Raw genomic sequence first — 133,061 nt, 5'->3', positions numbered from 1 at the left:
TGCACTCATTAGGACACTACTATATCTATTCTTTTACACATAGTTTATAATTTAGAGAATTACCTTTAGATATGTAGATTTAATCTGGAGCATTACCCCTTCACACTCCCAGCATTTCAAGAATGTAAAACAATTCATATTACATTTTTCCACAAAACCAGGCGTTCAAAGTGCTCCCTGTACGAATCCAGAGAGCAAAAGGACTTTATTCACATGCGTATCTACACAATTCTTGCATTCCAATAGTTATTAAGCATTGTTTGAGCTATAATCTAGATTAAGCAGTGTGGCCTGCATCAGATTAACAAGAATTTATGTCGAAGGTAGCCCATGCAAATTAAGAGCTACTTGTTGAATTTAAAGAAAAGAAAACTACACTTTAGCTTACCTCAGATTGAGAACCGACATTTGAAAGTAATATCCAATGGCAGCAAACTCTTCTTACGAGAATACATTTCTAAGCAAGTTCCTAATGATACACATCTCGCCAGGAGCTGCTTCAAACTACACAGCTCAAGTGTAATCTGATTGTTTTAATCCCCTTCTCAAAATGGAACACCTGTAGGAGAGCAATGTGTGCAAGAAAAACTAGTCAAAGTTGATTCATTTTCTCCACTGGTTTGGTTGAAGTGAAAATCATTTGAACAAGTTACATATTTCACTGATTTTTGATGGAAACAATTGAAAGAAAAGCATGAAGTCAATTCACAGTGGGGTGCTTTGTTAATACGTGACCTACATTTTCATGGTACTTTATGATGCCATCCTTATTAAATTGTAGCAAATCATATGCAAGGCTGTCATTATTAATTTATCCAAGAAGATGCACTACAGTAAAACCCTCGACAGACTCAGTAACAGTGAAAATTGGACACTAATAATATTCTTAGTACCTGCCCGTTAAATGCGACTACATTTATTTTTAATTTGTTAAGGAGTTCCATATATTTCAGTGCCACAAAAATATCTCGATATTGAATATAAAACAATGATAGTGATAATTTGAATCTTGTGTAAATATTCACCTTATTCATTTTGCTGTTATTTCCAAATCGCAAACAAAACTACGGGTTGTTGTTTCAGTGTTGAGCAAGGTTGTTTTATATAATAGAATATTTCCTGCATGTATAAATATGATATCCTATTGTTATACATGGCAACAGACAAAAATAGACAGATTTCTGCTGTTTTCTCCACCTATAAGTGGCTTTCCTTGACTGTTGGGTGTCCTTACATTCTTTGTTATGTCCCTGTAAAGCTCTTCAACCCTCAACCTGGTTCACTCCTGCAGAAGGGCTGGAAGGACCAGAAAAAAAATGAAAGAGCAGATATTCCTAAGATTCAAAGAAAGATTATTATTGTTCATATTAAATACTTGCATGTTAGTATTAGTCTTAACTGTCTGCTGATCTACTATTCATGCAGGTAAACCAATCTGATCATGTTTTACCACAGGGGCTTTGTTTTAAATTAAGTTTGGCTGTGCAAACATAGAAAATATGCAACAACAACAACTTATATTTATGTAGCACCTTTAACATAACGAAACATGCCAAGTCGCTGCACAGGAGCATTATAAAACAAAGTATGATATTGATCTGCCTCAGGAGGTATTAGGTCAGATGGCCAAAGCTTGGTGAAAGAGGTAGATTTTCAGGAGTGTCTTAAAGGAGGAAAGTGAGGTAGAGAGGCAGAGAGATGTAGGGAGGGTATTCTACAGCTTGTGTCCTGCCCAATGGAGCGCACGACCACCAGTGGTGGAGTGATTAAAATTGGGGATGCACAAGAGGCCAGAATTAGAAGAACACCGATATCTTGGAGGGTTCTAGGGCTGGAGGTGGTCACAGAGATGGGAGGGGTAAGGCCATGGAGGGAATTTAAAATAAGGATGGGAATTTTAAAATCAAGACATGTTTGAATGGGAGCCATTATAGGTCAGTGAGCACAGGGGTGGGTGATAGATAAACAGGATTCGCTATGAGTTAAGGCACTGGCAGGAGATATTTGCATGTCAAGATTATGGAGGGTAGAATGTGGGAGATCAGCCAGAGATGGATTGGCATAGTCTAGTCTAGAGGTAACAAAGACATGAGAGAGGGATGACGTGGGTATGGAAATCAGTCAGAAGGACTGTGATATAATTAAAGAAATTAGCATAGAAAGGGAGGAGGTTCTAAGTGGTCTGGGGCAGGCTTAAAAGTAGATAAATCTCCAGGCTCGAGTGAAATGTATCCCAGGCTGTTGAGTGAGGCAAGGGAGGAGAAAGCAGGGCACTGGCAATAATTTTCAATACCTCTCTGGCCACAGGAGAGGTACCAGGGGACTGGAAGACAGCCAATGTGGTACTGTTATTCAAGAAGTGAGGAAGGGATAAACCAAGGAACTACAGGCCAGTCAGTCTAACCTGAGTGGTGGGGAAACTATTGGAAGCAATTCTGAGGGACAGAGTCTACACTTGGAGAGGAAGGGATTAATCAAGGACTGTCAGCATGGTTTTGTTAAGGGGAGGTCACTTCTGACCAATTTGAATTTTTCGAAGAGGTGACCAGGTGTGTAGATGAGGGCAATGCATTTCACGTAGTCTTCTTGGACTTCAGCAAGGCTTTTGATAAGGTCCCATATCGGAGACTGATAATAAAGGTAAGAGCCCGTGGAATCCAAGGCAATTTGGCAAATTGGATCCAGAATTGGCTGAGTGGCAAGGAGCAGAGGGTGATGGTCAAGGGGTGTTTTTGTGACTGGGTGTCTGTGTCCAGTGGGGATCCACAGGGATTGGTGTTGGGTCCCTTGCTGTTTGTGGTATATATAAACAATTTAGACTTGAATGTAGGAGGGTTGATCAGTAAGTTCGCAGATGACATGAAAATTGCTGGGGTGGTAAATAGTGAGGAGGATAGCCTTAGATTACTGGAGGATATAGACGGGCTGGTCAGATGGGCTGATCAGTGGCAAATGAAATTTAATCCGGATAAGTATGAGGTGATGCACTTGGGCAGGACAAACAAGGCACGGGAATACACAATGAATGGTAGGACCCTGGGAAGTACCAAGGATCAGAGGGACCTTGGTGTGCACGTCCACTAGTCCCTTAAGGGAGCGGGACAGGTAGATAGGCATATGGAATACTTACCTTTATTAGCCGAGGCATAGAATATAAGAGCAGGGAGGTTATGGTGGAACTGTATAAAATGCTGGTTAGGCCACAGCTAGAGTATTGTGTGATGTCCTAGAATCTGCATTATGGGAAGGACGTGGATGCACTAGAGAGAGTGCAGAGGAGATTTATCAGGATGTTGCCTGGGCTGGAGAGTTTTAGTTATGAGGAGAGATTGGATAGACTGGGGTTATTTTCCTTGGAGCAGAGGAGATTGAGGGGGGACATGATTGAGGTGTATAAAATTATGAGGAGCATAGATAGGGTAGACAGGAAGGAACTTTTCCCCTTGGTGGAGGGATCAATAACCAGGGTGCATAGATTTAAGGTAAGGGGCAGGAGGTTTAGAGGGGATGTGAGTAAGAACTTTTTCACCCAAAGGGTGGCGGGAATCTGGAATTCACTCCCAGAAAGGGTGGTAGAGGCAGAAAACCCTCATGATATTTAAGAAGTACTTGGACGTGAACTTGCAATGCCATGGCATACAAGGCCATGGGCCTTGTGCTGGAAAAAGGGATTAGAATAGTTAGGTACTTGTTTGACCGGTGCAGACTCAATGGGCCAAAGGGCCTTTTTCTGTGCTGTAGACCTCTATGACTCTATGAATGATGGTTTCAGCAGCAGATGAGCTGGGACAGGGATGAAGTCTGGGCATCGTTACAGAGGTGGAAATAGTGTCATCTTAGTGATGACATGAATATGAGGTTGGTAGCTCATCTCAGGATCAGAGTAATTTCACAAAAAATGCATTAGGTAGATGTGTAGGCTACAGGTAAAGGTTTATAGATCTCATACACAAAGTTGGTAATATTTCTATATAAAGCAAGTCAAGCCCACTCCTGCCTTGAAATCCAGATTGTTGAATATTAATACTTGTATGAAAAAAAATTCAGAAAGCATCCCAAGCCACTTAGCTCTGTAATCATTGTCATTGTGTTGGTAAAGGATTAGAGTTTCAATTAAAATGGTAGATAAAGGAATTTCAGTGTTAATATGAGAACTGTTGATTCTCAAGATACTCATATCCATCACCTACAAAAACACTTGAAATCCACACAGTCTATAGATGTTACAAACTTTTGTTCCTGATATCACTGGTCTGCTCTCCAGCATGTCATATGATCAGCAATTTATCCTAACTGTTCAATATCAAGTATTGTGATAACATGAACTAAGACTGCAAAAATAAAAGCCTTCTGTTATGTGTATTGGGCGCTGCAATCTGACATGTGCATTTTTAGGGATTTATATACCTGTACTCCCAAATCTCTTCTATTTCAATTAGTTTCTTGCCTTCTAAGGAATAAATGATCTATTCCTTCCACCAGAATGAACCTCCTTTTTAGGCAGTCCCTTGGAATTGAGGATGACTTGCTTCAACTCTGGTTCGATGGGTTCTGAGTTGGCTGATATGTCCAATGTGTGATCTGCAGACTCTGCCACATGCGGAGCTAGTGGTGCTTGAAGGGTTGGGTCAATGAATTGTTTGGAGCTTTGTGAGCTCCTGCTCATGTCTCAACTTCAGCTCTGCAAGTTCCCAATGAAGTCTCTCAGTGTGTTCAGTGCCTTCCCAGAGGACCCTTCGACATTTTGGTTTGTCACAAGCCAGGGACTCTCGTGAGCTAGCAAGGATGTTTGACCTCCTTAGGGACGCTTTCAGAACATCCTCATTTTCTGATTATTCCTGATTTGGCATATTGTAGCAAATTGGTGATATTTATAATGGTACAACATCTTAGTACCAAACTTGCTGGAAGCAAGTGCTTTAATGAAATAAAAACAGAAAATATTGGAAATACTCAGTATCTGCGGAGAAAGAAGCAGAATTGACGTTTCAGGTCAATGATCTTCCATCAGAAGTGGAATTAGTTAGAAATGTCATAGGTTCTGAGCAAGTGAAAGAGAGAAGGATGGGAAAAACAAAAGGGAAGGTGTAAGATAGGAGCTAAAAACTGCGGATGCTGGAAATCCAAAATAAAAACAAAATTACCTGGAAAAACTCGGCAGGACTGGCAGCATCTGCGGAGAGGAACACAGTCAACATTTCGAGTCCGAATGACCCTTCAACAGAAGTAAGTAAAAATAGAAGAGAGGTGAAATATAAGCTGGTTTAAGTGGGGGTTGGGGGAGGGGGACAAGTAGAGCTGGATAGAGGGCCAGTGATAGGTGGAGATAAACCATGCAACCGCAGAAGGTGTAACACCTGCCCCTTCACTTCCCCTCTCCTCACCGTCCAAGGGCCCAAACACTCCTTTCAAGTGAAGCAGCATTTCACTTGCACTTCCCTCAATTTAGTCTATTACGTTTGTTGCTCCCAATGCGGTTTCCTCTACATTGGAGAGACCAAACGCAGACTGGGTGACCGCTTTGCAGAACACCTTCGGTCTGTCTGCAAGCATGATCCAGACCTCCCTGTCGCTTGCCATTTCAACACTCCACCCTGCTCTCATGCCCACATGTCCATCCTTGGCCTGCTACATTGTTCCAGTGAAGCTCAATGCAAACTGAAGGAACAGCACCTCATCTTTCGACTAGGCACTTTACAGCCTTCCAGACTGAATATTGAGTTCAACAATTTTAGATCATGAACTCTCTCCTCCATCCCCACCCCATTTCCGATTCCCCCTCCTTTTTTTTTCAAGAATTTATATAGATTTTTCTTTTCCCACCTATTTCCATTATTTTTAAATGTCTTTCCATCCATCGTTTTATCTCTACCTTTTAGCCTTTTTCAATTCCTTCACCCCACCCCCACTAGGACTATCTGTACCTTGCTTGTCCTGCTTCCTACCCTTTATTATCACATTCCTTAGATAATTTCACCACCTTCAACACCTCCTTGTCCTTTTGTCTGTGACATCTTTTGGTTATCTTGAGGGAAGTGCAAGTGAAATGCTGCTTCACTTGAAAGGAGTGTTTGGGCCCTTGGACTGTGAGGAGAGGGGAAGTGAAGGGGCAGGTGTTACACCTTCTGCAGTTGCATGGGTTATCTCCACCTATCACTGGCCCTCTATCCAGCTCTACTTGTCCCCCTCCCCCCACCCCCACTTAAACCAGCTTATATTTCACCTCTCTTCTATTTTTACTTACTTCTGTTGAAGGGTCATTCGGACTCGAAATGTTGACTGTGTTCCTCTCCGCGGATGCTGCCAGTCCTGCCGAGTTTTTCCAGGTATTTTTGTTTTTATCACTGGCCCTTTATCCAGCTCTACTTGTCCCCTCCCCTTAAATCAGTTTATATTTCACCCCTTTTCTATTTTTACTTCGTTCTGTTGAAGGGTCATTCGGACTCGAAACGTTAACTGTGTCCCTCTCCACAGATGCTGTCAGACCTGCTGAGTTTTTCCAGGTATTTTTGTTTTTGTTGTGTAAGACAGGGTTGAGGGCAGGACAAATTAGATGACAAAAGATTTGATGGTGCAAGGTCAAAGGAAATGGTAATGAGACAAGTGAAGAAACAAAAATGTGTCAAAAACAGGTGTGAATGGCAGGATCCTGAATGGCTGCGGTTTGAAAGCAAACAATAGGAAATAAGAAAAAAAACTATCTCCCTCTGAACTTGCCAGACTCATATGTATATATGTACAAATATATGAATTAGGAGCAGGAATAGTCCACTCAGCCACTTGGGCCTACTCCGCCAATGAATAAGATCATGGCTGATCTGAATGTAACCTCTACTCCACATTCCTGTCTACCCCCAATAACCTTTCACCCCCTTGCTTATCAAGAATCTATCTAACTTTGCCTTAAAAATATTCAGACTGCTTCCACTGCCTTTTGAGGAAGAGAGTTGCGAAGACTCATGATCCTCTGAGAGAAAAAAATTCTCATCTCTGCCTTAAATGAGCAACCCCTTATTTTTAAACAGTGGCCCATAGTTCTAGATTCTCCTACAAGAGGAAACATCCTCTCCACATCCACCTGTCGAGATCCCTCAGGATCTTAAAGTTTCAATCTAGTTGCCTCTTACTCTTCTAATCTCCATCGGATACAAACCTAGCTTGTCCAACCTTTCCTTATAAGACAACCAGCTCATTCCTGGTATTAATCTAGTAAACCTTCTCTGAACTGCTTCTAATGCATTTTTACATGCTTCCTTAAATAAAGAGACCAATACTGTACACTCCAGATGTGGTCTCACCAGTGTCCTGTACAATTGAAGCATAACCTCCTTACTTTTGTAATCAATTCCCCTCGCAATAAAGCATAACATTCTATTAGCTCTCCTAATTATTTGCTGTACCTGCATACTAGCCTTTTGTGATTCATGCACCAGGACACCCAGATCCCTCTGAATCTCAGAGCTCTGCAATCTCTCACCATTTAGATAATATGCTTCTTTTTTATTCTTCCTGCCAAAATGGACAATTTCGCATTTGCCCACATTTACTCCATTTGCCAGATCTTTGCCCACTAACTTAAACCTATCTGTGTACTCTGTAGCCTCCTTTTGTCCCCTGCAGAACTTACTTTCCTACCTATCTTTGTGTCATCAGCAAAGTTAGCAACATACTTTCAGACCCCTGATCCAAGTCATTTACATAAATTGTAAAAAGTTGAGGCCTCAGCACTGTTCCCTGTGGCACACTAGTTACATCCTGCCAACCAGAAAAAGACCCATTTATGCCAATTCCCTGTTTCCTGTTAGCCACCCGAACTTCTAACCATGAAGATGTGATACACCCTACACCATGGGCAGGATATTACTTCCCGCGGGTGTGTGTGCGCCTGGCCTGATCGGGTGTAAAAAAGTGCGCGATGATATCGGATGAGTGTTCCAACGTTATCGTGCACTCGCGCGATACTTTGGTTGGTGGGCGCGAGCTGGTGCCAAAGCCTTTCTTGCCATTAATTAACAGGCCACTTAAGGCCATTAAAAAGCCAGTTGACGCCGATTTTTCATTGCTCATTCAATTTCGTGCTGGTTGCACGGGCAAAACGGGCAGACGGTCAGCCGACATTTTCAAAAACCTCATCCACGGGCACGATAAAAGGGTCAGCAGCATTGCCAGTGTGAGTAGTGGGGAGTTTGGTACATAGTTTGCTGCTGGTCACTTATTGGTACTTGATGGCTTCATCTCTGTTCGGGGCTTCATTCTTAGCATTTCCAGGCTTCAGTTCAGGACTTCTTGGTGCCTCCAAGGCCCCTGGAGGATTCTGACTGTATGGGCCCTTCCAGGTATCAATGTCCTGGTAATGGCGACTGTGGTCTCTACTGGAGGCACCTCCTCTGAGCAGGAAGAGAGGGGCTGAAAGAAGAGGAAGCCAGGTATCCCAATGCAGTTTCCAGGGGAGTGACCTGTGGGAGGAGAGACGCAGGAACAAGGGGTGCAGGGCCAGCAGGAAGTCCAAAGTGGAAGGGGCCACAGAAGACGCCACTATCCTGCTGCCAGGGTTCACAGGCGGCGATGCAGCTACCTAATATGTCTGAGGTGCAATGCCAAAGGAGGCTCTGCTTCTCGAGGGGGACAGTGACCTCCATTTGTCAGGATTGGGCTTGAGATCAGCTCCGACTGTGTGGATGGACACCCCGTGGCTCTGAAGGTCACAGTGGCACTCAACTTCAATGCACCTGGCTCCTTCCAGGGCTCAGTGGGGGATCTGTGTGGAGTCTCCAAATCAGCTGCCCACAGTTGCATCAAATTGGTAACAGTAGCTCTGTTCAGGCGGGTACGGACCATTATTCTTTACCGTATGGACAAGGCCAGCCAGGTTGAGTGAGCCAGAGCCTTTGCAGCATTTGCTGGCTTTTCCCCGAGTCCAGGGTACATGACCTCTCTGCTTGGTTATGGCTCGTCTTCTCCTGAAAGGACAGAGGAGCATTGATGAGTCCACTTTCTATCTGCAGCGCCATTGCAGCCTGGCCAATCCCACCTGAGGAACACCTCGCAGGGCATATCCGAGTCATGGCCGTTCAGCCGCAAGGCTCTCACTCCAAGTAACCAGGGTCGCCCCCCCCCCCCCCCCCCCTTGGCCAGTTCCAGCATCATTGACAGTTGGCACTCTACTCTAACACCCCTGAAGTCCACGGGGGGATGGCCAGCCCTTAACACTTCTGCACATTGACCTATGCTGACACAGTACTCACCCTTCCTGACCACAGCAGGTCATTGAACCGCTTCCGGCACTGGACCCATGCGCGCCGCACCACAACGTGGCTGCTCACCATTGCTGCCACCTCCTCCCATGCTCTATTGATGAGGTGCAGTGACCTCCTCCTCCCATCTCTGGGGACAGGGGTCTCACTCCTGGCAGCCACCTCCTCCGGCAGGACAATAAGGCATTCATCCGAAAAGCTGGGGGGGGTTGAGTGCCTACCTGACCTGCCTCCTGCCTGGCATCTCCAGCCGCATTCGACTCCATAGCCTGAATGTTGAAGATGCAGAACAGACGTCCTTCCATGGCAGCCTTCCAGGGGCTGTCGGTGCCATTTTTAAACAAGCTGTTGGGTCGCCATTGGATCCGGCGGCCGACAGGCTGCGCAGCCCTTCCCGACCAGTGACGAGCCGTGTTTCACGCTGGGCGGGCCTTAATTGATTCACCAGCGTGAAATTGCAGTCGGGGGCCAATCGCTGGTGGCAGACTGTTTCCCAGCCACTCCCTGGCCTGCCCACTGCTCCCACCTGCGACCTCAAAATCTTGCCCTATGGGCTTTTATTTTCACAATAACCTTTGATGTGGCACCTTATCAAATGCCTTCTGGAAATCTAATACAGTACATCCACCAGTTACCCTTTATCCACAGCATGTGATTCCTTCAAAGAACTCCAATAAATTGCTTAAACATGGTTTCCCTTTCACAAAACCATGTTGACTCTGCCTAATTGCCTTGAATTTTTCTAAGCACCTTTTAATAATAGCATCTAACATTTTCCCTATGACAGATGTTAAGCTAATAGGCCTGTAGTTTCCTGCTTTCTGTCTCCCTCCCTTTTTGAATAAAGGATTTATATGAACTCCTTTCCAATCTAGGGGAACTTCCCCGAATCTAGGGAATTTTGGAAAATTAAAACCAATGCATCAACTATCTCACTAGCTACTTCTTTCAAGACCCTAGGATGAAGTCCATCAAGACCCAGGGATTTGTCAGCCTGCAGCTGCAACAATTTGCTCAATACCACTTCCCTGGTGATTGCAATTTTCCTTTAGTGCGCCCCTCCCTTGTTATTTTAAACCTTAGGACTGGAACGGACCTTAATTACTGATCAGCCACTCACTTGTAGAGTGAGTAATAGTAGTACTCCTGTAGTAGAGTAAGAACCAATTCCTACAGGGTGAAGAAGTTCAAAAAAGCAAAGGAAAGTAACACCTCCTTCCCCTCCTTATTGAACTCCCCACACCCCCACCCCCCTCACCAAACTCGCAGGTATGCATTCAGTTCTTCGGCTGCACTCATTTGCCTTAGCTGCACTAAAAAACCCTGAATTTATAGTAAACTGAACTGGAGCTAGAGAAACTGTATTCACCCAGTAAGCAAATTAATTACCCAGCTCTCTCAGCAGTGTGTTTACCCTGTCTAAGGCTGGAAGAAAGTAAGAAACTTAGTCTCCTTACACAGTACTTTCCAGTTACTGCTAATTATAGACTAGACTAGATTTTTCAAGAACAAGATTAACACTTTAAATTCCTCCCCTCAACAAACGCGCAGGTTTGCACTCAGTTCCTCAGCTGAACTCCTTTTTCTCATGTTGAACCTTAACACTGACATCAAACCTACTGACAAGGCTGGTGCTGCTGTTGTTTGGTAAACCAACCTCTACTTAGCAGAAGTTGAATGGCAAATCTCCAACCTTTCCTCCTACCTCCCCCAGAACTTGACCACACCAAATGAACATCAAACTGTTTCCAGGACTATTGCTGACCTCATGTGCTCTGGAGAACCTCCCTCCAACTCCTTCCCAAAATGCAGCTGAACTGCCCTAGTAGATCCATCGGTTCAGCTTGTTCCTGCCCCACTGATTTCTTCTTATCTTGGCTAATTTTTCTCCCCTTGTCCAATCTCTTTCTATCTATATCCACGATACTTCTGATGCCGTCCATCACTTCAACAGTTTCAAGTTTCCTTGGCCGAACCGCCTCCTTTTCACCAAGGACATCTAATCACTCTACTCCTCCATTGCCCATTAGGACAATTAGGAGCTGAGGGCTCTCCACTTCTTACTTAAATGGAGGTTCAATTAGATACCATCCTCAGTCAGGCTGAGCTTTTTCTTACATTGAACAGCTTCCCCTTCAACTTCGCTCACCATAAAGAAATTAAACGTTTTGCCGTAGGTACATGCATGGGTCCTAGCTATGCTTGATTTTTTTGTGGGACATGTGGAAAATGCTTTGTTCCAGTCCTATTTAAGGCCCTTCCCTTGCCTCTTTTTTCAGTGCATTGATGATTGATATGGTTTCCTGCTCTCACTGTGAACTGGAATATTTCATTGAATTTGCTTCCAATAACCCTAACATTTATCTTGTTTGCACATGGCCTATCACTGACTCTTTTCTTCTCTTCCTTGACTTCTTTGGGCCAAATTTCCATCTGGCTGTGGAGATGTGATTCAGTACATAATTGGCAACTTTGGTTTTTTTTGGAGGAAATCCAATTTTCCTTCGCATTCTGAATCCTGTGCTGTTTTCCACTGGCCTTTTTGCTGGCCGGGAATGCCTGTTGCATAAAACATGCATCTCCTGGCTGAGGTTGGGTTCCCCATTTTAATGGGTGAAAATTGTATTTCCTCCTTTTATTTCTGCTGCGCAGAAAGTTCCTGCGCAACATTTTTGCCCATTGCTTCAGGGTTTTGGAAGGCCATTAAAAGCACATCAGGTTTCAGAGTTCATCAACCCCCTCCTATGGCACCACCCCATGCCCATGCAAAAGATGCAACACCTGCCCCTTCACTTCCTCTCTCCTCACCATCCAACGACCCAAACACTCCTTTCAAGTGAAGCAGCATTTCACTTGCATTTCCCCCAACTTAGTCTACTGCATTTGTTGCTCCCAATGTGGTCTCCTCTACATTGGAGAGACCAAACGTAAACTGGGCGACCGCTTTGCAGAACACCTGCGGTCTGTCCGCAAGAATGACCCAAACCTCCCTGTCGCTTGCCATTTTGACACTCCACCCTGCTCTCTTGCCCACATGTCTGTTCTTGGCTTGCTGCATTGTTCCAGTGAAGCCCAATGGAAACTGGAGGAACGACACCTCATCTTCCGACTAGGCACTTTACAGCCTTCCGGACTGAATATTGAATTCAACAACTTTAGGTCGTGAGCTCCCTCCCCCATCCCCACCCCCTTTCTGTTTCCCCCTTCCTTTTTTTCCCAATAAATTATAAAGATTTTCCTTTTCCCACCTATTTCCATTATATAAAAAATAAAAAAAAAACCCCACTAGAGCTATACCTTGAGTGCCCTACCATCCATTCTTAATTAGCACATTTGTTTAGATAATATCACCAACTTTAACTTTAACACCTATGTGTTCTATTGTACTATTGTTGTTGACATCTTTTGATGATCTGCTTCTATCACTGCTTGTTTGTCCCTACAACCACACCCCCCCCACCTCCACCTCTCTCTCTCTCTATCTCTCCGCCCCCCACACACACACCTTAAACCAGCTTATATTTCAACTCTTTCTTGGACTCAAACTCAAGTTCTGTCGAAGGGTCATGAGGACTCGAAACGTAAACTCTTTTCTTCTCCGCCGATGCTGCCAGACCTGCTGAGTTTTTCCAGGTAATTGTTTTTGTTTTGGATTTCCAGCATCCGCAGTTTTTTTGTTTTTAAGAAAATGGAAAGCCTGATGAGTCAGGAACATTGTGAAAGGGAAGTGTGAAATATTTTGACGCTGTCAATGATCACTATTTGGTGCTATAATGTAATTTAGTTTTAATGCAGTGATTCATCACAGCAATCTGCCCTGTAAATGTGAGTTGAGCCTTACATTGACCAGTATAATTGTTCACATGCATTTACAGTCCTTTTTCAATGGAGAAAGTACCATAATGTATTCAAAAATTGTTACTTGCATGTTTTTATGCTCTGATTTCATTGGACTGGCAGATCTGGCTGTTTAAAAGAAAAAACCCTGCTTCTGAATGTAGAAAATGCCTCCATATGCCCACCCCCCCTCCATTGATTGACAAGCACTCTACTTATGAAATGAAAATGGATATCTGTTCTGTCAGTGGAGCTGGAAACTTTTGTTATGACAGCTATTCCATTATGCATGTTTGGCTGGGTTTCAAAAGCTTCAGTTCTTCAGGTGGTCTTATTGAACAAAGAAATGTTTTAACTCCTTGAATGCTGTGACTTTCTAAGAACAGAAACCTACAAGAAAGCCTGTCTTGTGTAAGTTAAAAAAAAGTCCCATCAGATTGGAAAATGGCAAATATAAATCCTCTATGAAAGAAAGGGGGGAGACAGCAGGAAACCAAAGGGCCAGTTAGCCTAACATCTGGCATGGGGAAAAATCTTGAATATATTATTAACGAAGTTATAGATGGGTACTTAGAAAATCTTAATGTAATCAGGCAGAGTCAACTTGGTTTTGTGAAAGCAAAATCATGTTTGACTAATTTATTGGAGCTCTTTGAGGAAGGAACAAACCAGGTGGATAAACGGGAACTTGAAGATGTAGTATACTTGGATTTCCAAAAGACAGTTGACAAGGTGCCACATCAAAGGTTACTATGCAAAATAAGGGCTTATGGTGTAGGGGATAACCTATTAGTATGGATAGAGGGTTGGTTAACTAATATGAAGCACAGTAGGGATAAATGGTAATTTTTGGGCTGGCAAGCTGTAGCAGGTAGAGTGCCACAGGAATCAATGCTGGGGCCCCAACTATTCACAATCTGATTTGGATGAAGGGACCGAACACAAGGTTGTTAAATTTGCTGATGACACAAAGATAGTTAGGGGACTGTTAGGAAGAAGACATAAGGAGTCAACAAAGGGTAAGCGAGTGGGGAAAAAAATTGTCAGATTGGCCTGAATCTTCTGGTCGGCAAGCGGGGCCCAGATGCGTAAAAGGACGCGCAGTGACGTCGGGCGTACGTCCCGATGTCACCGCATGTCATTTCAATCTTCAGTTTGGCGGGTACGCACAAGAGTCGGCCCCCGAATAGTCAAAGACTGTTAAGGCCTTTTTAAAAACCAGTTGAAATCATTAATGGGCTGCCTGTCTAACCTTAAGGTTGGCGGGCAGGCGAAGAGCCCAGGCAGCCTTCGCATTTCTCATGAAACCTCATGCATGGGCGGATGTGGTTTCATGCTTTATAAATAAAATTTTTTATTGACATACATAAACATGTCCCAGCTCATGTGACACTGTCCCATTCCCCTTGCCATGAACAACAACATTCTATTTGCCTTCCTAATTGTCTGTTGTACCTGCATACTGACTTCTTGTGATTCAAATAGCAGGACACACAGATCTCTCTGCATGGCAGAGCTCTCGGAGATTTCTGTGCTCTTCTACGCGCATGCGCGAAAGAGTGCAGGCCCCAACTCTTCCTCCTCCCCCCACCCCACCCGCACAAGGAGCACCAAGTGCTTCTGGGTGCACATCATGCTGGGTGGGCCTTAATTGGCCCACCCACGTAAAATGGCAGCACGCAACTGATTGCGAGTAGTGATTGGCTCTGTGCCCGTCCAGCCCGTATGATGGGTAGAAAATTCTCCCCATTGAGAATAATGTGGGAAAGTATGAACTTGTCAACTTTGGCAGGAAGAATAGAAAAGCAGTATATTATTTAATTGGAGAGATATTGCAGAACTCTGCCATGCAGAGAGATCTGTGTGTCCTGCTATTTGAATCACAAGAAGTCAGTATGCAGGTACAACAGACAATTAGGAAGGCAAATAGAATGTTGTTGTTCATAGCAAGGGGAATGGGATAAAAAAGGAAGGGAAGTCTTGTTACAGCTCTACAGGGTGTTGGTGAGACCACATATGGAGTACTGTATACAGTTTTGGTCTCCTTATTTTAAAAAGGACGTAATTGCATTTGTGTGGAGGAAGTTGTTTCATTACACTGGAATGTAATCAGAAAGCTTAGAAGGTCAATCTGTTGTCTAATTGTTCAGGCAGCCTGTATGTTCTGCTAAGGTATTTTGTCTTTGTAATCTTTCAGTTAGTGTAAGATAGACTAAACAAAATTTGGTTGAATCCTTTGAGGTTACTTGGTTGATGAATGAATGTAGCTGTGTAAATATTGTTTATTTTGATTTTTTTCCCCAAAAAATCTTTTGGTGAAATGCCACACAATAGGTTATATATAAGAAAGAGCCCTGTGACACAGGGAGAATCTGGGCTGGGTGAGGGGATTGCTCACATTCTTGTAGGTGGGGTTGCTATTTAAGATGGTGGTTCTGCATGGAGACAGATTACAAGGGACGTTTCACGAGCATCAGTGTTAGGACCACTACTTTTCACAATCTGTATCAAATGAACTAGATGGAGGGTACCCCGCAGTAATGTCTGAAAGTTGGTATTTGAAACAAAGATCTGTGCCGGTGTTGAATTGTATTAGTTTCTTTGGGGGAGTGCTGGCATCCAAATAATTTTACCAATTTTATATTTTTTAAAAATATAACTTTTTCACATTGGAATGTGTGGTAGAGATGGACCCAGATGGCAAAAATGGCAGAATTGACCAAAACTAAGTCCCACCCTTGAACATGGCACTTCCCACTTTTACAGGGGCAGGAACAAAGGCTGGGTGCATTTTATGGCAGCATCTGGCTATTTAAATCATAAGCTGCCTTCACTGAAATAAACCTTGGTAGGCCAGGAATGTGAAAGCCAAAATACACAGATTAGACCAAGTACCAGCAGGTCTAACTTTAAGGGTTCATTTGAATAGCCAGGGTACCCCCTTGGAGAGGGAAGGTATCCCTTTGGAACTGGTCCCAAGACACATTTGGGCGTGGTAAGGGGATCTTTGGTGGAGGTCAGGTGCACTTTGGAATTGTTAAAGTATTGAAGCTGTTGACAGGACTGTCAAAGGGACTCATCAAAACTGCCAGAAGCACCTGTCAAAACTACCAAGGCATTCAATAGCCCTGCCCTTTATAATCTTTGAAAAAAATGTCTGGACTATTAAAAAATGATTGCTTGCTATTTCAGTCTGTCTATTAAGCCTGAGGGCTTCCATTACTGGATTAGTGCTGCATGACTGATTTCACAACCATCCATTATTATAATAAGGTGCCAGCTACTTCAGAGTTTGATTGACAGCTACAAGTGGTTATAGATTTTTAAAAAATGCTTGTTACAAAGGGTTGTGCACTTGAATGAACTGTCTGTTGTTATAGGGCTTTATTCAGTTGAAGAAATGCAAATGAAGTAAATGGGTTTTCATGAATGTCTTTTTCATGATAGTGAAGTCTACAATAGACACTTAAAATTCTATTTTAAAAAAATGTTCTCTCTCCTCTCTGCATTGATAGTGAGCTCTGTCCAGGGTGGATACTAGGTGAGTGAGCTGGCATGGTAGATATAAGGGCAAAGGGTGCTTGGGAATGGGTTGGCATAGGGTGTGTGCGGGGAATGAGAGAGGCTGAGGACTGGAGGGATGTTTCATGTTTTAATCTTATTTTTAAACTTTGGACAGTGTTGGAGCCTCATGGCAGGCCTCCTGCCCAGCCTGCTTCCGCAAATGGCACCCTCGTTTCTTCCCAGGTCACTTGCCCTGACTTCGAATCCAGACCACACCCCTGGACTGAAAATGTGATGTCTGGGCAGCCATTTTTTAAAAAAGGTTGTGTTTGTGGAGCTGGGAATTCTCCTGTCTCTGTGCACGTGATCTGGGTGCGAAAATCTGGGCCATTGGCAATTTCTCTCATTGAACTTTGTTTTCACCAATACACATTCCACGAAATAAAAACAACATTTATTATAATCTAGTGCCATACAAGGAGGCAATGGTTCAGAATTTCCAATACTGCAATATAGTAGAATGATTAGGACAGAAAAAAGCAATTCGACTTCATTCTGCAATCACCAGCATTTTTACTGTCCAAAGATAGCTTGTGTCAACTGTAAAACGCCAGACATTTTAACACATATACCACTCCAAAATGCTCACATAATGTCGAAGTAACCATGTTTCACCCTTCCTTTGAGATCGTCATAAGATTACATGCCCCCACCTGAAGGAATGCTGAGAACAATGCATCACTGGTAAAACGTCTTATAAAACATTGCAACGTTCTTGTGAGTAGTCATTACAAACACTGATGTGAAACAATGCCAATTTACACCATGAAATTTCCTACGGCTTAAGTAATCCACCTAAAAGCATTACCAGTACAACGAAAAACCAGAAGAACTTCATAATTGTCTTATATGATTGTGTCCAGTTAGTTTACATAAATGTAACATTTATAGAATATACATATAAAACCTAAATTTTAATAAATTACATAAGGCAATATTTGAAAGGTTAAGATTTTTTTCAACTCATTACACTTCATTTACAAGAATTAATATATTTGCTTTAACATAGCTTAGTGTCTTGTGTAAAAAGTAATGTAAACAAAAAACATACATGCAACAAAATGAACATATATAAATAATAAACCGAAGCACAGATTAAAAGGTAATATTCCAATTCACATTTTAAGATACAGAGTCCCTAATGAGTATATCATTTTGGTCATCGACTAGGCTACACACATCAATATGAAGTGAAGACAAAGTTTTGCACTTTTGAAAGTCTCTGTTTATAACATATGGATAAAACATTAACAAGGAAACATTTCAGGGTTTTGCACATTAAGGAACATGCCTTTTGGCCTATTTGTGCAGTTTTTAAAGATTGCTATAGTAAGTTTGGATTGCACAATTAAGAATGGCAGCAGAGGATGCAAAGCTCATAAGACTTTGGATGATTACGAAAAATTCTCTATTATCTTATTACTATTGCCACTAAGTATGGCTTTAGTTATACTGTGCCACGTATTTAGCAATTACCTCAATGGGTAAACATGCACTTCGACTGGTATATTACTTCAGAATTTAAAATCAATTAATTTAAAACGCAATATTAATATCTCAGATTAACTACTTCAGCTTTTGTTAGAAAGTTAGAGTAGTTTCAGAAATGTGAAAATTGCAACACTTTTTATGTTGCTATATAGCTACCTAGAGGAATTTCACTTCAAGGTGCATCTTCACTGTCAAAGTTTGCATTCCAGATGGTGTTATGGCACTGTTTCCTCAATTTAGAAAAATAAATCATTTCTCAATCATATGAAAAGGTAACTTGGTAGATATAATACATTAAAAGTTCAGGTAAATGCCTTTAAACAAAATGGGCTTCTCTGTATTCAAAGTCTGGTGGAATGCGTTTTGATCGCAATCTTTGAAATGTCAGTTTCTGTTCTCCTTGGGCTTCTTTGGCTGGACTTGGTGGATTCTCTATTTTCTTTACAACACCATTTTCAATATCTTCTACAGGATTAAATGTTCCATTGTCACCTTGTACAGAATCAGAGAAATCAGCTAATGCTGCGATAGGTTTGGACGAAGAGTCTCCAGTATGCTTGACTGTATTAGAGGGAGGTTTGTAAAAAGTGCCAGGGGGAGGTTGTAAAGTTCTTGGAGGACGAAATACATAATGGGAGGGAGACTCTGATGAATTCCCATCAGTCTTTGTGGTCCTTATTGGCTTAACAGTCACTGTATATGGCTTATTAGGAAGTAAACTACTTGCAAAGCTATTGCCTGCACTATAGGTAAGGGGTGGCGAAAAAGAATTGTCACTTTGTGTTTTGTTTTCTGAAGCAACATTTGCCATAATCATAGCTGTCTTCTGAGTTATATCATAACATTTATACTGTTTGTCCCAAGTTCTACGTAATGGTTGGGTATCATAGTATGAATATCTGCAGCATGTAGATGCACGAGATGGAAATTTCATCTCCGGGATTTCCTCAATAATAGGGCTCCTTTCACTGTTTGTAGTGCTGCATCCTTTTGAATTTTTGTCATTCAGGGAGTAAGAAATCATGGTTTCAGGAACAGGCAAGCTCGCAGGTCTTGGAAGAACTGGTTTCAACCTGGGAGGTCGCATATTGACTTTGACAACCTGTTGACTACCTTTGTCAATTAATGATGATTTGCTGTTCTTGTGCACATCTGACTTTTGAGGATTTTGTAGACCTTTCAGCAATTCAACAGGATCTTCTGCATTGAAAGACACATTTGGACCTGAAAAGTTATATAATTTATACTGTTATAAGTTCCCAATTAGTGATTTAATAAAGCCTAAGCTAAATAAACATTTGGATGATTTTAATGATTAACAATCATGGATCTGAGTATACATTCTTTGATGACAAGAAAAGCATGAGTCCCTCATTACTGTGCTGGGAATGCCAAATGTTTTTTTTTTAATTCATTCAAGGAATGAGAACTTCGCTGGCTAGGCCAGCATTTATTGCCCATCCTAAATGCCCTTGAGGTAGTGGTGGTATGAGTTGCCTTCTTGAACCATTGCAATCCATGTGGTGTAGGTAAACCCAGAGTGCTGTTAGGGAGTTCCAGGATTTTGACCCAGCGACAGTGAAGGAATGATGATATATTTCTAAATCAGGATGGTGAGAGGCTGGGAGGGGAACTTCCAGGTAGTGGTGTTCCCATGTATCTGCTGCCCTTGTCCTTCTAGATGGTAGTGGTCATGGGTTTGGAAGGTGCTGTCGAAGGAGCCTTGATGAGTTTCTGCAGTGCATCTTGCAGATAGTACACACTGCTGCCACTGTGCATTGGTGGTGGGGGGAGTGAATGTTTGTGGATGGAATGCCAATCAAGTGGGCTTTGTCCTGGATGGTGTCAAGCCTCTTGAGTGTTGTTGGAGCTGCACTCATCCAGGCAAGGGAGAGTATTCCATCACACTGCTGACTTGTGCCTTGTAGATTGTGGACAGGTATTGGGGAGTCAGGTGGTGAATTACTCGCCATAGGATTCCTAGCCCCTGACTGCTCTTGTAGCCACAGTATTTATATGGCTGGTTCAGTTCAGTTTCTGGTCAACAGTAACTTCCAGGATGTTGATAATGGCGGGGGGGGGGGGGGGGGGTGGTTCAGAGATGGTAATGCCAGTGAATGTCAAAGGGCAATGGTTAGATTCTCTCTTGTTGGAGATGGTCATGGCCTGGCACTTGTGTGGTGCGAATGTTACTTGCCACTTGTGAGCCCAAGCCTGGATGTTGTCCAGATCTTGCTGCATTTGGACAGGGACTGCTTCAATATCTGAGGAGCCATGAATCATGCTGAACATTTGCACAATCATCAGTGAACATCCCCACTTCTGACCTTATAATAGAAGGAAGGTCGTTGATGAAACAGCTGAAGATGGTTGGGCCTAGGACACTACCATGAGGAACTCCTGCAGTGATGTCCTATAGCTGAGATGATTGATCTCCAACAACCACAACCATCTTCCTTTGTGCTAGGTGTGACTCCAACCAGCAGAGAGTTTTCCCCCCGATTCCAATTAACTCCAGTGAAGCTACAGAGGACCACTTCCGTGAGCAGCAAGTGATAGACGGAGCTAAGCAATTCCATAACCAATGGATTAGATCTAAGCTCTGCAATCCTGCCACATCCAGTTGTGAATGGTGGCGGACAACTAAACAACTCAACTGGAGGCGGGGGCTCCACAATTATCCCATCCTCAATGAAGGGGGAGCATGTGCTAAAATTTCAAGTGGGCCTTGAACTCTCAACCTTCTGATTAATAGGTGAGAATGCTCCTACTGAGTCAAAGCTGACATTTAATGTATGACTTACTTTCTTGAGGTATTGCATAATAACTGAAACAATCTTATTGCAAACATGGTAGTAATATTACTCCAGCTTGATGCCATTGTTCTCTACCTAAAATCTTTTCTATTACCAAATTAATTTGAGGAAAGTGATTTACAATATTTTTGCATTGCTTTTGAGATTTCAAAAGTTATCACTACGCTTATAAATAAAAACAGAAAATGCTGGAAATATTCAGCACATCTGGGAGCATCTGTGGATAGAGAAACAATTAACGTTTCAGATCAATGACTTTTCATCAGAACTGGGAAAAGTTGGAAACTTAACTTCCAGCTATTTCCAGCTCTGGTGAAAAGTCATTGATCTGAAACATTAACTCTGTTTCTGTCCACAGATGCTGCCTGAGCCGTCAAGTATTTCCAGTATTTTCTAGCGTACGCACCAGGTTGATCAATGTATATCAAGCTACAAACCTGATTCATTGTCATTTCTGTGCCATTTCAGATCCTTCTCTTCATTTAGGATCTCACTGGAAGGTGCCATTTCTGAAGACTCCCTTTCACATTCTGACAATCCAAAACCCTGCCAATGTGAAATATATTACTGTAAATTTGCAAATGAGGGGGTATTAATGCATTAAATTAAAGCATTGCAACCCTATTTCATTTTAATTTTGTACAAAAATTCAAGTTATTACAGAAAACTTTTAAAATATTTGAGGTATCAGTGCATTCTTTCGTATCTTCAATACCACTCAGGAATTTATGCAAACGCTTAATCTTATTCCAGTTTTAAGGTGGCTTTCGGTAGTTGGCTGCACATGTGGATTACTCACATAGCTATTGACATACATGACTTGTGTTGACTAAATTTTCATGGATTGTGAAAGCTGCTGTCAAGTCTCAAATTAAACTAAAAACACAGCCCCCATTTCGCAATGGAAACTGCATTCTCCAGACTTGATTAAAATAAGTGGCAGGAAGAACAATAATTAAGGAAGGTTATTATCCTTACTTCCACTGCCTTATTTTGCCATCCTTATTTGCTCCAGCCATACATCTATCACGTACACCTGACACACTGCAGTGGCTGATTACTCCACATTTTTTGCTTCAATAGTGGCAGTTACATCTGTGCCCATAAACTCTTTGCCACACCCATTCCAGGCTCTCTTTAGCCTTGCCTTTGCCAATTCTCTTTTTTTTCCTGTTCATTATTCACCTTCATCACGCAAGTCTCATCTCATAAGGTGCTCTGAATTGTATTTTAAAACACGTTCAAAGTATGATAGGAAGAAAGGAAAAAAAAGGCAAATTCTCAGAAGTATCACTACTTTTAGCAGTCTTCAATTGGATAGCCTGGTGTTAAGGGGGTTTGTGATGAGTAGCTGGTGAGTTCCTTTTCTGTCTGGGCCAGGGATCAGTGTTAAGTTTAGCTAGTTGTTTTAATAAACAGAGGCATGACAGGACGCCTCAGTCCCTTTGAATTCACTATTCGGGAATTCTGGGAATGCTTCTTGTATCTTGGGCAATCACAAGCAAAGGTATTGTCAGCTGGAGGAGCTAGAGCTCTGGATTTTGGAGCTTCAGGAGCAGCTAAGGTCATTACAGTGCATCTGAGGCTCAGAACTACATGGAGAACATGTCTCTGGGGATGGTCATCCCCCATCTTAAGTTTGTGGGCAGAGAAAGAAATATGCTACAGTCAAAAAGATAAGGACCACCAGGCACATATTGCAGGAGACCCCTTGTTCTCTGGTATTCAGTTTTGAGTGCCAATGAAAGTAATGGTTTCTCTGAGGTGTACTGCCAAGGTAGAGTTCACAGTACCATCAGTGACTTAGCTATACAGGGTGGGAGTTAAGTATGAAAATCAGAAAAGCAATAGTATTAGGGAATTCAACATTTAAGAGAACATGAGACAAGTAATTCTGCAGCTGCAGATGTAATCCCAGGATGGTATGTCGCCTTCCCGGTGCCAGTGGTCATTCTGAGATTGGGGGGGGGGCGGGGGGGGGGTGAGTAGGTGAATAGCCAAGGGTTGCTTTCTACATGGTACCAATGACGTAGGTAGAAAGAACGTTTAGGTCCTGCAGGCAGCCTTATGAGGCCTGGGAAAGAAATTAAAAAGCAGGGGGCGGTTAGGTTAAGCAGGCGGTTACCTTCTGGCCGCAATAGTGGGTTTTCACGCCATATCGTCCCAATCCTGCCACATTAGTTATGCATTCCCAGGAAACGCACCATTTTGATGGCAGGCAGGCTCTCATTCGCCCAAGCCATCACCTCGCTGCTTCAAGCTGGGTGCCATATTTAAAGTCCAGCTGTGCTTCTAGCCCACGACTACTGCAGGGAAGTTGTCCAAAAAGGTTGCAGCCCCCAGGTTTAGTGATACGTCACTGGAACACCTTTTGGACATTTTGGAGGCCTGCCACGATGTCCTTGAACCCCGTTCCGGCCCACAGAGTGGCCAGCAGTGTGACCAACCAGGCTTGGAAGGCAGTGGCAGTGACAAACAGATCAATGCTGCAAGAAGAGGTTGGCCATTCAATGCAGATAAAGGATGAATGACCTCATCCGTGCAGCCAGGGTAAGGCAACCATCTCATCACTATGAGCTTACACACTCAAGCCCATCACACATTCACTAGCATCTCACTCACTGCCAGCTCAAGGGACATCACCAACCATTCTCTCACACACACCCTCACATATCCATCTGGTCCCATCTCCTCTGGAGATTGCCTCCTCAGCCCCAACCATCTTAAGGCAACTTACACAAATCAATATCTGCCTCCACACACACCCTGGGTTACCCTCCTTCCCCAGTACAGCCCTCATCCTGCAGCCTCTTCCATTGCCTGAGGCCACTTCTCCCCCTTTGCCAAGCAAGCCCTAGCCCTGCAGCTATTGAAAAGCCACCCACAAATGGCTGATCTGGTAGGTAGAGACCTGCTGTGAGCTCCCCTAGAAGTGATGTGGTACTGCCTGTGAAGCCTGGCACTAATGACTGCGAGTGCTGACTGAAGCAAGGTAGGCAAACAAACGTCTAAAGTGAAGTGCAGCCCACCAGGTGGCATGTTGTTTATGTGCTGTTGTGAAACACGTCGCCATATTTTCCCGCCAACATGGACTGGGAGGGGGGTTGTGGGAGTGGAGAGTGAATGACGATTCTGTGGGCAGGCCTGATAGTGATATGCTAATGTATTACAATGAGGTTCCCAACGTCCGATGGTAGAAAATGCAGCCCGCCACCAGTGGACTGAGCGGACCGTGAACTGATTTCATGCCGTCGTGAACCCGATCACGCCATATTGTCCACTCACCACCGAACACACCCGACATCAGCGGACACAAAATCCCAGCCACAATCTCAAATGTTAATAATACCTGCATTACACCTGGTGCCATGTGCTTGCTAGTGAGTATAGAAATAGGTGGATAGTGCAGATGAACACGTGGCCAGAGAGATGATGCAGGAGCAAGGATTTAAGGTTTTTAGATTCCTGCAGCATTGGAACCAGTTCCGGGGGTGATTGTACAAATTGAATGGGTTGGACCTCGATCGATATCGTGACAGAGAAGTTTACTCATTTGAGGGAGAGTTTAAATTAGCATGCAGCGTATGGAGACCTGAGCATAGATTCATAAGGTAGAAGCAAGGATGGGAATGGAAAGTAGGAAATCAGTGAGTATGGAGGTTAGAGAAAATAAAGGCTAAAAAAAATTGATAGAGGAATTGGTCAGTGAACTGTTCTTTTTACTCCAATGAAGCATGATAATCATAGCTATTACTGAAACATGACTTAGAAGAAAGGCAGCTCAACATTCCTGGTTAGGGAACAGAAAGAAAGTATCCAAATATAGACTAGGATAGCAATAAAGTAAAGGGCAGAGAGGGGCAAGTGTTTCTGGCGTGTGTTCAGGAGAATTTTCTACATCAGAAAATTTCCAGTCCAACTAAGGAGGCATTGCTGGTTTTGTTTTTGGGGAAAGAGGTGGATCAAGGGAATCAAGTGTTAGTTGGGGAGCATTTTGGAGACAGTAATCATGGGATCATAAAGTTAGGTTAGCTATGGAAAAGGACAATGACCAGAAGTATAAATAATTGGGAATGGGCCAACTTCAATGGGGTGAGAATGGATCTGGCCCAGCTAAATTGGAATCAAAGGTTGGCAGGCAAAACTGTAATTGAACAATGGGCTATAGTTTGAGTATAGTCAGGGTACAGTCCAGATATATTTGCACAAGGGGAAAGAAGTAGGGAAAACAAATCCAGAGATCCCTGGCTTGTAAGAGATTAAAATGAAGCAGGGGGAAAAAGGTGCATACGACAGATGTCAGGTGGATAATACAGTTGAGAGCCAGGCTGAATATAAAAGGTTTGGGGGGTTGAGGGAGAGGGAAAGAGAGAAAGAGTGAAAATAAACATAAGTAAAGCAAAAGAGAAGAGACTGGCAGCTAACATTCAAGGAAATCCAAAGGTTTTCTATAGGCATATAAATATTAAAAGGATAGTAAAACGAGGAGTGGGGTCAATTAGGGACCTTAAAAGGAACTTGCGCATCGAAGCAGTGGGTACGGCTGAGGTATTAAATGAGTGCTTTGCATCTGTCTCTGCCAAGGAAGCAAATACAGTCCAAGTCATAGTGAAAGAGGAGGTAGTTGAGGCATTGGACAGGTTGTTTATACTTAAAGTTGATAAGTCACCAGGGCTGAATGAAATGCATCAAAGGATACTGAGTGAAATAGGATAGAAACTGCAGAGCACTGGCCACAATTTTTCAATCCTGCATAGATTCAAAGATGGTACCAGACTACTGGAAAATGTTACATCCTTGTTCAAAAAAGGGATGTACGGATAAGCCCAGTAACTCAAGCCAGTTGACTTAACTACAGTGGCTTCCAAATGGCAGACTGTTCAGAAAAGTAGGAGCCCATGGGATCCTAGGGTAAGGTGGATCCAAAATTGGTTCAGTCAGGAAGCAAAAAGTAATTGACGACCGTTGTTTTTTTGTGATTGAAAGGTTGTTTACAGTAGAGTTCCACAAGACTCAGTACTAGATTCCTTGCTTTTTGTGGTATATACAACAATGCTTTAGACTTTAATGTAGAAGAATGTTTAAGAAGTTTGCAGATTATACAAAAATTGGTTGTGTGGTTGATAATGAAGAAAGCTGTTGGCTACATAAGATATCAATGGACTAGTTAGGTGGACAGAAATGTGTAAAATGGAATTCAATCTGGAGAAATGTGAGGTAATGCATTTGGATACAGCTAACAAGGCAAAGTAAAATGGTAGGATACTGAGAAATATAGAGGAACAGAGGGACATTGGAGTGTATGTGCACATATCCTTGAAGGCAGCAGGACAGGTACATAAAGTGGAATATGAGATATTTTCTTAGTGCTCAACAGCTAGAGTATAAGAGCAAGAAGGTTAAGCTAGAACTATATAAAACACTAGTAAGGCCACACTATTGTATAGAATACAGTTCTGCTCATCACATTAATGGAAGGATGTGATTGCACAGGAGAGTACAGAGGAGATTTACAAGGATGTTGCCAGGGATGGAGAACATTAGCTAAGAGAAAAGATTGGATAATCTGAGGCTGTTTTCTTTAGAACAGAGAAGGTTGAAGAGAGATTTAAGTAAGTGCAAAATCATGACAGGTCTAGATAGACTGGATAGGAAGGACTTAGCAGAATAAGGTCAATAACCACAGCACAGATTTGATGTAATTGGCAGAAAGACTAGAAGTTGGTGGGGGTCTGGAACTCACACTGAAAGGGTGGTAGAAGAAAATGCTTATTGCATTTAAAAACACTTCGACATGCACTTGAAATGCTGTAACCCACAGGGCTATAGAAGAAATGGAAAGTGGAATTAAGCTGTACAGCTCATTTCATCTGGCTGACATGGACACAATGTGCCAAGTGGCCTCCTTCTGTGCCATACATTTTCTATATTCTATTTGTAATAATTTTCTAATGTTAATTAGCACTTACCTCTTTGTTAGTTATTGGGTGATTTTTGTTTTGTGTGACACCTTCTTCCTGTGATAAAGACAGGGTCTTGTCTTTCTCTTCAATTAATAAATTTTCAGTTTCTGATGGTGATGGTGGAGTCAGTGAAGAAACAAATATTTTTTCATAGTGGGTTATGAATAGCTCCACCATTTGAGCCTGATACGGATAATCAACAAGGGAAGATAATGATGCAGTTGCATCTGTTTGCCTTGGCCGTATGAGAGTTGGCCCAAAAATAATTCCAAGGTTGCTGGCCGACATTTTATTTTCTTCTTCCTTCTCTGCCACCCTATTGAGGAAAAATGTACATGTGCAATGTTTAAATTATGTAGCAGGCTACATATCCATTCTACAGAGTTAAAAAAAACTCACTTTCATTATTTACAAACTATCTTTCGTATGACACAAAAGTTTCTTAGCTACCTAACCTTTTTCTTTTGTAAAGAGTGGGAAATTCAGGATGATAGAAAATCAGACTGCCATTTTAATATTAATATGCTAGTAATCTAATTCCTATACTTAAGGTAAACTCACAGCTCTTTAAAATACTTAATTGGATGAAAAAAATCACTGCAAATATGGTTTTTAAAAATGAGGAGATTTGATAGAAAAGTTCAAAACTATTCATGATTTTGAAGAGTAAACAAGGAGAAACTGTTTCTAGTGACAGAAGGGACAGTCACCAGAGGACACAGATTTAAGATAACTGATAAAAGAACCAAAGGTGACACATAGGGAAAAAAAATATACAACAAGTTGTGATCTGGAATTCATTTCCTGAAAATTGTGGTGGGAACAGATTCAATTGTAACTTTTACAAAGGAACTGGGTAAATATTTGAAATGGAAAAAAATCCTAGGCTTTAGGGAAAGAGCAGAGGGGTGGAACTATTTCGATAGCTTTTGAAAAGCTTGCACATACACAATGGCCTCACCTGCTGTATCATTTTAGTGTTTTACCAAAAAATGCCTTATTGATAGGCTTATTCATTTTCCCACCCTTTACAAAAGAAAAAGGTGAGGTAGCTAAGACGCTTTATTGTCGTGCGAATGATAGTTTGTAAATAAGGTTAATGAAAGATTTTTTTTGTTAAATGTGTTGACAGAAGATAATTTACAAATTAAAGTCCCTCCTCATTTGGTTATAATCCATATGTTAAAAAATTAACTAGGCAGGAAACATTCTAACAATGATGTTAGAATGTTAGCAAGAGAAGTTGGTTACAAATAAGATGCTGATAAATAGAATGTCAGTACTACTAGGAATGTAAATTATCTTTATTCTTTCATTCGCTGCATTCTATTCCAACTGAGGAAGAATAAAGAGGTCCCTCTTGGATGAGATAAAACTTTTACCAGAGTCAGTTCCGATTGATATGTCTGAAGAATATTTTTGGAGATGAACAAATTAATCTGTGACAACTCTGTGAATCCTATCAACTGAAATTAGACCAAGTGGTTGTGCTCAGCTTTGTTAACATTCCTTACATCTGCCTAAATATTCCCCTCCTGGCAAACTGTGGAAATGGAGTCAGCTGTGACTGAAAACCATACAACATTACGTTGACAAAATTTGAAGTGCTTAGCTTGTATTGACATGGCAGAATGACTGCAATTCCAACAAATGTGGCAGAAAATATAAATGAAGGCATAATAATGTCATTAAAAATAGATAAAGTCCAAAAACATCAAGAAGGAAGCTTTGGAGTTAAGGGTTTTTAATTTCTGAATCCCAATAGGATTAAGTTGAGTGAGCACTGTAGCTTGTAAAATTTTCTGTCAGCCAAGAATAAATAAGAAGTCTCCAAAGCCAAGTAATTTAAACATTATATCACTGAAGTTGAACACTACATTGTTAGGTTAAAGTGGTAGAAACTGATGTAGATTCAAGGTCCAGTTCTGTTCAAATACCAGCCTCTTTTTCTGCAATTGTAACTAGAGCTATCAGAAATCTTTGAAGGAGACTCCTCCAAACAAAAAAGCGGCCATGAAATTGTCCCTCAGATCTGTAGTAACGAGGTTATCATGAAAATTGATTTATCAGTAGGCTTTCAACAGTCGTTGCTAGCACAGACAGAAATATCCCATAAAACTGAAAACGCATAAGCATATATCAAGGAATCCTTCCACAGTCACAAGTAATAAGTCTTCAAATGACTTTTGGAGCTAAGGTGAAATCTGGATTGCATAGCAGCACAGTAGTGCACCAATACTGAGCACACTGGAACAGGAAAATGAGTGAGACAGGTATTGATTCCACCTTGAGCCTGCAATGTGTCCAGCCCAGGTGGATAAATGCAGACCCGAGTCTCATGTTGCTTGCTTCCCGATTGGTACCATTTTCAGCAAGAGATGTTATCGCCAATAATGAGGGAAATCATAGTGGGGGAGGGGAGGGGGCGACACAGTGGTATTACAACTGGAAAACTCCTTTCAGTCAATTACAAAACACTCAAATGAAAGGTGGGAGTAGATTACATACCCATTGTCTCACAGCAAGATTTTAAGCTAGTGCTTAAATGAAAAAAGGAGACATGTGTTGGAGGAGAGGAACAGCAATGTTCAAAGGTTTCCACATATTAGAATTATCAAATGTCCAAATATTTTTACTCTTACATACCTGTGGAGATGGCTCATGAGGTACTGCAAAGTGTTGTAATTGGCTTGCGGCAGCTGCCGGAGCAGATCTTTGACCTTAAAAAGGACTCTCTTCATTCCTATGTTGGTTGACCATTTTTTGTGAGCTGTCAGACTGTTTGGTTTCCCATCATTTTCATCACTAATATTATGGCTTTCCTTGGCCAAGCCAATAAATTCATTGTAAAGGCGGAATGATATCAATGGCTCTGGGAGCTATTGGACAATAAACAGATGATTACATTCTGATAATAAGGATTAGATTTTAAATAAATCTTTGCAAAGTTTTATCCTACATGGGTTTACCTGACGGAGGAACAGTTTTAGCACATTGCTGATATCATGAGCAAACAAATCCGAGAGTTCCACTAAATCCTTCCCATTTTCAAAAGCTTGACACAGCTTTTCAACTCGTGATTTTGCTCCATTCACCCGATAAATACCCTTGAACAGACAAAGCCTCAGTAAGTAAATTAACATTTTTTCCATTAGCTTCACGTAAGCAGGAAGTATGAAATAGAACATGGTTATTACGTCAGATGATGCAAATGTTAGAAGCTTGTCATGTGCAGAGAATATCAGACAATGCTTGCGACAGTAAAACTTTAGACAAGTTTTACATCTAAATTGTAAGAATACAACTTTTTTTTAATTAACATTTTCTGTTTCAACATTTGTCAACTTTTCCAATAGATTGTATTGTTCATTAATACAACCAACATCAGCATCAGGACAATCTTGCTATTATGCACTACCCCTAGCAAGCCAGAGATCAAGAGCTCAAATTCTACCATGGAAAGTTGTATATGTAATTCAATAAAACTGGGATTTCTGGACTAGAAAAGAGGAACCATGAAAGCTGATATTGCGGTAAAAACACACTGATGCACCCTACTTCTGCGTCGAGCTTGCTAGGTGAACAAATTGCTGGGGCCCTATTTGCATGATTGCTGACAAGGCTAATCTTATAACGCATGGAGCTATACAAATCCCAACATATTTATCAACTGAGAAGATAGGCTTGCGGTAGACAGTAGTGGATATGGGCAATAAAAGTGGCCTTACCAGTGTCAACCACATCTAAGGAATAAGCTAACAAAACAAATCAGAATTCTGGCAGTAAACTGGAGATATAATATCTCCAAAAATGGGAAAACAGTTTTAAGTGACTGCATATCAATACAGTACGAGCAACTGGAACACTATCATTTACAGCAAACATAGTTTGATGGTAACAGCTACAATATATAAGCGTTACTAATAATGTGACAAAATTCTTACACTATTATAAAAACAAAATGGTATTTTGAACAAAGTATTATTGGTGATATATAGTCATCAGACACTGGATTTTGATTGCATAATGGTGGCCTCAAAGCTGGCTGGAAAGCCAGTGTCAATCCCCTTCCAGATTTTATGCCCAACTTGCATCTAATAAGGTACTGTCAGGTCTCCTCACCCTTTAAGGGACAAGAGCCTGCTTCCAAGAGCTGGTGGCCAGTCAGCCCCAGGTAATTGATTCACACTGGAATTATTGCCTTTATGGTAAAATCTTAAAATGGTAAGCTCAGGATTTTATCAGAAAGGAAATAGTCCAATGTGAAAATATCAACAATTGCAGAATAAATTCCACAGACTAGTAATTTCATCAGTTCAGTGTGAAGAATTAACTTCATTTCTAAATAATAATGATTGCTAACTAGTATATCACTGATAAGCTGTTTTTTTTCCTTTTAGATCTTGAATTATCCACAGTTTTAACATAAGGAGTACATGTTTTCATATTCCCACAACACTGGAAGATTTTGTTGAGATAGAATATTCTTAATTGAAAAAGTGTGTGTTTAAGTTTTTAAGAAAGCAATTGAACTAAGAAGGTTGACTGAATTTAAAAAGATTTTAATCTGAACAAAAATGCAAATATTTTCAAATGGAATTTAGCTGTATAATTCTAATGATATGCAACCAATTAAAATAATGGCATATGCAGGACACATACTTAGTGAGTTATAATCTTACCTTCACATTTAAAGCTCGGCTTTCAATCTCAGATGTGCATTTTTTAATAATGAAGGGAATTCCGTCAGAACAATTTTTTGCAGCTTGAGTGAAATCCACGCCAAACAGGTGCAGTCGACCTTGAAGTTTCTTATGGCCACACTGTATAGCCAGCGTCTCAAGGCATTTTTTGTGGCATGCCAAAGTACACTGTCAAATGAAGTTAAATGCAAATATTAGCTCAGGATGCTAATCTCAGTTCACGATTGATTTCAAGGCTTAGAAACATGCATATGAAGCATAAGAATTAGGAACAGGAGTAGGCCTTTTGGCCCCTTTCGCTTGCTCCACCATTCAATTAGATCATGGTTGATTTGCTTGTGCTTTGAATTCCATATTCCCACCTAACCCTGAAAACCTTTGATTCCCTTGCCTAACAAGAATCTACCTAAGTCTGCCTTAAAAATATTCAATGGCCCCGCCTCCACCACCTTCTGAAGCAGAGAGTTCCAAAGTCGCACAACCCTCAAAAAAATTTCTACTCATCTCTGTCCCTAATTTTAAAACCGTGCCCCCTAGTTCTAGACTCACCCACAAGAGGAAACATTCTTTCCATATCCACTTCATCAAGACTGTTCAGGACCTTGTATATTCCAATTATATACAAATCACTCTTCTAAACTCAAGCCTAGTCTGTCCAACCTTTCCTCATAAGACAACCTGCTCATTCCAGGTATCAATCTAGTAAACCTCCTCTGGACAGCCTCCAATGCATTTACATCCTTCCTTAAATAAGGAGACCATGCAACGGTCAAGTTTTCATTTGTTTACACGAGCCAGTGCAATCTGGGCAGAATCGACAGGAGTAGGGACGAAGTTTTAAAAGAAAGCTACGGCCAAAACTACCTATGCTAGTGTTTTCCCATGATCTTTCATGCTGGTTCTAGATTCAATTACTCTGCCCACAAAACTGGCCATGGCCTCAGTTTAGAATTTCGAGATTCTGTTGGTTTGGAAAGGCTCTTTCAACTTTGCTCATTTTCTTAGGCACACAGGCACAATTAGACATGTTTTAAAAGTATTTTTATATCAAGAAATATTTAATTTACTATGAACCTGACTAGTGTACACCAATGGAGATGGTTCAGTATAGTTTTTTTCCAGTCATGTTAAATAATTTTAAAGCAGGTTACTCAGTTGGAGGAAGGGGAACTCATCAAACAATGCTTATTTTTGGTGCTAAATCCATTTTCAGCTGCATGAAATGAAATTGCAACATTAGTGGATTTCCCACGATTACGGTCGCAACAAAGTTTGCTAGCCCTCCGATAACAGCTTCATGTGATTACAGTCAGAACTGTTTTAAACAAGCTTTAATATATTATGACTAATAAAAACTTTGTTTTTACACAACTGTTCTATAGTATTAAAAGACAAATAACTAATACAACCTGTTTTCCCCACAAAGTTCAAGATAATCAGACTCGAACTTTGTAGACTATCATTAATGCAATCCAACTTCCAACTGTCCCGAGAGCACCGACAACAACTGACCACTAATCCTAAAATTATACCCAATAAGCTGGGCATGTATGTAATGACATACATGCTTTCCTTGTCCTTGGTGGCATTGTGTTGTTAACCATCTATTATTCAGAAGTGCCTGATTCTTTGCAGCTTGCTGCATGCAACACTTTTAATCTGCAAGCTCAGCATATGACACTAGGACATTTTAACTTGCTGTACAGACAAGGCCTGATGGGAAATTGTTAACTGAATAAAAAAACAACCTATTACACTGCCCAATTGCACTGGTTCATGCAAATGAAATTTAGTGGAAGCTCGAACTGTAACGAAGGTGCATAATGGGAAACCGTTGCAGCGATACCCATTTTACACCCCAGCCAAAGCTAGAAGTTCTGGCAACGTGCTTCTTACACAAACAGCTTGACAACTGTTTCCATTAGCAGACCATCTCCTATGAACAGGAACCTGACCTTCATTCTCTGTCACAATTAATGTAATTCATGTCACAATTAATTTGATTTGTGTAAATTGTTAATTGGAGAACAAATAGGATGCCCATTATTTCAATTCAAAAGATTGGAAATACTGAATCTAGGTCATTTTGTAAACCACTAATAAAACAGATTTATAATTAAAATATTTTGGCAGAAACAAAGGAAAATACAGGCAAAGATGCTACAATATACAATATTTGTACAATAACTGGAAACGGTGCACAAGAAATTGAGCTACCCTTCTCAGAATGCTGTTTTCAACTGTTAGTTTCTTGGAAAGGAATAATCACTTCAAATGAATCAAATTGACCTGGTCTTATTTGATGGTAAGGAATATGCTGTCTCCATGTGTACCTTGAAGATGCTATAGGTGGAATACAAAAACTTTAAATACTCAGAACAAAAAGAAAATTAGCAACTGGACCTGGGATTTATTTCTCTTGGCTCTTTTGAAAAAAAAGAGCCGTCTTTAAAGAAGTCAAAAAATTCTTGTCACCTGAAAGAATAATGGCTGCCAACAGTTGTACCAGTTTTCCTGCATTTCAACCAGGCTGGATTAACAATGGAAAACTTATGTGACAATTTTTTGTTTTATTCATTCATGGGATGCAAGTGTCACTGGCTAGGTCAGCATTTGCTGTCCATTCCCAACTGCTCGTGAGAAGGCAGTGGTGAGCTGCCTTCTTGCATCGCCCCAGCACTGTTAGGAAGGGAGCTCCAGGATTTTGAACCAGCAACAGTGAAGGAATAGCGATACAGTTCCACGTCAGGATGGTGAGAGGCTTGGAGGGGAATTTGCAAAACCCTGGAGCTCCCTTCCTAACAGTGCTGGGGCAATGCATCCAACTGCCCTTGTTCTTCCAGGTGGCAGGGGTCACAGGTTGAGGGTACTGTTGAAAGAGGCTTCATGAACTGCTGCAGTGCATCTTGTATATGGTACACACTGCTGCCACTGTGCGTCGGTGGTGGAAGGAGTGAATGTTTAAGGTGGTGGATGGGGTGCTGATCAAGCAGGTTGCTTTGTCCCGAATGGTGCTAAGCTTCTTGAACGTTCCTGGAGCTGCACTCATTCAGGAAAGAGTTCCATCACACACTTAGCTTGTGCCTTGAAAATGGTGAGTGGGGTTTGAGGAGTCAGGAGATTGAGTCAGTCACAGCAGGATTCCCAGCCTCTGATCTGCACTTGTAACCACAGTATTTATATGGCTTGTCTAGATCAGCTTCTGGTCGACGGTAACCCCCATGATGTTGATAGAGGGGTGATGCTGTTGAATGTTAAGGGGAGGTGGTTAGACACTTTCTTGCTGGAGGTGGTCATTGCTTGGCACTTGTGTGGCATGAATGTTACTTGCCACTTATAAACCGAAGCCTGAATGTCATCCAGGTCATGCTGCATGCAGGCATGGACAGCTTCAGTGTCTGAAGAGTTGCAAATAGTACTAAATATGGTGCAATCACCACCAAACATCCCCACTTCTGATCTTATGATAGAGGAAAGGTCATTGATAAAGCAACTGAAGGTGGACAACATTCAGGCTCCTGAACCACCTCCCCATGACATTCAACAGCATTATCCCTCTATCATCATGGGGGTTACCATTGACCGGAAGCTGATCTGGACCAGCAAAGTGATGGACGTGGCCCTTGATAGTGCCATGACATTTACTCTGCAATAACCTGCACATCCATGCTCAGTTTGGATGCTCAGTCACATGATGCCTTAGTGTCAAGGGCAGTCACTCTCAGATAATCTCTGGAATTCAGCTCGATGTCCATGTTTGACCAAAGCTGTAATGAGGTGGCGCTGAGTACTCTGGCAGAATCCAAACTGAGCATGGGTGTGCAGGTTATTGCAGAGTAAATGTCATGTGATGGTACTATCAAGGGCACCTTCCATCATTTTGCTGATGACAGTAAACTCTCTGGGATGGTAATTGGCCCAATTGGATTTGTTTTTTTTTTGTAGACAGGACCTATTTGGGCAATTTTCCACATTGTTAGGTAGATGCCAGTATTGTGGCTATATGGGAACAGCTTGGTTGGAAGTGCAGCTAGTTCTGAAGCACGAGTCTTTAGCACTACAGCCAGGTTGCTGTCAGGATCCACAGCCTATGCTATATCCAGTAACTTAAGCTATTTTTTGATATCATGTGGAGTGAACTGAATTGGCTGAAGACTGGCATCTGTAATGCTAGGGTTGGCACATCTGTCTAAAAATGGTTGTAAATGCTTCATCCTTGTTTTTGCACTAATGTGCAGGGCTCCCTCATCATTGAAGATGAGGATGGCTGCAAAGCCTTTTTCTCCTGTTGGTTGCTTTATTGTCTACTACCATTCAGAACTGGATGAGGCAGAACATTAATCTACTCCATTGGTGTGGGATTGCTTTGCTTTGTCTACTACATGCTACTTCCATTCTTTAGCATGCATGTGGTCCTCTATTGTAGCATCATCATTTTCATCTTCCCAACCCATGACCTCTGCCATCTAGGACAAGAGCAGCGGATGCATAGGCACACCATCACCTGCAAGTTCCCCTCCAATTCACACACTATTCTGACTTGGAAATATATCACTGTCACTGGGTCAAAACCCTGGAACTCCGTTCCTAACAGCACTATGGGTGTACCTACAACACAGGGACTGCAGTTGTTCAAGAGGCAACTGGGATTGGGCATTAAATGCTTGCCTAGCCAACAGCAACTTGCATTTTAAATAGTAGCTATTTTAAGTTAAGGATACAAAATATTTTATCACAAGTCATAACAGTCTTTTAATTCTCAGCAAGCATGGATCAGAAGTTTTTATTACTGACTTTACAAATAGGTCTGTCCTTCAAACATCAGAAATGCAAACCCTCCTTTGATCATCTGAAATGTCAATGTGGAAAGTAATTACTGCCTCAATTAAAGATCATTTACCTCTTCACACTCAGCTCCATGAAAGACAACAAGGCTGTCACATTCTCTACACTTCGATGGGGCTCGCAACTTTCGTAGCTTGTGTGTTTGTGCTGCTTTTGACATAAGAGTATTGCGGAAGGGCCCTGGAGAACTTGCCATCTCTGCCACGATCTCATTTAAGCCTATGTTCCAAGTAAAGGAGGCAGAGCACAAATTAGCTTATATAGTGGTCTTTCAATATTCGTAACTTGTGAGATACAGTACATCAAGTAAATAGAAGGACCAAGAAATGTGGATGCAGCCATTTTTGGATAACCCCCACACTTGAATGATAGTCTGAGCAGCTCTCAATTTGGGCTTTGAACCTTATTAACATAAAGATGATGTGGGAGGAGCTAGTTGAGAAGAGTGAACCAAGATTAGCTATGCCAGCGTTATAGTTGCCCTTAATAAAGTGAAATACGGGGTGGAGTGTGGGAAACGGGATATCAGTCAAAAAGACAGCTTCAGGGAAAGAAAAGATCAGGCTTTGGGGATTGAAGATAACAGGCCTTGAATGGAAGAGGGGCACAACCTTTTAATGTGAGGTGAGAGGAGCACTTCTTACCCAAGCTCCACATTCATGCAAAAACACCACATTATGCTGCTTGAGGTCAACATGTAGTGAGTAAGCACTAGGGCATTCGAAAATCAGAAATGGGTCCACGAGTGCAACTGCCCTATCCTGGCCAGAACCGTGTGCAAGTTTCCTACCCACTATATTGGGTTTAGGAGGCTATGTAGCACCTGAGAAATGTGAACTGTACGGTCGAATGTCTGAACTGACAGAACAAACAAAGTGCCTATTAGTTATTTTTTGAACAGTTTTCAGGGTGGGACTTTGAGAAAATAATATAGAAAAGAGTCATCTAAATTTTAAACAATCTGCTGAGACAAATATGAATAGCTACTGTGAATTACATAGCAGAATGCAGCTTTAACTGTGAATCTCTAGTATAATGTTCAAAGTATTAAAAATAGAAAGATGAGTAATTGACAAATGTATGATTTAGAAAATACAAACAGAACAGTATAATACAGACCATCTACTTTTTGCTTTAAAATACAAGAGTACAGCATGTAAATATATGATGACTTGAAAATGAAATTTGAAATTTAATTACATTATTGCTGATCAGCACAAGTATTCTTCAATCTAAGAAAAAAAAAATCGCAAAATGTTTATAAACAAAACATTGCTGTCAACTTAATTTTTTTGGCCATTTCCCACATTATTAAAAAAAACTTGAATACACAAATCAGACCTACATACATGGATCTTTCTTAAATGACTTGCTTGGAAAACCATTTTAGTGCAGTTTTTCTAAATTAGCCTAAAGACAACAGAGACTGCCAGGCTGTTTCATGCACAGTTTGAATTCTGCCAAGTGGGATGGAAAAAAAGATCTCAAACTCAACCCCCTGTGGAGTGTGAAAGACCCCATCTCTCGTTGGCTTTACACTATCCTGAAACTTTGCAAATATTCCCGAGAGGAGACATCAAAATGCAATTACCTGTTCTAAAACAATGACAGCAGCAGACATGGACTAATAGAATTTCTCTAGAATATAAAGCACCCTGCTGGCAGTAAGAGACTAAAGCAAAAAGCAAAAAACTGCAGATGCTTGAAATCCAAAACAAAAACAAAAATACCTGGAAAAACTCAGCAGGTCTGACAGCATCTGCGGAGAGGAACACAGTTAATGTTTCGAGTCCATATGACTTTTCAACAGAACTGTTCTGTTGAAGAGTCATACGGACTCGAAACGTTAACTGCGTTCCTCTCCGCAAATGCTGTCAGACCTGCTGAGTTTTTCCAGATATTTTTGTTTTTACTTTAAGAGACTGTTGCCAAGCAGGAGAGAAATCAGATCAGAATGCTCTACTGAACCAGGCTGCAAAAGCTATTTGCTCTCTCCCTCCCTCTCTAGTAAGTATTTGCAAAATAATCATCTTGAGAAATCTACTGCAAACTGAGACCTTTTGGGAATAAAAGTGGAAATATGCTCCATACAACCACACTGAGGAAGGCAACTGAACAAAACGGCTGCAACATGGAATCACTGCATTGAAGCCAGCCAAAAAACAATTAACTATATACTCCTTTGTTTTATCATCTTCACGAACTGTAAAAAATTCTTAACTCCTACCCCTTGTTCTGCCATCTGTACTAGTGAGTGAGAGACGTATGAAAGTTGGGCGCGATTTACCTCGTCTTTTTTAAAAATTTGTGCAATAGTTCCAATAAACTTTCCTTGTTCTTTGTTTAACCTAAGAAAACCTGTCTAATTCTTTACAACCTGGAAACATAAATACTGGGACTCCTACATCATTGGCAAAGGACATCCTTTCTAAATTCACAAGAAAACCCTGATACAGTTAGGCCTAGAGTGGTAGAAGAGGGGAATTATTTCACCTCTCTGGCTGTAACAGACATTTAACAACATGCAATAATTGCTAAAGCAAGCCTAGCCTTCAGCTGACTTTGAGCATCAGTCTGGGAACGAAGAGGAGTAAGTCTGCCTACCAAACTGCAAGTCTGTAGAGCAACTGTCGTTTCTACTCTGCTCTAGGTATGCAAGGCTTGGACTGTGTACCAGCGTCATGTCAAGAAGCTCAATCACTTTCAACTAAACTGCATTTGGAAGCTTCTGAAGATCAGAAGGCAGGACAAAATACCAGGCACTGAGGTGCTCACCCTAGCTAGTACGCCAAGCATCCACTGTATTGAGACAGTCACAACTGAGTTGGCTGGTCAAGTAGCCAGAATGTCTGACACTCGCTTACCCCTTCAGCTGCATCCTCTGCAGAGGGAGCAGCTGCCTCACAGCAGGCAAAACACAGCCAAAGTAAGCCGGGGCCCTCCAGGTCTTGGGTCACTATAGGATGGCTGTCAAGGTCATCAAAGACAACAGGACAAACAGGTCAACAGGTTGCCTCCACCCCTACTGCAGATGTCAGGGGAGCACCTAGAAGAGGTGGTAGGGAATGCAAGTTTTGATTTCACGTGTGGTTGCACAGGTGCACTATGGTTGTCAATGTTACGATACTTTTGTAAATAACTTGCACTCTAATGAGGTCTGATGTGGTTTGTTTGCGATTAGTCCTTAAGTCTGTATGCATGCCACCCCGCACCAACCCCCCCCCACCCCCCCCCCCCCCCCCCCCCACTTCTTCAGAGGAACACCCCAAGCTGGGTCGATGTTCCCCGGAATCATGCATGTAGGGATGCAACTGTATTTGCCAGGGTCCTTGCTAGCCATGTGCAAGAAGTTTTCCGCGCATGCTGAGCCTTTACCCCTCACATGCACATCTGTTCCAACACCCTAGCATTGCAAGTACCACATGCTGGGGTTCCCCTTCAGTTGCCCAGTTGAGATGACCTCTTGCTCTGCTCACCCCCAATGACCCAGCTCCCATGCAGCATCTCGAGATCTTGACCATCGTTGCAAACAGCTGTGGTTGTTGTAACCTTCAGCGTCCAGTCCAATATCTTTACCCTTCCCCCCCAGTGACCTACACCCTACCCTGCCCAAAACCACTGATGCAACATTTGACCTTCCCACCGTTACCCTTCAACCCACCCCATCACCCTCCATCCCTTGCAGGTATGTCCACATCCCGTATTTACCCAAGAAGTCCACCCCAGTGACAGCGGATCTTCGCCCCCTCATTCTGCCATCACTCCCCATGCCTGTTCACACCCCACCTCCCCCCATGCCTATTCACACCTGCACAACCCTACCCATGCCGGTTCATGCCTGCCCTCCTACCCGCACTCCAGCATGCCCCTACCCACCCTCCTGCTCCATACTACCTCACCCATTCCATGGCCCTACAGCATCTCTCTTTCCCTACAACCTTCCCCACTACACCCTCTAGGCATTCATACCCACCCCACCTCTTTATTCCTCTCCTCCCTATTTAATCTGACCCCCAGCACAGACCATTGCCACCCAGCAATACCTCATGCTGCTGTCCACCTACAGCAAGAAGGTCCACCTCCTGGAAGCTGCTGCAGCTTTAAAAGTCCACATGGTTCTTGCTCCATCCATCCAATGCTGCACATGGTGGTTCAGGTTTCCATGGTCGCTGAAGCCCTCCATTTTCCGATCTCCCCAAGCTGCCTTCGTGCAAATAAGTCCGGACACATGCATGCCATGTTGGTCCAGATGTGTTCTGGACTGGCTTGATATCTTGCTGGCGGTGCTGAAAATCAGACAAGGTGAGGGACGATTCCAGTTGGGCCTTCATCTGCATCCATTAATGGGATGCAAAACGGTTTTACGCTGGCCTCTGTCAGGAATGGCGACCTGCCATGATAGGCAGGAGCACACATTCCCGTTATCATTTCATGCTGGCGGGAAACTGATTTTTCAGCTACCGCCGCAATGCTCCCCCAGCCCCAACCCACCATTAAACCCACTGCTGGGGGACTGGAAAATTCTGCTCGTAGTTATTTTTTCACCCCATCCCCCACACCAATATCTTTAATCTGAAAAAGCAATGTTCTCAGAAAAACAAATAAGGCTCCAAGTAATCTAAAGAAAAATATTCAAAATACAATGAGCACTATGTGGGAAGTAAATTGAGATTAAAAGAGTCAGTTTATATTTGTTTTAGGTCTTGATCATTGATGTGGCTTCTTATAAAGAAGTGAACTAATTCTGTGGATGGTGCTCAGTGCATCCATTTTCAAAAGGCACACAGTTACTAAAGAGAAAATGAGATGCAAAGTTTTATGAACGAGAAGACACTTTATGTTTGGGAGAAGAGTATGTTAATGAGTGTTTTTTTCCCCAGCAGCATGATCTATTCCCCAGATGCTGTCTGACCTGAACATTTTCAGCACTTTTTAAATATAAAAAGCAGCATTAATTTATAAATCACAAGGATAACCAGATTTTTGGTAGCAAACCTGGAAATTTTCATCCTTTATAAATGGTCCTCAAACCCACAAGAACAAAACTATTGTACATATGGAGTAACTTAATACACACCATTGTCTGATGGTGATGGTGGTTCTCTTTCATCCAAGTCATCTGCTGAAGACATGGTGCCTGTTGAGGGTGTTCGGGGCAGCCTTCGCTTGAAATCTCCTGGATCAGCCAATAAAATAACCATATTTATTAATTTTACATTGCTAATGTAAACCTAATCAAATTGAGATGTAACACATTTGAAGATTGAAAGGATGTACTGAAATAGTAGGCCTTTATTAATTTCAGACAAAGGACTACGCAGCCTACAGCACCATTCTTAGATTGCAATAGTCCATGGACGTTTGTAGAAAAGATGTTATTTTTTCTTCAATATTGTTGATAATTAATGTAGATTATACATTTATGGGCAGAATCTCCATCGAGCCTGTTCTGTCATCATTTAATAAGATCATTGCTGTTCTTCTGTCTCAGTTACACCTTCCTGGAATACTCTAATACCCCAATTCCCTTAGTATCCAAAAATCTTTTCATCTCGGACTTGAATACATTCAACAACTTTAGTATCCACCGCTCTCTGGGATAGATTGTGAGAGCAAATTTCTCTTCATCTTAGTCCTAAATGGGCATAATGATTATGCCATCAAAAAGCCTAACAGACCTCTTTGAGCCGGGCTTAAGCTTTTTCAAGGTTCTTAAACGGTGGTATTAAGCCTAAATCCCAAGGAATATTAATGGTTTCCAGGCTCTCACCTTTTAAAAAAAACTTCTGCTTTTCTATTTTCTCTGACCCAAGCGGATAGCTTTAGCATTATATTCTATTTTCCATGGTCTTGCCCACTCAATTAACCTACCTATATTGTTGTGCATCCTCTTTTGGTGTCCTCCTCGGAGCTTACTTTCCTCTCTAACTTTGTATCATCAGCAACATAATTAGGGGGACCAAGTGTAATGGATATAAGTCATTGATACAGACTGCAAATAGCTGAGGCCCAGGCACTAATCCTTCTGGTACCCTGCTAGTTATAGACTGCAATCTGAACATGGCAAGCTTATTCCTGCTGCTTTCTGTCTGTTAATCAATTCTCAATCCATGTTATTATCTCCAATCCCATGAGCCTTAATTTTGTGTAATAACACCTTGGGCAGAATATTCTGGCTGGCATGCAGGTGGTGGAGCCCGTATGCTAGTGCGTAGCTTTGCGATATTTCAGTTGGCGGGCATGCTATGCAGCAGGACGCACGCCCGCCATTGATTAAAGGCCTCCTTAAGGCCCTTAACTTGCCAATCGATAATTTTGAGGAGCCCGCGTGAACTTCGGCTCAGCGCATGGGCCCAATGGGCAGGCGGGTAAGTGATCTTTTTTTTTTTTAAACAAACCTCATCCAGTGGCTGGATGAGGTTTGATAGCGGTTTTAAAAACGTTTAAGAAAGTTTGTGTTTATTTCATTAACATGTCCCATCTCATGTGACATTTTCACATGAGGGGGACATGTTAATTAATTTTTTATTGTTCTATTTTCTATATTTGCCAGCCTTTCAGCAATCTCCCTGAGGTAGCACTCTGACAGTTGGGGAATCACACCCCCCCCCCGCACAGGAAGCACATGTCTGATGTCAAGCAAGCCATAATTGCCAGTTTTCTCTCCCACCACTTCTCGTCCACAGCAACTGTTCTGGAATCTAGGGAATTTTGAAAGATCAAAAATCAATGCATCGACTATCTCTGTAGCCACCTCTTTAAATCAGCTCAATTTTATTTGCAACTCTTTAGATAACAAAGCAGTCCATGCTTAAAGGCAGCAAGACCACGACAACATTTGATGAATGGCAAGTAACATTCTTATTACACAAGCGCCAGGCAATACCATCCCCAACAGGAGAGTGCCTACCTTCTTGGCATTCAATGGCATCACAATCATTGAATTCTCCCACCATCAACTCAGAGGCTGGGGCGGGTGGGAGTAGATGATAACCATTCACCTGAAACTTAACTGGACCAACCACACAAACATTGTGGCTACAAGAGCACATCAGAGGCTGGATATTCTGCAGCAACTGATTCACTGCCTGATTCCCCAGACTTTCCATCACCTACAAGGCACAAATGATGGAATACTCTCCATTCACCTGGATAAGTGCATCTCCAACAACGCTCAAGAAGCTTGACACCATCCAGGATTGGCACCTGATCCACCATCTTAAGCATTCATGCCCTTCATCACCTGTGCAGTGTGTCTGCAGTGTGTACCATTTATCAGATGCCTGCAGTACCTCCCAAACCCATCCTTTACCACTTAGAAGCGCACAAGCAGGAGTATGGGAACACTACCACCTCCAAGGTACTCTCCCAAGTCACACGCCTTCCTGTCTTTAAAATAGATTACCATTCCTTCATCGCTTCCGAGTTAAAATCCCATAACTTCTTATATAACAGCAAAGAGGGACTACATTCAGCATATAGTCTGCAGCTGGTCAAGGTGATGGCTCACCACCACCTTCTTGAAGGCAATTAGGGATCAGCAGTAAATTTTGGCCTTGCCATCAATGCTCATATGCTGTGAAAAAATTAAAGACACTGGACGGCCTGGGGAAAAGGTTCTGAAGCCTTTGATGCTGCTCCTTTTCCGATGGGGCCCAAGCAGCAATTTCTTGAAGTGGCTGTTGCTCGAATGCGACACAGATGTACATGCTCCTCCCCAATCTCCTGATTCTCCACTCCCAGTGTACAGGATTTCTACTTCATAATTTTTAAGCTAATTATTTTTGTGTTAAATTATTCAGAACAATGCATAGTATTGGCAAATAATAGATGTAGGTATGTCGTAAATATCCTTTCCATAAAGAGCTAATTGGCAAATATAAAAAGCACAGGGCCCTATAAAGTTCCTTGCTCTCCTAATAATTCACTTATGGAAAAATGTTAATGCATTGGCTATGCCAGCAACTCCAACATAGACCAATTTCACAGTTGACAAATCGTACAACTATTAAACGTGAGCTAAGTCTTCTTGAGTGTGTGTGGCAGAGCTGCAGAGGGCACTACAACTGTCTTTAACTTCATTAATCCAAGGTAATTTAAGAAAATTCAAGCATAATCATTCATCTGATTATGGGTTGGGTTTGGGGCGGGGGGGGGGGGGGGGGGGGTTTGGTGGTGGTGGTGGTGGTGGTATGTGGGGAGGGAAAAGAGAGCTTGAGAGAGTGAGTATATGAGAAATGACAGTTTGGGGGGCAGGGGGGAGGAATGGAGGGAAGAGGAACAGAAAATTATAGCTTGCCTGATCCTGATTCTTATCATGTGTTTAAATTGCAATTTTAGTAAGAACTCAAGATAATGATCATGTGCAGATACCAGTTTATATTATTTTACCTTCTCTACCCAAAGGGCATTAATGCCGTATACCACCCTATTTGTGCCCGTTGATATTAAATGAGCACAGATGGAAATTAAACCGAAGTTTTTGCTGTTTGTACTGTTCAGTGCACTTATTAATTGAATATTGAGGAACAGATTTCCTCCAAAAATTCTGAGTCTAGTAACTATGGAAATGATTTATGACCAAGTTGTTGCATTAGCATTATTCCCCAAGCTGCTAGCAATGAGGCACATAACCAATCTACCTATTCATGAGATTTGTAACATCTGATGCTCAAGTCTTCCTGGCATTTGAAACTAACTGATAAAATCTGAGTTAAATAACAGACTGTCTTGACCAGTGAATGGATAACACTAACTGATTGAAATAGTGTGCCTGAAGGATTACCTAAAACCAAGCAATTCAAGATCACCCAGAATACAGTAATAGCAATAAAAGCTTCTGGTTACACACCTGGACTAGCAGAGGGCGAATCCATGGATCGCGACTCACTGCTTCCTCCTCCACTTTCTGAATCACTGTACATACCACTTCCCTGGGTGCCCAAGGGCCAAGCTCTAAATGGCCCTTGATTTCGGACTGTTGCAACAAAAACAGGGAAGCATTGATAATGGCACACAGCTGATAATATTGCCTGAAGTCATATCCATGACACAAGCGATCATTTCATATAAGCAGTCAGCAAAATTACAAACTAAAGGTAAACTATTTCCCATGAAATTAAAAAAACTGAAGGATATGCAGTGGCAATGAGTTACAATGCTCCATGCCAGAGCATGGGAAGATGCACAATTGATCCTTTATTCTGCTAAACCTCATGAAATGATGTCTGTTAATCAGACCTTGAATGGAAGGAAAAATCTGACGTGGAATTCCACCTTGGGCACTTCAGATCTATTAGCGACTAACCAAAATGGGTACCGGTAGTGGCGAGAGAGCAAGTCATTTCTTTAAAGCATTAGCAGAAGAGGTCTAAGCTTGGATGAACCAAAGAAGCCAAGGGGATAATTTAGCCAGGAAATTTACAAAATAGAATTACTTATGCAGTCTTGGATGTAATGGTTTTAATTTTACAATTAAAATTATAATAGATGTGGGTAAAATCTGGTAATCTAGCGGAAGTTCATTTGGCATTTTTATCTCTTTTAAAGTGATTCTGCAACAAGTAAACTTATATCAATGAAGTATACTTTAACTATCCAGTGACTAACCACTGGCCACACTCGAAACAGGTGTCCACATGCAGCTCATTGACTCTGACCCTGTGACCAACAGAGCCTTGTGACACATAAGGAAACATAGGACAGGGTAGGGGAGAGGAGTCCAGGGCTAGAGCAGTCCATACATTCTTGTGGAGCTCAGAAGCTTGCTTGCTCGTCTTTGTCCTACAAAATAATTTTAACAGTTACCTTTTCAGGTCTCTCCTTTTTGTATTGCTTGTTATTAAACAAGTGGGGGTCCATGGTGGACCTACACTCTGTAGGCAACAGGCTATGTACATTTTAGGAGGTCAATTTAAATAGAATAATGAGACTCCTGCTGAATTCAGGTGAGCACCAGTGGCAGAGCAGGGGCTGAGCAATAAGTACATTGCCTCCATTTTAACCCTGTTACTGCTCATTTCTGTTAATGCAAGGAGTTAAAATCAAATGACTTGGTCTTAGAAATCCAACAGAAACTAGTCATATATATAGGTGATATCAAATTACAAATGGCAGTAAAATCTGCAGAGGCAAATTGCTCATTAGGCAAAAGCATACAAGTAGGAGGAACAACTGACAATGATTTACAGTACAAATTTAAAAGAATTTCAAAGAAATAGAAAGAATTAATGAGGAAGAACAGAAACAGCACAAGAAAGCAGGCCGCTGATGCATTCTGGATCTTTCGCTATCCTTGTAAATGGATTATTCAAACTACAATTAAAGCAAAGGTAGGCTACTTAGAAATTATCTTTCTCTGTGACAGGAGCATGAATGCATATCTTAAAAAAGAGACTATACAGGGATAGGCCTGCAATAGTGAAAGATAAAAAGGTACATATCAAAAGTTTCTTAGAAAGTTACCCTATTAAATTATTGAATACATTTTTGAAGTTACCATCATTTTTGGGAAGGAAGGAAAACTGAAATTATAGGTAATGACATCTAATTTTTAAAAAAATCATTCATGGGATGTGGGTGTCGTTGGCTGTGCCAACATTAATTGCTCATTCCTAATTGCCCTTGTTCAGAGGGCATTTGAGAGTCAACCAATTGCTGTGGGTCTGGAATCACATGTAGGCCAGACCAGGTAAGGGTGGCAGATTTCCTTCCCTAAAGATATTAGTGAACCAGATGGGTTTTTACAACAATTGACAATGGTTTCATAGTCACCATCAGATTTGTAATTCTAGATTTTTATTGAATTCAAATTCTACCATCTGCCGTGGCAGGATTCAAACCCAATTCCCCAGATCATTATCCTGGGTCTCTGGATTACCAGTCTAGTGACAAAACCACTATGCCACCACCTCCCCTTAAATCTAATAGCAACGTACGGCTAACAGCTTCTCTCAACTAGGGCCCAGACGTTCAAAAATCCCAAGACCACTCCCGAACATAGCACCTTGTATTTTCACGGACGCTGGATGCATTTTGTGCATGTGCAGTTTATGGAAGCAGCTGGCTATTTAAATTATCAGGTGCCTCCACTGAAGTGGAATTTTGGTAGGCCAGGAGTGGAAAACCTGAAGAATGCAGATTAGACCAGGTAAGAGGTAGTGTGGACTTTGTAGACTTGTTTGAATAGCTAGGGTACCCCTTTGAACCTGGTCCCAGGAGACCTTTCGGGGAGATAAAGACCCCTTTGGTGGAGTTCAGGTCCCCTATGGAGTAGATCAGGAGTCCTTTGGGATTGTAAAAAGCAGGCATAAATGTGTGTAAAAAGTACGTAAACTCATTACCATCAAGCTCACTGGAACAGTCAACAGACCTGTCAAAATCAACTGTCAAAGCCGTCAGAAGCACATGTCAAAGGGAGCGGTCAAAACATTTAAAAGTGCAACCCTTTAAATGTTTGTAAAAATGAGTAGGACATTAAAAAACGATTGCTTGCTATTTCACTCTGTTGACATAGCCTATGTGTTTCCATTACTGGATTAGTGCTGCATGACTGAATTCACAACCATTCATTATCATAGTAGGGTGCCTGCTATTTCATTTGATTGACAGCTACAAATAGTTACAGACTCTCTTACGTGGGACTAAGAATTCCAATGCTTGTTGTTATAAGGCTTTATTTAGCTGAAGGAATATAAATGTAGTAAATGGATATTTTATGAATGAAAGTGTTTTTTCAATATAGTGAAGTCTGCAATAGACACTTAGAACTTTATTTTGTCTCTGCATGGATCCTAAGATCTGCCCATGGTGGACACTAGGTGGGTTGGGGTGCATGGCTTGACCTGAGATGGCACAAAGTAGGCATAGGGGCTATAAAGGGCCGGGGGGGAGCGTGTAAGTGTATAGGGGCTATAAAACATTCATGAGGGGTGGGTGGGGGGCATAGGTTGGTATGGAAGGTATGAGGGGGTGGTATGAGGTGGAATGGAGAGTGCGGGGGGACATTTCATATTTTAACTTTCCACCCACCCAGCCCACCTCTGCACCCAGCAGCCTCCTCAGTTATTCTTGGGTCACCTGCTCTGGACTGACTTCTAATCCAGTTTAAACCCAAGACTGAAAATCCGACATCTAGACAGCCATTTTTAAAGGTCTGATTCACGGAGCCTGGAATTCTTCTGTCCCTGTACACCAACCCAGTAGCAAAAATCTAGGCTTGGGTATCACTAACCTTTGCCCTAAATGTAATTCTGCATTTCTGCCTGCAACTACTATGTTGCTTACTTAGCAATAACTGCCCAGACTTATAGATAAGGGGGATGGGGGGGGGGGGGGGGCAGGGGGAAAATGGAGTGGTGCATGGTTTTGGGCAGACACTAATCTCTAAGTATGTGGCCAAGGTGGGGTTTTAAACTCCAATGTCTGTTTAGCGCATGTTTAATGCAGGGTGCCATCTTGGTTATGGGGTTGAAGCTAGCTGTAGTAATGGCCAGCTAGAGGATAGTTAAGGGGCTGATAATTAAAATTGCCTTCTAGTGCTCATTAAAGAGGCTGCCTGCCATTTTGGCAGATAACACTTCATTTCATGACCTCTCCTAACCAGTGATCCCTCCAAGTTGCACAGCAACCTGAAACTTCTTGTGCAGGCCCGGTATAGGTGACTCCTTTAATCTACCATGCAAAAAAAATTAAAGGGACCATGCACTTATACAAATCAGCCGTGCACTATGTAAAAAAAAAAATTAGAGGGTATGTTGCTTATAAGGATAAAGAGCTGAACAGGAGTAAACAAATCATTGCTGAGAATATCAAATGTTACTTAAAAGGTACATCAGCTTTCACTCTTCATTTGCTGTTGGTGCTTTTAATAGGGCTATTTAAGTTTTCAACATGACTTTTGAAATACATCAGAAAACTTTCTGGGGTACTTTGCTAAGATTTCACCAACATATTAGCACTTATTCTGGAAATTCTCTTGACAACTTCACCTAAACAGTGTGTTGGCTACTTGCCCTATAGAAATCACCAGAGAAAAGGGTGTGCTTGGTAACCACACCTTGCTAGGGCTCCCCCTTGGTCTGCAAGGGGAATGAAGGGGAACCAGGCAGAACAGTACTGGCTGCTGCAGGAAAGACAGTCAGGGAGGTGATAGGATATGCAGGGGAAATAAGGGAAAAAAAAAATTGCTTTCAAGTTGAGAATTTATTGCCCATCCTTAATTGCCTTCGAGAAAATGGTGATGAGTCATTGGTGTAGGTACACCCACAGTGCTTAGTGTTTTCCTACTGTTGGTGGAGGACAGCCCTTCTCTTTCTCACCAGGATGTTGAGAACCTGTGCATCCTCTCATTCAGTTTGATCCATCCTGAAACTTGTTGCTGTGAATCAGCCAGTCTACTCCGCATCTTCAGTGGAAGTGGGTGCATGGAAGCACTTATACTCCCCAATGAAAATTGCATCAAATTCATTATTTGAGCTCTAAATTTGCAATCAACTGATTTAATACCTCCAGGCAAGTTTGACTTACAGTACACAACAATGAGGAGCAAAATAGTGTGTTAAAACCAGTTTTTTTAAATGGACATGTCCTATTAGCAAAGCACCCCTTCACCAAAATAACCTCCTGAATGTTTAAAATCAATCCAATGAAAACTTGTAACTGGAGAAAAATAATTATTCTCTGCAACTCTTCAAAACATTTCATCAAGCAATTAAATGTGTTGAAAACATAATAAAAACATGATTGGGATGGTTATAATTGACACAGTAAGATCTAATGTAAAGCAATTAAGCATTATGTTATCAGGCACTGAAATATTGCATGTAAGAAAAAAGTCCATTTAAATTACCTTGCTGATCAGTGCTATTATTTGACTGCTTCTCTCCATTACTGGATCTAATATGAAGAGGACTTTCAACATCAGGTGACTGAAGTGGAAGATCACCTGAAGTCTGTGACAAATTTCCTTGAGATGAATGAGGGCTATTTGTTGCTCTTTTAAGAAATGTAAGCCTACATAGGTAAAAAAAAACTGTGAAAGGAAATATTTTACACCATTTTGTTACAATCAATTAATTTATATAAGTTTGGAGGTGGGGAAGAAGTGGGAGAATATTGACACTGGAGGGAAGCCTTAGTCCGTCCCAAATAAGTGAAGCAGAGATTAAGGGCCAGGTTTTCGCAGAGTCGTGGAGACCCTGCAGATCTTCAAAATTGGCGACGGGGCCTGGATCTGGAAATCCCATCCCCATTTCTGACAAATCCCAGCTGGGCAAAGGGGGCAAGGTGTGATTCACACAAGGGAATCCCGAACTCAGCAGGGTCATTTGAACTCAGCTCTGAGTTCGAACAGACTGCATTTTTGCTGTAGCAAGCGCCTTATCCTGCAGTGTGGGAATCACAAGTTTATGGAGATGTAAATGCTTGTGGAGGGTGGATAAAGTTATGTAGAACTGTCATGCTGCCAAGTTAGTTAAATCCCCAACGATTTAAGACTTTGGGGAGGAAAAAAACCCTTCCTATGTCGGTGAATGTTGAAGAAAATCTGTTCTAGCAGTTACAATAGCTGTTTATTGACATTAACCGAAGGGCTATCATTAGATCATTATTGATGGTTGGTTGTTTTCCACAACCTACAATTATCCCTGTAAGGGGTTGTATGCTTGCAGTTTGATTGACAGCTCAGGAGGTTATTAAAGGCTCTGAGAAAGGGTCATACAGGCTCGAAATGTCAACTCTGTTTCCCTCTCCACAGATGCTCAGACCTGCTGAGTTTCTCCAGCAATTTTGCGTGTTTGTTTCAGATTTCCACCATCCACAGTATTTTGCTTTTACCTTTGTTGTTATTAAAGGGTTAGCTGTCATTGATGTGGGGTTATGAATACAAGTCTGCTTTGATAAAGGAGTAAGTACTTGAGAGGATTTAAATGGACTTTCATGAAGGAGGCATTTGTTTCTTATGGTGACACCTGTAATAGATATTTAGATCTTTATTTTATTTCACCTGAACATGGCTCCTGATGTTTGTTCATAGTGTATACTGGGTGAGCAGGCATGGAGGGTATGAAGGGTGAAGGGTTTGGGGCATGAGTTGGCATGGAGGGTAGATGTGGCCATTGACAGTGGGTGTGGGGGGGGGGCATGAGCTAGCATGGATGGAGCATGGGCAGTGGATGAGGGGCACAATGGAGTGTGAGGGCTAGTGGTTTTAACAAAACAACTGGGATGAAGTTCCAGAGAGTGGAGGTGGGCCTTTTAAACAGCAGTCTTGGCACTCAGCAGCTCCTGTGGCTCCCTTATGCTTCGGAAGGGCAGCTGTGCTCTATCCTGCACCCTACCCAAGTGCGCTTTTTATCCCCCAAGGTGGAGGCGCCAAGCAGGGAAATTTTCAGACTCTAGCTACCTGCATCATGGGACAAAATCCAGCCCTAAGAATTCAATGAGGAGTTTGCTGTGTGTGTGGGTGGGGGGGGTGGGTGGGGGTGGGGGTGGGGGGGGGGGGGGGGGGGGGGGGGGGTTGCAGTTGAAGATCGCAAGCAGATGTCTACATTATGTATCTTTATGCCTCATAAGATCTATTTGTTACAATATAATAACCCATTCTACCACTGTTCCACACTTACAAGCAGGCTTTTCCCCAACTTAGACGCACTCAATACACAAAAACTAGCACCCAATGCACATTTTTATATATTTATTCTTTCATAGGGTATGGGTGGCAGCATCTGTTGCCCATTCCTAATTGCCCTTGAACTGAGTGGCTTATTAAGCCATTTCAGAGTCAACCACATTACTTACCCTCCATTTGATGAAACTGAAAATTGAAATAAATATGGCTCCACAGGAACTTCCTCCTTTGGCAAACTTTTGACAAATTCTGAATACTGTTGCCCTGGCTCATACAGCTTGGTATTTTCACAAAGAGATTGGTAGTTAACAGGAAGGGCGACCACTTGGGCATGCTGCATCTGAAACAAGTTAACTGTCACCTGAAAAAGTCAATTATTTTAATTGAAATATTTTCTGCAAAAGGTAGTAGTATTGCTATCTAAATTTCCATGTTTTTAAAAGTAATAAAAGGATTTAGCAAGTTATAACTATGCAAACATGATTTGCAAAACATAGTCTTACTGATTTTAAGGTGAGATCACATTGGTAGACTAATTCGCGTAGCTGTGTCAGTATATCGCTCTTGATATTTTCCATATTGCTTCGTTTTTCATTGGCATCCAATTTAGAAGCTTTGAAATGTTCTTCAGCTTCTTCAGCCTACAAAACAGATTTCAAAATTATAAATTCTGTATGGATCCAGTCATTATTGTCCTAATGTTAAAAGTAACTGAACATTTGAGGCAAAATTTACTTCATTTTTGTACAGACAACTTTACACTAAGGTAATGTTTGGATGAAATCTTCATTCTACACCTCAAAATGAAGATAGTATCAGTTAACATTTTTAATCATCTAACTGATGACAACACTTAATATAATGCTGTAAATGCAGTTGGGTTAAGTAAATTTGGAAGCTCGTAATTCAAATCTTCAGTCTACAGCTTTAAATCGAGTTGTGTGGCATTCTTAAAAGGAGCTACAAAAAAAAGTGGTCGCTTTTACTCTGGGAGAAAAAAATCTTGTAGGTTTAATTTGGCTTAAAAAGTTACTTTTTGTAAAGCATCTTCTTCCAGTTTTCTTTTTTTTTCAAGATGTCTGTTGTAATTTCCAGTTAGCCCACTATTTAAAGTCAAATGTTCCTCTTCTGCTCGAATTGTAGAAGACCTTGCTTTCTCATATTCTTCTTGGCGTTGAATGTACAATAGATTTGCTTTCCTATGAGATGTTTCTGCCTCATGCTGTCAAGTACATAAAAGGATTTTAGTATTTAGAGGGTAGGTACTTCTTTTAAAAAAAATTAATGGGGAATAAATAAATAATTAATGGGGAATAAATAGAAAGCTTAAAACTCATTTTAAAAAGAGTATGTAGAACATATTACCATTTTTCTTTGCTCTCGCTGCCACTGCTCTTTAATTTCTTTACGCTGCTTATCCAGTTCATTTCTTCGCAACAGAAGTGGCTGAAAATACATTTAATAACAAAGATGCCATTTTATACCATAGTTGACAAACTTTTAATCTTTAAAAATGCTATTATGGATTCAGAAGATCATATTTCAAGAGTCAAACTGCAATTCCAAATGTTGATAAATGCATCAGAGATAATCCCAAAGATTATACAAGGTATGAAGCTAATTTTGAACACCCAATTCTCCTATATAATACATGCTTAATCTGAATTAAACTACATGGATGAGGTGCTAAACAGGAGGGAGGAGAAAAAGAAACTGTTCATTTCCTATAGTAGCCAATCACTACGCCTAGCAGATCACTTGCCTATCCACTCGAAGAATGTCATATGGACATCAAAAAAGTACAGAATGAGACAAATGAAAATCATACATTCCCAAAGTTACAAAGGATATGCAACTGTTGATAAGCCTAGAAAGAACCAACAAGTGAACCAACAAGTTAATTAAGTAAGACTTGAAACAAAGACCATGATTTAGTATTCAGTGACTGCAATGGGCAACTGGTATCATGAAATACAAGTAAACGTGTATTTGCAATAGTTAAATAACAACCATTCTCTGCAGTGGGCTGGGCAAAAGAAATTCAAAACATACAAAAATCGCACCTGAATAAATTTATTTGATTGGAGGCCTGCTCCAGTTTGCAGAAGAGCCTGACAATACTCAACATCATATTCAAAAGCAGACATATACACTGATTGAAATGGCATGTGTACCTGTTAAAAAAAAGTAAATTTTAACAATATTAACATTTTGGTCAGAAGACCATTAGCTCATCTAGTCTACCCACTCAATTATCCTTTTTCTTATGAAGTAGCTTTTTTAATTTTAAATGGACTGGATTTTACAGGGAGCCACATTTCCTGGGCTCCCTGTAACCGAAAAGTCAGTTGTTAGCCTGCCCATTTGAAATATCGCTGCGGGCAGCCTGGTTACGCTGGGAGCAGTATTAGTTGTTTCAGAGTGGGACTTCTACCCACTATCTGGGAGGAAGTCCCACCCTAGACAACTGCCAGTCAGTCAATCTGACTGGCTGGCAGCTCTGCAGTCCTAGCAGTGCCAGGACTGAATGGTGGCCAATACTGGGATTAGAGGCAACCCTACCCAAGAAAAAAGACTGATGGAGTCCGAACTCAAAGACAGATCTTGAATTTTGGATGCTGCCAGACCTCAGCGGGCTGGTAAACAGGAGAAGGTGAGAGGGGCCAAAGGGGGAAGAAGAAGAGTTAGAGGAGTACAATCTTTGCGTTTGTGTTTCCAAGGGGCACAAGCGACCTCCCAAAGGAGGTAATTCCCCACTTCCTGCCAGACAGCAGCACACACAGTGAAAGCTGCCGGATTATCCATCTTTAACTGGCCACGTGAAGGGCCTCAATAGGCCTAAAGGCAGGTGGGTGCCTGACACGTTACCCATCCACTGTAATATGGGAGACAAGTTGCGAGTTGGCAGTAAGGCGCTAGGAAGGCCACCCACTTTATTTTACAAGCCCACCTGCCTTTAAATACGCCAGTGGGGGGAGCCGTAAAATCCAGCCCCATAAATCTGAATGAATGCAAGAATTGATCTATTTTCCTTCTGACACCTCTACAAAATCTCTTCTTTGGCTGTATACTCTGGTAATTTATTGCATATATTCACTGCCCATGGACTCAAAGTTGATCTGAATTGCTTATTTACTTAGTTTATCCTGAATGTATGCACTCCTACCCCTTGCCCTGTTAGTTGTGCCTGTATATGGCAGGAAACTTGCTTCAGAAAAAAGTGGAAGGTTGACAACTTGCTAAGTAGCTTATTGCACAACAGTACTTGCAGGAATAAGACATTCCCCAATATTAGACATTGTAATATTTACCTGTTGACCAATAGAAGTTTTAGCTGACTCTGCCAATTTTGAAAAGCTTCTTGCGTATTCCATATCTGGATGTTTAAAAAAACATCGATTAGAAATATATGTCCTATATAAATAGTAAAAGGATGTTCAAAGGAAGGGTGGAACCAATTACGGACCAAAAAAAGAGGTAGAGAGCGTAGCTGAGTAATAAATGAGTATTTTGCAAGGAAAGGATGCTGCCAATGTCACAGTAAAGCAGGCTCAGTGCAGAAATTAGACAGGATTAAAATATATTAAAATGTTGGTTGCATTCAAAGTGGGAAATTTATTAAATCCAGATGGAATATATTCTAGATGGCAGAGGGATAAATATTGCAGAGGCTCTGGCCAAAATCTTCCAATTCTCATTAGATATGGTAGGGGATTGGAAGGTTACACCTGTTACATAAATGGGCTCAAAAATAAAGGGAAGAGGGATTACATAGGATATGGAGAACCAAAACAGGCCGTTTAGCCCAAACAGTCTATGCTGGTGTTTATGCTCCACTCAAGCTTCCTCTTGCATTTCCTCATCTAATTATCAGCATAACCCTCTGTTCTCTTCTCCCTCATATGCTTATGCAGCCTCCCCTAAATGCATCTATATTATTTGCTTCAAGTACTCCCTGTAATAGCAAGTTCACATTCTCACCACTCTTGAATTCCCAGTTTAATTTTTTGTTGGCTATCTTATACTGATGGCTTTTGGTTTTGCTCTTCTCCATAAGTGAAAACAATTCTCTCTTAATCTACTTTGTCAAAACATTTCATAATTTTAAACACCTGTTAGGTCACTTCTCCAGCCACTCTTTTCAAGAGAAAGGAGACCCAGCCTATTCATCCTCTCCTGATTGGTATATCCCTGCATTTCTGGCACAATCTTTATAAATCTATTTTTGCACCCTCTTCAATGCCTCTACATTTTCTTTATAATATGGCGATGAGAATTGATATATTAATGATCTGAACTTGGGAATATAGATCATAATTTCAACAGTGGCACAGGATGATGGGGGAAGAGGAAAGGTGGAGGCAGGGGAAGGTGGAAAGAAGGATGGAGGAGGACGAGGAGGAGGAGGAAGATGGCCGTGGAAAAGGAAGAAGTGTCAGTGTATCAGTAATTACATTATCAAGGTCCAATAACAATCTTCTTGTTGACTGCCAATTACACTGTACAGCAATTACATTTTTAAGACTACTGTTTGTTAAAACGGGTGATGGTTCATCTACAAATGGGTACAGCTGTAACACTCCAGTGCAGAAGGGGCTGCTACACTGAAGAGCAGTCTTGAGAATAAATCAGCTTGAGGTAAGAGACTAGCTTTGGACTAACAAGCACTTACTGTGTTTAACAGAAGTAGGTTTTAAGGAGAACTTTCCAGGAGAAAAATGAAAAAGAGACACAAGAGGTATAGGGTGGGGAGTTCTAGAGCTTAGGGTGCAGGCTGCTGAAAGCACAGCCACCAAGGCTGGGCCAATCAAAAGGCCAGTATTAAAGGAATATGGTATCTCAAAAGATTGTGGACTGGGAGTTAGGCAATATAGGGATTTGAAATTAAGGATGCAAATTTTAAAACCCAGGCACTGTTTAACTGTAAGTCAGTCAGTCAATCAAACAAACAGTCAGTTGGCACAGTGGTGATGGCTGAATGGAAACTGGTGCGAGTTAGTGTAGGTTAGCAGAACTTTGGATGATGTCAGGTTTAACAAAGGTTGAATGCAAGAGGTTGGTCAGCAGCGAATTGGAACAGTTTAAAAAAAACAAAGATATAGATGAGGGATTCAGCAGATGAGCTGAGGTAGGGGTGATATTTCACTAGAAATGGGTGGTCTTAAATGATGATGTACATACATGTGACTGGAAGTTCACCTCAGGATCAGATATGACACCAAGGTTGCAAACAATCTAGTTCAGCCTCAGACAGTTAGTTATCGGAGAGAGAGATGGAATCAACAGCTAAGCAGCAAGAGTTTGGGAACGAAGGGACCGAAGACAACTGGGAAGACCATTATTAGCTGAGGAGAAATTTCTGCTCACCTAATACTGGAATATGGATAATTTATAGACAGCAGAGAGGTTGAGAAAAATGGTGATGTAGAGTTGGGCATTATCGACATACATGTAGAAACTGATACATTTTTGATGATGTTGTTGAGGGACATCATGTAGATGAGAAAAAGGAGGGGCCAAAGGTAGATCCTATAGGAGGGGAAAGATTGCAGCTGATTTTCTTGCTATGATTAAAAAGCTAAGAATGGAACCAGGCAAGCATAGCTCCATCCAGCTGGATGACAATGGAGGGGTGTTGAAGAAGGATCATCTGGTCAACCAAATCAAAGACTGAAGTCAGCTCAGGAAACATGAAAAGGGAATAGTATACTTTTGTCATAGTCACAGAGAAGGCATTTGTGACTTTAAGAGTTGTTCAGTTCTGTGGCAGGGATGGAAACTTGATTGGCGGGATTCAACCGTGGAGTTCCAGGAAAAACAGGCACAGGGCAATGACATGTCCAAGGACTGGCATCAAGAATTCAGGGAGTTAGGCAGTAGACTAAGAAGCAGGACCTCTCGGGTTGTAATCTCTGGATTACTCCCAGTGCCACATGCTAGCAAGCACAGATTTAGGATAATAGTGCAATGAATAAGCAGCTTAAGATTTGGTGCAGAAGGGAGGGTTTTAGATTCCTGGGTCACTGGGACCATTTCTGGGGAAGGTGGGACCTGTACAAGCAGGACAGTCTACATCTGAACCAAAGCAGCACTAACATCCTTGTGGGCAGGTTTGCTAGTGTTGCTGGGAGGAGTTTAAACTAATTTGACAGGGGGTGGGGACACAGAATGTTAGCAGAATAGGGACACATCATAATACAGTAAAACAATCAAGTCAGAGGGAGGCCAGCTGCATTAAGTTTCAAGGGAATAAGGCAAGGCTGGATGGCCTCTACTTTAATGCCAGGGGCATTACAGGTAAAACGGATGAGTTAAGGGTAAGGATTGACATGTGAAATTGTGATATAGTAGCCATCACTGAGTTGTGGTTGAGGGAGGGTCAGGATTGGCAGCTCAACATTCCGGGATATAGAATCTTCGGGCGAGGCAGGGGAGGGGGTAAAAGAGGAGGAGGCATTGCATTATTAGTTAAGGAGTCAGTTACAGCAGTAAGGAGAGATGATAACTTGGAAGGGGCACCTAAATAAAGCTTTGTGGGTAGAGGTTAGGAATAAGAAAAAGGGGCAGCCACATTGTTAGGTGTTTATTATAGACGCCCAGATAGTCAGCAGGAAATTGAGGAGCAAATATGTGCATAACTTGCGGAAGTCTATAAAAAGAATAACAATAGGGTAATTATATTAGGTGATTTTAACTTTCCCAACATTAATTGGGATAGACATAGTGTTAAGGGCTTGGATGGAGTGGATTTCTTGAAATGTGTACAGGCGAACCTTTTTGGTCAATATGTAGAGTCCAACAAGGGACGGCGCAATGCTGGACCTAATTCTGAGGAATGAAGCCGGACAGATGGCTGAGGTGGTGGTGGGGGAGCATTTTAGTGATAACGACCACATGATGGTACAATTTAAGTTTGTTATGGACAAAGAAATAGACAAATTTTGGACTGGGGAGAGCAGATTTTAGTAAAATAAGGCAGGATCTAGCCAAGGTAGACTGGGAACAGCTACTTGGGAAATCTACGGAGGAGCAGTGTGGGGGCGGGGGGGGGGGGGGGGGGGGGGGGGGGGGGCGGGGGCGGGTAACGGTTGTCATTCAAAAAGGAAAGTGGAAGGGTACAGGCTCAACATGTTCCATCTAGGGTGGTAGGAAGGAGTAACAAGTCCAGAGAACCATGGACGGCCAGAGATATTCAGAATACGATGAGAAGGAAAACAGGCTTTTTAGCAGGTACAAGGGGAGCAAATCAGCAGAGGCATTAGTGGAGTACAGAAAGTGCAGGGTGGAGCTTAAGAAAGCAATTAAGAGAGCAAAGAGGGGATATGAGAAAGCTCTGGCTGATAAAAGTAGGGAAAATCCCAAGATATTGTATAAGTATATCAATGGGAAGAGGATAACCAGGGAAAGAGTAGGTTCCATTAAGGACCAAGGGGGGCAATCTATGAGTGGAGCCAGAGGACATCGGTAGAGTGTTGAATGAATATTTCACATCCGTCTTCACCAAAGAGAATGAGGATGAAGGTATGGAACTCAGGGAGAGAGACTGCGAGGTTCTTGAGCAAATTGATATAGGCAGTGACAAGGTATTGGAGGAGTTGGCAGGCTTAAAAGTGGACAAATCTCCAGGTCCAGATGATGTGTGTCCCAGGCTGCTGAGGGAGGCACGGGAAGGGACCGTGAGGGATCTGACCCAAATTTTTAATTCCTCTCTGGCCGTGTGGGGAGGTGCCAGAGGACTGGAGAACAGCTAACGTGGTTCCGCTATTTAAGAAGGGTTGTAGCGATAAGCCAGCGAATTACAGACCAGTGAGTCTCATGTCTATTGGGAGAAAATTCTGAAGGAGAGAATCTATTTCCACTTGGAGAGACAAGGTTTGATCAGGGATAGTCAGCATGGCTTTGTCAGAGGGAGGTCGTGCCTAACAAATTTGATTGAATTTTTTGAGGTGATGACCAGTTGTGTAGATGAGGGTTGTGCAGTTGATGTAGCTTATATGGATTTCAGCAAAGCCTTTGACAAGGTCCCAAAGGGAGACTTATAAAGAAGGCAAAAGCACATGGGATACAGGGTAATTTGATAAGGTGGATTCAAAATTGGTTTAGTTGTAGGAGACAGAGGGTGATGACAGAAGGCTGCTTTAGCGACTGGAAGCCAGTGTCCTGTGGCGTACCGCAGGGATCTGTGCTTGGTCCCCTATTATTTGTCATTTATATAAACAACATAGATGACTATATAGGGAGTAGGATTAGTAAGTTTGGGGATGGCACAAAGATTGGCCAGGTGGTTAACAGTGAGGTCGAGTATCTTGGGCTACAAGAAGATATAGACGGGATGGTCAAATGGGTAGATAAGTGGCAGATGGAATTTAACCCTGGAAAGTGTGAGGGGAGTAATTTGATAAGGAAGTATTCAATGATATGAGGAAGTTCTGAGGAACAAAGGGACCTTGGCGTGTGTGTCCATAGATCTCTGAAGGCGGAGGGGCATGTTAGTGGGGTAGTGAAAAAGGCATTTGGGACACTTGGCTTTATCAATCGAGGCATAGATTACAAAAGTAGGGAGATCATGTTGGAGTTGTATAGAACCTTAGTGAGGCCACAGCTAGAGTACTGTGTGCAGTTCTGGTCACCACATTATAGGAAGGATGTGATTGCACTGGAGGGGGTGCAGAGGAGATTCACCAGGATGTTGCCTGGGATGAAACATTTAAGTTATGAAGAAAGGTTGGATAGACTTGTGTTGTTTTCGTTGGAGCAGAGAAGATTGAGGGGTGACCTGATTGAGGTATACAAGATTATGAGGGGCATGGACAGGGTGGATAGGGAGCAGCTGTTCCCCTTAGTTGAAGGGTGAGTCACAAGAGGACACAAGTTCAAGGTGAGGGGCAGGAGGTTTATGGGGGATATGAGGAAAAAAAACTTTACCCAGATGGTGGTGGATGCGGGTTGCCTCACATCCTTTAAAAAGTACCTGGATGAACACTTGGCCCATAGCCTAGAATGTTATGACATGCCAAGTGCTGGTAAATGGGATTAGGTAGGTAGGTAGGTCAGGTGTTTCTCACGTGTCGGTGCAGACTCGATGGGCCAAAGGGCCTCTTCTGCACTGAGAGATTCTGAGACTTGAGATGAAAGGGTGGATGAGGTGGTAGTTTGCAAGGAAGGTGGTGTCAAGGGGCAGTTTTTTGATGGGAGGGTTGATGACAACAGATTTGATGGGGGGGGGGGGGGGCGGTACCTGAGAAGAGCACCGTTAACAACATTAGCTAGGTCAGGAAGGGAAATTGGGTGAGTTTCAGTTCAGTGGGAAAAGGGTCAACAGAAGGTGGGTCTCATGGATAAATTGAGAGATGAGGATGAGAGGGCATGGGGGGAACAGGGAAAAAAAATATTTAAGTTCATGTCTGGTGGAGGGGCAGGACATTTGAGGAAGTTTGTCTCCTTCACTCTCACTGGGCCATAGGAGAGGGGTTTAAGACGACAGCTTGCAGTAGGAAAAAGAAGCCAGGGGTTATCTTTGTGATTCACGATCATTTTGCAGATGAGGGGACCACCCCCCGCTCCAAAACGAGAAAAACATTTTTTCACACATGTTATGATCTAGAGTGTGCTGCCTCAAATGGCTGTGGAAGCAGATTCAGTAATAACGTAATGAAACATTTTCAGGGCTACGGGCAAAGAGAAGGAAAGTGAGACTATTTGGATATCCTCTCAAAGAGCATGAAAAGTTATGATGGACTGCGTATCATTCTGTGCTGCATCATTTTATGACTGTATGATAAACAATTATGTCACCTTATGAATAACTTAAGTATTCTAAATAATTAGCCAATAATATTACATTACAGATAGAAGCTCTAAAATGTCAAATACAAACAAGCATGTACAAATTAGATAAGTTGGCATTTATTTCTGCAGAAAAGTTACTGAATGAGAAAGTGACCTTAGGAACATTAATACAGCAGATAATACGGTGACCAACTTACAATTATTTTGACTAGTAAGGCAATGCAGTGAAAAGCTTACCTAAATTTAACCGTTTTTCCAACCAGGCTAAAATATCTTTGGTATATTTTGACCAAATTTTTGCATACGTTAGAGCTGACTCTATCCCACTGTCATTTTTAAGTAACATGTTGTCAACCTCTTCTGCTCGGAGAGCTCCTGAAAACAGGAAGTGAAACATATGGGAATGAGGGATGATATGAATCAAATTTTAAGATTCTGAGGGCAACAGATAGGGTAAAGTAGGAGAAACTATTTCTGGTGGTTTTGAAGTCCAGGATGGGGGTGGGGATGGTGGTGGTGAAATACTCAAAATTAGAACCAAACCTTTCAGGAATGAAATTAGCAACATTTCTACACACAAAGGCTGGAAGGAGTTTGGAACTCCTCTGCAAACAGCAATTGATGTTCGATCAATTGTTAAGTTTAAATCTGGAGATTGACAGCTTTTTGGAGGCAAAAGTACAAAAGGATATGGGGCAAAGGCAGGAATACAAAGTTAGGTCACAGACCAGCCCTGATCTCACTGAATGACCCAATGGGCTTGAAGGGCTAAGTAACTCACTTCTGTTCCTATGTTACAGCAAAACACTTCAATGTCTGGTCTGTCACTATTCAATGTCATTATTCTGACCTTGAAATATACCTTAAAGGAAGCTAATGCTAAAGACTATCATGGAACTATGGAGATGGGGAAAGAAAGAATGGAATAGAAAAAAAAATACTTGATTGAAATGTACAAAATTGAGAGAGGCCTGGATAGAGTGGATGAGAAGGGCCTATTTACTTTTGCAGAGAGATCAGTGGCTAGGGGGCATAGATTTAAAATAATTGGTAGAAGGATTAGATGGGAAAATGGTTTTTCATCCAGGGGATTGTAGGGGTTTCAAACTCACTGCCTGAAGGGGCAGCAGAGGCAGAAACCCTAAACTCATTAAAAGTGTGTCTGGATTGCACCTGAAGTACCATAACTATGGGCCAAATGCCAGAATGTGGGATTAGGCTGGTGGCTTGTTTTTCAGCCAGCACAGACACAATGGGCCAAGTTTTTTTTCTTTCTGTGCTGTAAACTTTCCAAGATTCTATCTTCTGTATCACCGGCAGTGTAAAACGCTTTACAGTCACTGGCTACTCAACATGCAAATCTAATAACTATACAGTAACGGTCCTAGATGATAGTCATCTCCTTACATTTAAGGCATGCAATACATATACTATTTACATATTCGCTGTTTTCTCCATGCATAATGTATATTTGTCATGTATATAAAAGGTTTTTTTTTAAAAAGTATTTATTTCATCAATTGCAAAATTGGTTCCAAATGTTACATACTTCATTGTTCTTTCTAACAAAGTTATTTGTATTAGCCCCATGGTGACTGGAGCTAACTGATTTGGTACTCCAAAGTTACTTGTTACTTTAGCCAACCTAAAACGGTTTGCATCTAGCCAAGCTATCATTTAGAAAATTATAGAACTGCGTGCTGGCTGGCACCTAGTGGTAGGAGGGGGAAGAAGAAAAGATTACCGAGTATATCTTGCTGTGATTAGGTCAATCACCCATGCAATAGTGATGTACTTCAGTCATTGTATCTCTTAAAAGAAAGGACTTGAATTTATATAGCACCTTTCACAACCTCAATTTTCCTTACAGCTAATGAAGTACTTTTGTGTACTCACTATTGTAGGGAAATATGGCCAATTTGCATACAGCAAAGTCACACAAACAGATAAATGACCAATTAATCAGTTCTCATGGTGCTTGTTAAAGGGATAAGTTGAAGATAGCTCTTCTGCTCTTTTAAAGGTAGCAGGGATCTTGTATATCTATCCTAGGGGGCAGATGGGGCCTAGATTAATGTTTTATCCAAAAGACAGCACACCCAAAACAGTGCTGCAACCCTTTAGTATTGCAGTGGATTGTCAACTGACATTATGTACTCAAATCTTTGGAGTGTGGCATGGAGTGTGGCCACAACCTTCTGACTCAGGGGTGAGTGCGCTCCTTGAATCAAAGCTGAAACCTACATTTTAAACATTACCTCTGTTGACTTCACAACAAGAAAATAGTTTGTAATCTGCAATGCATTGTTTCCATTTCAGTCTTTTTGCACATTTACATGGAACTACCACTTGAAAGTAGAGTCCAGACAACATTGGAAGATGGCACATCAAGTAGTTATGTAAATACTTTGTGCTTGCGCCGCGACTATGTTATACATCACTGGCAAAACAGTTTAGCATGCTGCAAGGATCGAGGTCTCAAAGCCAAATGAGTTATAGCTCGTAAGCAACTGAACAAACTGGAAAATATTGTTATTTTGATATTTCAATTCAACATCACTAACTTCCCCACCATTCTCCATTGCCAGTCTGGGGAAAACTTAAGTGAGGTCCTAAGATACGTGAAGTAACATTTGAATTGTTGTCCAAATATTAGTCTTCAAATCACCATGGCAGATTGATGCAAATTGTTCCAACAGCCAATAGTATAAACATTGTCTGTAAACTATTCATCAAGAAATATGGTATCTGAGCAAACTGATTTGGGTGCTGGTAAACAAATTAGTCCTTGAACCTGACAGCAAGCTATCCACATCTAGAACAGGCTTAACCTGATCCAAGCATTGCTCAGCTTTGGTGGATGCTGGGTGGTTTCTTTGAAGAGCGTATTTGGTATACTTGCACATAAGCCACCATCCAGTCTGCACTTAAATGGGTCCTATCCAAACCCTGCAGCAACCAGTATGGTTCACATGTTCTGGATGAGATTGCTATGAGTTGCAGTACAGTAACAGTCATGATTTTGTCTGCCAACTGCATGGTGGGGAAAGAACAGATGATAAAGGGGGAATGAAAGAATAAAATCCTAGCAGATAGAAAGATCCATTTGATCCAAGATGTCACTCATGGGTTGCTGCCACTGAACTCAAGATATGATACAGGTGCTATTTCTGAAAGGTGCACATACAGGATCCATATTGTATTTATCAGTGATGGGCACTGCCCATATGGTTTTATTTCAGGCAAAGGGCCCTTGGGTCACAGTTAGGTAACCAGTACTTGCAAAAGCTTCCATGGCAATAGCCCAGGCAGCTTTCAGCATCCATATAAACTCCTCATGAACATGTTTGACTGCACTCAACTCTTTCTTACCGGATAGCTAAAGATGATTTGAACTAAATCCTGAAGGTGAGGGGAAAAAACAAACTGAAATCCAGCTCAAGCACCAAGTACTTAGTAGACCCCAAATAAATATTTTAGGATCAAAGAAGCAGAGTGAAATTTTCTAATATATTTGGAGGAACAGATATGTGGGGGATGAAAGAGAAAAAAAAAACTTGTATTTATTAACTACTTTTCACAGCCTCAAAGTTCAAATTACTTTACAGCTAGTTAAATACCTTTAAGTGTATTCATTGATTTGGCAGCCAAATTGAAAATGACAAATAAAACTTGGAATATTAAATTTTAAAAGGATTTTAAAAAATGTATTGGTACCTTGTAGGTCATCCTTTTCCTGAATTGATCCTCCAGATCCCATGGATAGATTTTCATAAGACTTTTAAATGGAAAAGAAATAAATTAATCATCACTAATTTTAAAGAGCTGGACCAGATATTAATTGAGAAGGAGCACTTCATATTTGAACTTTGAAATTCCAAATCATCAGAATCATCTGTCAGCAGAGAAGTTTCAAATAAAGTTTTCATTTAACAGCTTTAGCTCATTTAACAAGTGTCCCTTAAGCCTGTAATAGATATATATGTATCATAAAAATAGTATGAAAATGTAAAACAAAACCAAACCAACAAACTGAATCTAATTTTAGTTTCTGCATCAGGTGTGATGTAAATAATGGACATGACTCATTTTAATAAATGCTCAGGCAGCAATTATATATTCAGCATACCTGATACATTTATACACATCTTCTTGGCTTGAAGTTTGCTAAAAACATTTACAGAAACTGGCATGTATATGCCAAAACAGTGCAATGAACACACTTAACATTTGAAAACACTTCCTAATTAAGCCTATGATTAGTCTGTGGCCCAGAGAAGTTGGGATTGCTCTCATTTGATCAGAGATGGATAAGGGGAGATTTAATAGATACATTCTACCAACAGAGTAAATCAGAGAAATTGTTGTGGCAGGTTACCAGCAGACACAGCTATAAAAAAAGATAACTGGCAAAGGAGCCCAAAGTAAGATGATGAGTTCTTTTTAAAAAAAGATTGTGATCTGGAACACACTACCTGAAAAGGGTGGTGGAAACAGAATAAATAGTAACTTTCAAAGAGAACTAGATAAATAATTGAAGGGAAAAAATTTGCAGGACTAAAGAGAAAGAGCAATGGAGTCAGGCTAATTGGGTAGCTCTTTCTAAAAGACAAAGTGGCTATCCTTGGAGCTTTAAGATTCTAATTATCCTATAATCATACCACTATTGCTTCTAGTTATTGTAATTTTTCTGTGAACTTACACGACTTCGCCCGTTCAGTGGCAGTCCCACAGATGAACTATAGTCCACGTCTCCCATGAGGAAATCTGAAATGCTGCAAGTCAGAATCATTTGATTAAAAAGATTAATTTATATTTTTATTACATATAGAAGCTGAATTTCAATTTCTTTCATTCTCTTTCTTCTGAAAAGTCAGTAATTTATACAACTACATAATACATCTTGCTAAGTAGTTCATAAGTATGTATGACTCAATTTTATTCATGGTCCTTTTTAAATAAATATTTATGCAGTACTCTTAAAAGATTCCCTTTTATATTTTCAGCTAAACTACTCAGCATGAGCATTACTTTTCAAATACATTGGAGACCAAGAAAGAAAACTGCCCTTGACATCAAGGCAGCATTTGACCGAGTGTGGCATCAAGGAGCCTTAGCAAAACTGAAGTCCATGGGAATCAGGGGGAAAACTCTCCAATGACGAGTCACACCTAGCACAAAGGAAGATGGTTGTGGCTGTTGGAGACCAATCATCACAGTCCCAGGACATCGCTGAAAGGGTTCCTCAGGGCACTGTCCTAGGCCCAACCACCTTCAGCTGCATCATCAATGACTTTCCTTTCAGCATAAAGATCAGAAGTAGGGATGTTCGCTGATGATTGCACAATGTTCAGCACCATTCACAACTCCTCAGACACTGAAGCAGTCAGTGTTCATATGCAGCAAGACCTGGATAGCATTCAGACTTGAGCTGATAAGTGGCAAGTAACATTTGTGCCACACAAGTGCCAGGCAATAACCATCTCCAATAAGGGAGGATCTAACCGTCTCCCCATGACATTCAATGGCATTATCTTTGCTGAAATTCCACCATCAACATCCTGGAGGTTACATTGACCAGAAACTGAACTGGACCAGCCATATAAATACTGTGGCAACAAGAGATTAGATCAGAGGCTGGCAATGCTGTGACAAGTAACTCACCTCCTGACTCCCCAAAGCCAGTCCACCATCTACAAGGCACAAGTCAGGAGTATGATAGAATACTGAGTGCAGCTCTTACAACACTCAAGAAACACAACACCAATCAGGATAAAACAGCTTGCTTGATTGGCAGCCCATCCACCACATTCAACATTCACTCCCTCCACCACTGACACTCAGCTGCAGCATCATGTGCTATATACAAGATGCACAGCAGCAACTCTTCAAGCCCCCTCCAACAGCACCTTCCAAACTGGTGACCTCTACCACCTAGAAGGGGAAGGGCAGCAGATACATGGCTACATCACCACCTACAAGCTCTCCTCCAAGCCACACATCATCAGACTTGGACTATATTGTCGTTCCTCCACTGTCGCTGGATCAAAATCCTCAAACTTCCTTCTTATAAGCACTGTGGGTGCACCTACACCACTTGGACTGCAGTGGTTCAAGGCTGCAAGCTCACCACCACCTTCGCATGTCCAATTAGGCTCGGGCAACAAATACTGGCCTAGCCACCAATTCCCACATCCCAGGAAAGAATAAAAAAAACACCTCCACAATCCAAAACTTAATTTCTCTAATCAGTACTGTTGAAAGAGTTAAAATAAAGCACAACAGAGGTGTGAGCAATATGCAAAAGTGACAACACACAAATGCACATACATGTACAAATGTTATATTGCCAAAACTATATTAAGGTAAGATACATGACTGGTAGACAGTTTTGGACACACTGAATTAAGAGTGGCAAATATTAAGTGAATAACACCACTAACACATTACACAAACTCAGTGAAAACAATGGCAACCTACAGACTATTTTTGGAACTAAATACATTTACAAAATGAGCTTTGGAAATTTTAACAGTAGATTGCTCATGTTCTGTCCAGTTTAACCACAGCTCTAAGCTAGCAGAAGATTTGTTTCATGACAGTTATTTTAAATTTGTGGCTATAAAACAGGATATGGTAAAGCAACAACCTTAATGGGCAGTTACAAAATGCACGTATAAAATCAAAATGAAACTGAGGATATTCTTTGACCTTGGAAGCACTGGTTATGTCCTGAATAATAAAGCCAATGATACGCGCAAATTGTGGTTTTCACAAAAGATACAAAATTCAATATTTTTCGCAAAGGTACTTAAAAAGTGCTAGCAGCACTAGAAAATAAAAAGGACACAAAAACATAACTTCTAACATTGAAGCAGCAATTTCACCCAGTGCTCATGCAATGCCCAAGGTGCAATTTAAAGCGATAAAATAAGGTTTTAACATCAGCAATTAGGCTACTGATAAGGAAGGGTTAAAAAAAATCAGCTGGTGTTTGCATTCCTGACTGCTAACCAGTGACTGGCTGTTAAGTGCTTGCACGCAGATGTAGGCTGAGAACAGGATGGGGCTTGGCTGCAACAGTTGAACAGCCTGCTGAGATTCACAGTATAAGCTGATGTTATACATTGAGAAGCAACTAGAGGACTATTAATGCTGGCAATACTACATCCTAGCAAGAATTAGAACTTACAAGAGAAGAAAAAAAGATGTAAGTGGAGTTGAGAAAAGGAGGAATATGCATACAATTGCCAAGCTGAGAATGAGAAGAGGGGACTGATGCAATACAATTTTTCACAGATTTTTTAAAAAAAAAAACATACTTTGAGTGACTGTTTCAAACTAACTTTTCATTAGTTCAGCTTTATCATTAATATTGTTTTAACCTAAAACACCTATAATTAGATACACAAATTAAAGAAAGTCAAACCTATACCAAAAGTTGTGTTACTTACACATTACCAAATGTGAATGCCAACGTGTCAATAGAAGCAAATATTTCACTGAAATGCTCTCTTTTGTCTTCATTTACTTCATTGTAGTTTGCACCTGGGGGGAAATTATAGTTCATTATAACAGTACAAGGTAGATATTAGCTTTCAATCCATGAGTATAAAGGTGAAACAACCAACATTATTGTATTGACTATATGCTAATTAAATAAAGCACTGAATCATTAACTTTAAAGCATATACAGGTTGTTTTATTGTAATTTTAAGTCTGCGAATAACACGGCTTAATATGTAGCTACTAAGTGAGTCATATCAACAAAATACATGGATAAAATGCACCAAACTGTTCCTCATCCAAGCATAAATAAAATGCTCATATCCACTTAGAACCTCTGACATACTGAAATTAGGACTGCTATCTCGTCAAGGCACCAGTTTCCTGTGTCACTGAACACACACTAATGGGTGAACAGTAACGTAAATAAGCATAATCAAGTACTCTTTAATTAACTTCCTTTGAAGGAGCTACAATGCAATCTTCTTCGTACAATCATTACACCAGATAAAGCAATGCTACAGGGAAGAGACATTTCAGGCTCCATAAACCTGTATAAAAATTCACTGTAAAGACCTTGATTCTCCAGGAGCTGCCTACCACAATCTAATCTTCAGTTCCTTCCTCCCCCACTACTCTACAGAAAGAGCAAACTTTGAAGTTTGGAATAAAACTCAAGTATACCACAAATTACCTGAATATTTGTCTTAATAAGCAACTTACCCCTCGTGAATTACACAAGAGAAGCTAATTTGTTTCATTTCATTTCATTACTTTGCACTGAACCATTATTATATAATTATTACAGAGCACCGGTGGATCATAAAAGCCGTTGCCAAAATCCTAATTTAGCACCTCACTCCCAAATGGTAACACCAGTCAAACTGTGCAGAATAAATAAAATGGGTGAGTTTTTTCCGGTTACAGGAAGGCCTCTGTTAAAAGTTTTTGCGTTTAGCCCTTTGATCTCATCAAGTTTTGTTTTAAGGAAACAAACTTCCTGCAGCTTTTGTTCAGATGTGTGCAAACTAACTTACAAATGTGAACAGTACATCTGAAAAACAACTTCAGTTTGAATTTTAGGGAAAATTATAATTTGTGGTTAGATATTTTGTCACATCTTTCCAACTGCCAAACTTATTTAGCAAGCACCCAAAGCTTCCAGCAACTTCCTGCAAACTTTTCCATAACTTCCTGAGTAGTAGTAGAGAATCTTTAGCCAACTTCATAAACATAACCACACCCATAGTTTTCTTTTAAAAATATATTTACACTACACACAAGATTACCACCAGTTGTCTATGGATCATTGATACCACTACTGTAACATCTTTTGCCAAGTATGCCCTATCCCTAGCTAGTCTATTCTCATTTTGTTTTGCTCCATCTTTCTGATGTAAATAATGAAGCATATGACTAATGGTCTATAGGCATAAAACAAACAGCACTACTCGTAAAAAAAAAAAGAGGCTTTTGGAAATCATGGCCCAAATCTTCTGGTCTTCGGATCACCAGGGCCCCACAGCGAATGTCTCTGACTGAGTTACAGTTGGAGACTGCAGACAGTGCCAACGTACTTACCTGGATAGTTACCCAGCATTAGAACCTAGTCTAACATCTAGGTAACTACACAACTGACCCCCCTGCTTCCCCACCCCACCCCCCACACCAACCTCATCAACCCCGAATACCTCCTCCGGCCTTCCCCGGTTCTACTACCCACAGACCCACCTGTCCCCGTTCACTCGTTCATCTACTCACTAACATTCAAACTGGACATCTAAACTCACCAAATGGCAAACGGTGTATAAAAAGGGGCATCTCCTGACTTTCCCCGGTTCTACTCTGCTTTGATGGAGCTCCGTGACGGACGCTGCGCTCCACATTTCTGGAAAAGCCAGGCTTGGAAGCTCCTGGAAGAAATCTGGAGCAGCGTAGAGTCAGGGAATTTTCAAGCAGAGCGGTAATCCCATGACGATTGCTGCTCCTCAGAAGATCCAGACCCACATCTTTAAATTAGCTGCCATGTTTTAATATAGTACAATAAGGACTACACTACAAAATCACTTAATGGCTACAAGCATATTGGCATGTACTGTGGACATGCAAGGTGCTATATAAATGATGGTCCTTTCCTTTCCCCAAGTGCAAACTAGATCATCTATTCAAAGACCTGGAATGTGACTTGAATATGCAGTCTTCTGGCTTAAAAGCAAGAATGTTGCTACACAGACATATGTAATAGTTGCTGATTGAAGGGTAAAAATAGCAGCTGAAAAGCTGTTGCAAAATATTTTTTGTGATTTGATTGGAAGATTTTCATGACTATCTCAAATAAAAAAAAATCAAAGCAATTTGAAAAGTGCAGTATGAGTACACTTCCTGTCCAACTATTAATGCTTTTAAGTCAGTATTTTGTCAACATTTACAATGCAAATTCCTTACCTCCCTTTGTTAATAATGGCTGTCTTGGTTTGACACAAATCCACTAGGTGGTGCTATTTTAGCTCATCTATGCTTCTCAGTTAAACATCTTTAACTCAAACTATTTTAGCTGCCGTAGTCTTTCCTAAACACACACATTCCCTGTTTTACAACAATAATAGAGAACAAATCAACATTTAACTATTGAAAAATGAAAAATCTTACTTCTGCTGGCACTTGATCAACTTTATCAATTAAAAATTCCTATATTTATAAACTTGCAGTAGAAGCTTCCTAAACAACTTGCCAGGTTACAATTGCAGCCACCTGCCAGTGTATGTGCTGTACAGACCATTATAAATTCTTGTGTCTACATATATAATGAGAATATGGAGAGATGGTGATTTAGTGGTAATGTCATTGGACTAGAAATCTGGAGGTCGAGGCTAATGCTCTGGTGACATAGGTTCAAATCTCACCACAGCAGCTGGTGGAATTTAAGTTCAATTAATAAATCTGGAATTAAAAGCTAGTCTCACAAACTATTGTCAATTGTTGTAAAAACCCATCTGTTTTCCCAAGGCTGCAGGAGAACATGGATTTGGACCTGAATATTAAAGGCTATAGGACATTTAGGAAGGACAAGAAGTGTGGAAATGGTGGAGGGGTGGCCCTATTAGTTAATGATGATATTAGCACAATAAAGAAGGATGACCTAAGGTCAGGAAACCAGGATGTGGAAACGGTTTGGGTAGAGAAGGCAAGAAGTCACTTGTGGGAGTTGTGCACTGTCCTCCTAATACTAACCACATTGTAGAATGGAGCATAAAGGAATAAAGGGAGCTTGTCAGAAAGGCATGGCGATAATCATGGGAGATTTTAATCTACATATAGACTGGAAAAGTCAGATGGGCAAAGGTAGCCTAGGTGAGGAGTTCATAGAATGTTTCTGGGATAGTTTCTTAGAGCAGCATGTTCTGGAGCCAACCAGAGAGCAGGCTATACTAGACATGATATTGTGCAATGAGATGGGATTAATTAATGATCTCATGGTGAAGGTGCCCCTAGGTAGTAGCAACCATAATATGCTTGAATTTTACATTCAGTTTGAGGGAGAGAGGAGTGGGTCTGAGACTGTGTTTTTAAACTTAAATATGGGCAATTATGAGGGCATGAAAGCAGAGCTGGCCAAAGTGAATTGGCAAATTAGGTTGGGGGATAGATCAATAGAGATGCAGTGGCAAACATTTAAAGGGATATTTCCGAATACACAGAATAGATACATTCCAACGAGTAAGAAAAAATCCAAGGAATGGACACACCATCCGTGGTTAACTAGAAAGGTTAAAGATAGTACCAAACTTAAAGATAAAGCAAAGATAGGTGGCAGGTTAGAAGACTGGACAGAATATAAGAAACAGCAAAGGAGAGAAAAATGAGGGAAAAATTAAGAGTACGAGAGAAAGCTAGTTAGATATACAAAAACAGATAGTAAGAGTTTTGATAAATATTTTAAAAAAGAAACAAGTTAACAAAATGAGCATTGGTCCTATATAAAATGAGTCTGGAGAATTGATAATGGAAAACAGGGAAATGGCAGATGAATTGAACAGGTATTTTGCATCAGTCTTCACTATAGAGGATACAAGTAACATCCCAGAAGCAGCTATAAATCAGGAAATGGAAAGGAAGGAGAAATGCAAGAAAATTAAAATCACCAGAGAAGTGATACTGAATAATTGTTGGAGCTATGGGCTGATAAGTACCCTGGTCCTGATTGACTTCATCCTAGGCTCTTCAAAGAAGGTGTCTAGTTAGTGATAGTTGATGCATTGGTTTTAAAATTATTATTAAAAAATATATCCTTTAGGGAAGGAAATCTGCCATCCTTACCTGGTCTGGGCTACATGTGACTCTCGATCCACAGTAATGTTTGACTCAGTTGATCTCAGAATTGGCTTGGCAAGCCAAGCCAAACAATTCATGGGCAATTAATGATGGGCAACAAGTGCTGGCCTTGCCAGCGACACCCATATCCCATGAAAAAATAAATAAAAAATAACAGAATCTATGATTTAAGAATGGGTATCAAAAAGTGCACGTGTCTTAATGCACTAATGAGGGACTGACGTATAACATTTCATCTGAAAACTCTACAGCCTTGAAGTGGCAAGAAATGAAGGGGTGGTCAGGTCACAAGTGTGGGGGTGTGGGCAGGAGAGGCCGCATGAGAGGAAGGGGCACAAGCATCCATGTCAGCAAAGGAAGTGGCACGAGACGTACAAACAGAACATAAGAGAGGACTAGGTGAATGGAAAGGAAGCACAAATAGAATATTGCAAGAACATATATTGTGCTTTTAAGCAAATCCACACCGATATAAGTACAAGGGATATTTTAAGTACTTAGCTAAATTTATTTGAAAAGCAGTTTCAACAGTAAGTTAAATCATTTACTAACCTATTTTATATATTTCTATGCAGTTGAAGAACTGTTCAGTCTTACCTTTTACTTTAGAAATGACTGTCCCTGTTGCACTTAGAATGTCCACTGAATTTAATGACTGATGCTTATTAATAACGACCTTTAATACTCTTAAGAGCTCTCCCAGGCGCTCATGGGCCATATGATGCAAACTTTTACTTTCTGAAAGAAAAACATTTCATACATCAATGGTTAAGTTTGCTTCGTTAAAGAAACTTATGCCCAATAAAGATTAATCATTTACACAATGTGCTGAAAGTGCTTTACCAACAACTTTAGAAATGCAATAAACTCCCCAACTCCACAAAATTGCAACCTACTATAAAAAGAGGAGATCATACAGTCCCTCAAACCTGCTCTGCCATTCAATACAATCATAGCTGATCTTCCCTCCTCAAATCCACTTTCCTGCCCAATCCCCACAGACACCAAAAATCTATTTATCCCAGCTTGAATATGCTCACCGATGCAGCATCCAAAATCCACTGGGGTAGACAATTCCAAAGATTCATAACCCTCGAAGCGGGAAAGTTTCTCCCCACCTCAATCTTAAATGATCGTTCCCTCCTTATCCTGAAGCTGTGCCACTGTGTTTTATATTCCCCAGCCAGGGGAACAAGCCGCTCAGTGTCTACCTTGTCAAGGCCCCGATGTTTTAAAGAGATAATTTCTCATTTTACTAAACTCCAGAGAAAAAAGCCCAATTTATTCAACCTCTCACTATAAGCCAGCCCTCTCAACCTGGGAACGAATCTAGTGAATCCTTGCTGTACCACCTTTTTAAAAAAAAAAATCATTCATGGCATGCAGGCATCACTGGCTAGGCCAGCATTTATTGCCCATCCCTCATTGTCCTTGAGTCGGTGGTAGTGAGCTGCTTTCTTGAACCACTGCAGTCCATGCAGTGTAGGTACGCCCACAGTGCTGTTAAGAGAGGGAGTTCCAGGAGCTTGACCCAGCCATAGTGAAGGAATGATGATATATTTCCAAGTCAGGATGGTGAGTGGTTTGGAGGGGAACTTCTGGGTGGGCGTGTTCCCATGTGTCTACTGCCTTGTCGTTCCAGATGGCAGTGATCGTGTGTTTGGAAGGTGCTGCCTAAGGAGCCTTGGTGCGTTCCTGCAGTGTGTCTTGGTACACACTGCTGCCACAGAGTCAGTGGTGGAGAGAGTGGATGTTTTTGGTGGGGTGCCAATCAAGCAGACTGCTTTGTCCTGGATGGTGTTAAGCTGGAGTGTTGTTGGAGCTGCAATCATCCAGGTGGAGAATATTCCTCCACACTCCTAACTTGCATTTTGTAGATGGTGTACAGACTTTGCAGAGTAAGGTGGTGAGTTACTCGCCGCAGGATTCCTAGTCTCTGACCCGCTCTTGTAGCCATAGTATTTATCTGGCTAGCCCAGTTCAGTTTCTGGTCAATGGAAACCCCCAGGATGTTGACAGTGGGGGATTAAGCGATGGTATTGCCATTGAATATCAATGGGTGATGGTTAGATTCTCTCTTGTTGGAGATAATCATTGCCTGGCACTTGTGTGGCGTGAATGTTACTTCCACTTGTCAGCTGGATATTGTCCAGCTATTGCTGCATTCGGACATGGACTGCTTCAGTATTTGATGAGTCACGAATGGTGCTGAACGTTGTGCAATCACCAGTGAACATTCCCATTTCTGACCTTATGATGGACAGGAGGTCATTGATGAAGCAGCTGAAGGTAGTTGGTCCGAGGACACTACCCTGAGGAACTCCTGCAGTGATGTCTTGGAGCCGAGATGACTGACCTCCAACAACCAGAACCATATTCCTTTGCGCTAGGTATGACTCCAATCAGATTTTCCCCGACTCCAGTTTTGCTAGAATGCCTCGATGCCACACTCTATCAAATACTGCCTTGATGTCAAGAGCAGGTCACCCTTACCTCACCTCAGGAGTTCAGCTCTTTTGTCCATGTTTGAACCAAGGTTGTAATGAAGTCAGGAGCGGAGTGGCCCTGGCAGAACTCAAACGGAGTGTCGGTGAGCAGGTTATTGCTAAGCAATTGCCACTTGATAGCACTGTTGATGACCCCTTCCATTACTTTACTGATGAACAAGTGTAGGCTGATGGGGCGGTAATTGACAATGGTGGATTTGTCCTGCTTTGTGTGTACGGGACATACCTGGGTAATTTTCCACATAGCCGGGTAGATGTCAGTGTTGTAGCTGTACTGGAACAACTTGGCTAGGAGCACGGCAAGTCCTCAGTACTATTGCCGGAACATTGTCAGGACCCATAGCCTTTGCAGCATCCAGTGCCTTCAGCCATTTCTTGATATCATACGGAGTTAACTGAATTGACTGAAGACTGGCATCTGTGATACTGGGGACCTCTGGAGGAAGCAGAGATGGATCATTCACTTGGCACTTCTGGCTGAAAAAGATTGTTGCAAATGCTTCAGCCTTATCTTTTGCACTGATGTGCTGGGGCTCATCCTTCAATGGGTTGTTTAATTGTCCATCGCTATTCACAAGTGGATATGGCAGGACAGCAGAGCTTATATCCGATCCTTTGGTTATGGGATCGCTTCGCCATGTCTGTCACTTGTTGCTTGGCATGCAAGTAGTCCTGTGTTGTAGCTTCACCTCCAATGCAAATATGGAGACCAACTTGCACATGATACTTCAGGTGTGGTCTCAAGCCCTACACCAGGGCTTCCAAAACTGTGGGTTAGATTTTGCGGTGGCAAGCTCAGAGACAGCAATGGCTGCCATGGAGCTCAGGCTGATTTGTGACACCTGCGAGGCCCTATCTAAAATCATTAGGTTTTTGTTGGTAGGGGGTGGCCTAATAGACTGCTTTCCGAAGTTCAATTGCTGCTGCTGCAAAAAAGCCTGTGAAAAGGTAGGTGTTAGCTGCCATACTTGAATTGGATGAGCATTTGGAGAAGGAATTTACAATTTTTGAAGCCGACCCCTCAAAAATCTCGAAGGGTGTTGGCTAAAGAGAGACAGTCGCTGACCAATTCCTCTGGCAAAGCACCACCCTTTGCCTGAAACCTCATTATAAACACTGAGCCCGAAGATTTTTTTTTGAGGGAGGAAAGACAATAAAACAGTATTCACCATTTGCAAACTACCCATACATTCCTGGAGGCAAAGCCAATTCGATTGGACTAGGAAGGAGCACCCCTTGCCCAGTGTCATACCATTGTGGGACACTGGTGAGCTCTCATTTTCCTGCGTGTTCTTTCTTTAAACTGGGAATTAAAATAAACCTGTACACTTTTTTTTTGAAAAATGTGTGTGCCTCTTCAAGGTGACAGCAGTGCTGAAGAAATGATTTGCCCAGTAGTGGCTGCTGGTTACCCTCTGGGCTAAAACAGAATTGGCACTACAAGTGAAGTTTTCCTCTTCTCCTTGCTACTTAATTAAAAGACACTACCCCGCAAACAACAACCAAAACTCTTATACCACCCAAACTTTCACACTGCTGTTACATGGAACCTGGGGCATTAAAATGGGATCACACTGCTATGCAACTGTTGCAAGGCTTCCTTGTTCTTGTATTCCAATCTCCTTGCGATAAAGACCAACATGCTATTTACCTTCCTAATTGTTTGCAATGCCTGCAATGCTAACTTTCTGTTTTCCTTGTAACATGCTGTATATCCAAGTCTTTTTGAACATCAACATTTCAAAAATTCATGCCTTTTAAAAAAAAATTCGGCTTTTCTATTTACTGCCAAGGCAGTACTTCCTTACATTATACTCCATCTGCCACCTTGTTGCCCAGTTAACCTGTCTATCTCTTTGCAGCAACTTTATGTCCTCTTCATAGCTTGCATTCCCATCTAGCTTTGTACCTTCAGCAGGCCGGTATATATTACTCTCATACTTTCAGTCTCTTTGTCTGAGTCATTAATATAGACTGTAAATAGTCAAGGCCCCAGCACTAATGCACGTGCCACTCCACTAGTTACAGCCTGCCATAAATAACCAAAATTGAGAAAAAAAGATCAAAATGAAAGAATCCCCATTCTGATATATGTACATGTAAAATAAATAGAATATAAACAATTGTATTACGAACATACACCCACAGCAGCAATAGGAATGCCACAGGGGTAGTATGAAGATTAGAAAATGGAGATGCATTTTTTTTGAATGAATGGAGCCTTTACACTTGGGTATCTTGATCCCCAATGGCTTTTCTTGAACTGGCGAACTGTAGGGAAGAGCACTGAATCCAGCTATGCCACCCAACAGCTATGGGAGCACTTCGGTAAATAAAACAGCAGTTTGCTGAGGGTTACAGATGAAGTGGAAGCAGACTAAAAGTGCCTGGTCTCTTCAAGCACCTATTATGAGAATACCTGGATGATGCTAGGGATGAGAAACTAAAGTTAGGAGAGACTTGAGCTATTAAGGCTACTTCCACTACAGCAGAAAAGGCTAACAGAGAACACATGAGAAATAGGAGCAGGAGTAGACCATATGGCCCGTCAAGCCTGCTCCGCCATTCAATATGATCATGGCCAATCTTGGGTGGGAAAATGGAGTTGAAGCCCACTCCCCATATTCATTAATTCCCTGAGACCAAAAATCTGTTTATCCCAGCCTTAAATGTATTCAACGATGGAGCATCCACAACCCTCTGGTGTAGAGAATTCTAAAGATTCACAAGCCTTTGAGTGAAGTAATTTCTCCTCATCTCAGTCTTAAATGATCAGCTCCTTATCCTGAGACTGTGCCGCCATGTTTTAGATTCCCCAAGAGGTAGAAGCAATTTCTCAGCATTTCCCTTTCAAGGCCCTTCAGAATGTTTTAGATTTCAACGAGATTGCCTCTCATTCTTCTGAATTCCAGAGAATATAGGATAAGTAAATTGGGCTTATCATAGGACAATCCCCTCATCCCAGAGACCAATTAGCGAGCCTTCACTGTACTATGTCCAATGCATGTATATAGTTTCTTAAATGTGGAGACCAAAACTGCACACAGTATTCCAGATGTGGTCTCACCACAACCCTGTACAATTATAGCAAGACTTATTTATTCTTGCACACCATTCGTCTTGCAATAAAGGCCAATATGCCATTTGCCTTCCTAATTGTTGCTGCACCTGCATGCTAACTTTCTGCGTTCTTTGTACAAGCACACCAAAGTCTCTGAGCACTGATGCTTACAAATTGCACACCTTTTAAAAAATATTCTGCTTTTCCATTCTTATGACCAAAGTGCATAACTTCACACTTCCCTACATCATACTCCATCTGCCATAATGTTGCCCATTCACTTAACCTGTCTATACCTCTTTGCAGCCTGTGTCCTCCCCATAGCTTACGTTCCCACCTGGTTTGGTATCATCGCAAACTTTGATACATTACTCTTTGTCTCTCCATCTAATTCATTAGTACATTGTAAATAGCAGAGGCCCCAGCACCGATCCTTGCAGCACTCCACTATTCACTGCCAGTCAACTTGAAAAACCCCCTTTTTTGACCATTGCTTTCTGTCCATTATCCAAAACTCTACGTTTGCTAAAATATTATCCAACTCCATGAGCCCTTTTCTTGCTTATTAACCTTTTGTGTGGCACCTTATCGAATGCCTTTTGGAAATTTAGGTACAATACATCTACTGGTTCTCCTTTATCTACCCTACTAACTAATTGCTCAAAAAACTAAGAAATTTGTCAAATAGGATTTCCCTGTAGTAAAAACATGTTGACTTGTTCTAATCATCCTATATTTTTCCCAAGTGCACTGTTAAGACTTCCTTAATAACAGATTCCAGCATTTTCCCAACAACTGGTGTTAGGCTAACTGGTCTATAATTCACTGTTATCTCTCTCCCTCCTTTTTTGAAAAGTGATGCAACATTTGTTAACTTCCAATCCAATGGGACCATTCCTGGATCTAAGACATTTTGGAAAATCATAGCCAGCACGTCCAGTATCTCTGCAGCTATCTCTTTTAGAACCCTAGGGTGTAGGTCATCCAAACTAGGGATTTGTTGGATTTTAGTCCTGCAAGTTTCGCCAACACATTTTCTCTGCTGATATTAATTTCTCTAATTTCCTCACTTGTTTTAGCGCTTAGATGACTGTATATTTCTGGTATGAAACTTGTCTTCTACTGTGAAGACAGATAAAAAATATTTGTTCAATGCCTCTGCAATTTCCTCATTCCCCATGATAATTTCTCCTGTCTCTGCTTCGAAGGGACCAACATTTACCTTAGTTGCTCTTTTCCTCTTTATACACTTTACCTCGGTCCTTTGTGACATGCATGCCATGATCCTTACCAATGGATCTGCCACAGACCCAATACGAGTGCAAACTGGGATCAAGCAAGGCTGTCTCATCACACCAATGCTCTTTTCCATTTACCTTACCACAATATTCCACCCCATCTCCATGAAGCTCTCTGTCAGAGTGGAGCTACTCTACAAGACAATTGGGAAACTACTCAACCCACAACACCTCCATTCCAGAACCAAGAGCACCTCAAACTGTCATCGAACTGCAGTAAGCTGATGACGTATGAGCACAGAGGCTAAGCTTCAAACTATCATTGAATTATTTACAGGGGCAAAAGAATGGGCCTTAGGCTAAACATCTGGAAGACAAAGGTCCTCTAGCAGCCTGCTCCTGATGCACAACACTGCACCCACCTTTCCCCACATGACTATCAAGATCCATGGCGAACCATTGGACAACATTCTCTCTGAAGAGTTGTGGTGACTCATAACATTTGCTCCGTTTCTCTCTCCACAGATGCTGTCAGACCTGCTGAGTTTTTCCAACATTTTCTGTTTTTATTTCATACTTCCAGCATCAGCAGTACTTTGTTTTTATCATTGGACAACGCTGATCATTTTACATACCTTGGGAACCTCCTCTCAGTGAGCACAGACGATGACAATGAAATTCAACATTACCTCCAGTGTGCCGGGCACAGCCTTTGGCTGTTGTTTGAGAAAAAGTGTTTGATGACAAAAACCTCAAACCTGGCATCAAGCTCGTGGTCTACAGGGCTGCAGAGCTACCTGCCCTTCTGAATGCATCAGAGACATGGACAACATGCAACAGACATCTTAAATTCCTGGAGAAACATCACCAGCAATGCCTCTGCAAAATCCAATGGCAGGATAGGCACTCCAATATCAGTGTCCTTTCTCAGGCCAACAGCACCAGTATCGAGGCACTAGTTATGGTTAATCAGCTATGCTCAGCAGGCCACATCATCCACATGCCTGACACAAGACTCCAAAAACAAGCTCCCCACTTTGAGCTTCTTCACGGCAAGCAGTTACCAAGTAAACAGAGGAAATGTTTCAGGGATGTCCTCAAAGCCTCCCTGAAAATAATGCAACATCCCCACCAATTTTTGGGGACCTCTTGCTCAAGATCACCCAAACCCGAGAAGAAGCATCCACAAAGGTGCCAACCATTTCAAACATCCCCAACAGGCCCAGGTGGAGGCCAAAGGCAAACAGCAGAAGGACTGTACCAAAATCCAAGCATTCCAACCGCCCATCTCATCAAACACTACCTGCCCCACCTGTGGCAGAGTGCGAGGTTCCAGCATTGGACTTTAGTTGCCTCAGGACCGACAACCCTGGAGTGAAAGAAAGTCACCCTCAGCCCCAAGCCTATGATGATGATATTCCTGGCTAGTCTGCTCTCATATTCTTTTTCCCTTATCAAATTTTTGGTGACCTCTTCTGGTTTCTAAAACACTCCAAATTCTTAGACTTGCCACTGTATTTTGCAACGTTCTAAGCCTCTTCTTTTAATCTAATATTATCCTTAATTTCCTGAGTAAGCCACAGATGAGTCTGACTTTTTATTTTTCAATGGAATGTATTTTTGAAGATATTAATTGTTTCTATAAATGTTTCCCATTGTTCATTTACCTCCATACCTTTTAGTCTATTTATCCAATTAACTTTAGCCAGTTCTTCCCTCATACTTATGTGAATGGCTTTAAGTTTAAGATTGTTGATTGCGATGGGAGTATGTCACTTTCAAACCTAACATGGAATTCAATGGTATTATGATCACCATTTCCCAGAGGATCTTTTACCATGACATTAATAATTAACCTTGTTTCATCACATAATACTAGATCTAAGATAGCTTTACCCCCTTTATCCCAAGTTGATTCCACAATGCATTGCTCCATGAAACAGCCATGAAAACATTGTACAAACTCATCTTCTAGACCACTCTTGCCAATTTGATATTCCCAGTCTATTATTACACTGCCTTTGTTACAAACTCCAATAATTTCTTACTGAATGCTCTGCCCATTGATACAACTACTCTGAGGGGGCCTATAATCTACTCCCACCAGTGTTTTCTTACTCTTGCTAATCTTAATTTCTACCTACACTGGCTCCACTTCATGATCATCTGAGACCAAATCCTTTCTCACTAATGTCCTTATGTCATCTTTTACTATCAGGGCAAACCCTCCTCCTTTGCCATTCTGTCTTTCAAAAATATTGTGTAGCCTGGAATATTTATTTTCCACCCTTGAGCGCCTTGTAACCATGTCTCTGTGTCATTTATCTCTATTTGTGTCACTAGTTCATCTACCTTATTGCAGATGCTTCACTCATTCAAGTAACGAACATTTAATTTAATTTTTTTAAAACTTCTATTCCCTGAAATCTCCTTATTCACCAATGTACAACTCTAAAGTTCTACATAGCCTAAGGGGTGTGACTGCCTCCTGGAACAAAGTGTCCAGGTAGCCCTTCCCCTCCCTGACGCCCCACAATGTCCGCAACTCAGATTCCAGCTCAGCAACTCTGAGCCACAGGCCCTTAAGCTGCAGACACTTACTGCAGATATGCTCGTCCAGGATTGCAGTGCATTCCACAGATTTTCATATGCTGCAGTCACGACACACCACCAGCCTTGCCACGTCTGTCCAACCTCACTTGTTTAATTAGTCACTTAGTTAATAATTTACACAGCCAAAGTAATAGAAAGTTGTACTCACCTAGCTTGGAGACAATGAAGGAAATTCACCAAATGCTGAAGGCTGAAAAAAAATGTAGGAAAAGGAGCCCTCTTGGCCCCTCTGCACCAAATTCCCAACCAAATCACATTCCCATCTACTCACTCAATCTATGTCTCACTCGGATGTAGAGGAGATACCAGAGTATTTTTTAAAGATAATGATTGTCATATGGAGAAAGGCTATTTCCTATAAATGGTTAGTTCGTGATAAGAGAAAACCAATTTTTAAAACTGTCCCTGAAAGAATGAGGAGTGGAATAAAGAAATTTGACAAGTTGATGGTGCATGGAATGCTTTGTCATGGGAGTGTTGGGGATGCAGAGGCTACTATGCCTTTTAAAGAGAAAAAAAGAGGCTAAATATTTAAAGCAAATGAAGATGCAGGAATAAGGGAAAAGAATAGAGCGGTAGAACAACAAACAGGTCAAAAATTTCCAATAATCTACCACAGCAGCAACCCAAAATTGAATACAGAAACAGGTCACTGCAACACCAATCCTAGAACAAATATTCCTCAAAACTGTTAGGGAGGGACTTGCAGAATTTTGATTCAATGACTATGACAGAACAACAATATATCAACAAATCAGGATGGTGTGAGAGTTGTGAGGAACTTGGAGGCAATGGCGTTCCCATCTAAGTGGCATAGATTGCAGGTTTGGGAAGTGCTGTTGAAGAAACCTTAGCAAATTGCTAAGTTGCTGCAGTACATCCTGTAGAGTTGCCATTGCAGTTGTCATGCATCTGTGGTGGAGGAAGTGGTTATTTAAGGTGATGGACAGGCTGCCGATCAAGTGAACTGCTTTGTTTGATGATATCAAGCTTATTGACAGTCACTGCAGCTGCACACATTCAAGGAGGTGGAACGTATTCCATCACGTTCCTGACTTATGCCTTCTGAGTCAGCAACATTGATGGTCAGAAATTTGGCATCAGAGGTTGGCAGGCAAAACTGTAACTGAACAATGAGCTACCTGTAAAGAAGACAGTTTGGGAACAGACAACATATATTTCCACAAAGGGGGAAGGTAGGACAAACATATCCAGAGCTCCCTGGATGACAAAGGAGTGGGGACTAAGCTGAAGAGAAAAGCATGCTTATGACAGATATCAGGTGAATAATACAACAGAGAACCAGGCCAACTATATAAGGCTCAGAGGTGAACTGAAGCAGCAAATAAGAGAAGAGTATTGAGAGATACTGGCAGTTAACATAAAAGGGGGTCCAAAAGACTTCTATAGCATACAAATAGTAAAAAAGGTGGTAAAAAGTAGGAGTGGAGTCACTTAGGGACCAAAAAGGGGATTCATGCATGGAGGCAGGGGGCATGGCTAATGTATTAAACGTATATCTTTGTATCTGTCTTTACCAAGGAAGTTGCTGTGCAGGTCATGGTGAAAGAGGAGTACTTGATGGATTTAAAATTGATGAAGAAGTGATATGGGACAGGCTGTCTGCACATAAAAGTTGACAAGGCACCTGGACCTGATGAGATGCATCCAAGGATATGAGGGAAGTGAGAACTGAAATGGCAGAGGCACTGGCCACAATTTTCCAGTCTTCCTTAAAGTCATGAGTGGTGCCAGGGGACTGGAGAATTGCAAATGCTACACCCTTGTCCGAATGCCCAGCAACTACATGCCAGTCAATTTAACCCCGGTAATGGGGAAGCTTCTAGAAACAATAATTCAGGACAAAATTAATAAGTCACTTGGGTAAATGTGGGTTAATTAAGGAAAGCCAGCACAGATTTGTTAAGGGAAAATGGTGTTTAACCAACTTGCTTGAGTTTTCTGATAAGGTAGAGAGTTGATGAGGGTAATGTTGTGATGTGGTTATGTGGACTTCCAAATGGCACTTGATAAAATGTCACACAACAGATCTGTGAACAAAGTTAGAGCTCATGAATAAAAAGGTCAGTAGCAACACGGATGTGAAAGTGGTCGAATTTTAGGAAACAGTAGTAGTGAATGCATGTTTTTCAGACTAGAGAGGAAAGTTTGTGGAGGAGTTCCCCAGGGGATGGTATTAGGACCCCTGCTCTCCTGATTTATCGTTAAATGACTTGAACCTCAGTTTACAGGACATCATTTCAAAATTTGTGAACAATATAAAACTTGGAAGCATTGTGAACTGTGGTGAGGATAGTGTAGAACTTCAAAAGCACAGACAGGTTGGTGGAATGGGTGGACAAATGGCAGATGAAATTTGATGCAGAACATTGTGAAGTGGCTCATTTTGGTAGAAAGAATGCAGAAAGGCAATATAATTCTAAGCGTTGCAGGAGCAGAGGGGCTTGGCTGCATAAATCATTGAAGGTTGTAGGACAGGTTGACAGAGTGGTTAATAAAGCATACAGCATCCTAGACTTTACTAATACAGGCATAGAGTACAAAAGCAAGGAAGTTATGCTAAACTTGTATAACCCCAATTCAACCTCAACTGGGGTATTACAACCAATTCTTGGCGCCACACTTTAGGAAGGATGTGAAAGCATTAGAGGATGCAGAAAGCTTCACAAGAATGGTTCCAGGGATGAGGAACTTCATCTACTTAGATAGATTGGAGTGTTTTCCTTGGACAAGAGGTTAAGAGATTTGATAGAGATGGTCAAAATCTTGAGGGTCTGGATAGAGTATAAAAGGAAAAGCTGCTTCCATTGGTGGGAGAATCAAGAACAAGAGGGCACAGATTTAAGGTAGTTGGCAAAAGAAGCACTGGCAACATGAGGAACAATTTTTTCAATGTAGTAAGTGGTTAGAATCTGGAATGCACTGAATGAGGTGGAGCAGGATCGTTCAAGGCATTTGAGAGGGAATTGGATTATTGTTTGAAAAGAATATTCAGGATTAAGAAGAGAAGGCAAGGGTGTGGTGGGCTATGAACTGCTCCTTCAGGGAACCAGCACAGACACGGCTAGCCATATGGCATCCTTCTGTAATGTCGTCATTTTCTGTGATCTTTGATTGTGGGACCACTTATTTCTATCCATAGAACATTCCTTTGGCTGTTTAGGATGCTATGTTGTAGCTTCACCTCATTTCTAGGTATGCCTGGTGTTGCTCTTGGCATGATCTTCTACACTCCTCATCCAACCAGGGTTGATCCCCTCACTTGATAGTAATGGCAGAGTGAGGAATATGCCAGGCAATGAGGTTACAGATTGGGATGGAATACAATATGTTAAATTTATTTTTAATCTATCCTACTTAGCACAGTGATAGTACCACATAACATATCCTCAGTGTGCAGACTGGACTTTGTCTTCCAAAGAATTGCGCGGTGGTCACTTCAAACAACACCATCATGGACAGGTAGATTGACAAGGGTGAGGTCAAATAGTTGGTTCTCTCACCACATACTACAAGCCCAAACTCTCAGCTGGTTTGGCCAGCATTCAATACTCGTGAACCACTCTTGGTGATGGACACCAAAGTTCACTACCCTGAATACATTGTGCCCTTAGTATCCTCAACTAGGAAGAGTGCTGAAGGCGGTAATCAGCAAGAAGTTTTCCTGCTCGTGTTTGACACAACATCGTGAGACTTTATAGGGTCTGGCATCAATATTGAAGGACTCCAAGGGCAACTTCCTCCCAAATGTACACCATTGTGGTGCCACCAGGGTCTGTCCTGCTGCGAGATAAGACATACCCAGGGATGGTGAAGGAGGAACTTGGGATGCTGGCTAAAAAGGATGATTCGGAGAGTATCACTATGTCAAGCTACTACTTGACAGCACTCAAATTTTGGTACAATTCTCCAAATATTAGTGAGGAGGACTTTGTGAGATATATCCCTGAATTTGTGCTTGGGTCAAACTGGTTTTATTCTTATTCTAAATTTTGTAGTCATTTTTATACAACTGAATGGCTTGCTACGCCATTTAAGAGGGCAGTTAAGTTCACCCATACTATTGCAGACCTAGAGTTACATAGTGGCTGGACCAAGTAATGGTGGCAAATTTATTTTCCTAAAAACAGTGAACCAGATGGATTTTTAACGGCAATCTGGTAGCTTCACAGTCACCATTACTGATATTAGCTTTTAATTCCAGATTTATTTATTTAATTCAGTGAATTTTAAATTCTCCAGCTGCGGTGGGATTGGAATTCACATCTCTGGATCAATGGCCCAGGCTTTTGGATTGCTAGTCCAGTAAAATAATTACCCCTTCTTGCACAATGCATTTTAATTGAGTAAAAGGATAATTCAGAAAAAAATGTGTTGTACAGAAACACCGGTGGACTTGCAGCCAATTTGAACTTGCTTACAGGAAACAAAGTTCACTGAGCGAACAGGTGTGTGGTCAAGCTGGAGGCAATTTTAGCAAAACACCATTAACTTGCCACCTCAAATGATTTTGGATATGTACAAAGCCATTACACACTAACCTCTCTCTCAAGCCTCAAAGCATACTATCTCTTGGCTGTTGACATGTGCAGGATTCCAACATTAGCCTGTGTTCTTTGAAAGGGCATCTAAATATGGCTATGATTGCCATAGTAAGATCAACTCTTCTAACAGAAAGCATTTAATAATTAAGGACAATGACAACCAGTTTGTGAAATAAAAAGTATGCCTAATAGCTTTAACCATTTAGAAAATGGGCTTTAATCCTTGCTGGACTACATGCAATGCAGATCATCAGGATGACACTAGGGATGTGTTCTGAGTTACAAAGGGGAGGCAAGAACAACTAGGGCTGTATTCTTCTAAACTGATTGTTATGGGAAATAGGCAATTTGATAGATCTGTTCAAAATGATAAAAGTAATGGACAAGGTAAACAAAAGATGATTTCCACTGGGAGATAAATTGAAGATATGGGGCCATGGTCTGTGGAGAAGTACTATCTAGAAATAAGAAATATGTTTACCCAGAATTATCAGAATATCAAATGCTTCATCATAAATGATCTCTGCTAAAATCAATTATAGCTTTCAGGAAGAACTAAAAACTTACTCATTTATAAAAGGGTAAGTGGAAAAATAGCAGGAAACTGAGACAGTGTAAAACCAATGCAGCAAGAGCCGAACGCAGGCAAGAATGACTGAGCAGCCTTCTCTTATGCTAAAACTTTCAAAGCTTCTGAGAGAATTGCCAGGGCATAGAAGAGAGTCTAGTTACAACTCATTTTTCACTACGTTACAGCAGCAACAATTTTCAAAAATACCTCATTAGCCGTGAAGTGCTTTCAGACATCGAGCTTGTGAAATGCACTATATGAATGCAAGTTTCTTTCTTTCTTTTCACGCATTTAATCTATATCAATAGATAGCTTGTTCTTACAAATTCTAAAACTCTGGTATAGGCCAGCTATTCGCTTCTACCTTCTTCAAACACACACTGTGTAGTTACCATATCATAATTGACTCAGTATGTTATTGTATTTTGTAGAAGCATCGATACCAGTGGCACACCAGGACCTCTGGAGTCATATGCCATGCTATGGCAACATCGTCCATCAGTCTCCAATAGTTGTCAGCAAGCATGGTTTATAAATAAGTTACCTGTTGTTTTCCAATTAAAAAGTAGCTTTGTTTCAATAAGGAACACATACGAAAGAACTGGCAGCAAGATCTGCTAGTACAATTAACAGACTGTCTGCATTTGACACTTCAGAAGTGTGCATGACTTCAGCTAAAATGTTAACAGTACTTTATACACAAACTTTATAATGAAACAAAATTGGTTTTATCAGATTAGATTTTGCAAGTTTCCGCTGACTGGATGCAGACTGTTAGCTTTTAAGTTAAAAACACACACATAAGTAACACCACAGGTGTGCCTATGTTGACTTGAAGGATCTGCTGTTTGGTAATAATGGCACTCACCACGTTCAAGACAAAATCTATTTTATAAATAGATTATACCATGCAATCCACTATGTATTATACACTAAGTATATTGTACTGTTGCATGCAAAGGGCATTAGTGTGCTTCAGTTTGGAGTTTGATGAGAGGGGTAGTTTACTGAAGAGGGAAGGAGGTGATCCTTTCATTTTCTATCTTTCCTCAGTAAGAAGAGCAGGAGTCTTGGTAAGTAGGATCAGATAAGCATTTATTCTGTCCTTAACATTCTCTAAACTAGAGGAAGTAAAAGTAAAGGGAGTAATTCAAGGGTAAGTCACGGCAGGGCAGCTCGGCCAAGTGGAATGCTCCTCCTGCGATGTGGGAAGTCGGGAACACTCCTGGTGTCCAGGGCGACCGTGTGCAGCAAGAGTCTCCAGCTGCAGGTACTCAAAATCAGTGTTTCGGAGCCAGAACTGAACCTGGAGTCACTGTGGAGCATCCGCAAGGGTGAGATCTTTATGGATAGCATGTACAGAGAGTTGGTCACACTGCAGGTAAAAAAGAGTGCAGAGGCCGAAAGGGAATGGGTGACCACCAGACAGAGTAAAAACACCAGGCAGGTAGTGCAGGAGTTCCCTGGTCCACCTCCCTCTCCAACAGATTTTCCATTTTGGATACACAAATAGATATAAACAGGTATGATTGTGATTATGGAGACATAGCTAGAGGGTGACCAAGGCTGGGAACTGAATATCCAAGGGTATTAGATATTTTGGACAGATAGGCAAAAAGGAAGAAAAGGAGGTGGCATGGTATTGTTAGTTAAGGACGAAATCAGTGCAATAGGAAGAGGATATTGGCTCAGAAAATCTAGATGTAGAATTAGTCTGGGTGGAGCTAACAAGCACCAAGAGGCAGAAAACATTAGTGGGGGTTGTCTAGAGGCCTCCAAACAGTATTAAGAAGGTAGGAGATGGCATTAAACAGGAAATTAGAGATGCATGTAATAAGGGTGCTACAGTAAACATGGGTGACACTGGCAGGCCAATTTAGCTATAATACTGTGGCGGGTGAATTCCTGGAGTGTAGACAAGATGGTTTTTTTAGACCAGTATGTCGAGGAACTGACTAGGGAACTGGCTATCTTGACTCCATTCTCTTTCCCCTTGTCCAGTCCCTTCCCACCGACATCCGTGATTTCTCTGAGACCCTACGTCATACCAACAATTTCCAGTTCCCTGGCCCCAACCGCCTTCTCTTCACCATGGACGTCCAATCCCTCTACATCTCCATTCCCCACCAGGATGGTCTGATGGCTCTCCCCTTCTTCCTCGAACAGAGGCCCGAACAATCCCCATCTACCACTACTCACCTCCGTCTGGCTGAACTTGTTCTCACACTGAACAATTTCTCCTTTAACTCCTCTCACTTCCTCCAAATAAAAGGTATGGCTATGGGTACCCGCATGGGCCCCAGTTATGCCTCTCTCTTTATGGGTTATGTCAAACATTCCTTGTTCCAGTCTTACTCCGGCCACCCTCCCACAACTTTTTCTCTGGTACATCGATGATTGCTTCGGTGCTGTTTCACGCTCTCGTCTGGACCTGGAAAAATTTATTAATTTAGCTTCCAATTTCCACCGCTCCATCATTTTCACATGGTCCATCTCTGACACTTCCCTTCCTTTCCGTGACCTCTCTGTCTCAATTTCTGGTGATAGACTGTCCACCAATATTCATTACAAGCCTATCAACTCCCACAGCTACCACGATGACAGCTCCTCACACCCCGCTTCCTGTAAGGACTCTAACCCATTCTCTCCGCACCTTTGCCTCCGTTGCATCTGTTCTGATAATGCCACTTTCAAAAACAGTTCCTCTGACATGTCTTCCTTCTTCCTTAACCGAGGTTTTCCACCCACAGTGGTTGACAGGGCCCTCAGCCGTGTCCGGCCCATCTCCCGCGCATCTGCCCTCACACCTTTCTCTCCCTCCCAGATCCACGAAAGGTCCCCCTTGTCCTCTCTTATCACTCCACCAGCCTCCGCATTCAAACGATCATCCTCCGCCATTTCCAACAACTCCAGCATGATGCCACCACCAAACACATCTTCCCTTCACCCATGGTGGCATTCCACAGGGATCGTTCCCTCCGGGACACCCTGGTCCCTCCTCCATCACCCCCTCCCCCTCACCCCCTCCCACGGCACCTTCTCATGCAACCGCAGAAGGTGCCACACCTGCCCCTCCACTTCCCCTCTCCTCACTGTCCAAGGCTCAAACACTCCTTTCAAGTGAAGCAGCATTTCACTTGCACTTCCCTCAACTTAGTCTACTGCATTTGTTGCTCCCAATGCGGTTTCCTCTACATTGGAGAGGCCAAACGCAAACTGGGTGACCGCTTTGCAGAACACCTTCGGTCTGTATGCAAGTATGACCCAGACCTCCTGGTCGCTTGCCATTTCAACACTCCACCCTGCTCTCATGCACACATGTCCGTCTTGGCCTGCTGCATTGTTCCAGTGAAGTTCAACGCAAACTGGAGGAACAGCACCTCATCTTCCGACTAGGCACTTTACAGCCTTCCGGACTGAATATTGAGTTCAACAATTTTAGATCGTGAACTCTCTCCTCCATCCCCACCCCCTTTCCGATCCCCCCCCCACCCAACCACCTTTTTCCAATAATTTATAGATTTTTCCCCACCTATTTCCATTATTTTTAAATGTATTTCCATCCATTGTTTTACCTCTACCTTTTAGCCTATTTCGATTCCTTCCCTTCACCCCACCCCCACTAGAGCTCTCTGTACCTTGCTTGTCCTGCTTTCTACCCTTAATTAGCAGATTCCTTAGATAATATCACCACCTTCAACATCTTTGTCCTTTTGTCTGTGACATCTTTTGGTTGTCTCCACCTATCACTAACCCTCTCTCCAGATCTACACCTACACGCCGCCCCCCCCCCCCTTTAAACCAGCTTATATTTCACCTCTTTTCTATTTTTACTTAGTTCTGTTAAAGAGTCATTTGGACTCGAAACGTTAACTGTGTTCCTCTCCGCAGTTGCTGCCAGACCTGTTGAGTTTTTCCAGGTATTTTTACTTTTGTTTTGGATTTCCAACATCTGCAGTTTTTTGCTTTTATCTTAGGGAACTGGCTATCCTGGATTTGGTATTGTGCAATGAGAAGGGTTTAATTAATTAATTGTGCAGGGTCCTTTAGGGAGTGGGAACTATTATATGATTGAATTCTTCATTAGGATGGAAAGTGAAGTAGTCTGATCTGAAACTAGGGTCCCAAATCTTAACGGAAACTACAAATGTACGAGGCGTGAGTTGGCTAAGATAAACTGGGGAACTTCATTAACAGGCATGACGGTGGATGGACAATGGCTAATATTTAAGGAACAAATGTATGCATTACAACGGCTATACATTCCTTTCTTGCACAAAAACACAACAGGAAAAGTGGCCCAACCATGGCTAACAAAAGAAATTAAGGATAATATTAGATCCAAAGAGGAGTCATATAAAAAGTTGCTAGAAAAAGTAGCAAGCCTGAGGATTAGAAACAGTTTAGAATTCAGCAAAAGGAGGACCAAGAGATTGATTAAGATAGGAAAAATATTGATGAGAGGGAAAAGAGAGTATGACAGCAATTTGCAAGGAACAAAAGCCAGAAAACATTTTACTGTGTTGAAGATGCTATTTAAATGCAAGCTGTTGATAGGAGAATTTAGACACACATTGATGACGTGAGGCTTTTTTTCTGGCCCACTGGTACCAGCATACTGGGTGAGGTTGAAAATCACACTTGAAAAGGTGGAGCAGACTCAAAGGGTTGAATGGCCTACTTTTGCTCCTTTCTTTTGCTCATGCAAACCAATAAGCTCAATTCATCACTTTGTATTGGTCCCAGCAATAGTAACAGTCTTTTACCAAACAAGCAGTTACTCACATACCTCAGGAGCTCAAACTTTTCTCCCAAGATAAAAATCAAATTTGGACAAAAATTTACAATAATTGTACTACTGGACTTTTCTGTCCACTATAGTACATGGGGGCACAGTATGAAAATGCTCCAACCTACTTTTACACCACTGAAAGCAACACTAATAAATACAAATGCTGGAAGAAAATATATTGGTATATAATTACTTACTCAGTTCAAAACTCTCAAACCGAATATTTAACATTTAAAACTAGATGAAAATAATGATTACTGTGATCCATTTGCAGATCATTTTTTAAAATAATCCAACAATTACTTTTATTCGTTATTGTGACAGTAGTTTTGACACAATGGAAGCTGTCATATTTATCAATCTCTTTTCATGCATTTCCTGTGCAGATGCCTAAAGACTTCCCAGGTAAAAAAGGCCATCAACTCCTTCTGTACACTTATGCCAAGGACTTCAGTGGAGCATTGGAGAAACTTCATACTTGCAAATTCTTCTCCTCAGTCATTTTGCTAAGCAACTTGGACTTGGGTCTCTGCAGCAAGAATTTACCTCAAGAGTTGGCTAACTCCAAATAGTGTCCTAGACTCTGTTATTACCCTCTCCTTCCCCAACAAATGTGCAGTCAACAATTAGCATGGGGTGTGCCAAATTCAAACACATATGGTTATCATCAGCAGGCAGCACCAACTGACACAGGCAGTCAGTGCCATGCTCCTGTTACTCACTTTTGGGCGTAATTTCTAAGATCATGTATGCAAGTTAGGGAGAACTACAGCTTGTACCCTCAGTTACAGAGATTGATTATTTTCGCTAAAGATGTCTTTTCTAAGGGCAAAGGCTTCAAGAACGAAGTAATAGATTTGTTTTCAAAACAACTACATTGGAGCACAGCAAATCAGGGATACTCCAACATGCACTTAGCATTCTCAATCTGCACGATAATATACATTCTAGTAGGTCTGTCATAACTTGCATCATCATAAGCTGATATAAAATGCACCAAGGGACTAAGCAACATAATTTAGCTTCCCCACAACACGCATTCAGGCCCGTCTTACTCCAGTGGTGTGTGGCTGATACAGTCTGAAGCAAAAAAAATGCCAATCATGTCCAGCCATCACAGGTCTATTTTCAACAGATCTATTTCAAAGTGACTAATAAAAGCTTTAGGAGTACTGGTTTCCCCATTTTAAACACGCTACAACTTGCCCAAGTAGATAATCAGACTTATCAAACATTAATTGCTACATGCATTGGTGTCAATTTAAAAATAAGGTGTATATCATACATATATTTTTCCTTGAAGGACTAGATTTATTCTTAAAATGCAATAACTACTACAAGTTAGAAAGAAAAGGATTGGCTAAAAGAATTAGAAATCACCATAAACCAATGACAGGAAGAGCACAATATTCTGAATTTAGATTTTAAACAAAATCATTTAAAAGGTCCACACTCAAAACTTGTTGAAAAACAAATTTAAAACTGCATGTATCACAAATGAATCAAATTGTTATGCATGTTTTAAAAAAAAAGTCAAGGCAGAAACATGGAACAAAAGATACAATTAGCGTCAAGTTACTGACTAAAATGTCACTTGGGTAATAAAACCACAGCACAGTTAAAAGTACATCACCCGTGGAAATCCTTAAGGCAGGTCAGAGTAAATTCTTATAAATGATAGGAGTATTAAACCATGTTTCCTTTTTGGAAGAAAATCTGCCTTCCTTGCCTGGTCTGGCCTACATGTGACACCAGACCCACAGTAACATTGCTGATTTTTTGCCTGTTAAATGGCCTCACAAGCTACTCAGTTGTACCAAATCGATATAGAAAAATCAAAAAGAAAACTGAATAGACCATCTTGATTTAAAACCAGAAACGACAACACCCAGCCCCATCAACTCTGCCATGTCCTCCTTACTAACATCTGGGGCCAAGATTGGGAGAGCTGTTCCATAGACTAGTCAAGCAACATAGTCATACTCGTAGGATCATATGTTCTAGACTCCATCTCACCATCCCTGGGTATGTCATATCTCACCATCAGGACAGGCCCAGCAGACGCAGTGGCAAAGTGGTGTTCAGTCAAGAGGGAGGGACTTGCCCTGGGAGTCCTCAACATTGACTCTGGACCCTATGGAGTCTCATGGCATCAGGTCAAAGATGGGCAAGGAAACCTCCTATAAAAACAAAAAATGCTGGAAAAACTCAAGTATGACAGCGAGTGAAGTGGGTGAAACTGGAGAGAAGGTCATCGGTAGGTGAGGGCTAAGGAGAGACTGACAAAAATGTCATGCACACAAGACAAAGTGAGTGCTGATTGTAGTGGTAAGGGATAAAGTTGTTGATAGCAGCATAAAGGTATGAAGCAAAATGTGTGAATAGCAGAAGAAGGGTCAGCACTCTGCGAAAGAACGACATGGAACAAGTAACTGATGGCCCTTTTGGGGGGAGGGGGCAGTGGTTGGGGAAAACCACTAGCTTCGACATTCCCTTTGTCTTGTATCCATGACTTCTTTGTCAATCTCTCCTTAGCCCCCACCTAACGTTGACCTTCTATTCAGCTTCATTTGTTCCACCCCCTTAAACAGTATAAATGTAAGCACTTTTCTACTTCTCTTTAGCTCTGGAGAAGAGTCATACGGACTCGAAATGTTAACTCTGTTTTTCTCTTCACAGATGCTGTCAGACCTGCTGAGTTTTTACAGCATTTCCTGTTTTTATTTCAGGTTTCCAGCATCCACTGTACTTTGCTTTTATCTTAAGGAAATCTCCTGCTGATTACCACCTATTGCCTTCCCTCGGCTGATGAATCGGTACTCCTCCATGTTGAAAACCAACTGGAGGAAGCACGGAGGGTGGCAAACGGACAGAATATACTCTGGCTGAGGCACTTCAATGTTCATCATCAAGAGTGGCTCGATAGCACCATGACTGAATGAGCTTTCCGAGTCCAACTGTTAGACTGGGTCTCTGGCATGTGGTGAGGGAACCAACAAGAGGGAAAAACTTACTAGGCCTTGTCCTCACCAATCTACCTGTTGCAGAAACATCTGTCCATGGCAGTATAAGTAGGAATGACTACCGTAAATTCCTTGTGAAGACGATGTCCCATCTGAGCATATCCTCCATCGTGCTGTATGGCATTAGCACAATGCTAAAATGTAGATTCAGAACAATGCCAGCAACTCAAAACTGGGCATCCACGAGGCACTGTGGGCCATCAGCAACAGCAGAGTTGTATTCAATTACAATGTGAATCTCGTGGCGCAGCATATCCCTTACTCTACCACTACCATCAAGCAAAAGGGGGCAACCCTGGTTCAATGAAGAGTGCAGGAGGGCATGCCAGGAGGAGCACCAGGCATATCGAAAAATGAAGTGTCAACCTGGTGAAGCTACAACACAGCACAACTTCCTTAATGAACAGTAGAACCAGCATGCAATTTGCAACTCAAATACTGAAACAGTCTGTACCAATATGCAACATGACATGTTCAACATTCAGGCTTGGGCTGCTAAGTGGCAAGTAGCATTTGCACCACTAAAGTGCCAGGCAATGACCATCTCCATTAAGAAGGAATCTAACCATCTCTCCTTGACATTTAATAGGAACATAGGTAATAGGAGGAGAAGGCCATTCAGAACCTTGAATCTGCTCCACGATTCAATTAGATCACGACTGATCCTTATCTCTAGGCCATTTTCACACACCATATCCTTTGCTATCTTCAATATCTAGAAATCTATCAATCTCTGTTTTGAATATAGTGTCCTGTGGGGTAGAGAATTCCAAGGATTCACCAACCTCAGTGAAGAAATTCCTCCTCATCTCAGTCCTAAATGGCCTACCTCTTATCCTGAGACCCTGGTTCTAGACGTTCCAGTCAGGGGAAACATTCTATCTGCATCTAGCTTGGCGAGCCTATAAGAATTGTGTGTGGATTCAATGAGGTCACCTCTCATTCTTCTAAAGTCTAGAGAATCTAGGCCCAGTCTCATCAATCTTTCTTTACAGGACAATCCCACCATCCAAAGCATCGGTCTGGTGGAATTTCTTTGCACTCCCCTATGGCCAGTATAACCTTCCTTGGGTAAGGAGACCAAAATTGTACACAATACTCCAGATGCCGTCTCACCAAAGGCTATCTACAATTGCAGCGAGGCTTCTTTACTCCTGTACTCGAATCATCTTGCAATAAAGGCAAACATATCATTTGACTTCCTAATTGCTTGCTACACCTATATGCTAGCTTCAGTGACTTATGAACAAGGGCACCCAGGTCCCTTTGGACATCAATCCTTCCCAATCTCTCACCATTCAAGAAATATTCTGTTTCTGTTTTTCCTACCAATTTGGATAACTTCATATTTTTCCACATTATCTTCCATCTGGCATGGTTTTGCCCAGTTAGCCAGTCTAAATCCCCTTGAAATCTTTTCTGCATCCGCCTCAACTCACATCCATACCTACTTTTGTGTCATCAGCGAACTTGAAAATATTATCTTTGGTCCCCACATCAAAATCATCGATACAGATTGCGAATAGCTGAGGCTCAAACACTGATCCTTGATGTACCCAACTAGTCACAACCTGCCAACCTGAGAATGACCAGTTTATTCCTACTGTTTTCCAATTTAACCAATGCTCAATCCAGGATATTGTGTTACCCCAATCCCTTGTGCTCTAATTTCGCTTACTAACTTCTTGTGATAATGACATTTATCATCACTGAATCTCCTTCTATTAACATCCTGTGGGATACCACTGACCAGAAATTGAACTGGACCAGCTGTATAAATACTAGGGCTACAAGGGCAGGCCAGAGGCTGGGAATTCTGCAGCGAGTAAGTCACCTCCTGATTCCCCAACATCTGTCCACCATCTACAAGACACAAGTCAGGAAGGAGCGTGATGGAATACTTTCCACTTGCTTGGATGGGTGCAGCGCCAACAATACAAGAAGCTCTACACCATCCAGGACAAAACAGCCCTCTTGATTTGATCCCCACCCGCCACCTTCAACATTCACTCCCTCCACCACCAACACATTGCACAAACTGCTGCCACCACATGCAGGATGCACTGCAGCATCCCACCAGATTACTTCAACAGCATCTTCAAAACCCTCTACCACCTAGAAGAACAAGGGCAGCAGGTACCATCATCTGTAAGTTCCTCTCCAAACCACACACCATCCTACTTGGAAATCTATCACCGTTCCTTTACTGTCGCCTGTTCAAAATCACGGAACTCCCTCCCTAACACTGTGGGTGTACCTGCGCCAAATAGACCGCGGTAGTTCAAGAAGGTGGCTCAGCACCACTTTCTCAAGGGCAACTAAGATGAGCAACAAATGCTGGTCTTGCTTGCAATACCCACATCCCACGAAAGGATAAAATAAATGCAACATAAAAGTATAATTTACCACAAAAGAGCACTGCTCATGGCAAGGGTTGCAGTTGGGGGCAAAATTTCTCTGTTTATCTGGTAACATTTTCCCCACTCAATACTCTGTGCTGTTCCATCTTGATCATCCATTCTGTCTCAATATTACACATTTCTCATTGAGATGGAAATGATGAAAGCTGGATACACTCATCTCTCTCTCCTTGGTATACTTTTGCTCCTGCAATTTCCAATGCCTCAAGGCATATATTTCATAGGCAGATAGAAAGCAACAGACACCAGATTGGAAGCTGGGGCACAAATAGGCCATTGATGTGCAAAAATGTGGCTGGTTGCAAAAGAAGAGGGAGGAGTTGGGGTTACAGCAATATCAGGTCTACTCAACAGACAACAGGAAACACTGAGGGTCGGTCAGAAGTGAGGCTACAACCAAAGAAGGCGGGGGGGGAACACTAAGCATGATCCACGAGTCAGGACCACATTCAGGGGCAGTCAAACACAGGAACAGTGCATACAGGGGAGAAAAAAAAATTATTGGACTTCATCAATAATTCAAGCTTTAGGAAAGGGGCCCAAATTGATTCTAAGAATTTCAACACTAGGGTAGGCCATTAAAAGGAAACAGAATGGATTTTACTGTACAGGCAACTTTATAAAAATATGCATTTCATTCTTAATTGGTTTTATGGGTTTCACAAGCATTAATGCGACCTATATGGCTATATTTCCATCTAGTTGAAAATCATGACAGTTTGAACTATGTTCAGAAAACTAGCTAAACAATTTGTTGGTATATGATACTTGCCAAGTCGAGGCTGTTAGTTTTAAATTGAGGTAGTTTGACTTCTGCTGCTTATTTGTGCATTACTTACATTCAAACTAATTTTACACTGTGTCCCTAGGATCACAGAAGACAGAGGGTGAGGGCATGACACACAGCTTACATACACTTTATGGCCACTGATTAAGAAAACGAATCCAAGTGATCATAGCTTGTCTTTCATCCGCGAAACAGTGTGACAGAACAATGTGCATTCTGCCAGGGGAGTACTAATTTTTCCCCCCAACGCAGAAAAGCCTGTCGCAGCTTCCATTTTGCGCAAATCCATGTAGGTCAAGATGTTATGGATATGAAATTCCATTGCATAGCATCCCACAGAGCACTTTTGTGGCATGCCTTTTGCCATCAAATCATTTCTGCATGGTGATTTGTAAGAAGGGTGCTCATCAGCATCATCTTGTATGTTGCTCCATCGAGCTCCTCATCAGAATCCCTTGCAACAGAACAGATCTCCGATCTCTCCCTCTATGAGCTGGCAAACAAACTGCCCTTTACCCTGAGCCCAACTTTATTTACCTTCAATGCATGTGCGGTGTCAGTATCTGAGCTGGTGGCTGTGTCAGATTAAGAGCGAGGGCCTCTTCATCAGTGCTGCACCGTGGCGTATGCTCTCTCTCTCCCTCCCTCCAAGAATATGCAGCCAGTTCCATGATGCAGATAATCAACTCCTCTGCAAGTTTCCTTGTCCTTTACTGGCTCTGCTCCCCTAGAGTGTGCCACATTGTGATTGTGTTTGGGTGACATCACAAATGAATAGAGGTATCTGAAGGTAACGAGAGGTAGGTGTGCAGCTGGTAGTGCTTAATCGGAAGTTATGTGAGGTGAGATGGGTGACTGATGAGGGTGTGGTGCATGGAACAGTATGAAAAGTTGATGGTGTGGTGATAGATGTTGTCATGTAAAGATGCATTCACTTACCTTAACCACCTGCATGAGGTCATTAGATTTCTTGGGGCACTTCAGCTAGGTTCTTAAGGCCAGGCCTGCTTCCACTCTTTTGAAAGTGGGTCTTGAGGGCTTTGTGGTCCCCCAAAAAACCATGGTGTTGCTCCTCTTTCCCACTTCCACAAACAGTGCCTTAAATGTCTCTTCAGTCACCCTGCAACCCTCTCTATCCTGGTGTTCACTTTGCCAAGATTTAACTTGCAGCAGTACTCTTCAGTACAGCTTCCTTTTATTAGGGGCAGCCTACCTTTAAGAGTACCTAGGCTGGCTGCACCACATGGTTTCTGAACAACGCTACTGGGTTCCCCTGCTGAATGTAGAGGCATCTTTAACAAGACAACAGCTCCTGCTCAGCCAAACACGATAATCATGCAGATAAGGTGGGTGAAAATTCAAGTATTGCCCACATCAATCTGATTGGGGCCTGACATCTCATGAAACATGAACCCTGCACCCAAAAACCAGAGTAACCCAACTTCTAGCCCTATATATCTGATATTTTAATCATTACTTTGATTCTCATTGGTTACAGGATATGGATACCACTGTGCATCCTTTGCAATATGAAAGTGAATGCCAAACTGGCAGTTTGACAATCTTCCTCACATCACTCATGGTTCATTAGCTTGGCTATCCCATACATAGCTGAGCACTCATCATATAGACAAAGACAAACAAGAAACAAAAATAGAACTGCAAGCTGTTGGTTGCAGAGATGTTGTTGAGGAAGGAATTTCAACACACAAGTTTTGTTAAGCGACTTGCCAGTTACACCACAACAGGAAGCTGTCCACAGAGAGAGAATGAGAGCGGATGTTGTGCAATTCACTACCTGATGTTAAGGTTATTTAAATCAATTTTTTGCTATTTGGTAAAAACTTAGACACCATTAATAAAAAATCATTAATACCGGAATAAACCGATTATTTTTCAAATTAGTGGATGAGCTTTTAGAGATTACAATAAGTAAAATTAATATTGCCCTTTGAAAAAAAGTCATTTGGTATTACAGAACTTGAGTATGGCTGAAGAAAGACATTTTGTCGAAGCTTTCCATCTTGCACTGGTCAGGACAACTGTAAGAATACCAACATAAGGGAAGCAACAACTTTATACTGTATGAGATGTGTGCGCTGATTGGTTGGCAAGTGGACTCGGATTGGTAGAGGTGTTGCCATGGAGAATGCACCAGCTAATGGTGACTGGCAATTAACTGTCAAGCATTGTTTGAAATTTAAACCAGGCAGCTTTTTGACTTTGACTGGTTGAGGCATTGAGGCATTGCCCTGAGGAATGAACCAACAGATGGTTATTACTTATTTTGTTTAGCTGAAGCAGGCAGCAATGTGTGTATATGTTCTTTGTGCAAAGAACAGGGCCTTGGGTATTAATGTGTACCTTCCTGTACATGCAAATGCACCGCACTGCAAGCCCAACTGAATCTTAAATTGGTTGCCAGTGTAATTTTTAGCACAAAGGGGATTATTTAGCAAGTGTTGTCCAATCACAGGATCACATCTAATGTTGGACACTGCATTATGAGTTTAGGGTATGGTCTGCACCTTGCCCTTGTGAACATCAGCTGGGACATGCTGTTTGATACAATCTGCCAGTCTTTGGGATGTACGGCCTACATATCTGGCATCACAGTAGCAGAAATTCATATACCACATTACTCATTTGTCTGATAGACAGAATGTCTTTTTGGATTGACAGCAGCATACTGTTGATGGCGAATACCACCCATCTTGCTACTGCGTAGTAGCAGCATGAAACAGCTGGCTTCACCCATTACTCAAATTTTGAGATTTCTTGCCCTTCCAGGGTAATCTGAAGTAGGCTGGGCACTTTTTGGGATCAAGAGTGACTGTCTTAAGCCCAATCACGAGTTTGCGCTATAAACAATGTGAAATGATCTGACTAGGGTAGCAATTATCCCACAGTATGTCTTTGATGCACACTATTTCAGCATCCAGCTTGCATGGTGAGCAAATGGCTCAGGGTCTATTTATGAGGTTGCCGATAAGGTGTGTGGAACTGTAAGAATCCCAATGAGTGTACTGACCAGTGAAGGTAAGCCTAGGTAGACCGTGGTAGAGAACTCCCTGGCAGATTTCTCAACTGGAGTGTTGACAATATTGCCTTTGGCCCTTTCATGTGTTTGTGCAGTCAATTTTGGTCCTGAAAAAGTGTCCAGTCTACCTCAGATTACCCAGGAAGGGCAAGGTATTTAAAAAAAAATTGAGCAATAGGTGAAGCTTGCTGTTTCATGCTGCTACTATGCAGTAGCAACACAAGTGGTATTCACCACTAACAGGATGCTACCGTCAAGTGTTAGGATATGGCAGGTGGCAATTGCCGGGCTCACCAAATCCCAAAAGGAAACTTAGCCAAGCTATCACAATGATTTGCAATTTGTATTTTATTACGAGGAGGTATGAACGCTGACGTCAGAAGTAAAGATGCCACTGCCACTTTGAGATTTTAAATAGTAGATTGAAACATGTATTAACAAAAGCGAAGAAAACGCACAAGATTACAATTATACAGTTAAATTTAGTGTTACAACATTTCCCAAGAGATTTCTACTTAGTTAGGCCTCCAAAATAAACACCTTTTTCAAGCAATGGTCCAAATAGATTCTTAGTCTTTAAAAGATTCAGTAATAGTACTACAAGGCACCCACTGTTGCTATAAACTGAGTGAGTGAACAAATGCATGGCAGATGCAGGATAATGTGGATAAATGCGAGGTTATCCACTTTGGTAGCAAAAAACAGGAAGGCAGATTATCTGAATTGCTATAAATTGAGAGAGGGGAATGTGCAATGAGACCTGGGTACCCTCGTACACCAGTCGCTGAAGGTAAGCATGCAGGTGCAGCAGACGGTAAAGAAGGCAAATGGTACGTTGGCTTTCATAGCAAGAAGATTTGAGTACAGGAGTAGGGATGTCTTGCTGCAATTATACAGGGCCTTGGTGAGACCACACCTGGAATACTGTGCACAGTTTTGGTCTCCTTATCTGAGGAAGGATTTCTTGCCAGAGACAGAGTGCAGCAAAGGTTTACCAGACTGATTCCTGGGATGGCAGGACTGATATGAGGAGAGATTGAGTCGGTTAGGATTATACTCACTGGAGTTCAGAAGAATTGGGGGGTGGGGGGGTGTGAAATGTCATAGAAACCTATAAAATTCTAACAGGACTAGACAGAGTAGATGCCGGAAGGATGTTCCCAATGGTGGGGGAGTCCTAAGCCGGGGTCAGAGTCTGAGGATACAGGATAGGCCATTTAGGGCTAAGGAGAAATTTCTTCACCCAGAGAGTGGTGAGCCTGTGGAATTCGCTCCACAAAAAGTAGTTGAGGCCAAAACATTGTATGTTTCCAAGGAGTTAGATATTGCTCTTAGGGTGAAAGGGTTCAAAGGAAATGGGGAGAAAGCAGGAGCAGGCTATTGGGTTGGATGATCAACCATGATCACAATGAATGGCCTACTCCTGCTCCTATTTTCTATGTTTCTATAACGGAGGTATTTCACAGGGCTTCCCACTCCCTTGACAATGGATAGCCAAGGCTTTTAATAAAATCTTGCTTTCTAGGGTGGCTGGAGGCTGCTTTTTCCAGGTCTGTCTTCATATAGTCCACCTTTTAAGATCTCACATGGTCACTCACATACAGTTTTCAAACTTTCCTTAAATATATTTTCACCCCCTTTGATCTTTAAATCCATTGTTTTATACTTTTTGTAAGTTATCTTTCTCAGAAAATAAAAATGTTTCATGTTGTCATTATGATCAGCACTTTTGGGAAAAATAAACTTAACTTTGCCTTATTTAATTTACGATTTTGCCAGTTGTAAAAACTTCTTGGTATGCCTCTTTTGAAATTCAACAACCAATAATTCACTCCTCACTTATTTCTTAATCCAAATTCCCATTGATACTGTATCTACTGGGATCTCATCTTAGCTTGCCCATCTCCATTTCAAAATGCCAGCTTTTACACCTAACCCCCTCTGATGATTTAAACCTTGCAGTCTGACTGTCTTCATTTTAATTAAATTGATCCTACACTTACACCACACATACACAGCCCCCACACCTGCTTCAGTAATCCATAGTAATATTACGAAAAATGGTATTCCCTTCATACAAGCCAGGAAGATGTTTTGCCTATCACAGAAATGAGTAATGTGGTATATGAATTTTAGTGCCAGCGTGATGCCAGATATGTAGGCCGTCCATCCCAAAGACTGGAGGATCATACCAAATAGCATGACTCTTCCGCTGTTCACAACAGGCAAAGTACAGACCATACCCAACCCATGCTTGCAAAACTCAAGTGTCCAACATTAGGTACAATTCCACGATTGGACAACATTTGCTAAATGTTTGTTTTATAGAATAAGAATAATCCTCAAATGTGCTTAAAAAAAATTACGCTGACAACCAATTTAAGATTGTCACTTGGGTTCGCAGTGTGGCCCATTTGCGCGTACTGGAAGCTACATATATTAATACATGGGGCCCTGTTCTTTGCAGACAGAAAGAACATGTTCACACATTGCGGCCTGCTTCAGCTAAACAGAATAAGTGATAGATATTCGCTGGCTCATTCCTCAGGGAAATGCCTTGACCAGAGTCAAGCTGCCTGGTTAAATTTCAAACAATGCATGGCAGTTAATTGCCAGTCACCATTAGCTGGTGCATTCTCCATGGCAACACCTCTACAAAAGTCCACTTGTCAACCAGTCAGCACTCTTGCCTCATACAGAAAAGTTGTTCTTCCCCTGACATTGCGATTGTCCAGATGAGTACAAGTTGAGAAGCTTCGGCAAGATGCCTTTTTTCAGCAATACACAACAAAATAAATGTACTGCTAAAGAAAATGCAGTGGATGTGTACATGGAATCCTGGGTAACGTATGAGAGAGGGGGCAGTTGGTAGGCACAAATACTTTGCAGCCAATTAAGTACTTTCTCTTTGAAGCGTAGTCACCGTTTTAATGAAGAAAATATGGCAGCCAAGTTGCACTCGGCAAGTTCCCATGAACAGAAATGGATAATGGCCAGATAATTTCTGATAAATATTGGTCATCTTCTTCAAAACATTGCACCTCAGACAGTGCAGTACACCCTCAGTAATGTACTGAAGAGTTGGCCTAGATTTTTGTGCTCAAATCTCTGCAGTGGGTCTTCAACCCACAACCTACTGACTCTGAGGCGAGAGGGCTAAGTGAATTGACACTACATGAAATGAAGAATATGTATTAATTAATTCATTCACTGTGTGCTCTACCCAAAGGCAGATCCTTGGCTCATTATCTGATGCTTCAACCTGAACCTTTTTCCTGGCAGTTTGTCAGTGGTGGTTTGCCATTGCCTTCCATTCCCACGGTCAGGGCAAGGAGGCAGGTCCCAAGTCTATCTCAGCCAGAACAGGAATCGAATCTGTGCTGTTGGGGTTATTCTGAATGACACACTAGCCATCTACGCTAACTGGCCCAATGTAATGCTTCCAAAGCATTTGGTCAATCAAAAAATTACATCTAAAACAAAAGTGATTATATTTGAAAATTAAAAATATAATGCACACTGCATTTTAATGGTAAATAACTGATGTGCAAGTTTTCCTTTCCCTGAATTGCAATTAAGAGTCGTTTTGGCGATGGTCAATTTCACTTTTATCAGTAACAATTTCTAATTATGGAAATACAAAACTTGTTATACACTATATATTCTCATTAATTTATATATCAATTTGTATGAAATATAAATTTGAAAATAAAATTGGCAATTTTAAATAAAAATCTGTTCAGAACAGTCTGAAGAGCATTGACAAAAACAGAATTACCTGGAAAAACTCAGCAGGTCTGGCAGCATCGGCGGAGAAGAAAAGAGTTGACGTTTCGAGTCCTCATGACCCTTCGACAGAACTTGCGTTCGAGTCCAAGAAAGAGATGAAATATAAGCTGGTTTAAGGTGTGTGTGTGGGGGGCGGAGAGATAGAGAGACAAAGAGGTGGAGGGGGGGGGGGTTGGTGTGTGGTTGTAGGGACAAACAAGCAGTGATAGAAGCAGATCATCAAAAGATGTCAACGACAATAGTACAATAGAACACATAGGTGTTAAAATTAAAGTTGGTGATATTATCTAAACGAATGTGCTAATTAAGAATGGATGGTAGGGCACTCAAGGTATAGCTCTAGTGGGGTTTTTTTTTTATATAATGGAAATAGGTGGGAAAATGTTTATAATTTATTGGAAAAAAAAGGGAAGGGGGAAAACAGAAAGGGGGTGGGGATGGGGGAGGGAGCTTACGACCTAAAGTTGTTGAATTCAATATTCAGTCCGGAAGGCTGTAAAGTCCCAAGTCGGAAGATGAGGTGTTGTTCCTCCAGTTTGCGTTGGGCTTCACTGGAACAATGCAGCAAGCCAAGGACAGACATGTGGGCAAGAGAGCAGGGTGGAGTGTTGAAATGGCAAGCGACAGGGAGGTTTGGGTCATTCTTGCGGACAGACCGCAGGTGTTCTGCAAAGCGGTCGCCCAGTTTACGTTTGGTCTCTCCAATGTAGAGGAGACCACATTGGGAGCAACGAATGCAGTAGACTAAGTTGGGGGAAATGCAAGTGAAATGCTGCTTCACTTGAAAGGAGTGTTTGGGTCCTTGGACGGTGAGGAGAGAGGAGGTGAAGGGGCAGGTGTTGCATCTTTTGCGTGGGCATGGGGTGGTGCCATAGGAGGGGGTTGAGGAGTAGGGGGTGATGGAGGAGTGGACCAGGGTGTCCCGGAGGGAGCGATCCCTACGGAATGCCGATAAGGGGGGTGAAGGGAAGATGTGTTTGGTGGTGGCATCATGCTGGAGTTGGCGGAAATGACGGAGGATGATCCTTTGAATGCGGAGGCTGGTGGGGTGATAAGTGAGGACAAGGGGGACCCTATCATGTTTCTGGGAGGGAGGATGCGCGGGAGATGGGCCGGACACGGTTGAGGGCCCTGTCAACGACCGTGGGTGGAAAACCTCGGTTAAGGAAGAAGGAGGACATGTCAGAGGAACTGTTTTTGAATGTAGCATCATCGGAACAGATGCGACGGAGGCGAAGGAACTGAGAGAATGGGATGGAGTCCTTACAGGAAGCGGGGTGTGAGGAGCTGTAGTCGAGATAGCTGTGGGAGTCGGTGGGTTTGTAATGGATATTGGTGGACAGTCTATCACCAGAGATTGAGACAGAGAGGTCAAGGAAGGGAAGGGAAGTGTCAGAGATGGACCACGTGAAAATGATGGAGGGGTGGAGATTGGAAGCAAAATTAATAAATTTTTCCAAGTCCTGACGAGAGCATGAAGCGGCACCGAAGTAATCATCGATGTACCGGAGAAAGAGTTGTGGAAGGGGGCCGGAGTAGGACTGCAACAAGGAATGTTCCACATACCCCATAAAGAGACAGGCATAGCTGGGGCCCATGCGGGTACCCATAGCCACACCTTTTATTTGGAGGAAGTGAGAGGAGTTGAAGGAGAAATTGTTCAGTGTGAGAACAAGTTCAGCCAGACGGAGGAGAGTAGTGGTGGATGGGGATTGTTCGGGCCTCTGTTCGAGGAAGAAGCTAAGGGCCCTCAGACCATCCTGGTGGGGGATGGAGGTGTAGAGGGATTGGACGTCCATGGTGAAGAGGAAGCGGTTGGGGCCAGGGAACTGGAAATTGTTGATGTGACGTAAGGTGTCAGAGGAATCACGGATGTAGGTGGGAAGGGACTGGACAAGGGGAGAGAGAAGGGAGTCAAGATAACGAGAAATGAGTTCTGTGGGGCATGAACAAGCTGAGACGATCGGTCTACCGGGGCAGTTCTGTTTGTGGATTTTGGGTAGGAGATAGAAGCGGGCCGTCCGAGGTTGGGAGACTATCAGGTTGGAAGCTGTGGGAGGGAGATCCCCAGAGGAGATGAGGTCAGTGACAGTCCTGGAAACAATGGCTTGATGTTCAGTGGTGGGGTCATGGTCCAGGGAGAGGTAGGAGGAAGTGTCTGCGAGTTGACGCTCAGCCTCCGCGAGGTAGAGGTCAGTGCGCCAGACAACAACAGCACCACCCTTGTCAGCGGGTTTGATGACAATGTCAGGGTTGGACCTGAGAGAATGGAGTGCAGTAAGTTCAGAGAGAGACAGGTTAGAATGGGTGAGACTCCCACAGCTATCTCGACTACAGCTCCTCACACCCCGCTTCCTGTAAGGACTCCATCCCATTCTCTCAGTTCCTTCGCCTCCGTCGCATCTGTTCCGATGATGCTACATTCAAAAACAGTTCCTCTGACATGTCCTCCTTCTTCCTTAACCGAGGTTTTCCACCCACGGTCGTTGACAGGGCCCTCAACCGTGTCCGGCCCACCTCCCGCGCATCCGCCCTCACGCCTTCTCCTCCCTCCCAGAAACATGATAGGGTCCCCCTTGTCCTCACTTATCACCCCACCAGCCTCCGCATTCAAAGGATCATCCTCCGTCATTTCCGCCAACTCCAGCATGATGCCACCACCAAACACATCTTCCCTTCACCCCCCTTATCGGCATTCCGTAGGGATCGCTCCCTCCGGGACACCCTGGTCCACTCCTCCATCACCCATTCTAACCTGTCTCTCTCTGAACTTACTGCACTCCATTCTCTCAGGTCCAACCCTGACATTGTCATCAAACCCGCTGACAAGGGTGGTGCTGTTGTTGTCTGGCGCACTGACCTCTATCTCGCGGAGGCTGAGCGTCAACTCGCAGACACTTCCTCCTACCTCTCCCTGGACCATGACCCCACCACTGAACATCAAGCCATTGTTTCCAGGACTGTCACTGACCTCATCTCCTCTGGGGATCTCCCTCCCACAGCTTCCAACCTGATAGTCTCCCAACCTCGGACGGCCCGCTTCTATCTCCTACCCAAAATCCACAAACAGAACTGCCCCGGTAGACCGATCGTCTCAGCTTGTTCATGCCCCACAGAACTCATTTCTCGTTATCTTGACTCCCTTCTCTCTCCCCTTGTCCAGTCCCTTCCCACCTACATCCGTGATTCCTCTGACACCTTACGTCACATCAACAATTTCCAGTTCCCTGGCCCCAACTGCTTCCTCTTCACCATGGACGTCCAATCCCTCTACACCTCCATCCCCCACCAGGATGGTCTGAGGGCCCTTAGCTTCTTCCTCGAACAGAGGCCCGAACAATCCCCATCCACCACTACTCTCCTCCGTCTGGCTGAACTTGTTCTCACACTGAACAATTTCTCCTTCAACTCCTCTCACTTCCTCCAAATAAAAGGTGTGGCTATGGGTACCCGCATGGGCCCCAGCTATGCCTGTCTCTTTATGGGGTATGTGGAACATTCCTTGTTGCAGTCCTACTCCGGCCCCCTTCCACAACTCTTTCTCCGGTACATCGATGATTACTTCGGTGCCGCTTCATGCTCTCGTCAGGACTTGGAAAAATTTATTAATTTTGCTTCCAATCTCCACCCCTCCATCATTTTCACGTGGTCCATCTCTGACACTTCCCTTCCCTTCCTTGACCTCTCTGTCTCAATCTCTGGTGATAGACTGTCCACCAATATCCATTACAAACCCACCGACTCCCACAGCTATCTCGACTACAGCTCCTCACACCCCGCTTCCTGTAAGGACTCCATCCCATTCTCTCAGTTCCTTCGCCTCCGTCGCATCTGTTCCGATGATGCTACATTCAAAAACAGTTCCTCTGACATGTCCTCCTTCTTCCTTAACCGAGGTTTTCCACCCACGGTCGTTGACAGGGCCCTCAACCGTGTCCGGCCCATCTCCCGCGCATCCGCCCTCACGCCTTCTCCTCCCTCCCAGAAACATGATAGGGTCCCCCTTGTCCTCACTTATCACCCCACCAGCCTCTGCATTCAAAGGATCATCCTCCGTCATTTCCGCCAACTCCAGCATGATGCCACCACCAAACACATCTTCCCTTCACCCCCCCTTATCGGCATTCCGTAGGGATCGCTCCCTCCGGGACACCCTGGTCCACTCCTCCATCACCCCCTACTCCTCAACCCCCTCCTATGGCACCACCCCATGCCCACGCAAAAGATGCAACACCTGCCCCTTCACTTCCTCTCTCCTCACCGTCCAAGGACCCAAACACTCCTTTCAAGTGAAGCAGCATTTCACTTGCATTTCCCCCAACTTAGTCTACTGCATTCGTTGCTCCCAATGTGGTCTCCTCTACATTGGAGAGACCAAACGTAAACTGGGCGACCGCTTTGCAGAACACCTGCGGTCTGTCCGCAAGAATGACCCAAACCTCCCTGTCGCTTGCCATTTCAACACTCCACCCTGCTCTCTTGCCCACATGTCTGTCCTTGGCTTGCTGCATTGTTCCAGTGAAGCCCAACGCAAACTGGAGGAACAACACCTCATCTTCCGACTTGGGACTTTACAGCCTTCCGGACTGAATATTGAATTCAACAACTTTAGGTCGTAAGCTCCCTCCCCCATCCCCACCCCCTTTCTGTTTCCCCCTTCCCTTTTTTTTCCAATAAATTATAAACATTTTCCTTTTCCCACCTATTTCCATTATATAAAAAAAAACCCCCACTAGAGCTATACCTTGAGTGCCCTACCATCCATTCTTAATTAGCACATTCGTTTAGATAATATCACCAACTTTAATTTTAACACCTATGTGTTCTATTGTACTATTGTCGTTGACATCTTTTGATGATCTGCTTCTATCACTGCTTGTTTGTCCCTACAACCACACACCAACACCCCCCCTCCACCTCTTTGTCTCTCTATCTCTCCGCCCCCCACACACACACCTTAAACCAGCTTATATTTCAACTCTTTCTTGGACTCGAACGCAAGTTCTGTCGAAGGGTCATGAGGACTCGAAACGTCAACTCTTTTCTTCTCCGCCGATGCTGCCAGACCTGCTGAGTTTTTCCAGGTAATTCTGTTTTTGTTTTGGATTTCCAGCATCCGCAGTTTTTTTGTTTTTATCTCTGAAGAGCATTGATACATTTAAGTTGTCATAACCAGTAGTACTATTAAACTGCTTGATGTGAATTGTTAGTCTTTGAAGTTAAACTGAAATTTCAATTTCATTTTGATGCTGAAGCCAACTGTTCCACTGAGCCCTTTGATTTGATTAAAAAACACAAGTAAATTCTACCACAATGAGAGCATCAAAATCTACAAAAAGGATATGTTCTTTCCCTGTTAGTGAACTATGCACTCTATTGTATCTCTGAAGGTTCATACATAACTGCAACCCTTAAAAACACTTGCTTCTTTAAAAAATAAATTTAATATAGAATTAGTACAGAAATAGTCCATGCTTCACACAAGCGTCCTCTCATCCTATTTCATCTATCAACATATCCTTCAACTTCTTTTGTCCCACATGTACTTACCTAGCTTCCCCTTAAATGCATCCATGTTATTCACCTCAAATGCTCCACTATAGCAACTTCCACACTGTAACAATTCTAGCTAACGACGTTTCTTATGAATTGCATAGTATGACCCACTGGTTTTGGACTAGCCCACAAGGGGGACTATCTTTTCTTTGTCTATCCTATCAAACCACTTCATAATTGTGAAGACCTCTATTAAGTTATTCCTCAGCCTCATCTTTTCTAGAAAAAATTAAAACAATTTCATCAGTCATGTTGGATGTTTGCATTTGAACCAATAGGCTTAACCCCCTTCTTGAGGGCACATTATCGACCATGTTTCAAACAATTGAAGGCACCACCAATGACATTAGTTCATCTGTACAGAATCTCTGTCACAAATCACTTATGCATCTTAAAAACTAAATTGGAAATTTAAGTTCACATACTCAGCTATCTTTCATATAGAATGGTTACAACACAGGAGGCCATTCTGTCCATCATGTCCATACCTGCTTGCTGTAAAAGCAACACAGCTAGTTCCACTCCCCTGCCTTTTCCCTACAGTCCGACAAATCTTCTCCCTTCAGGTAATTATCCCATTCTCTCTTGAAAGCCATGATTGAGTATATATCCACCAAACTCTTAGGCATTGCATTCCAGATGTTAGTCACTTGCTCGGTAAAAAAAGGTTTTTCTTCATATTGTCAAAAAGACCAGAGGCAATCATTTTAAATTGGTGTCCTCTGGTTCTTGGCACGTACACCAATGGGAACTGTTTCTCTCTATCCCACTCATGATTTCAAACAGCTCCATCAAATCTCCTTTCCTTTGGAAAAAAAACACCAGCCCCAACTTCTCCAATCCATCCATGCATCTGAAGTCCCTCATCTCTGGGACCATGCTTGTAAATCTTTTTCACACACTTGCCAATGCCTTCAAGTAACATTTGTGTCACACAAGTGACAGGCAATGACCATCTCCAACAAGAGGGGGTCTAACCATCATCCCTTGACATTCAATGGCATTACCATTGCTGGGTCCCCCACTATCAACATCCTGGGGATTACCATTGACCAGAAACTGAACTGGACCAGACATAAATACTGTGGCTACAAGATCAAGTCAGAGACTCACCTGACTCCCCAAAACCTGTACATCATCTTCAAAGACACAAGTCAGGAGTGCAATGGAATACTCTCTACTTGTCTGGATGAGTGCAGCTCTAGTAAAACTCAAGAAGTTTGACTACATCCAGGGCAAAGTAGCCCGCTTGATTGGCACCCCATCCACAAACATCCACTCCCTCTGTCATCAATGAACAATAGCAGCATGTGTAACATCTACAAGATGCACTGCAGAAACTCACCAAGGCTCCTTTGGCAACACCTTCCAAATCGCTACAATCTAGAAGGGCAAGGGCAGCAGACAGATGGAACACCACTACCTGAAAGTTCCCCCTCCAAGCCACTCACCATCCTGACTTGGAACTACATTGCCGTTCCTTCACTGTGGCTGGGTCAAAACCCTGGAACTCCCTCCCTAACAGCACTGTGGGTGTACCTATACCACAGAGACTGCAGCAGTTCAAGGCGGCAGCTCACCACCACCTTCTCAAAGACAATTAGGGATGGGCAATAAACAATGGCCTAGCCAGCAATGCCCACATCCCATTAAATGAATTAAAAAAAACCGATCATTCCTAAAGTTTTGTACTCAGAATTAGACATAATACGCCAGTTAAGGCTGAACCAGAGTTTTAAAGTTTCAATATAACCTCCTTGCTTTTGCACTCTGCTTCTTCTTATAAAGCCCAGGATTCAATATGTCTAATTTTAACCACCTCCTCATCCTGTCCTGCCATCTTCAACAATCTGTGCACATATACCCACACTCTGACCCTGCATGACCTTTAGAATTGTATCCTCTATTTTAAACTGCCTTTCCTCATTCTTCCTACCAAAATGTATCATTTCAAATTTTTCTGCATTAAATCTCACCAGACAAGTCCATCCATTCCACCATCCCATCTACTCCTCATGAAGTCCATCACTATCCTCCTCACAGTTCACAATACTTCCAAGTTTTGCATCATCTGCAAATTTTGAAATTGTACTCTACAAACCAAGTCATTAATATAGACCAAGAAAAGCAGTGCTCCCAACAGCAACCCCTGGGGAACCCCATACCATCTTCCAGTCCAGAAACAACTGTTCACCACTACTTTATTCCCTGTCACTCAGCCAGTTTTGTATCCATACACTCCAACCACAATATACTTGAAATACAGAAGAGACTCTGGTAAAGAGTAAAGAGACTCCGAACAGGAGGCTGAGGTGGTGGTGGGGGAGCATTTTAGTGATAGCGACCACAACATGGTGCAATTTAAGCTTGTTATGGACAAGTAGAAGACAAGTTGCAAAAAAATGTTTTGGAATGGGGGATGAGCAGATTTTAGTAAAATAAGGCAGGATCTGTACAGGGTGGGTAAACCTCGGTGAGACAGGAGGCAAGTTACTCTCCACTAAAATCCCAGCCTCTGTCCTACTCTTGTAGCCATAATATTTTATATGGCTAGTGCAGTTCAGTTTCTGGTCAATGGTAATCCCTAGGCTGTTGATAGTGTGGGATTCAAAGAACAAAGAAAAGAACAGCACAGGAACAGGCCCTTCGGCCCCCCCAAGCCTGCGCCGATCATATTGCCCGTCAACTAAAACATTTTGCACTTCCGGGGTGTCCGTATCCCTCTATTCCCATCCTATTCATGTACTTGTCAAGCTGCCTCTTAAACACCACTATCGTACCTACTTCCACCACATCCTCTGGCAGCGAATTCCAGACACTCACTACCCTCTGCGTAAAAAACTTGCCCCACACATCTCCTCTACAGTTTTCTCCTCTCACCTTAAATCTATGTCCCCTAGTAATCGACTCTTCCACCCTGGGAAAAAGCTTCTAACCATCTACGCTGTCCATGCCACTCATAATTTTGTAAACTTCTATCAAGTCGCCCCTCAATCTCCATTGCTCTAGTGAGAACAATCTGAGTTTCTCCAACCTCTCCTCATAGCTAATAACATCCAGACCAGGCAGCATCCTGGTAAACCTCCTCTGCACCCTCTTCAACACCTCCATATCCTTCTCATAATGTGGCGAACAGAATTGCACGCAATATTCCAAATGTGGCCTAACCAAAGTTCTATACAGCTGCAGCATGACTTACCAGCTTTTATACTTAATATCCCTGCCAATGAAGGCAAGCATGCCATATGCCTTCCTGACTACCTTATCCACCTGTGTTGCCACTTTCAGTGACCTGTGGACCTGTACATCCAGATCTCTCTGCCCGTTGATGCACTTAAGGGTTCTGCCATTTACTGTATAATTCCCGCCTGTATTAGACCTTCCAAAATGCATTACCTCGCATTTGTGCGGATTAAACTCCAGCTGCCATTTCTCCGCCCAAGTCTCCAACCGATCTATATCCCGTTGTATCTTTGACAATCCTCTTCACTATTTGCAACTCCTCCAACCTTAGTGTTGTCTGCAAACTTACTAATTAGCCCAGTTACATTTTCCTCCAAATCATTTACGTATACCACAAACAGCAAAGGTCCCAGCACTGATCCCTGCAGAACTCCACTAGTCACAGCTCTCCATTCAGAAAAGCACGCTTCCACTGCTACCCTCTGTCTATGACCAAGCCAATTCTGTATCCATCCTGCCAGCTCACCTCTGATACCATGCGACTTTACCTTCTGTACCAGTGTGCCATGAGGGACCTTGTCAAAGGCCTTACTGAAATCCATGTATATAACATCCACTGCCCTTCCATTGTCGATCATCTTTGTCACTTCCTCGAAAAATTTGATCAAGTTAGTGAGACATGACCTCCCCTTCACAAAACCATGCTGCCTCTTCACTAATACGCCCATTTGCTTCCAAATGCTAGCAAATCCTGTCACAAAGAATCTTCTCCAATAATTTCCCTACCACTGACGTAAGGCTCACCGGCCTGTAATTTCCTGGATTATCCCTGCTACCCTTCTTAAACAATGGAACAACATTGGCCATTCCCCAGTCCTCTGGGACGTTACCCGTAGCCAGTGAGGATACAAAGATTTCTGTCAAGGCCCCAGCAATCTCCTCCCTTGCCTCCCTCAGTACTCTGGGGTAGATCCCATCTGGCCCTGGGGACTTATCCACCTTAATATTCTTCAAGATGCCTAACACCTCTTTTTTGATCCAGGCTATCTACACACTCTTCCCTAGACAAATCGACAGCTAAGTCCTTCTCTTTGGTGAATACTGATGAGAAGTATTCATTTACCATCTCTCCCATTTCTTCTGGCTCCACACACAGATTCCCACCTCTGTCCCTGAGTGGGCCTACCCTTCCCCTGGCTACCCTCTTGCTTTTTACACATGTATAAAAGGCCTTGGGATTTTCCTTAATCCTGGTTGCCAGTGACTTTTCATGACCCTTTTAGCCCTCCTGACTCCTTGCTTAAGTTTCTTCCTACTTTCTTTGTATTCTCCACGGGCTTCATCTGTTCCCAGCCTTCTAGCCCAATTCAGCAATGGTAATGCCATTGAACGTCAAGGGGAGGTGGTTAGATCCTTTCTTATTGAAGATGGTCAATGCCTGGCACTTCTGTGGCAAGAATGTTACTTGCCATTTATTAGCCCAAGCCTGAATTTTGTCCTGGTCTTGCTGATCTGGACATGGACAGCTTCAGTATCTCAGGAGTTGCGAATGGTACTGAACAATAGTCACTGATGATTACCACTTCTGACCGTATGATGGAAATATTGATGAAGCAGCTGAAGATGGTTGGGTCTGGGGCACTACCCTGAGAACTCTTCCAGTGATGTCCTGGGATGGAGACGACCACAACCATCTTCCTTTGTGCTAGGTATGACTCCATCCAGTGGCGAGTTGTCCCCACAACCCCCCAAATTCCCACTGACTTCAATTTAGCCTGGGGTCCTCCATGCCACACCGTCACACTTACAGAATCATACCTTACAGATAATGTCCCAGACACCACCATCACTGAGTATGTCCTGTCCCACCAGCAGAGATGGCGGCACAGTGGTATACATACAGTCAGGAAGGAGTTGCCCTGGCAGTCCTCAATATTGACTCTGGACCCCATGAAGTCTCATGGAATCAGATTAAAAAATGGGCAAGGAAACCTCCTGCTGATTACCATGTACTGCACCCCCTCAGCTGGTGAATCAGTACTCCTCCATGTTGAACACCACTTGAAGGAAGCATTGAGGGTAGTAAGGGTATGAAATGTACCCTGGGTGGGGGACTTCAATGTCCATCATCAAGAGTGGCTCAGTAGCACCACTACAGACCGAGCCCTAAAGGACAGAGTTGCTAGACTGGGTCTGTGGCAGGTGGTAAGGCAGCCAACAAGAGAGAAAAGCACACTTGACCTCATCTTCACCAACTGTCTACCGCAGATACATTTGCCCATAACAGTATCGGTAGGAGTAACCACTGCAGTGTACTTGTGGAGACAAAATCCCGTCTTGACATTGAGGATACCCTCCGCCATGCTAAATAGGTTAGATTTCGAACAGATCGAGCAACTCAAGACTGGGTACTCATGAGGTGCTATGAGCCATCATCAACAGCAGAACTGTACTCAATCACGATCTGTAACCTCATGGCCTGGCCTATCCTCACTCTACCATTACCATCAAGCCAGGGGATCAACCCTGGTTCAATGAAGAGCGTAGGAGGGCATACCTAAAATTGAGGTGTCAACCTGGTGAAATTACAACACAGGACTACATGTGCATAAGCAGCAAGGTGATAGACAAAACTAAGTGATTCCACAACCAACGGATCAGAACTAAGCTCTGTAATCCTGCCACTTCCAGTCGTGAATGGTGGTAGACAATTAAACAACTCACTGGGGAAGGACTCTCAAATATCCTCATCCTCAATGGTGGAGGAGCCCAGCACATTAATGTAAAAGAAAAAGGCTGAAGCATTCACAACAACCTTCAGCCAGAAGTGCCGAGTGGATGATCCATCTCAGCCTACTCCGGAATTCCCCAGCACTACAGGTGCCAGTCTTCAGCCAATTCAATTCACTCCACGTGATATCAAGAAAAGGCAGAAGGCACTGGATACTGTAAGGCTATGCGCCCTGACAATATTCTGGCAATAATAAGACTTGTGCTCCAGAAATTACCACGCTAAGCTATTCCAGTTACAACACTGGCATCCACCCAGCAATGTGGAAAATTGCGCAGGTATGTTCTGTACACAAAAAGCGGGACAAATCCAACTCAGCCAATTAGCTCCCCACTAGTCTACTCTTGATCATCAGTAAAGTGATGGAGGGGGTCATCAATTGTGCTATCAAGCTTAGCAATAACCTGCTCACTGACATTCAGCTTGGGTTCCCCACCAGGGTCACTCTGGCCTCGTTACAACCTTGGTTCAAATATGGACAAAAGAGCCGAATTCCCGAGGTGAGGTGAGAGTGACTGCCCTTGACATCAAGACAGCATTCAGCCAAGTGTGGCATCAAGGAGCCCTAGCAAAACTGGAGTCAATGGAAATTAGGGGGAAAACTCTCCGTTTGTTGGAGTCATACCTAGCACAAAGAAAAGCGGTTCTGGTTGTTGGGGGTCAATCATCTCAGTTCCAGGGCATCACCGCAGTAGTTCCTCAGGGTAGTGTCTTCAGCCCAAACATCTTCAGCTGTTTCATCAATTACCTTCCGATGGTCAGAAGTGGGGATGTTCACTGATGATTGCACAATGTTAAGCACCATTTGTGACTCCACAGATACTGAAGCAGTCCATGGTCCAAATGCAGCAAGACCTGGACAATATCCAGGCTTGGGCTGACAAGTAACATTCATGCCACAGAAGTGCTAGGCAATGGCCATTTCCAACAAGAGAGAATCTAACCATCACCCCATGACATTCAATGGCATTACCATCACTGAATTCCCCACTATCAACATCCTGGGGGTTACCATTGACCAGAAAATGACCTAGACTAGCCATATCAATACTGTGGCTACCACAGCAGGTTAGAGGCTAGGAACCCTGTGGCGAGTAACTCACCTCCTGACTCCCCAAAGCCTGTCCACAATCTGCAAGGCACAAGTCAGGAGTGTGATGGAATACTCTCCACTTGCCTGGCTGAGTGCAGCTCCAGCAACACTCAAGAAGCTTGGCCCTATCCAGGACAAAGCAGCCCGCTTGACTGGCACCTCTTCCACAAACATTCACTCCCTCTGCCACCGACAAACAGTGGCAGCATGTACCATCTACAAAATGCACTGTAGAAACTCACAAGGCTCCTTAGGCAGCACCTTCCAATTCCACAACCATGACCATTTAGAAGGACAAGAGCAGCAGACACATGGGAACACCACCACCTGGAAGTTCCCCAAGCCACTCACTATCCTGACTTGGAATTATATTGCCGTTCATGCATTGTCACTGGGTCAAAGTCCTGGAACTTCCTCTCTAACACCACATAGAATGCAGCAATTCAAGAAAGCAGCTCACCACCACCTTCTCAAGGGCAATTAGGGATTGGCAATAAATGCTGGCTTAGCCAGCAACACCAACATCCTGTAAATAAATGTTAAAAAAAAAATCCCTACTTCTGGGCCAGAAGTTCCAGGTTCAAGTCCCACTTCAGGACTTGATGGCCATGTAAGGTATATTTATAATGTGGCCAAACAGGTTGATTATTAGCCTGTAAATCCTTCCAATATGCCTGATGGCTGGCAGTAAGAGTGAAAATGTTTCCTGGGGTTGGCCATGCTACAAAAGGCAAATCGCAAACCACTGCACTATTTTGCCAACCATAATCATGGACCAACCAATGGAAGTGCATGGTCACAATTGCCTTCTTAAAGCACTTCCTCCTTCAGGTACCATGCCCTAAGGAATGAGGGATTTTATTCTGTTTCAAAACTAGAAAAAAGTTATGATTGTTCTACTTAGAGCAGAGTAGTTTTTACAGGAGATTTAAATAGAGGCACTCAAAATTATGGAAGGTTTTGATAAAGTATTAATGGAGAAACTGTTTCCACTAGCTGGAGCATAGGCAGTGGATATAAATACCAAATAATTAGCTAAAGAACCAGGGGGATGATAGTTTTTAAAAGCTCAGATAGTTAATGTGACCTGAAATACAACGTCTGAAGGAGAGTGATGGAAGCTAACCCAATAGTAAATTGGAAAAAGAAATGGATTTGAACTTGGAAAAGAAAACTTTGCAGGGCTGTGGGGAAAAGAGATGAGTAGGACTAATTGGATAACACTTTCAAAGAGCCAGCAGAGGCCTGATGGGCTGAATGGCCTTCCTGATAATTCCATAACATAGGATTTATATAATGAGAGGCGTTTAGATTTGCTCACAAAGCACACATAACTGATAAAATTACTGGATTTGACTTCAATTACAGGATTATGGTTAGAATTACCTTTCCTACTGTGCTCACTAAGCTTATGGTATCCTATTTCCCACATTTCAGGTAACTAAAACCCTTTCACAGATTGGTTTGGATTGAAATGAATTGATCTGGTTATAAACAGAAAGAGTACATGTTTCTTGGCAAAAATACTACAAGGCAGCGTTTCCAGACAAGAGGGAATCGTTCACGATCAGCTTAACATACTGGCACCAGTGGCATAACTATAAGTGGCAGCATGGCATTTCCAAATTGAGTGACAAAAGCCATGAAATCATAGGGAATCACCATCCACAGCAGATTGGATTGGTAAACTGCATCAGGGAAAGCAGAGCTCAGTTCATTGCAGCTGTCGGTATCATTGCACCAAGGATAGTCATTGAATGGGGCCGGAGGGAAGTCAGCTTCCGGGGGTCAGGACACAGATCTATCTGGTCCCAGTATAGGAAGCTCCATTTCTCCCAGACCTCCTTACATACATGTGAGCGAGCATGAGAGGGGAAACTGCAGCAGCAAACTCAGTAATTGCACACTAAAAAGCAAACTTTTGTATTCCGACATTCCTGTCGAAACATAGGGAAATTTGAGCATTCACAGCTCAGATTCTACAACCAGTGATTTTTCTGCTTCTCTGCTCTCAGCAAGTCCCAGGAGTGCAGAAGCAAAAAATTTATACTTAAGCGCATTAAGGTAGAAACCACTGTTGGGGGAAAGCATTGTGGGTGGTCCCTAGAAATGCGAAAAAGGAACTCTTGTACAGTTCAGGAGAGGAGATGGCTCAATTGTTTAAAAATAGTGGGGGAAGAGATGTGGTGCCAAAGACACTCATTCATTTCCTTCCGCAATACTGAAAAACTCTCAGCAACCCCAATACTGTTAGACTTCTTGCAATATTCAAAAAGCATTTCCCAATCCTACTGGACAACAAGACTTATGGCTAAGGACCTGCTTCCTAAACCCCAGAAATCCTTCTTCTTTGAAAAGCAAAAGCTGCTTGGAAAATTGAATTGGTAAACAGACAAAATTAATATGTAATATGGGAGGCTGTTCCTCAGAGCTAAACAGTGTGTTAGCCAATCTAATCATTCAAAAAGACACTTTACATTTTGGTGTTGGAAACCTCTTTGCGTATATGTCAGCTGAAAAAGACTTTTCAAAAATCTGCAAATAGACACCAGGCAAACAGTAGCAGGCTGAGATGAACCACCATCCTAAGCAATGGAACATGGTAGAGATGGAGAGATATGGTGCTCGAAGTGAGATAGATGAGCCACCAGAACAAGCTAGTCTTGTATGCTGTTACACAAGAATGCATAAAAGCTGTCGTAACTATTTTATTATGAAATTATCACTTTGCTCTGCATTTTACCCAATTAAATAAAGCAGCTTACAAAGTGCCACGAAAAGGCGGCTACAGTCACAAATTACTTTACAGGCATATTGAACTTTTTAAGGAAAACCTGTATTTTAAAAAAAATACAAGCAAAGACACAGAGCAAAAACCGACTCAATGCAAAGTGACCACTTTCAGGAAAATTCCTATGTGGATTATACTGACAGATCTGTCCTGAGAGAACATGGAATATTACACCTGGAAAAGTGTTGTGGCCTTCAAGCAGAGACACTTAACAGGGAGATAGGAAAGATGCAAAAGACTGAACTTTAATCTCCCATGGTTGCAGAGACAAAAGACTGATTACCACATCTCAGCAATCATCTAAAATCCATCTCCTGTTGATTCATATCTCAGAATGAGTAAAATGGTCGGAGATCAAAGAAAACAGACTCTGGGCGCAAGACATGTTTTTTTTCCCTTACAGGAATATACAGGGAGAAATGGGTTAAAAAGCTAACTACAGAGTAGTGCAGTGTGTGCTAGTGCATGTGACAGCAAGAAGAACAAGTTGCAGAAAAAGCGTCTCTCTCTGTTACTGGAAGTAAAGCAGCAGAAGCCATAATCAAGTAGGAAATACTGCAGCTTCTTCAGCTATCCTGCAGAACCAAGTGTCTCCAAACCCACTGCAAAACTGCCAAAGTCAGCTCTACCAGAACCACCCAACTTAATGGTCGCAGCAACTTGCCATCTATGACTTGCAGACAAGCCAAAGACTGAGTTGTACATTTTTTAGACTTTTATTTGGACTCTTAACTTCTCATTTCAGATCCATGTGCATGTATGTGTGTTGCATTTTTAAAAAAATTTTCTCAGGTTTTTAGTAACTAACAAACTTATTGTTTGCCTCAAGAAAGCCTGGTTAAATTGGCTCCCTCTAAAAAATACTTTTGGGCAGAAAAAAGTATCCACAGGGGAAGGGATCCCTTTTAAATTAATCTTGCTGCAACCTTCCAAGAGGGTTGAATAAAGAAGGGGAGCCAGCTCCTCACCCGGGAGCATAACAAAATGAGGGTCCTGTTGGGGGAGTTAAATTGGGGGACATCACCCGGGGACCGGTAGTAACAAATGCATACCAAACTTTGATACACTGTTAGTGCGAAGGAGTACACAAGCATAATATATAAAGGTGACACAGAATACAAGGCAGTTTCATTCTCTTGCACTCACCTATCTCAGTGACCTACATCTATTTTAAAATTCTCATCCTTATTTTCAATTCTTCCATAGACCTTGCCCCTCTCTTTCTTCAATCATCTCCAGCCACAAAACTCAGATCCCTGTGCTCCAATAATTCTGGCCTCGCAAGCATCCCCAAATTTTAATTGCTGCACCATTGGTGGCCATGCCTTCAGCTGCCCAGGTCCTAAGCTCTGAAATTCCCACCCACAAACCTCCCTTTCCTTTAACGCCCTCTGATTAAGTTTTTGGCCATCTGCTCCTGTGGCTTGGTGTCAACTTTTGCTTCACAACACTCTTCTGAAATGCCTTGGGACATTTTATTGCATTGAAGGCACTATATAAATAAGTTGATTTTGTTATTGTACTGCTATTGTACAAATAGAAGTAGGGTAGTAGGAGTTAATCTCCATGAAAAGTTGATGCTTGGATGGCTTAAAAGGAGATTTTAAATACAGAATTTTTATTTTAACTAGCGGGATAAAAACATTGATAGCATTTACATGTTGCACTCTAAAAATATCACTGAGCTTAGCAGCAAGGCTTTGCATTCCTTAGAATGCCCCTACTTGAACTTCGTAATCAGCAGATAAATCCAGTTTCAGAACAGTGGATATTAATTATTACACAGAATGGAGGGATAGCATGAAGGATATAAAACACTCAACAACTGAAGTTATTACGCTACACATAATTCTGCATTTCAGGAAATGGTATAAATAGAGTTGTGCACTTAATGTGTTGGAGGATGAAAGGAAAGAAAAAAACCTTGAAATGAAGTGATTGAGGACTTTCATGTGCATCCAATCTATCAGTTTGTACATTCCTAACTGACATAGCTACGTAAGCAACGAATTAAGACACCTTTAGTTGCATTGCAAAGGCATAAAAGGGAAAATAATTAAAACGGAAAAAAAAGGTAAAAAAATGAGACTAAAGTTCAAACAAAATTATAGTACTTCAGTTTAATTACAGTACTTCAGTTTAAAATTCTTTACGATCAGAATACATGCAAGAAACACGAAAATAGACTATTCTTCCTAATTAGTCCATTTTGGTCTTTATCCGCCCTCAAGCAACTAACTAAAATCTTAAAATTTTGACATGGTCACTGCTATTACACAGCTTCACAAACCTTTGATTTTTTTGCATAATGTACCTTCTGCTTTAAATTTTCTATGTTCCCTTGTGCCAAATCTCTCAATTAATCATTGAAAGCAGTGTGTTTCCACAGTTTTTTAGCCATCCAAACCTGAGGACTGGTGCTTCTGATTCTAATTTTGAACCATCACCTGACAACCTCATTTGTAGCTGCCAGCATAATTGTACCCCAATAAGATAACCCGTCAGTACCAACCCAATGATTAGCATCTAACTTCGAGAGTACTTGGTACAACAATACACTTTTTTCACTATTTTGTGACATGAGCAAGATCAATTTCAATATAGAAACATTGCATTTTGTCTCAGTAAGTTCATAGCTATATTGCAAGGGTCCTGTGTTTCTCAAGTTGAATATTTATTGATATCTGATTGGAAAAGGTAGGGCTGTACTTAGTTCTGGTATGATAGCCAAGTGGTTATGGTACTAGGCTTGTAACCCCAAGATCAAGAGTTCAAATCTCATCATGGCAAATTATGAAATAAAAATTTCTTACAGGTTCACATCAGGAAAAGCAATTACAAACCACAACTGTCCTATTGTCCCAGCTACATGCTGCAATGTTCAATAATTTCCCACCTGACACCATTGCGGGAACACCACAAAGTCAAGATGACCCATCAGCACCTTAACAAGGAATCTAGGGATGGGGAATAAATACAGCCTTGCTGATTCATCATAAAAGCAAATTTTTCTTTAATAAATCAATATGCAGCTTGGGTTGGAAGCAACAAGGGAAGGATGGACTGATTATGAGAGATAAATAGCTTGACAGATAGATGAGGGGCTGTTTCCCCTGGTTGGAGAGTTAGAAATCACAGTCTTAGGATAAGGGGTTGGTAGATGAAGAGAAAATTTTCACTCAAACAGTTATGAATTTTCTACCCCAGATAAATATACTCAATGATTGAACATCTACAAGACTAACATATTGATTTTGGGCATTAAAAGGAATCAAGTGATCTGGGGATAGGATGGGAAAGTAGGCTTGTTGTGCAAGTTCAGCCATAATTTAAATCAAATGGTGGAGCAGGCTCAAAACTACATAGCCTAATCCTGCTCCCATTCCTTAATTTATGTTACATGTCTGGGTTATGCTACAATACAAATGGATACAGGATAGTGTGGATAAGCTTCCTTAAAGTAAAACTTCAGGTCACTTATAAGAGATAATTATGCCAAGGAATCCAAGATTTTTTTTTAAATGGCAAGCCTAAATTTAAACTACCCCTTTAGTTAACCATGCTCCCACCATCAACATTATGAAGTGAGGTTACACCACTGGTTGCCTGTGGAGCTTAAACCCACTTTTGCTGCCAGAAGGAGGAATCATCACCTCTTCTGGTCATAGACACAGCACTCATTGATTAAACGTTCGCTCAACTTGGCTAAATGCATTCTTCAAATCAGAGGAGGTTCAAAGACCAAAATTATTGAAAACAATAACTTTTGCAGTGGCTTGTTTTCCGTTCCTGAGCTATGGAATTTTCCCCTTCACACAATAGAAAAGAGCACATTGGTAATGTCATCCAGGTAATTCTGTGGGAGGGTAGGAGTGAAGCAATCTGAAAGTGTAACATCAACTTTGTCCCTTGACTTGTTGATTCCACTACACTCAAACACACCAACATGTCTTTCGTGCATGTAGACCTACAGTTAACTTCATTCTATCGTTCAATCACGAGGCTCTGCATGGCATCTTTGTTCTTGTGGCTTATGACTTCAGAATAATGCTGAACTTTGCCAATTACAGTATTTGCTCAGCATGGGAAGAAATGGGAAGATAAAGAGCACACAAAATTTTAACACCACTGACTAACTTTTCCTGCACAAGGAATAAGTGCCACCCAACTTTAGTTTCCAGATAAGCTGCAGGTCTTAAGCAACTGTGTTTTCATTGAAAAAGCAGCTGCACGGTAGACTGCTTTATAAATCAGACCATAAAATGGCAATTGACTTCATCCAGCACCCACTTGGACAAAGAATTCTGCATGGGAGAGCAAAGTGCTCCCTTTTGTGGATGCATATGTAGTTTTCACTTGGCATTCAGCAACTTTCAGGTTCAACAAAGTTCAATTACCAAAGGAAGTAGAGTGGAGGTTGAAGTCCACAAGTAATGGGTATTTGACATAACAAATTGAGAGTTATGTGGGTGGGAAAGAAAGTGTTTATACTAAATGATGCAGTTAGGGAAATCCAACTTGTTGAAATGATGCTATCATGAGCCCAAATTTGTGGGTGGTGCAAGAGGTTTAGCTTTGAGAACTAAGATACTAATCTCAAATCCCTACACAAAATTTCAACTCAAGTATTTTTCACAGTTCCAGATCATGTATGCAGCATACACAGACATAGTTGCATAAGGTTTGTTTTGTGTCCCTGTCATTTCCATCGCTGAGCTGATTGTGATCTCAGCAACTCATGAGAAACAAGTATAAAATAATCAAATCACCAAATAATCCTGCAATAACGTTTCAGAGTTCTCACAACATGTGCGTTTATCATCTGAACTGCTCAATTAAGAAACTCTCCATGACTTCTTCAGCAGTACCTAGCAAGTGCACACACTCCACTGCCTAACACAGCCAGAACATAGGCACATGGGAATGCTAACAGCCATAAGCCACACATCATCATGATGTGGGCATGCAAATCAACATTCCTTCATTGCTACTGAATCAAAATCCTGGCACTTCCTATGCAACAGTGATCTGTTCAAGAAGGGTCACCACCACTTTCTAAAGGCAGCTCAGAATAGACAAATAAATGCTAGTCTCACCAGCAATGACCACATCCTAAGAATAAAAATAATATTTTGCTTCCAAGTATTTTTTTATATATTTCTAAATAACTCATCTAATGTTGATCATTATTGGGCACTCCAGGAGAAAGACGAAGATCCACTGCAGACCGACGCTTGATACTTCATAAGAAAGGATTTTTTGCACAAGGAAATGTAAACATAATGATGCTAATCTTTTATTCAGCCTTTAGGCAGAGCCAAAACCTGCAAAAGTTTATCACTGACACTATTCTTCTCGTTTTAAGGTACCAAATCATGCTGATATTTAAGAAATTATGGGATAAGTATTAAGTAAATGACACACCTTCTGAAAGAAAGGCTTCTTTCAAATGCTCCAGGACATCTGCAAACTTCCTGACATCATTCACCAACTGCATAATATATTCTGGATCCACAACTGGACTGTCATAACAATCAGAGTTAGAGCTGATACTGCTGATAGAACCACTTTTGGTACTTCGGCCCATATTCCAGTTTCCTGAGCTGGGTAAGGCAAAGAAATTTGAACTGGAGAAACGGGCAAAACCACGTTTATTACTTCCAACAGTCTGTCGCAACATCCCAGCTGGCGAGCTGCTTGAGAATTCCTCAGGGCAATCTGTAAAGCTAAATGACCATCTACAAAAGTTTAGGATGACAGATCCTAGAACAAGAACAGAAAACAAAGTTTCAGTTAAGATAGCATCAATACTTTTTTTGTTTCAGTAGAATCCCTTCCAACAAAAACTAGCACTTATATAGCACCTTAATTTGTAAAAAAGATGTGAAGTAAATTTAGAGGTATGATAAAAATGTTTTAGTGAGCAGTGAAGAGTGATCATTTTCTCACCCCATAACTGCAGTTTCCTTCATATGGAAAGATTATTCCAATTATCTCCTTTAGGTATGATGGCTTGCTAAGTTACTAAGGCTCAAGGCTCAAATCACTTGTCTACTGCAATGTCAACACTGCACTGGAGTGTTTAACACTGAGGCACTTGCCACATCTCACTTTTAGACCTAGTTTTGTAACAGAGTGATGCTTCAAATCTCAATGAAAACACTGCACAGTAGCTTTGCTCTCTATTACAAAGTACTTCAAAAATATCACCAGAACCAGGGTTAATCAAATACATTATAATAATAACAAACAATTTACATATCGCGGATTATTAAAGGGGATTTACAATGTGCCAACTAGTGCACAATCCAGAGTGGATGGGAATGTCAACACATGACAAGCGAGATGTCAGGGGTCAAATAAGACAGATTACAAACTCATTAAAATTATAGCACTAATTGACACAAATAGGGCAAAAAGGCAATCGTGGTAAATTATATCCACAAAGATTTTTATTTTTTCTAATTTGATAACATTAACACCGCAGCTTCTGCCGCAGGGGACTTTCCTGTTTACTACCGAGAAGAGCAGCATTATGAGCAAGTTTCAGTTCTTTTCGAGAGCGTATCTTAAAAGTATTGCACCACACATTTGAACGTTGTTCAGCGGCCAACAGTACAGATGGATAATAGACCCAAAAAAAAAACGGACTTCAAATGATCGGTCGTGTTCGACGGTCGCACTTCGAAAGAGTCAAAATAAAATCCCACGTAGACACAAACTTCTTTTTGGTTTTCCAACGGAGTAACATGCGATGCAGCTCAACTGAAACAAGTGCAGACGTGGTGGTTTTTCAGTTGGTGAAAAAAACAGATTCATGGCCTGATAACCCTCAACTTGCGAGGTGCGGTGCTCCCTTATCTTGCAGAGAATGTCTTGCATTCCTTTGGGTTAAACAGCTCCACACCCAACCAGCAGCCCACTCTCTATCCCCCACCCCAACCCAACCCACCATTAAATCCACCCCGTCCCCAGGAGGCTATTGCTGCTTTAAAAACCACTGGGAGCAGGGCAGGCAGTGTTGAGCTCGCACCAGCCCTCACCCCTGGATTAGGTTGGGGGTTGGGGGGTGGGGGGCGGGGGGCGGAGGGGAATGGGGAGGCGAAGAGGGCGGGGCATCAAAAGCCCGCCGCGAGCCTGCCCGGATCGGGTGCGCGCGCGCCACACACCGGGAGCGCGAGCCCTGGAGCCCGAGTTAACGGTCACAGTTGGGGGGGGGGGCGAAACAGACGGGGACAAGCGCCCGTCCAACTGAGCTCCCTCCTCAAGAGTTTCTGGGGTGGATGGAAACCCTTAGGAAAATCAGACTCGACTTCAAATATCAGCGATTCGTTTTTCCTTGCTTTTCTTTTTTCGAGGAGGAGGAGGAGGAGATAAAAGGTAAATCTTTTCTTTTTCGCCACTGAGCATCAGGAGAAATCAAAGCCAACTCACCCGCCTGACGAGGGTATCGGATTTCGTTAATGGTCTCACAGTCATCGTGTTTTGACTTTGTTTTTTTTCCCTCCCCTTTCTCTATTAAAACGGGTGTTTGCTTCCCGCACGCTGGCGCGACCGTTCAGAAGCAGACTTTTTCACGCCTTTCCCTTCCTCCGTGGCCGCTCAGTGTGAAAAGCCCATCGGCCACCAGTTTACCTTCACACTTGGCCAGTGCCCCCGCCCCCGCCCCCGCCCCCGCCCGCATCACCACGTGGGGCGCGAAATCTGGCATCCGATTGGCCGGATGCCGCGGAGAGGCCCCGCCCCCAACGCCCCCCCCCCCCCCTCCTGCTCTCTACCCGACCCTAACCCCATCCCCACCCCACGCCAACCCCCCCCCCCCCCCCCCCCCCACTCAATTCAGGAATCTGACTCCAACAGCAACGACAGGTGAAGTTTTTTTTGGAGGGGGTGCTGAAGAGGGCGAGGATCGAGTTGCAATTTGACTGGGGGGGGGGGGGGTGGGGGAGCATGCTAGTGAACGCCTTTTTTTTGTTTTAAGTGCAAGGTTGTGAGTGCCTCCGCGTCTGAGACGAGAAAACCAGTCAAAATGCAACCGTTTTACAGGAACACGCTCAGCCGAAGCAGCCACACAAGGTCTCTCATACAGTGTAAATAAATGGGTTTTTCATTACCCTCCGCCCCATGCATTCATGGCTTTAACACTTAAAAAACAAACATCAGGAGCGGTGCAGTCGCGATCAAAGACTTGGCTTTGAGCTTCCACCAGCAATAAATAATATTGTGATAGTACCTGCCACATTTCACCCCAAAATGTGCTATTCATATTGGTGTAGACTTTCTGAAACAAAAGGCGAGGATTTTCATTTACATATCTATAAAGAATGGTACAATAGTGTTACCATAGACTGAGGCATGGATTTGTGCCTGAGAACCCTCATGCTGTTTCTTAAAGGCGCGGATAGAAGGGTTACACTGGACAGAAAATAATCGCTGGGCAATTCTTGCAAAACGTACTGGCAGCTCCTCCAGAATGGCTTAGCTGAAAATCTGCTAACAAGTGCTAATGCAGCTGGATTGTATTCTGGGGAAGACCAGAAAAAAATTATAATCTGTAGAACATCTCAGTATAAAGGGTAAACACGTCTTTTGATGTTTTCCTCAAGATACTTAGTGACGAGGTACAGTATCGTACGTTTTTTCCCACTGTGACATTGTTTCCCCATAATGTTTTCCTTTATCTTTATCAGCCTATTACAATTTTGAACTCAAAGATTAACTTATAACTCATTTGTTGTGCCAATAGTGCATTCCATCTGTCCTGAAACGTAAGATGAAATCTATGTGTAAACCACATACCTGAGGGAAGCAATGCACAGTCCACGAACACTAATTTACTGTTCTGCAAAATGACAGGAATGTAAAGGCCTTTTGAGACGTTTATGGCTCCAAGAGGAAGAAATAGCTGATGTTCTTAAGATATTTTCACTCTTGTAAACATATATGTCAAAAGCTTATTCACAATTTACGTTTTCAAATATGCACACTAGTCATGTCACTGAAAAGTATTTTCCTCTGATCCGCTCTACAGACAGTATTGTAAATAGCGGCAGATATATGAAATTGCTATTTGGAAAAATTTTTGCTATGTTAAAAATCTGGCAGCAGGTTTACTATAAAATATAAAATGGTTGAGAATGTAACACATCAAAAGAGGAGGTTATAAACTGCAAGGACACATTTCAAAGTCATCCAAATTAAGGGTATATTCCAGGGTTGACTATGCCTCCAAACATTGTTTTAAAGTATAAAAATAATTTAGTTATATTTACTTTGTCATTTGTTTTCTTTGAGTAGTTTACTGTCCCATTTTTAAAAAAAAATCAATTTTAATAACTGATCTAGTTGCCTATTTTTTCACTTGGGCTCTTCATTGCATGCCTGGAAATGTGAACTTCATTCAACATGATGCTACACCAGAATTATGTGTAGGTCAGCAGAACTAGTAAAGAATTTTATTGAGAAAATATATACCTTGGATAGCTGTTTAAACATCAGTGCTGGAAATGTGCAACAAGTTAGGCAGCATTTGTGGAGAGAGAAAAATAGTTAACATTACCTTTGTTTCTCTCTTCACAGACGCTGTCTGATCTGAATATTTACAGCATTTTCAGTTTTTATTTCAGATTTTCAGCATCTGCAGTATTTTGTTTTTGTCTGGATTTTGAAACTGAGTTCAAATCCAGCTCAGACTAATAGGGTGAATGGAACATATGCAAAATAAATTTGGGTTGTCTCAATTCAGTTCCTGTTAAGCCTCAGCAGAAAATTATTCTTTATTGCCAATAAAATGACAATCTCATTCATTGACTGTAGGTGTAGAAAGTGGAAAAAATGGCACATTGGTGCATTTTGTGGTTTTCTGAGGTTAAGACACATTGAGGCAACCGAGGAAGCTAACCCTATGACAACTGACCTTAAAGTGGTTTCTGCTGCATTCTGTGTCTGGAATGAGAAATGTTCCATTGCCTGCACTAACATTCCTCACCTTGATGAGTACAGAAACAATCCTCAACAAGAAATGAATGTACTCCATTTTCCAGAGCTGAATATAATTCTATTTACATTGTACATAGATTTTGGACTTGAATTAGTAGCACTATTCAATCTTATCTGATAGAATTGCATTGTTCATTAATCACTTGACCAAATACCTTCACTCATTTTGTGATGTCACAAGATAAGAGATCACTTGCATTAAAGTCACATTACTTAAACTTATGAAAACAGTTGTACAAAAATTGTACAATTTCAATATATTTATATCTTTTATAATATGCTGAAAATCTTAGATCTGCACGCCCTGTCTACAAAATCCTACTTCTTGATGTTGCATTCTTATAGTACATTTTGTCCCTAAATTCCTGGGTGTACATTCAGAATGGAGACTGCCTGTGTAATCTTATTGCAGCATTCTGTCAGTGGTGACTATGTAGTACCTCAATTTTACTTAACCCAATTCCGCAGCCTGTAGATGCCTCCATTGTTTACAAAAAAAATTAGGAAGGAAGTAAATTTTGAATCGGTGAAAAGTGAGATAAGCAATATAAATAAAAGGAAAGTATTAGAGAAGGTAATTAAGCTAAAGGAGAAAAGCTTGCCAGGACCTTAATGACATACATGAAGATCCTTAGGGAAATGGTGAAAGTGACATAGTTCATTCTGAAACTAGGGTCTTAAAGGAGACTATGAAGGTATGAGGGGCAAGTTGGCTATGGTGGATTGAAAAAATATTAATAACACTGACAGTAAACAAGCGATGGATAGTATTTAAACAAGTATTACATGGTCTACAACAAATATACATTTCCACAAGATACAAAACCCCAACAGGAAAGGTAAATCAACCATAACTAACAAAAGAAGTTAAAGAATGCATTAGATCAAAGCAAGTGGCTTATAAAGTTGCCTGAAAAAGTGGTAAGCCTGAGGATTGGGAGCAACTTAGAATCTGGCAAAGGAGGACTAAGTAACTGATAAAGAAAGGGAAAAGAGAACATGAAGGCAAGCTAGTGAGAAACATAAAGGCAAATTATAAAAGCTTCTTTAGATATGTGAAAAAGAAAAGATTAGCAAGGACAAATGTGGGTCCATTATAGCAGAGACAGGAGAATTGATAATGGAGAATAGGGAAATGGCGGAGAAACTAAACAATTACTTTGTGTCTGTCTTCATGGAGAAAGACACAGAAAATAGCTCAGAAATACCACAGAACCAAGGGGCTTGTGAAGTGAGGAACTGAAAGAAATTAGTATTATTGAAGAAGTAGTACTCAAAAAAAAATTAGATTGAAGGCTGATAAATTCATTGGATGTACAAACATACAAATTAGGAGCAGGAGTAGGCCATTCAGCCCTTCAAGCCTGCTCCACCATTCGATAAGATCTGATTGTAACCTCAACTCCACATTCCCACCTACCCCCGATAACTTTTCATGCCCTTGCTTATCAAGAGTCTATCTACCTCAAGTACTAGATTCTCCCACAAGAGGAAACATCTTCTCCACATTGACC

General features: G+C 42.0%; 1 protein-coding gene across 4 annotated transcripts; it reads right to left on the bottom strand.

Moving 5' to 3' along the window:
* Positions 1–17,030: 17,030 nt before the first annotated feature.
* On the bottom strand, positions 17,031–129,187 carry LOC121289087 (rho GTPase-activating protein 29-like). Of its 4 annotated transcripts, XM_041208109.1 has the most exons (23): positions 128,983–129,187; positions 126,973–127,311; positions 74,326–74,466; positions 69,345–69,438; positions 66,593–66,665; positions 65,608–65,668; positions 62,128–62,265; positions 55,413–55,477; positions 54,165–54,275; positions 53,467–53,547; positions 53,135–53,323; positions 52,605–52,742; positions 52,272–52,462; positions 50,323–50,486; positions 45,325–45,450; positions 41,551–41,649; positions 36,529–36,692; positions 31,608–31,796; positions 29,895–30,032; positions 29,572–29,804; positions 26,932–27,241; positions 21,400–21,508; positions 17,031–19,370 (listed from the first exon to the last, which is right to left on the bottom strand). In XM_041208109.1, exons 2-23 carry the CDS (start codon positions 127,226–127,228, stop codon positions 18,463–18,465), a joined length of 3,978 nt encoding a protein of 1,325 aa, XP_041064043.1. In that variant the 5' UTR covers positions 127,229–127,311; positions 128,983–129,187; the 3' UTR covers positions 17,031–18,462. The 4 variants fall into 4 exon arrangements, with proteins under 4 accessions (XP_041064043.1, XP_041064045.1, XP_041064044.1 ...); XM_041208111.1 differs by lacking the exon at positions 45,325–45,450; XM_041208110.1 differs by lacking the exon at positions 54,165–54,275.
* Between the last annotated feature and the right edge of the window lie 3,874 nt (positions 129,188–133,061).

Source organism: Carcharodon carcharias, chromosome 16 (assembly GCF_017639515.1).
Source record: "Carcharodon carcharias isolate sCarCar2 chromosome 16, sCarCar2.pri, whole genome shotgun sequence".
Lineage (NCBI taxonomy): Eukaryota > Metazoa > Chordata > Chondrichthyes > Lamniformes > Lamnidae > Carcharodon > Carcharodon carcharias.
This window is presented reverse-complemented; position numbering and strand designations above follow the sequence as displayed.

Excerpts from the sequence above, each read along its gene's own strand:
- LOC121289087 (XM_041208109.1), bottom strand. The coding sequence starts at position 127,228 with ATGTTGCGACAGACTGTTGGAAGTAATAAACGTGGTTTTGCCCGTTTC. Across the intron at positions 29,805-29,894 it reads TAAAACTGTTCCTCCGTCAG|CTCCCAGAGCCATTGATATC; the intron begins GTAAACCCATGT and ends ATTGTCCAATAG. Across the intron at positions 21,509-26,931 it reads ACCCAATAACTAACAAAGAG|GGTTTTGGATTGTCAGAATG; the intron begins GTAAGTGCTAAT and ends TCACATTGGCAG.